The sequence below is a fragment of the Myotis daubentonii genome, chromosome 1 (assembly GCF_963259705.1).
Source record: "Myotis daubentonii chromosome 1, mMyoDau2.1, whole genome shotgun sequence".
In the NCBI taxonomy this organism is placed as follows: Eukaryota; Metazoa; Chordata; class Mammalia; order Chiroptera; family Vespertilionidae; genus Myotis; species Myotis daubentonii.
In genome coordinates this window covers 50,743,165-50,887,343 of record NC_081840.1, presented here as the reverse complement: position 1 = coordinate 50,887,343, position 144,179 = coordinate 50,743,165, and the positions used below count along the sequence as shown (strand labels likewise).

Sequence of the window (144,179 nt, the reverse complement as noted above, 5' to 3'; positions counted from 1 at the left end):
AGAATGAAATCCATGTTTCCTGTGGCCAAAGGCCAACAGGTCTGGGCCCTGACCACCACCCTGGACTACTGTCCTTCAACCATGCCTACCTCCCACTCGGCTCCAGCTACGTTGGTTTCTTTCTGCTCTTTGAAAAGACAGAACTCACACCTGGCCCAGAGCCTTTGCAAATTCTCTTCCCTCTGCCAGGAATGCCCTTCTTCCAGACCTTTGCTGCTTTTGATCCCTCAAGGATCTGCTAAATTGTCCCTTTCTCAGAGAGGCCTTCCCTGACCACCCAATCTAATCTGGCCACCTGTATAAACTATCCTTGTTAGCATTTATGTTAGCATAGATTCACGTGACTCCTTGCTCACTGTGTGCGTTTCTTGCTAGAATATAAGGTTTGTGAGGGCAAGGACCTTGTCTAGACCAGCCTCAGGCATATAGCAGAAGTTCAGTATATATGTCATGAATGAATGAATAAGCAGGTAAGCCAGCCAGGGACACACAGGGAATGGGGTATGTAAGGGTAAGGATGGGGATGCATGCTTTTTTTCCCCTTCAAGAATGACTGATACTTCATTCTGTCCATCACTGTCCCTAAAAACTTCAGAATAAAGTGTCCTCCACACACAAGGAGAGAACAAGCTGTCTCAACTGGTCTTAGGACCAGCCCCTAGCAAGCGTGTCAAACTCACAGCCAGCGTGCGGCCTAACAGCCGCGAGTTTGCCATGCTTGACAAGCGCCAGTGATCCCGTTTGGTTCCTAACCGTCCGACTTGACATTTCTGAGCTCACCCAGGTGACTCTCAGGAGACAGGGACCTGTGTCCTCATCCACTTGCCCAAATCCGATCTACCTTAGAGCATCCCCCAGGGCAGCCAGCTGGGACCGTCACCCAGAGGCCTGGAGCACCTGCAGCCCGTGCCTCACCACACATCTCACTTCCTTTATCCTCACAACTTGACCCGGGAGGAGGTGAAACTCAATATCCAGGGACCCCTGAAAGGGAGAGTGGAATTTCATTCCTCCAGCCACAAGGCATTGGTGGGCCCGAGAGGCTGGAAACCTCGCCACCACGTGATCTTTCCAGAGCCTTCTCAGTGACAAATCCAGAATGAGCTTCCCTTCCCTTCCCTTCCCACGTCAGGAAATGATCAACACCCAGCCCTCCCTGCAGGCATCCCCACACTGCTGGGTCCAGGAGGAAGTGTAACACGTCAGAAGCAGCCGCTTCAGGCCCACTGCCGAGCTAAGTGCTTTCCGCAAGTTGTCTCATTAAATTGTCATTCTGCTCTGAGATGCGCATCATCACCTCCCACTTGACACACCAGGAGACTGAGGCTGAGGGCTGGGAACTCACTTTCTCCAACTCACAGGGTTTGCAAGTGGTCAGGACGACAGTGTAGGTACGAACACTATATTATTTGGCCAATTGAAACCAGTTACCTATATAACTTAAAAAAACACACAGCTTTATTGAGGCAAAATTTACAGATCATAAAATTCACCCATCGTAAGTGAGCAACTCAGTGATTTTGGTAAACTTACGCGCAATTGTGCACCCATCACCACAGTCCAGTGTTAGAGCATGTCCGCTACCCCAAGATGCTTCTCCATGCCCACGCCTACCCTGGGTCTGAGGCAACGCTGCTCCGTTCCTGTCTCTATAAGTGAAGTCAGCCCACATCACCTTTCATTTTATGAAAAGCTGCACTTGTTTTGTGGAGACAGACCGGTAAGTCAGCTCTTCACTCTCAGCTCTGCGGTGTGCTTTGGGTGAGCACCAGAAGGAGGGCTTTGTGCCGCCGCGTCTCAGGAGGCCTGCAGGGGAAGGTTTTGTTTGTTGGTTTGTTAACTGCTCCAGGCTTCTGAGGACACACACCTGAGCACTGCCAGCTGGAAGTGGAGAATGGGGGTGGGGGTGGGAAATCGTACATGTTGATTGTTCTGTTCTTTTGCCTCTTAAAACATGTAAAATAATGGATCTTAATTTATGGGCTTTCAGTCCAATTAGTTTTAGGAATGGCTCCATTTAAAATAAAACAGAAAGTCAAATGAAGCCCTACACAGCCAATTTAAAAACGTACGCCAAAGGGCCCACCTGACACTGCATCGCCTGTGAGCCTGCTCCTGCCCAGGAAAGGGGCTCCTGCCCAGGAAAGGGGCTCCCCCTGCGAGGGGAAGGGAGGAAGACAGTAGCAAAAGGTCCACTTTCATTCCCTTCCCTAAATACCACCCCTTAGGGCGTGACAATGTGATATTCCTTTCTGCTCCAGACCCAGGTCTCCCTAAGGACCCTGTTCTCCTGCCTCTGGACACGCCCCGCCCTGCTCCCCCCCGACCCCCCCCCCCATCACTTCTGTGATTCCTTTCTCTGGGGCAAGGTCCAAGTTCACTCCTCAGGGTGGAGGGAACCGAACCCCTTCCTTCCTCCAGCATCCCTGTTCCTCTGAATGAAAATCCCCTTCCACCCAGAGAACAAAAGCCCCTACTTCATGACCAGCTGCCTATTCCCACCCTTCCCCTACCGGCTCCTCTTCTCACCGGCAGCAGCTACCTGCACAGGTGGAAGGAGGCTCCCAGGGCAGGTGATGCGCGCCCTCCCACAGTCACTCTCAGGGGCCGTCTTCTCTTTACCCAGACAGATCTGAAAACAAATTTTTTTAAATATTTTAATTGATTTCAGAGAGGAAGAGAGAGAGAGAGAGAGAGAGAGAGAGAGAGAGAGAGAGAGAGAGAAACATCCATGATGAGAGAGAATCATGGATCGGCTGCCTCCTACACGCCCCCTACTGGGGATCGAGCCCACAATCCAGGCATGTGCCCTGCCTGGGAATTGAACCCGTGACCCTTCAGTCTGAAGGCCGATGCTCTATCCACGGAGCCAAACCGGCTAGGGCAAGCAGTTTTAAGTTTTATTCACAAGTTTCCCTGGTGCAAGAACTGGGAGGGAGACTGACTAGAAGCCCAACAACAGCAACAACAATATTTATTAAGTACCTGCTACGTGTCATGCTGTGTGTTTTATCTATTTTTTCCTCATATAATGCTCAGAATAACCATAAAGTCAGTGATATTATTAGCCTCATTTTACAGAAAACTATTAGTATTATTAGTACAGATATTCTTAGCATAGATATTGTGTAGAATTATTGTCATTATTAAATTACTAGTACAAATATTTTATACCTATATTATTAGCACAGAAATTATTAAAGTGTAGAAATTATTAGTAAAGGAAATAGTATCAGTATTATTATAGTGCAGAAATTATTAATACAGAAAATAGTATCAGTACCATTAATGTAGTGCATACATTATTATTGTTATGATACAGAAATTATTAGTGTGAAATAATGATATCCATATTATTATTATAGTATAAAAATTATTAGTACAAACAATTGTATCATAACATTATTACTGGTCGCATTTTTCAGAAAACTGAGTCTTAGAGAGGTTAAGCAAAGTTACCTAAGGCTAGAGTTTTCAGTGGAGCTAGCTGAGTTCACTCAGGCATTAACCATTAAGCAATACTCATTCTCCGCCCCACCCCCCGCCATCCCCCAGGGCAGGGGAGGAATGTGGAGAGGAGGAAGAGGAACTATGAGGAAGTCACAGGGACAGAACGAGAAAGAACTCCCGGTACTTTTGGTGACTTAGGTCCAACAGGAAAATGGGTAACCAATTAACCTGGGAGATATTCCCACATCCTGTTTTTGAAAGAAAGAAACCATTCTGAAAGTTAGAAACGAGTTGGAACAATGTTGCATTTAAGCTGAGCTCAAGCAGCAGGTATTCGTTGAGTGTAGATTTTACACTGGGCTATTCATTTTGCTTTGGATAGTGACGTTGAATTATGTTACCTTTGTGATTACTTTATCCTAGAGTTTTGCTCGACGAATGAGCCCAAATCTCCGCCCCAGAGGTCAAGGGGCATGGACAGAGCACAGGCTAGGATTTGCTCTGGGAACAGTCCCTGGGACAGAGGACATACGAGGGGAAGAGCTCCTTGCCCGTGAGGCTGCGGGGAGCCGGGGCTGGACTGGAAGGACTGGAAGAACCTGGATCTGCGGCGGAAGCAAAGTGCTAAGTGTACGTCTCCCAGGACAGACCGCTGGAGTCCGAGCTGAGAAAAGCTTACCAGCAGTGCAGCCAGAGCCTGCCTAGGGGCGTGATGGTGCTCAGAGCACGGAGGGGAATTCCTCCAGCAGTTCTCAAACTCAGCACCACTGCACCGCTTCTGCAGAGCAGAGCAGAGCAGAGCAGAGACAACGCGTGGAGCCGGCTTCCTCCTCTCACCCTCCGAGGAACGGATTCACGTCCCTGCACCTGGGGGAAGGGCAAGATGCTCTGCCTGTGTCTCCCCCAGGCCCACACCTCTGGGTGGGATCTCCTGCAGCCCTTGCTTGAGTGGGCAGGAGGCAAAGCGGGGAGGAGAGACAATCCCGGTGAAGAGCAAAGGGAGACTGGGACAGAGGGAGAGGGGCGGCTGGCAAGGGGAGGAGAGGGCTCCAGTGCAGGGGCTGGTCCAGGTCTGCCCTGGGAGCCAGCTGGGCCCCTCCGCTCCTCCCGGGTGTGGGGTTATGCTGGAGAGAGCCGGGCTCCTGAGTGGACAGGGGACTGGGGCCCATAAGGCGGAGTTTGGGGCAGATGGAGTCGTGTGTTGGTAAAGGAGATTTCAGAACTTGCCGGAACAGAAGGACTCCTGGGGCACTGTGGGTCTGAGAAACAGTTTCCAGTCATTTGTGAGGGGGTTTCTTACCGTCAGAATTCGTGTTTCTACCCTGGGGGCTGGTTTCCTGACCAATCAAAAGCCTCAAAGATGCAGTGGTAGAGTCGGTCCCCTCCCTGCCCTTCCTGTGCTCCGGTCTGCTGTGGGGGCTCAGGGTGGCTCTGGGCATCAGGTGGGAAGGCAGAGAGGCCTTCTGGACTTTCCGCTGTTGGCATTCAAATTACTCTCGAAGCTGTTGAGAAAGATCTTCCCTGCACATTTTGCGGAGAAGAAAATCAATCAAAAATTTGAAAGAGAAAAATTCATTAAACACACTTATAACCATGTTACCTTAAGGGAGGTTGGGGGAGGCCAGGTTCAGGCCGAGAGAGTAACCGGAAAGAGCGTCACAGAGTGTGGTTCACACTCACAGCTCCCTGGGGAGAGACAGCAGCCACGGGGCCTCGGGGAAGCCCCAAGGTCAGCCAGGAGGCAGGAGAAAGGGGAACTGCGGGCAAGCACCTTATTGTGGTGTCTGTGGGGAGGGACCGGGGAGCAGGTGAGAGGCTTAGAGGTGACTAATTGGAATCATTTCAGAAGTCCCTGGGACCCAGGGGCTGTCCCGGCTGTCTGGTACCTGCCCTGGGTGGGTACGGTGCGTCTCAGTGGCCCAGATGTGAGAGCCGGTAAGGTAGGTGGTGGGGTGTGCGCGTGATTGGCTGCTCAAGCAAGGGGAACGGACTGGCCTCCGGCCAGGCCCTCCGCACGCAGTCAGGACGGCATGTAAATAAACTACCTGACACCTGTGAACATGGGGATGAATACCTCATTTTCATGTTTTAGGGGACATAAATGTCTCCCCACGTAAGCCTAAATTTGCAGAGTTGGAGCCATTACCTCCTGTCTTATTTGCATGTGAGAGTTGTTAGTTAGGCCTTTGGTGGGTGGCTGTCTCCATCCTCAGGAAAGGGCCTGGCAGCCTCTGAGCTTGGAAGCCGTATCTTCCTCCCCGGGGTTCCTCTCATCCTGAGAGAAGGTGCAGGTCAAGCGGCCGGGAGGCTCTGGTCAGTAGCATGATGGCTCTCCCGAAGATGCCGCCTCCTGACCCCTGACCTTGGGAATGTTAGCTTCCATGGCAAAAGGGAATTAAGGCGGCAGATGCAACCAAGGTTGCTAATCAGCTGATCTTGAGATGGGGTTCCTGAAAAGGGGAAGAGGGAGGTCTGGCCAGTGTGGCTCAGTGGTTGAGCACCGACCTATGAGCCAGGAGGTCATGATTTGATTCCCAGTCAAGGCACACGCCCGGGTTGTGGGCTCCTTCCCCAGTGTGGGGCGTGCAGGAGGCAGCCGATCAATGATTCTCTCATCATTGATGTTTCTCTCTCTCCCTCTCCCTTCCTCTCTGAAATCAGTAAAAAAAAATATATATAAAAAAAAGACTGACTGCTAACATCTTGCCATCACTTTCCATCTCTGTCTCCATACCCCCCTCCCCCCCCCTGCACACACACACACAGCAAATACATAGCATATATCATGTGCAGGGCACTGCGTGCTATGAAGTCCTTGAATCTTCAAAAGGACCCTTGTGGGTATGTGTCAAAGAGCTGCAGTACTTGGAGTTATTCCAAAATGTGTTGGAACAATTCAATTTTAAAAATATCATTACGCCAGAAAAGACATCTTTTACAATTATTTGAACTTATGGTGGAAACTTTAGATGTCAACCTTAAAGTGTACATGGGAGTGCATCGTTTTGCAGGACTCTTTCTGCGAGTAAGTAGTGCGAGTTTGTAAAGGACTATGCTAGACTCTCACAGGTGTGTCTTCCCTAAGTGATGTGCCCGGGATCACTAAAGAGGTTGGTGGGGGCAGTGGGTTGGGGACAGGTGTGATGCATCAGTTGGAGGAGCGCCAGTCATTATCCTGAAAGAATCCTGGGAAATAGCTTAAAGGAAAATCAAAAGGAGAGACTATGAATAGAAAGGAGTTCAGCTCCGGGGAGGTCCAGAGGGACGGGCACTGAGTAACCAGGCTGTGCTCTCCAGCATCGCATGCAGTCCCTCCCTCAAACGCCATCCCACCCGTCATCTCCCCTTTCATATTTACTTGATGTTCTTAATGATGTCTCCTCCTTAACCTCAAACACTAAGTGTTAAACTTACTCTATGATCTATATAGCAATGTGTGTGTGTGTGTGTGGGGGGGGGCGGAGGAGGGGACTCATTCTGTTTTACCAGGGATGCATTAAGCAAGCAGACACTTTATTTCCTCTTTTGGGAACCAAATTAACGTCATAGCAGAAATGTCATGGTGCACTGGGGACCCAAAATGAGTGGAGATGTAGTTCTAAAATTGACTAATTGACTAATAGACTAGTGCAGAGGTGAGGCCGAAGCAGTGGCAATGGGAAATCTACCATAGAAAAGAGATGCCCTGGATGTAATTTATACAAACTGATTGTTGCCACCAGTCAAATTCATCAGCTGTAACCCCACCTTTCACCTGTCAGAAAACAGCATTCTCTAGCTTACAGGAATAAGTACGCTGGTTCTATGGTGTCTCTTGAATCTATCCTCTCCAAGAGTAAATACAGGAAGCGTAGAAATGTTGTTAGAATTTGCTCTGATCAATAGCTCAACTGAAGTTGCAGAAGTGCTTCTTAAGGGTGGTACAGTGCTCACTTCAGTTCACTTATTTGGCTATTTTTCCTTCCCAATGTCCATGCTAATACGTGTTGTGGTAGAAAAAACCTTTAGTGAATGAGTTGTCTTGCTCTGATTCCTTTTGAAACCTGGTGACCTAGGGATTAGAGCTTGGGCTTGGAAGCCAGAGGGGCATGAGATTAAGATGACCATCAGTAACTGGTTGTGAGGCTTGGCTGGTGCAGAGTGGGGGTGATGTGCCTTACTCAGGACTGCTGGGAGGAATCAAAGGCCATGGTGCAGAGAGCCCAGGTCCCCAGTCTGCAATACATGGTGGCCAATATTATCCGTTTGATCTGTAATTTGGTTTCTGAATAGACTGACTGCCAGCAAAAATCTTATGCAGAAGACCGATACAAGTCTCTTGGCTGTTATTTTTTCAGTTGTAAAATCACAAATTGATATTCTGGCTTTAAATCGTTACTGATAGTTTGGTTACTGAAACCATTTCATCCGTTTGATTAACTATTTAGACAATAAAACATTTACAAACACCATCTCATTTAATTCTCATGAGAACGTATGAGTCAACCAAAACAAAGAGTATTCTCCTTCTTCTCATTTAGGGAAGTGAAAAGTGAGTTTAAAGGATATTAAATAACTCTCACCTTTGTTCTCCCTTTTCCTCTCTAGTACTACCCTCATCCCTCTTCTAAGCACTAAAATCACACATCCTCATCAGAGCCCATTGTAGACGTTCCTCTTCTCTTTTCAGAGGAAAATAACTCATTCTTCTTAGACCTTCTATAGCACTTGAAGTGTGAACCATATAATTTAGCACCTTATTACTGTGTCTTTCATTTCTTTCCAATGAAGTGTGTGTGTGTGTGTGCAATATATAAAATATATATAAATGTAATTTAACTCTGCCCAGCAAGACAAGAAACCTCTCAAGGTTAAGGATCATGAAACTTAAATAGATTTTGGGTCTTACTACCCAGCCCCTTTCCCCCTTCATACTCCCTAGCCTAGAACTGGACTCAGACTTAAGTGCCTGGTGTAAACTGGATTGATTCCCAGAAGGTTTACCTGAAATGATGACCTAGAAAATCCACGGCAGGATAAAAATGGAGACTGGCTCCTTAGGGACTGTCATCTAAGAAGCAGAATAAAATGTTCCTGGGAGAATTGAAATGCAAAAAGGCAAACATGGGCAGGAAACGCATCACTTATATGCAGCTTGTAGCACTGATTCTGGCAATGCCCACTGTGCCCCTGTAACTGTGACCAGGACATGCCTTTAGTCACAGTGTCCCCCAGTCATGCCACTGTGACCCTGTGTAGGTGGGGACATCCTTCTGTGGCTTTATGACACTCTGTTCTCCCTTCTGAAGTGATGAGAATTGTCTAAAAAATTAAACAACTCCTAACTGAGGGAAGCTAAATATCAACTGGTATTTTTGGAGGCTCTCTTAAATTAGGACAGCTGAGTTTAATGGAAAAATAAACATGTTTTGTACTGAATATCAGTTGCATATTGCTGCATACTGAATATCAACCTACAGAGAATTTTCCGTTTTATCACTTTTCTCCCTGTTTTTATATGGTTTACTAGAGGCCCGGTGCACAAAAATTTGTGCACTCAGGGGGAAGGAGGGGTCCCTCAGCCCGGCCTGTGCCCTCTCGCAGTCTGGGACCTCTTGGGAGATAACAACCTGCTGGCTTAGGCCTGCTCCCGGGTGGCAGAGGGCAGGCCCAATCCCTAGGTGCAGCCCCTAGTCGGGCTCAGAGCAGGGCTGATTGGGGAGTTGGGGCGCCGCCCCTGTCATGCACAGAGCAGGGGGGATCGGGAGGTTGCGATGTCACACTCAGGGTAGGGCTAATTGGAGGGTTGGGGCACCGCCCCCTGTCACACTCAAGGCAGGGTCGATGGGCAGGTTGCGGTACCACCCTCTGTCATGCACAGAGCAGGGCCCATCAGGGGGTTGGGGCTCGGTACCCTGTCACTCACAGAGCAGGGCCAATCAGGGGGTTGGGGAGCTCCCCCCTGTCACTCACAGAGTAGGGCCGATAGGGGAGTTGGGGCACTGCCCCCTGTCACACACAGAGCAGGGCCGATCAGGGGGTTGGGGCACCGCCACTGTCACACTCAGGGCAGGGCTGATGGGGAGGTTATGGCTCTACCCCGTCACACAGAGCAGGGCCCTTGGGGCGGGGCTGGGGCGCCGCCACTGTCACACTCAAGGCAGGGTCAATGGGCAGGTTGCAGCGCAACCCCCTGTCATGCACAGAGCAGGGCCCATCAGAGGGTTGGGGCGCTGCCTCCTGTCACGCCCAGAGCAGGGCCCATCAGGGGGGTTGGGGCTCGGTACCCTGTCGCACAGAGCAGGGCCCATCAGGGGATTGGGGAGCTCCCCCCTGTCACGCACAGAGCAGGGCCCATCAGGGGTTGGGGAGCTCCCCCGTGTCACGCACAAAGCAGGGCCGATCATGGGGTTGGGGCGCCGCCACTCTCACACACAGGGCAGGGCCGATGGGGAGGTTATGGCTCTACCCCGTCACACACAGAGCAGGGCCCGTGGGGGGGGTGGGGTTGGGGTGCCTCACCCTGTCACACACAGAGCCGCAGGGCGATCAGGGGGTTTGGGCGCTGCCCCCTGTCACGCTGATCCCGGTGCCGGGAGGCCTCGCGGCTCCGCTGATCCTGGTGCTGGGAGGCATATTACCCTTTTACTATATAGGATAGAGGCCTGGTGCACGGGTGGGTGCTGGCTGGTTTGCCCTGAAGGGTGTCCTGGATCAGGGTGGGGGTCCCCACTGGGATGCCTGGCCAGCCTGGGTGAGGGGATGATGGCTGTTTGCAGCTGGTCACACACCCTTCAGGGTGGGGGTCCCCACTGGGGTGCCTGGCCAGCCTGGGTGAGGGGCTGAGGGCTGTTTTCAGGCTGGGACTGAAGCTCCCAACTGCTCCTTTTTTTCTTTTTTTTTATTTTTTATTCTGGGCCAGCTTTAGCTCTGAGGCTCCAGCTCTGAGGCCTCTGCTCCTGAAAGCAGGTATCTGGTTTGTTTGGGTTCTATAATCTCAAAACTCTGTATCAACTCCAGCTCTGAGATCCCAGCTCGCTGAAAGCTGGTTTCTGGGGTGTTTTTTTTTTAGCTTCTATATTTGTTACAATGTTTGAAACTGCAGGTTCAGAGATCTGCAGCCGCAGGCGGGGAACGTTGGTTTCCTCTGTCACTGAGGCAAGCAAGCCTCATGTTAGTTTCAAGCTGCCTGGCTGCCGGCCGCCATCTTGGCTGGCAGTTAATTTGCATATCTCGCTGATTAGCCAATGAAAAGGGTAGCGGTTGTATGCCAATTACTATGTTTCTCTTTTATTAGTGTAGATTATATAATCAAATAGATATTCCTTGTAAATTCCAAAAGGCAACACATTACTGGGGTTCTTTTATAACATAAAATTCCAGATTTTTCCCAATGATTCTAATGACCAGGATTCCTATCTCCTAGAATCTAGGACAGTGGTCGGCAAACTCATTAGTCAACAGAGCCAAGTATCAACAGTACAACGATTGAATTTTCTTTTGAGAGCCAAATTTTTTAAATTTAAACTATATAGGTAGGTACATTGTTATTAACTTAATTAGGGTACTCCTACGGCTGAGGAAGAGCCATACTCAAGGGGCCAAAGAGCCGCATGTGGCTCGCGAGCCGCAGTTTTCCGACCACGGTGACCTAGACCACTGTTCCTCATACAGTGAAGATGACAAGGCCCTTGAGGATTGTCTAGTTCTGGGGGTCCTGTTCTCCAGGGGAATGCTCCTCAGTCTTTGAGGTGCATAGGAATCAACTAGGAATTCTGTTTCATAGATCTGCATTTTAACAGAGAAGTGGTGCTTGTACTCCTGGTCCACACACCACATTTTGGGTAGCAATGTTCGAGAATTGGGGCTCAGTGGAAAGACAGGTCCCTGAAAGTTTGGCCAAAGATTCTTATGTGGAAGCAAATGTGGTCCCCATAACTGGAGATCAGAAAAGTCTTTAAATTCTAGATGTCCCTGCTTTAAAGGGAAGACAAGCTGGGGAAGACCTGAGTTTTTGAAGAAAAAAATGATTAGCAGCTATTCCTCCTCCTCCTCCTCCTTTTTCATGCCTGATAGAGATCAGGGAATCAATGTGTTAATACTCGTCCCTTCTGCCATCAATACTATCTCTGTGCTGTAACCGGTTTGGCTCAGTGGATAGAGCGTCAGCCTGCGGACTGAAAGGTCCCAGGTTCGATTCCGGTCAAGGGCATGTACCTTTGTTGCAGGCACATCTCCAGTGGGGAGTGTGCAGGAGGCAGCTGATCAATGTTTCTCTCTCATCGATGTTTCTAACTCTCCATCTCTCTCCCTTCCTCTCTGTAAAAAATCAATAAAATATATTTTTTAAAAAAATACTATCTCTGTGACTACCTAGCTGTGGGGCCGTAGGTAAACCACCGGAAATGCTGCAATAACCAACGCGATCTGCATGGCATCTGGTCCCGTGCACTTCACTGCCTTTAGCCCCAGCAGTCCTTACAAACCATGTCCTTGTGAGGCAGAGCTTCTTTGACCCCCAGAATGCTTTAGTGTGGGGCCACCTTCCTGTCCAAGAACTTGTCATTCATTTGATCATGTGGACACAGATAGATCATGTAGGACAAGCTGCCATTGTAGACCTTGGCAATCATTTAGAATAGGAGCTTTAGGTTCCAAGAGGAGGAGCCCCAGGACCTCAGAGTTGGAAGGGCGGTAGCGTCTTCTTAGAGTGTATGTATTAGGAAATGACTAGTGCCTGGGAGCTCTCCCTGGTGCTGCTTAAGGCTTCTCCACAGAAACCTCTTGAATTTCTGCTCTTTTGTCTAAAGCATCCATCTAATTCCTTGCTTGTAAATGTGCCCTAGTTGGACTTTCCTGCTTGATTATATTTCATATTTATTTCTGGCCAATACTTGGAGCCTTTTGTCTTGCCTGGGAAAAAGTAGCGAGGTCTTTAAGCTCTTTCTTTGAGGACAGATCTTCTAAACCATTAAATCCTGTCTGTTTATCTATCTATCTATCATCTATCTATCTATCTATCTATCTATCTATCTATCTATCTATCTATCATGTATCTATCTATCTATCTATCTATCTATCTATCATGTATCTATCTATCATCTCTCTGTCATCTCTGCTTTAATTTGATGTTCTTGACAAGGGAAGGAAAAGAAAGTTCATTGTGGCCATATCTTCATAAGCAAAATAAGGCAGAAGCACATAGTAGGTGTTAATGCACTTTAAAAATTTTGCATAAGACTTATATAAAATAAAATCAACTGTTTAAAAGTGTACAATTCAGTGGTATCTAGTAAAGTCACACTGTTGTATAACCACTACCTCTATCTAGTCCCTGCCCCCCCCCCCAAAAAAAAAAACAAAACAAAACACTTAATGCATACCTTTTGAAAGCTGAATGAAAGCAAAGATTACTTGGGTGATTCAGAAGAAATTTCTGCCACTTATTGGATTCACTAGGCAATTTATTGATGCTAACAATTGTAAATCTCTTAACTATATGAATACTTTTTATCTTTGTTTTGCCTATGTAGTAATGAAAATAATGATAATACCAGTTATTATTCATGGAATATTATTCTACTATATGCCAGACACTTTAAATATATTTTCCTATTTAAGCCTCAGAACAATCTAATGAAATAAGTGCTGTTATTAACTTTTGACAGAAAAGAACACTGAAGCGCCAAGAATTCAATTAACTTGCCCAAGGCCACACCAATATGAAGCTGTAGAGCTGAGGCTTAATCCAAGGCTGTCCGACTCCAGGACCTGATCTCTTAATCTTCGTGTGGACACGTACTTGTTATCTGTGCCAAGCATGCATTTTGTTAAACTCTCAGCAAGCAAAATATTAGCTACATGTACAATCAAGATTGGAAACATGGGAACAAGTAATGAGAAGCTAACAAAACACCAGAAATCTTCCCAGAACCTTTAAAATCATGATTTATAACTATAACCTCCTTTCTCTTGCATAACCGATTCCTTTTCCTCTAGTGGATCACTACTGGCAAAAAAGAAACCTGCTCTGATGTCCATTTTAAAAACAAACATCAAAACCTCTCTTGATTCCACATCACGCCTTTCTGGCTGCCTTCCTATTTTTCTGCTCCCCTTCACTAAGCTGTGCTCACTGCTTCTTCATTCATCTCCCTTCTTTCCCAACCTGCTCCAATAGAGATCGTGTCCTCACCCCTCCCCTGACACAGCCCTCGTAAAGGTCACAAATGACCTCCATGTTATCAAATCCATCACTTACTTTTTAGGCCTTAACTTGTGAAACTTTTCATCAGCCTTTGACTCAGTTGGCCATTGGGTCAGCACTTCTTAAAACTCTTCTTATGCCTTCTGTCATCATCCTCTCCCGGTTCTCTTTCAACTACACAGGCTCCTCCTTCTCACTCTCCTTACCTGGTTCTTGGTTCTGATTCTAAGCACCTGGTTCCCCCTCCTCCACCCAGGGCTTGGTTCTGGGACCCAGGCCATTCCCCATCTGCATGTCTTCCCCCAGTGACCTCATCCAGTCCCATGGCTCCGAGTGCTCCTTTTATAGCTCACGCTGTGACATGACATCTGCTCAGACTCCTCCCAAGTTTTAGCTGCCACCTTGATGTTTCTTCTTCAGGTTTAATAGGAATTTCATACTTAACACGTCTAAGACTGAGGTCTTGATTTGAGCCCCTAAACTTGCTCTTTCCACAGAGTTCTCCATCTCATAAATGGTATCATAGTTTACCCAGCTGCTCAGATTAAAACAACAATAACAACCACCACCTTGATTTCTCTTTCCTCCATCCCTAACTCATTCATGACAAGTTGGCTTAACTAACTCTACCTTTACATCATATCAGAAATCAGTTGACTTCTATGTATCCCCATCTCCCCTGTAACCGTTGTAATCCAAACCATCACCATCCCTCACTACTACAATAGCCTTATCTCTGGTTTGTCTGCCTGTTCTTACTACTCATTCATTCTGACAACTGCCACCAGAGCCAATCAGATCAGGTGACTCCCCTGCTTAAACCTGTCCTTTGGTTCTTATCTCAAATAAAACTGAAACGCTTTGCTTCGGCTTTCAAGCTCCTACATACATGCCCTCTAAGTTCACCTAGTTCCCTACTCTCCCTCTCCTTCTAAGCTCTACCACACCAGCCTTCTTTCCAGTTCCCACATATGCCAAGCCCCTTCTTTCCTGGCTGGTCCTTCTGCCTGTAATTCATTTCGCCTAGATTTTTAAAAATTATATATTTTTATTGATTTCAGAGAGGAAAGGAGAGGGAGAGAGAGATAGAAACATCAATGATAAGAGAGAATCACTGATCGGCTGCCTCCTGCACACCCTACACTGAGGATCGAGCCTGAAAACCAGGCATGTACCCTCACCAGAATCTAACTGTGACCTCCTGGTTCATAGATCGACACTCAACCACTGAGCCACGCTGGCTGGGCTCTCTTAGATTTTTACATAGCTGACTTCAGATCATTCATGTGTCAGTCCAATATCCCCTTCCTGGAGAAGTCCATGCTAACTATCCTTTCCAAACTAGTCACCAAGCTCCATACCGGTCACTATCACATGGCTTCTTTTGTTTTCTCCATTATCCTCATCACTATCTACAAATGCTTTGCTTGCTTGTTTATTATCTCTTAAGATATAAGCTCCATGAGGGCATAGACCACACTAACAACTGTACCCTTCATGCCTAGAACAGTCCCTGACACAGTTTAGGTGCCCAGCAGTTGAGGGAATTGAGGTTCGAAAAATAACTTGCCCCAAACCATCCAGTTAGTAAGTGATGAATCCAAAATTTGAACCCAGGTCTTTTTACTATAAATCCTGGAGTTCTTTTTTTACATGATCATTCATGTAATATATATTTTATGTAAATGGGTTACCTGGCTCTTTATTATTCATAATTGTGAAATAATAGAAAATAAATATTGGTCTCTGCCCTTGGTTCCTGGCACAGAGCTCCTAAAACCCTTGTGACTTCTGAAGCGATAAAAATGTTAGGGGCAGCTTTTGCTTTAATGGATTTGGGTTTTGATCCCTGTTCCTAACACAGGGCTCCTGAAACCCTTGTAATTTCCTGGGTGATAGAGGTGTCTTTTATTCTAACGAGGTGACCCTGGGTGGGGTCTTGCACGTGGGCTGGTCACAGCGAAGACCAGACCATGATTGGAAGCTCAGGATTTTCAGCCCCAACCCCCATTCTCGAGAAGGGAGGAGGTTCGAAAATGGAGTTAGTGGTTGGTCACTCATGGCTACGTGATGAAGCCTCCAGAAAACTCCCCAGAAGGACGGGGTTCAGAGAGCTTCAGGCTGGTGAACAAGTGGGGGTGCTGGGGGGCCGTGCCCGTGAAGAGGACATGGACCTCCGTGCACCTTCCCACAGGCCAGGCCTTCCACCTGGGTGCTCATCTGTGTCTCTTAACATATCCTTTTTATAATAAACCAATAAACACAAGTAAACTGTTTTTCTTGACTTCTGTGAGCTGCTGTAGGAAGTTAATCGAACCCCAGGAGCGGGTCATGGAACCTCTGATTTATATGGTGGATTGGCCAGAAGCACAGGGGACAACCTGGACTTGTGATTGGAATCTGAAGTGGGGTGGGGCCAGTCTTGTGGGACTGAGCGTAACCTGTGGGATCTGACACTATCTCCAGGTAGGTAGTGTCAGAGCTGAGTTAAAGTGTACAGCACCCAGCTGGTGTCACGGAGGAATTGCTTATGTGGGGAAAAGCCTCCACACATTTGGTGATGGGAAGTGTCAGAAGTGAGTGTTCCCCATGAGTAAAAATGGAAAGATTCACAGGAAAGAAAAACACAGGTGGAGGGGGAAACTAGGTAGTTTTTCCTTATTCAATAATGTTTATAAAAAAAACCCTAACTAATATGAAAGTTTTTTCTTGCTCTAAAATGTTATTATAGTTGCATACACACATCACACTTTATTTATTTTTTTAATATATTTTATTGATTTTTACAGAGAAGAAGGGAGAGGGATAGAGAGTTAGAAACATCGATGAGAGAGAAACATTGATCAGCTGCTTCCTGCACACCTCCTACTGGGGATGTGCCCGCAACCAAGGTACATGCCCTTGACCGGAATCAAACCTGGGACCTTTCAGTCCGTAGGCCGACGCTCTATCCACTGAGCCAAACTGGGTAGGGCCACACATCACACTTTAAATTAATATGCTATATATCTGGAAAATATTTTTGTAGTAATACACTTTTTATTGTTGTTGTTAATCCTCTCCTGAAGATATTTTTCCGTTGATTATTTTTTTAGAGAGAGTTGAAGAGAGAGGGAGAGACAGAGAGAAAGAAACATCGATGTGAGAGAGAAACATGGATTGGTTGCCTTCCGTACTTACCCGACCTGGGGCCTAGGATTGAGCTGTAACTGAGGTACATGCCCTTGATGGGAATTGAACCTGGGACCCTTCAGTCTGCAGGCCGACGCTCTATCCACTGAGCCAAACCAGCTAGGGCACACTTTCTATTTTTAAAAAAATATTTTTTTATTGATGTTAGAGAGGAAGAGAGAGGGAGAGAGCTATAGAAGCATCAATGATGAGAGAGAATCCTTGATCTGCTGCCTTCTGCATGCCCCCCGCACCCCACTGGAGATTGAGCCCAGGCACAACCCGGCATGCGCCCTTGACTGGAATTGAACCTAGAGCCCTTCAGTCCACAGGCTGACGCTCTATCCACTGAGCCAAACTGACTAGGGTGCACTTTCTATTTTTAACAAGCTAAAACTGACAGAAAAAACAATTTACTGATTTAAAATAATATATTGACAGAAAGAGAGAGAGAGAGAGAGAGAGAGAGAGAGAGAGAGAGAGAGAGAGAAAGAGAGAGAGATTTGTTGTTAATGCATTCATTGGTTGAGTCTTGTGCCCTGACTGGGGAGTAAACCTGCAACCTTGGTTTATCAGGAAGATGCTCTAACCAGCTGCACTACTAGGCCAGGGCTATATACTGGTTTATTTTTTATTTTTGGTCAGAAAGTTATTAAAATATATTTGGAACAATTTACCTTTCAGTCAATCCTTTTACATTCTCTTGAACAAAATTATTTTTTAAATTAGTGTCTTAAATTCTCTAAAAAAAAAAAAGGTTTCATAATGCCATTCTCAAATGGAGGAATTGTGGTTTGCTAACCATACATTTTGAATGTGCCCGAAATAGAAATACAGAAATATGTATGTTCTAGGACAGTGGTTCTCAACCTTCCTAATGCCACGACCCTTTAATACAGTTCCTCATGTTGTGGTGACCCCTAATTTCATTGTTACAAATTGAACATAATTAAAGCATAGTGATTAATCACAAAAACAATATGTAATTATATATGTGTTTTCCGATGGTCTTAGGCGACCCCTGTGAAAGGGTCGTTTGATCCCCAAAGGGGTCTCGGCCCACAGGTTGAGAACCGCTGCTCTAGGAGGAAAAGCAGTAATAAGACTCTTAAATAACCTGAGGATTTTCAAAATAATAGGTACATGTACTTAAAAACTACTGTATGATTTTTCCCCCTCATAACTCTAGGGTTTTTTTTGTTTTTTGTTTTTTTTAACTTTTTGCATCTAAGAAAGACATGTACTTAGTTTGTAAAGTCCAGTGTGCTGGTACTGATGTCCCTTGGCATCTATTGGCTTCACCCGGGAGCACGATGATTCATTCAGCTTTCTCGATGCTTCCGTCTACCTTCTGCCACATACACCTCTTCTCCTCCAGTCTCCTCAATACAGCGACATAACACTTTTTGATTAAGCTAATAATGTTTACATAATGTCTGTTGTTCAGAGCTGAGCCAAGTATGATTGTACAACTGGTTTGTTGTTGTTTTTTTTTAAATCTTGGCATGAATAATTGCCTCTTTTGGCCATTGTTTTGTTCTTTTCCCCAATTCATCTACACACTTTCTGAATGAACTATAATTTCCCTCACTGAGGTCAGACAGATGGATTATCCGTTTCTCTCTCTCTCTTTCTCGTGTTCTTAGGACAGCCTCCTGTGGTGCTCTTCTTGCATCTGTCTCCTCTGGCTGCTCTCCATCAGTCCTGGGTTCCTTTGATCAGATTCCTAAGAATGCCCTTTGCTATTGCCTTGGAGTTGATCTTTCACTTTCTGGACCTGTATTTATTTCTTTTTGGTTTATATTATCATATGGTTTACATTTTGCAGTAAATTCCTCAAAAGGGCACATATAGGGAACATTTTTTTTTTAATTAGTGTATATGAAAATGTCCTTATTTTGCCCTTGGACTTAATGGGTAGTTTAATTGGGAGTGGAATTCTGGAATTGAAATAAGTTTCTCTCAGAATTTTAAATGTCTTCCAGTGTGACTATTGAGAAATCTGACATCATTCTGACTCCTACCTCTTCATACATGATATATAGAGTGTCCCAAAATTGTATAGACACTTGAACAGCTGATAACTCACTTAATTTTGAAAATGAGCTGTATGTTAATAAACACTGATTTTATAATCATTCCAAGTGTGTGTACATTTTTTGGGGGAGATTTTAGGATATTCTCTTTATCTTTAGTTTTCTGAAATTTTAAAATGACTTGCCTTGGTATGGGTCTTTTTTCATTTACTATGCCAGGTGCTTGGTGGTTCTGTTCAATCTAGATATGCATGTTTCCTCAGTTAAAATTTTGGTATAATTTCTGCAACTTTAGGGGGCTTACTATGGGCCATTTTACTAGTTGTCCTGCCCTTCAATATTGCTCAGAAGAAATGCTTATGTTGAAGATTTTTAAAAAGCTTTACTTATAATTTTCTCTCTTTAAACTTCATAAAAGCTGATAGATTTTATGGAATTTTTTTTACTAATACCATTATTATTTTTTCCCCTTGGAAAAAAGGTAGACTCTTCTTTGGAAAAATATTATTATTATTATTTTATTGATTTCAGAGAGGAAGGGAGAGGGAGAGGGAGAGGGAGATAGAAACATCAATGATGAGAGAGAATCATTGATTGGCTGCCTCCTGCACGCCCCCTACTGGGAATCGATCCCGCAACTCGGGCATGTGCCCTTGACCAGAATCAAACCTGGGATCCTTCAGTCTGCAGGCCAACGCTCTATCCACTGAGCAAAACCAGCTAGGGCTCTTCCTTGGAAAAATAAATGTCTAATTGATTATGTTAAGGTTTTAAACTTAAAATGAATTAGCAACAATTTTGTATTTGTCACTGGGACCTCTCCAAAAAGGATGTTCTGACTTTTAAAGTGTGTCTCCATGTATAAAATGCATAGTTGAACAAATATTAATTGGTTGCTCACCGTTCTGTCTAGATTTGGGAGAAAGTACTCCCTGACTTCTGATGTAAAAGACAGGAGGAGATACTCATCCGGAGCAGGGCCACATCCACTCTTGATGCTGAGCTCAGGGTAGATGGGTGGAGGAAAGAATCTTAGGCAGAACCCAGGTCAGGTTTAGCGGGGCTAGGGAGGTGAAAGTCTTCCTCATTCTGGCGATGCTTTGAAATCTTACTTTATAGTTCATGACAGTAAACTAAGTAAGTAACAGCAAGGGCCAGCTCATTGTCTGGTGATGGTGGGCATGGTGGTGGTCATTGATTCCTGGCATTGCTGGCTGCAAAATAAGCTTCTGTCTCAAAATAAGAGATGTTCATTGTGAGAAGAATGACTTCAACTGGCAGTGGGAGGAAGAAGGATGGGCCAGTGATGTCATTTCTACCTCTCCCAGAGCACCACATACATACGCCTTCCCCTTTTAAGGGCCTGGTGGATACTTACTTGGTTGAATCATATAGGTGGGGCAGGAAGGATTCAGATAAATAAGGCAGCAGCCAACCTGTGACAATCTCACCCATTGTTCTTGGATAGGAGAGACCTTGTCATTTGTGTTAGGTGCAGCCAGAAATGATCCAGGATATTAGGAGCTGGATATGTACATTGACTAGGACATTGATAGCTACATGCAAAGGAAAGAGATGGTTATGGGGTGTGACTGACACCAGAAGGATACTTAGGATCTTTCCAAGATAAGCAACATCAGTAATTGTGTGAGGAATGAGTCAAACAGATTAATTACGTAATTTTGTTCCATAAGGACTAGTAAGATAGTTGAGCCAATATTAATTTTGGGTTTCAGGAAAAAGTAATAAAATTTATATGATATTAGATAATAAATGACATTAAAATAGTAACTAAAATAGTATCCTAAGCTTTTTTACATGAACTGGTGCTTTTTATTAGAACCCAATGAGGTCGATGCTACATTAGCCTCATTTTTACAGATAAAACTGAGTCAAAGAGAGGTTAGGTGATGTGCCTAAGCACATACCAATGGTTTCCAGCAACTTTACAGCATGGATCCTTCTAAGGGAAAAAATGTGTTAAATTTATGAGTTGTACAGGGAAGAGAAAGCTATGTCCTGAGCATGTAGTCATGATAACCTACGAAATGACAATGTGGGGCTTCAGGTCCTGAGAGAAAATCCTACAACCCATTCACCTTGTCTTGGGAAGTCTGTTATATGTGCATGAAAATGGCGAATGTACCCAAATGCTAGAGGGTAAACAAAGAGAAATTCTTCCTATCATGTAAGAGCAACTGCATAATATTAACTTATTTTAAGTGCAGGGTATGTATTGTCTATTAATACATCACTCGATATACCTTTGGCTGGCAAGCATGCACTAATCAAGAACTTGCTTTAGTTTCATTATTTAAGGAGATGCTCAAATCCCAAAACAGTTTTAGCTCTGTATATTTCAAAATAAAGATTCTTTTATCAGATTCATTTGGAAGATTACAATAAATCCTCACTCTTTTGTTTGTGTCGACCTGAGATAAAGGTTTAGAAATCAGATAGCATGTTAAAATTAGCTTGCTGTCTCAAAATAATTTTTAAATATGTTTCTATTCATAGTCTTTGACATCTGCTATCATTGGGGAAGGAAAGGGAAAAGGAAACAACATTTATTTAGGTCTCACTATGCCACACATTCTACATATTGAAATTTGTGAATGAACGTCAGTCTCACGTGGTCGCTGGTTAGAGCACAGGCTGTGGCATCAGAGGTGCCCACGTTCAAATTCAAGCTCTAGCACTTACCAGCTTTGGGACCTTGACCAAGCCTCAGGTTCACTCATAGACTGTTGTCATAAAGAAATAAAATACTGCAGGTAAGGCATTTTGCACAGGGCCTGACCCATAAACATTGGCTATTATGACAATAGGGACAGGGTCAAGGTGAGGGGAGTGAGGCACTTGTCACAAGTGCAAAATTTAAGGGGGTTCCCCCAAAGCTCAGTCATGAAGGTAATATTTTAATGCAGTATTTTCAAAGTCAATGATAAACAAATTTTTTTTTAAAGAACAGGACTGATGTTCTGATTTTTCCTCCTCCCAGCTTCAGTGTGGCTTGGCATGGCACCGTACACTGTAACATGTATGTTGCATATGTTATTGTGCATGGGAATTGCCATTTCTTTTGTTGTTGAACAGAAGCGAAAGTTGTCTTTTATATTCTTCCCTGTGAGGGCCACTGTCCAATAATGCACGACTTGGCCGAGAAGCTGAAACAAGCGCATCCGTTTATGAGCGGCTTCCTTGTCTAAACTGTGGTGTCATAGCAAGGGAAACAGACACAAATGCTGGCGGAACTGTATTGAACTGGGCCACTGTGGCATGAAGTTTCAGAATAGCTTAAAGACATATATGTATATAGCGTTCATATGGAAAATAATACAATAATTAATAAATAATACAAGAATAAACTCTGTTTCACATACAGCTGTTAACTACATTTGCCCCACCCTATATAGATCTTATTTTTCTGAAAATTGTTGGAAAGAAATGTTTTCCAAAATCAATGTGCAAAGGAATTTTCTATAATGCTCCCCTGAACTAAGCTGGGTTTTGGTTGAATCCATTTTATTATAAGGTTAGTCTAGAATTTCTGCCCATAAACTCTTTGGACAAATCTTGCTTTATTCCAGATTTTACCCTCTAGAGAGTAGTGTTACGACTTATATGCTATGCCAGCACAACCCAGGCTGACTCTGCCTTCTTATGTTCACCAGCAATTATGTAGGTTAAGACACAAGTAACACTTCCCAAATTAACACTACTAGGAAGAATCTTTTTATTTTAAACAAAAATATATTTTTTTTATTTCAGAGAGGAAGGGAGAGAGAGAGAAAAAGATAGAAACATCAATAATGAGAGAGAATCATTGATTGGCTGCCTCCTGCACGCCCCACACTGGGGATGGAGTCCACAACCTGGGCATGTGCACTGACCTGGAATCGAACCACGACCTCCTGGTTCGTAGGTCAATGCTCAACCACTGAGCCACACTGGCTGGGCAGGGAAGAATCTTTTCATATTTTATGCTTTCCCTCCTGGTTGTGCTTTAATTGTAGTTTCTTTTAAACATCTTTGTGAGATAGATAAGACACCAACAAGTTCATAAGCAAAACATAGTATTTGGGAGAATTAGCCAGCACATGAAGGGAAATGATTAGTAAAAACAAGTAAGTCAATTACAGTTTACTCAAAACATATGAAAAATCCATTCTTTCTACATCAAAAGAAGGGAAAAGTGGGCTTTCCTTAATTCTAAGATGTTACTACTATCAACAAAGAAAAGCCATAAAGAATAACGTATGTTGTATTAACTGATTGTTAACCCAAGGTTTTAGCTGGTTATTAAGAGAATAATGTCATAGGTCTGAACCCCACCTTTGCTCAATGTAAGACTTCTCTTATTTGATGAATTTTTAAAAAGAAAATGGATATCGCGATGATGAAATTAATGGCAGGATTTAGCTTGAGTTAATGCAAAATGATATGTTGTGCTCTCCATTTCTTTCTTTCTTTTTTTTAAAATGTGTTTGTATTGATTTTTAGAGAGAGAGGAAGTGGGAGAGATAGAAACATTGGCTGCCTCCTGCATGTCCCCTACTGGGAATCGAGCCCACAACCCAGGCATGTGCCCTGACTGGGAATCGAACCAGTAACATCTTGGTTCCTGGGTCAATGCTCAAGCGCTTAGCCACACCGGCCGGGGAAGGCTCTCCATTTCTTCACAACTGCGACAGCACAGGCAGACGCAGAGACTGTTTGCTCCTATCTTGAAAATGTCCACTTGGCATTAGAAACCTCTCCATGGGTCTTATTTTTTCACCTTCCCTACACTGACCAACTTCTCTACAGAGTGACCTACACTTGCTCTTGCATTTATCCAGTTGCCAATCTTTCTTTTTTTTTTTTTTTAACCCGCAGCAATCTGATAGCTGGAGAATATTTTTCCTGACTGCTGGTAGAACCTGTCCCCTTGAACCTTTCCCCCTGGAGCGTCTCTGACATCGTGCTTATCCTTATGTCTCTGGTTCTTCCTCATTGTTCCCTTTGTAGGATCCCTCTCCCTCTTTTTGGACCCTATGTAGGATCATTCTTTGTAGGTCAATCCTTTGGCACCTTATTACGAGAGAGGAACACTGTGTGACACCATGTGACAGGCCTCACATTGGATTTTGACACCCCACTGAGTTATAAGCCTTGATTGAGAATTGCTGACTATAAGGTAAAGTGCTCACTCTTACCCAGCCTGCAGGGCTCACCACCTTCTTGGCCTGCTTTCCAGCCCTTTAACAAATACCACTTTTGACCTATACAAGCCCTTGGCCTCTACCTAATGAGTCTTCTTGCTGGCCTCATAGATGCCCTGTACATCGTGTCTTCATGACTAGTAGTGGCGCTGAGACACAGGGAAGGCCAGAACTCAGTTATGCAATAAATAACTTTTAAAAAGCCCCACAAAAGTCCACAGTATCTAGCACCATATACTGCACAGGGTATTTGTATTTAATGACTGGTTAGTGAATAGTATGACAGCTAACACGTTTATAAAATTGCTCTCTTGGATGAGCTATTTTTGGTAACCTTTGCCAGTATAAAATAATTTGTGAGAAATCATAGCTTTTAAGTTAAAGTAACACAGAAAAATCTATTTCCTGTAATGAGTCATTATCAAACGATTCTGGAAAAAACAGTTCTTTGAAATTTATTCTACAGAAATAGTGTAAGAGTTGGAGAAACTAGGGTGGGTTTAAATCCCTGTGCACTAAATTTCATCCCCTCAGATTCAAAACAATCACCTGGAAATGAAAAAAAAAAGTTAGAAGTGGGAAGTCATGGGTCTGGTTTAAGGCTACTGTGAAACTTCAGGATTCTTACTGAGGAATTCAGTTTGAAAGAGCTACAATTTTTTTTTTTAATTTTAGATTTTACTTATGTTTATTGGTATGGTTTTTGAGCAAGAAGTTAGTCAACCTACCAGTAAATAAAAGGGTGTATATAGGTGACAAGGCCCCCTCACCTCCCAGCCCCTCTCCTTCTCTGCTCTGGAGAGTGATGGAATCTTGTGGCAAGTAATGCACCAAAGTTATGCTCTGAAGGCCAGCAGAGTAGCAGGAAGGAGTTTCCTGTTTAACTGATGTTACTCTGAGAACAATAAGGACCCACTATTACCCTTCTAGGAATCCAGGAATGGGTGCCCTGAGGTTCTGACTCCAGGAGGAGTGGCAGGATGGAGCTGGGACATGGGGAGAGGGTGGAATAGGAAGCAGAGAGAGGACATGAGGCAGAGGGGTCTCTCTTGTGCCCATCTGAGTTGCACACCCTGCACACTGGAAGGCAACCTGATTGGGGACAGGCGAGAAGCATCTGAACGTTTCTCAGGACTGGGTGAAGGGCTGTGTTTGCATGGGCACTTTCCAGTGACACCTGCACCCCCTTCCAGACATCGTGACAAGTTACATATGTTTCAAATATATTGCCACTGGCAAAAAGTTACTGGGGGTACTGTTATCACTATGACGTAGGATTCAATTCAATACATGCATATTTACTGAGTGCATACCATGTGACAGGCGGTGGAAAGCATAATCAATCATTGTGCTAAAGGGATGCCTCACAAGTCTCAAGGTCATGAACTCTCCTTAGCACAATGGCAGTTTCACACGTGTCTGTGATTATTTGATTACGGTGTCTCAGGCTGTAGCCTCTATGAGAGCAGAGAGCAGGTGTCTTTTTCTTCTCCACCACTGTGTCTTAGCTTAGAGGGAAGCAGTTTCTAGCATTTGGCAGGCATCCAATAAATATTGCTGGCTGAAAGAATGTTAGGGATGCGCGAACCTTTTGTGCGTGTATGTGTGTGTGTGTGTGTGGGAGTATTATCCTGTTTTATAGGTGTCGAAACAGCCACAGAATACCCAAGGCCACACAGAAATAACTGCTGGAGAGAGGACTCCAAAACAGCTCAGTTTAGCATCACAACCCAGGGTCTTTCTACCACGTCACGCTCCTTCCCCTGGGTGGAGGGGCTCAGACAGACAAGGAAAACCTATCCTGGGTGAATACTAGCAACACGGCAGAGGTACAAACCGGAGGCGGTGAGGCCGGCAAAGGTGGGGGGGGGTCCCCAACTCTGCTTAAATTAAATCCCGCTCGCCGGGGAGGAAGCAAAATTATGAGTGGATTGGCTTGTGCATCCCGCTGAGAATGCAAAGAGAAAGGAAGGTGCAAAGAGTTAGGACGCCCGGGGAGTGGGGATGAGGCGGAAGGGAGAAGGAAAGGATGTGAGAAAGAGGGCTGGGAGCAGGGCCTGTCTGTTGCGGGCAGGCACAATCCTTGGTCCCTGCGGCGGGTATCAAGGTGTTTCATCAAATGACGACACCTGGCAGGCGTGAGGGTAAGTTCACCTGCACAGGTGGGGCGTCGACGCCGAGCTGTTTCCCAGACAGTGGCCTAAGAAAATAGTTCCTCCCAGTGTGCAAGGGTGGGCGGAAGTAAATAATGCCTTTTGGGGGAGAGGGGTTCCGTCCATAGGGATATTAGAGCTCCGAAGAGAATTACAGCGCAACCACCGCGGCTGCTATCTTAATCGGGCACCATTTCAACACCTCTCCCTGCAAGCCCACCAGCCCTACGGCAGGATCTAGTTTCCTACCAGCGAAATCCCCGCCCGCCCAGTGCGGGCGCGGGGCTGGGGGCTCGGGGGCCGACGCCGGCGAGAGGAGAGGCTATTTTGGGTGCGGGAGCGCGGCGGGCGGAGGGCGGCGCCGGGCGGGGCGCGGGCGCGCGGGGAAAGCCTCCAGCTCGGGCTGCCACGGCAACCGCGTCCAGGCAACGCGCCCGGAAGCCGCTCGGGCGGCGCGCGGCGGCTCGCGTCCCCCGGGAGCCGCGAACCCGGCCGGGCCGCGCGCCGGGCCAGGCGGCAGGCGCGCGCTGATTGGACGGCGCTCCCCGCGGCGCGGGCCCGCAGCCGGGCTCCCCGCACAGCCCGCGCCGGCGGCCACCGCACCCAGCCGCGCCCGCGAGGACCAGGGGAGCCGCGGCGCGCCCGCCCGCCCCCCCGCGAGGGTGAGTGCCGCGTCCCGGGCCCCCGACTGGGCATCCCGCGGTCCGGGGCGGCCGGTGACCTTGGGGCAGCCCCCCGGGGAGATCTACTTGGGGGACGCGGAGAGACGCGCGTAGCCCGTGTGACCCGCTGCCGGCGAGAGGGTTCACTGCTTGCTGACGCGCAGGAATGAAGTTAACCGACATTGCATTTTTGCGGGGGCTGGGGAGAGGCTGCATGCTAGCAAACCCGCGGAAGCCCCGAGCCGAGGGCTTCTTTGGAGGAGCTAGGGTGGTGCACACATGCCAGGGAGCTGAGTGACCTTGGACGGGTCAACCTACCCCCGCCCCGCTTCGTTAAGAGGAGAGGCTTGGGTTCTTCGCAGCTCCACGGTGCTGTTGTGCCATTGCACTGTGAGACGACAAAGGGCCCCGAAGTACTGGCTCTGCAGGTACAGCATGTACAAGGCTTAACCATGTATATTGTACAAGGGCGCCCATGAATTGGTTCTCAAGTGGCAAGAAATGTTACAGTTTTGTAGATGATTATGGAGAGAAAGCGGTAGGTGGTCCAGAGCGTGACTTCTCAAGATGCCCAGGTTAACACCTCCTGGGTGCTCTAAAGTCATGAACGAAATCAGGCTTAATACTCCTGAGTTCGTTCCTGTAGTTAATCTAATAGGAAACTTTGTATCTGAATAAGTAGAATCAAGACCCAATAGTGGCAGGCAGCAGCAAATTAAATGAGTCATTTCTTCAATATGCATGAGGGTGTGTGTGTGTGTGTGTGTGTGTGTGTGTGTGTGTGGTGCACGGGAGTGCCTGGCTGGGATCACGCCTTCATCTTATTGTCTGTGTATGTCAGTATTGGAGATTATTTCATAGGAGTCACCAGAAACAATGCTAGCATGACTTGAACCCACAGAAGTGCAGCTCTCTCTGGAGCAGGGGCAGCTTGCTCTTAAATAAGAGTTGGGTTTGTGACAGTAAATATATTCCTTACTGAGAACCATCCCTAGGATTTGCACATGTGTCATCCTTCAGGACCCTGGCATGGAGTGTGTGAGTGTGTGTGTGGTGCCCCTGAGACCCAGTAGGCTGTGACACTGCTTCTATTTTTAGCGTTGGCTGGTGCTAAAAAGACACCCAGGCCCCTTTCTGTATCCTCAGCTTATACACTGAGGGAATCCCTGGTCCTTCTCACAGCCTCTGGGGTTGACCCTTCTCGCTTTCTGCTCTGAGGCTGTCCTTGGTATTCATCCCAGTCTGGTTTTATCGGTATAAAAAGGTGGGTTGGGAAGACAGCATTCTTGGTGTTAATGATTAAGCTTCTGCAAACTTGTTTACCTGAGGGCTTAATAATCTTTAATGGTTTACATGTTAGAAATCTGATAGCATCCAGACAGAAAAATTCTTACTCCCCAGGAATTCAGCCACTTAAGCCTATAAACCCTTAACGAATCACACCTCACACACCAGGAACCCTCATGAACTTCAGCCACCTCTCTCTGTAGGCCACTAACCTGTGTGTCTCCAACCCACCGCTCAGTCTCATTTCTTACATCCTACAGCCATACTCCTGTATTTTCACTTTTCTGAGGCGGAGCCATCTCCTGTCCCCCGCCTCTGCCCCCGCCCCCAGCACCAGAGCCCTCTCCCACTTCACCAAAACATGGATTGGCCTCCCCCTGGCTTCTCAGAGCCACCTCCAAACCGTGAACCCACCACTGACAAAGTCTTTAGAGAGCATGCTGCCTGCTTGTGCTCCACACCGCCCTTCTCATCTCTCATCAGTGCTTGCCAAACCTGCAGGCTCCTCAGGATCACCTGGAGCATTTTGGAAAAAAAAAAAAATGTGGCTCTTTAGACTCTCCCAAACATTTCACATTAGAATCATCAAGGTAGCAAGACGTATGAACCCTTATTTTAAAAACCACCCCCCCCAAAAAAAAACAAAACGAAGGGGGAGAAAGGAAGATGGGGAGAGAAAACAGCTCTCCCCGGTGAATCTGATGAACACACTGGTTTGGGAATCACTTCCCTTGATGCTACAAAAAAAGTAACAGCCCTGCCCGGGGTGGCTCAGTGGTTGAGTATCGACCTGTGAACCAGGAGGTAATGGTTCGATTCCCAGTCAGGGCACATGCCCGGTTGTGGGCTCGATCCCCAGTGGCGGGTGTGCAGGAGGCAGCCAATTGATGATACTCTGTCATCATTGATGTTTCTATCTCTCTCTCCCTCTCCCTTCCTCTCTGAAATAAATAAAAATTATTATTATTTTTTTTAAAGTAACAAACAGGCACAAGCAACTGGCTTGGTTCTCTTTTCTACCTTGTCTCTTGCCAGTGGCTTTGGGGGCTATGTTGAGGCCCTATTACTTCGATGACCTTGAAGTTCCTCAAGGTCCTCACCATCAACTCCCATGGCTTGTTGAGTCTTGGGAATTTTTTCCACCTTTAAGATCTGGACTTCACCTTGGGCTTCAGCCTGGTTATCTAACCCCCCCCCCCCCCCCCTCCGGCACTGCACCAAGTTCAGCCATCACTGAGGACTCTGGTCTTTCATTGCTAGCTGTTCACTCCATTTCTCCACTTGGACCTTATACGTTGCCAGCCATTTCAATTCTGTCTGGAATCCCAGAACCTTTGTCTTAACACGTTGGACTTCTCATATGGCAGTCCTCAGTCCAAAATCACCCTCATTACCTGCTTTATCTTCTCCAGCCTGCCAAGTTATCCAGGAGAAAGTCACAAAGACGGGAAGACTGATTCCATTCAACATTTAAGCTGGCTCTACTCTAATTTCACCGAGGTCTAGCTTTTCTGCGAAAAAAAAAAAATTAAAAATTAAAAAAAAAAAAATCCATGGTTAATTAGCTCCGGACTGCATTCTTTTAGAGCAGCGGTTCTCAACCTGTGGGTCGCGACTCCTTTGGCGGTCAAACGACCCTTTCACAGGGGTCGCCTAAGACCATCCTGCATATCAGATATTTACATTACGATTCATAACAGTAGCAACATTACAGTTATGAAGTAGCAACGAAAATAATTTTATGGTTGGGTCACAACATGAGGAACTGTATTTAAAGGGCCAGAAGGTTGAGAACCACTGTTTTAGAGGCGATGCCAGACTTTTCCATTCCTTAAACTTCCAGTCAGTTTCCTTTCGGGAGATAGCCTTTCTTCATCGATAAGATTAAGGATATCCTCGTCCCCGTTGAGCGCCCTCTCCCTCAGGATAAGCTCCCAAAGTACCCTCCTCACCTAAGCCCTTTGCCTTTGCCCATTTTTGTCCTGCTTTGTTTTCTTTCTCCAGGGAAGAAAATACTTCTCATTCCCCTCCCCAAATTAACCCACATGCACTCCACACTCGCCAGCCTCTGGAGTTCTTCCCTCCCTCCTCGCCTCTTTTGGAAACTTGCTCCATTTGTTGCTCCCTTCAGTTTCTTCCATCCCTCCTTACCCTGCCCCAACCTTCCCCTCACCATATAGTCAAGTAAGTCATCATTCTAATGATGGAAGGCACCGTGCTGGCGTCCCAGCTCTGTCCAGTATGACTTTCTTTGATGATGCAAACATTTGATATCCGCCCTGTCCAACATGGGAATCCCTAGCCACGTGCAACTGCTGAGCGTGTGAAATGTGGCCAGTGTCACTGAGGAATTGAATCTCTAATTTTTGTCGATTTTAAATTAATTCAAATCCAATCTAAGTGGCCCTGTGGGCTCCTGTATGAGGCAGCAGTTCTGTGTTGTATGAGGCCCCTGTGTTGACTGCCCCCAGCCTCCTTCCTGTGATTGCCTCACCCTCACCCTCACCTTTCTGTTGAAACTGCTTTCTTGTCTTGCTCCTGGGGAGGGGTCCTGGCTGCGGAGCTGAGGCCCTTCCCCACCTTGGTTTCGGCCCCTGTCGCTGTCCTCTGGAGCCTCTCTCTTTTCTTGTCTCTGGTTCTCCAGGTGCGACTCAGACCTTATTTCTCCCCTTCACCCTCCTGACTTCTGAACGTAGGATGATGTGGGATCCTGGGCGCCTTTTTCTCTTCCTCTCCTCTCAGCCAGCATTCGTTGTTAATGGACAGTTATCTGTTGCCATACTGGGCACCGTGGTTCACGTGTATTATGTCCTGTAACCCTCGCTCCAAGTCTGTGAGGCAGATAGTCCTGTTGTTCCTGCTGTGCAGGTGAGGACATTGAGGCAGGGAGAAACGAGAACAGCTTAAGGAGGGCACAGTTAGGGACCAGGCCTGAGAGTGGCAATATGACCTCAGAGCCCTGCTTTTAACCAGGTTGTACTCAGGCCTCCCAGACGCCTTCCAAGCTACATGTCTGGCTCTGCCCTCCCCAAATTCCATTCAGAATCGGATACCACAAGCCTATTTGTCTCAAAACAGCTCTTCACCGTAGCTTCCTTGATCATTTTCCCCGGATACCTTTTGCTCCAATTCTACAGTGTTAACTATTTACCACACTTGCTTTATCCTTCCCCCTCTATCACATTCTCTCTCTCCACACACATGTTTAGACATATGCATACCTGCGTATGTTCTTGTAATCTTTCTTGAACCATTTCAGAGTTACTTGTAGACATGGTCCTCTTTACCTCCCCACTTCTAGCACTTCAGTGTATATGTCCTAAAAAAAGACAAGGACATTTTCTTGTATAACACGTATCCAAAATCAAGAAATTAACATGGATTCTGTACAGTTGTCTAATCTACAGATTTATTCAGGTGTCACCAATAGTCAGAAGAATATCTTTTATAGCAAAAAGGGGGAAAATATTTTTTTAAAAGTCTCTCCCTGGCCCAGGACCCAATCCAGGATCTTGTGCTGTGTTAGTTGTCGTGCCTCTTTAGTTTCCCGCCATCTAGCGCTTTCCTCAGTTGTCCTTTGTCTTTCATGACCTTGACACTTTAGAAGGGTACAGGCGGGTTATTTTGTGGAGTACCCTTCAACTTGGGGTCTTTGGGTGCTTTCTCACAATAGATCCAGGTTATCTGTTATTAGGGAGGCGGCCTGTAGGGGAGATACTGTGTCCTTAGTACCTCCTTAATGGGTTTTGTGCTGGCATTCTCTCTGTAACCTGCTCTTAATCATTTGGGTTATTCTGACTTTTCTCCTCTTCTTCACACTCCCACATCCAGGTGGTCATTGAGTGTTGAGGTGTTGTGGCACTTGCACCGTCTCCCTCAAAATGTCCCTTCCCGCCTGGCCAGTGTGGCTCAGTGGTTGAGCATCAACCCGTGAACCAGGAGGTCACGGTTGGATTCCCGGTCAGGGAACATGCCCGGGTTGTGGGTGTGGTCCCCAGTAGGGGTTATTCAGGAGGCAGCCCATCAAAGATTCTCTCTCATCATTGATGTTTCTCTCATCATTGATGTTTCTCTCTCCCTCTCCCCCTCTCTGAAATTAAAAAATAAAACAAAAACACATAAAAATATTTTTTAAAAATGTCCCTTCCTTTCCAGTTCTACTGTCCCTCTCCTATTCCAGACTGTTGTGGAGTCCAGGCCTCTGAGCACAGTCCCAGTCTCAGCCTTGTCTTTCACTGCTTACCAACAGCAACCCGTGTAGGTGGTAATTTGCACTAGTCAATACTTCCTCTACTTTGTCATCTGCCTTGCATTTACCTAACCCACCCCTTTAAATATCCAGCTCAAACACCTGCTGCTCAAATGCTTTTCTTGATGGCCAAGTTCAAACTGAGCCTGCCTTTCGTTCAGAGGCAAAGCCTGGTGTGTAGCACTCACGTGGCCGGTGCCAGCCTCTCCAGCTTGCGTTGTGGTCTGTTTCATTTTCCTGTTGAACTGAAGCTCCTGAGTGCGGGGGCTGTGTCTTGCTCAGCACTGTAGAGGCCCTGTGAGTACTTGTTGAGTGCACGGAATTACTTGATTAAAATCATTGAGCACATGCACAGGATGGCCATAGAGTGGTCTGCTAGCACCGGGTACGTGACGGTGGGTGTGAGACCCATGCCTTCCTCCAAAGGAAGGAGGAGGAGAGGATGGTGAATCAAAAATAGGGCCTTTTAGCCAAACGATGGGTGATTCAAAAAGGTATTTCCATGTTGTAAGCGGAACAAAGGATTTTCCCCTGGTGACACCTTAATTTGTATAATTGTGTCAAAACAAAGAAACCACATATTTGATTTAAGAGAGTAGAGAAATCTAACACAGTGTATTAAAAATGGCCCATCTATTTCTCCACATCCGAAATGAGCAGCTGAATGTGTGAGGAGCCGTGTCTCAGGCTCACGTCCTCCCTTCAGAGCCCCAGCCACCTGTCTCTCTCACTGTCTGGCCCACTCTCTGCTCTGCCAGCAGCCACCTTCCTTCCCCAGCCTCCTTCATGCTTTCTCCTCTTCTTCATTTCACTCTTTCTGCCTGTTCCTTTCTCTCAGTGCCTCTTCTGTTTTCCTCCCTCTCCTTATATTGATGACTTTATTATTATTATTATTATTATTATTATTATTATTATTATTATTTTTACTTTCTAGCTGTGGTTATGTGCCATGGGTGTTTTTTTTCTTTTCTTTTCTGTTTTTTTAATCCTCACCCAAGGACATGCTTAGAGAAAAGGAGGAAGGAAGGGAGGGAGGGAGAGAGAGAAAGAGAGAAAGACAGATGTGAGAAACATCGATTGGTTGCCGACTGGGGATCAAACCCGCAACCCAGGCTTATGCCCTGATGGGGATCGAACTGGCAACCTCTCGGGTGCACGGGCGTCACTCAGCCAACTGAGTCATCACAGCCAGGGGGTTCCTAACATAAAAGCAGGTGAAAGAAGAGAAAACAGTTGCTTTTCTTTACTCCGTGGTCTTTTGTTGATTCCCCCCTCCCCAGGGGTCCATGATTCTTGGTATGTTAAAAACGTAGTTATCAGTGACAATGAAACAGTGTATTTGATTAGCTTGCGGGCACACCAGGAGAGTTACTGGGAATGTGCTGGCTGACAAACATCAAAATGTGCTGGCCTGAATTTTTCAGTCTGTGTTCAGGCGCAATTGGCATTTGCGATCAGAAGTCAGGTTTGAGGGTGGCGCGCTGTGGAGGTTATTGGAACGACAGTTCTCCTCCTGAAGACGTGCCTGTCCGTGCTGGCTGGCGGTCAGCTTTTTCCCCCTTAAGAATGCTTTTGTGCCGATAACATCTTCTCTGGATAGAGCAGCGCCAGAAGTGAAGGCAAGAGAGTCTGCTGCTTAGCCGAGTGAGGCTTAAATAAAAAGCCTGTTTGTGTGGGCGAGAATGTGTGGGGGCTGCTGCCGCATTCTGGAATTCTTAAAATTATTTAACCGGGAAGATGTTATTCAGAAACCCCTGGTGCCTTCAGCTTGTTTTTGTTTATTTCAGGTTTCTTTGCTCCCCATTTTTAATTATCTCTCGGAGGACTCAGGAGGCCTCCCCTGCTCGCTCTAAAATTGTTATAAAATTAATGCATTGGACTCAAGCTGTTATTACAAATAAAGGAGTCTCTCATGGACTCCCGGGTTTTCAGCAGAGAAGTCCGGCCCCTCCTACTGTGTATGAGAAAAAGGGCGGAGGCTGGAGGCTGGGTCTTTCTTCCAAGCCCAAATCCTGAGCTTTTCAGGTAGAGAGTCATATAGGGAGAACCCCAAAGTCACAATTTGCAGTCTACCTGCGTGAGTACCCAAAGACATGCCTCCCTTCTGGGTGAGCCGTGGTGCACCTGGGGGTGTTGGTAGTTTAGGAGGTAGTTTGCACCAGCTTTTAATATTTCTTCTGTTCTAGCTGATGCATTTGCAGATTCCCTTTTCAACATTTGGTCATGTGTCTTCCCTAATGCTGGAAAGAAAAGTTGCCAAATATAGCTGTTGATCATAATAAAACACCCTAACAGTAGTATTAAGACACTTCTCTTTTGGTGCGTGTGCACGCATGTGTGAGCGCCCGTGCAGGGCAGCCTGAAGCCGTCTGCCAAGCTCACAGTGGGAGGGGACCTTGAGTCAGCCATCGATATGTCATTTGGGCAGAGCAACTCAGTAATTAAAACAACGGGCCTTACCAGGTTAGAAAAACAAGCCAATGAACCAACATTTAGGGGTGCCTGTGAAGAGATGCTGTGCGGGGTTACACAGGGGTTACAGATGCATATGGTATGCAGCCCCTGCTGTCCCAAAGCAGCTCAGTTGGCAGGCATAATCCATGAAAACTTCAAGTAACAATAGAAGACTTAAATAGCATTTCAAAATAGCTGTTATTAATAGATGGGAACAAAACCCATTCTGGTTTTTGTTGTTTTTTTGTGTGTGTGTGTGTTTTGCAGGGGTTCTCTTAAAAACGTTAATATTATTCTAAGCTGTAGAGTAGATTAAAACAACATCAATTGCCCTGGCCAGTGTTTGACAGTGGTTAGAGCATTGGCCTGAGCACCGAAGGGTTGTAGGTTCAATTCCTGGTCAAGGGCACATACCTGGGTTGCAGGTTCAATCTGGTCCTGGTCCAGATGCATGTGGGAGGCAACTAATCAATGTATCTCTCTCACATGGATGTCTGTCTGTCTGTCTGTCTGTCTGTCTGTCTCTCTCTCTCCCCCTCCCTCCCTCCATCCCTTCCACTCTATCTAAAAATCAATGGGACCCTAGCAGGTTTGGCTCAGTGGATGGAGCATCGACCTGCGGATTGAAGGGTCCCAGGTTTGATTCCGCCAAAGGGCACATGCCAGGTTGTGGGCGTGATCCCCAGTGGGGGGTCGTGCAGGAGGCAGCCATTCGATGATTCTCTCTCATCATTGATGTTTCTCTCTCTCTCTCTCCCTCTACCTTCCTCTCTGAAACAATAAGTATATTTAAAAAAAAATAAAAAAAAATCAATGGGAAAAATATTTTCTGGTGAGGATTAACAACAACAACAACAACAACAACAAAAATCACACAACAAAGCAACAACATCAGTGGCCAATGGGTTCTAGGAGTCTGGATGCTTCTAGCCCATTTGTGACCCCATCTGGACCTGATGTGTCTGTTGCAGGTTGACCCGATCCCATCAGTCATGCAGCAATCTCTGCGCTGGCTGGAAGGAGAGAGAGAGAGAGAAAGAAAGAAACATTGATGTGAGAAAGACAAATCTATTGGTTGCTTCCCACACGTACCCCAACATCTGGGCTGGGAATGGAAACTGCAACTGAGGTACACGCCCTTGACTGGGAATCGAACCCAACACCCTTTGGTCCGAAGGTCCAACATTCTAACCACTGAGCAAAACTGGCCAGGGCTCTGACTTTCTTATCAGTCTAGAATCTTTGATTTTGGAATTAGTCCCTGGCCTCCGTTGCACAGCCCTCCTCCTCCTCCTTGTACTGAAAACAAATGATGTACCCAAACACCAGCTATTCACAGGGCAGAGCAATCCCACCCATTTGGCACAGGATGTGGTGGGGGAGCAGCGTTAAAGAGCGCCACAAATCCAAGGAAGCACCCATTCATGGAGAGAGGGGTCCGGTGGTGGGTCAGATAGGAGAGGAAGGGAAGCCTGTGCGTACAGAGGTGCTGTGGTCGTCCTGTCCTTGACCGCACCATTATCTCTGCTGGCTAAGGTTCCAGTGCTCCTTACGTTGGGGAGGAGGAGGAGGAGGAAGAGGAGAGGACATGACAAGGATGGAACTTGAAATTTTACCAGGTGCTTTTAAATGCATTGTGTTAAAACGTTTGCACTACCTAAATTGTGCTGCCATGGCACAAAGTTCTGGTTTCCAGGCTCTGATTATAGTTCTATCTAGTACTGTGAATCTCTGTTCCGATCTTGTTCTTTTTAACAAACCTTTTTTTTTTTATTAATTAAATCTTTATTGTTCAGATTATTACATTTGTTCCTCTTTTTTCCCCCATAACTCCCCTCCAACCAGTTCCTGCCCCACCCTCCGCCCTCACTCCCCACCCACTGTCCTCATCCATAGGTGCACGATTTTTGTCCAGTCTCTTCCCGCATCCCCCACACCCCTTTCCCCCCTAAGAATAGTCAGTCCACTCCCTGTCTATGCCCCTGATTCTATTATAATCACCAGTTCATTCTGTTCATCAGATTATTTATTCACTTGATTTTCAGATTCACTTGTTGATAGATGTGTATTTGTTGTTCATAATTTGTATCTTTACCTTTTTCTTCTTCCTCTTCTTAAAGGATACCTTTCAGCATTTCATATAATCCTGGTTTGGTGGTGATGAACTCCTTTAGCTTTTCCTTATCTGTGAAGCTCTTTATCTGACCTTCAGTTCTGAATGATAGCTTTGCTGGATAAAGTAATCTTGGTTGTAGGTTCTTGGCATTCATCACTTTGAATATTTCTTGCCACTCCCTTCTGGCCTGCAAAGTTTCTGTTGAGAAATCAGCTGACAGTCATATGGGCACTCCCTTGTAGGTAACTGACTTTCTTTCTCTTGCTGCTTTTAAGATTCTCTCTTTGTCTTTTGCTCTTGGCATTTTAATTATGATGTGTCTTGGTGTGGTCCTCTTTGCATTCCTTTTGTTTGGGGTTCTCTGCGCTTCCTGGTCTTGTAAGTCTATTTCTTTCACCAGGTAGAGGAAGTTTTCTGTCATTATTTCTTCAAATAGGTTTTCAATATCTTGCTCTCTCTCATCTTCTGGCACCCCTATAATTCGGATGTTGGTACGCTTGAAGCTGTCCCAGAGGCTCCTTACACTATCTTCGTATTTTTGGATTCTTTTTTCATTTGCTTTTCTGTTTGGGTGTTTTTTGCTTCTTCATATTTCAAATCGTTGACTTGATTCTTGCGATCCTCTAGTCTGCTGTTGGGAGTCTGTATAATATTCTTTATTTCAGTCAGTGTATGCTTAATTTCTAGTTGGTCCTTTATCACAACCTCGAGGGTCTCATTAGATTTCTTGTAGATCTCATTAAGTTTATCGGCAGTTTCTAGAAAATCCTTGAAAAACCTTAAAAGTGTGGTTTTGAACTCTATATCCAGTCGTTTGCTTTCCTCCATCTCTGTCATTTGTGTCCTTTTTCTTTATCTCCGCATTTTTTATGCTTCCCTGTGTTGATAAAGTGGTTTTCTGTGCTGAGTGTCCTCTAGGGCCCAGTGGTTCAGCCTCCCCAATTACCTCAGGAGGACACTCTTGGTGCACCCTCTTGTGGGCTTTGTGCACAGTCTTGTTGTAGTTAAGCCTTGATTGTTGTAGTTATCACTAGGAGGGATTGACCTCCAGGCCAATTGGCTATGAGAATCAGCTGTGTCTGCAGTGGGAGAACTTCTGTGCTGGAGACACCCCTCCGGGGCAAGACTTGCTTCAATGGGGCTTTGGTGCTCACTGAGTCTGCCCCCTGAGTGTGTCCTTTATGGTTCCACGGAGCTGCAAACTGGATGGTCCCACTCTGACCTCTGGGTACACTGGCTCCTGGATCTCTAGGGAGGTGCTAATCTAGCTTCTGCCTTAGGCTATCCAGCAAAAGCCTCTTTGCAGGGCTTGGGCAGGGCAGGTCCCATGGGATCAACAGGGCGGGGCTAGCAGTTACGGCTGCTCTCAGAGGCTCCACTTCTGTGTCTTGGCAATCGCTGCAAGCCCCTCCGAGAGAAAGCTGCCCTCGAGTTCCGACCTATGCCAGACAGTCCTGCTTTTCCTGTATGAGTCTGGGTCCCCAGAGACTTGCCTGGAACTGGAGCTCAGAGCCTGAGACTCCCTCCCAATTAAAAACGGACAACTGCGCCCTCAGCTGCCAGCCCGCTCCACATGCACCTCCGAACCTTAGTATTTTACTTCCGCACTGCGCCTCCTCTGAGTCTCGGTATGCTTTTCTCTTTCCTTCTAGTTGTAGAATTTCCACTTAGCCAGCCTTCCTGTGGTTCTGGATGATGTTGGTTCCATCTTTTAGTTGTATTTTTGAAGTGGTTGTTCAAGGCAGCAAACTCTGGTGTTTACCTATGCTGCCATCTTGGTTTCTAACAAACCTTAACATTAAGCTAGCATGTAAATATTTTCTGTGCAACTTCATAGCCTCTGTAACCATTACTTCAAATAGCCATTCTTCTGAGTGGATGTGCCATGTTTCGTTAACTACTCTTTCATTGTTGGACATTTAACCAATAGCCATTTGTGAACATATCACGGTTTATTCACCCATTTGCCTAATGACGGGTGTTCGGTCCTCCCTAGCCCACTTTTTCGCTCTTGGAAACAATGCTGCCTTAAGTATTCTTCTGTTTCCTTGTGAACATGTTTGAGAAGTTTGGGGGGACTTTCTCAGCACTGGAATTTTTGAGTCACAGGGTTTGGACACCTTTAGCTTTTCTAGATATTGGAGATTGCTTTCCATCGTGGTGGTGCCGATTCCCATTCCCACCTGGTGTTCCCCTTGTTCCTGTCAATTCGTGGTCTTGCCACTCTGCATTTTGGCCAGCCCGATGGGATTAAATGGTATCTTGTGACAAATTAGGTTTATTTTATAATTTGCTTCCCCTGCTAGAAGAGAGCCACTGTTATTAGGAAAAAAATAGTTCTTACTCTGTCTTCGGTATTCTTTTGGTATCTGTGTTACTTTCAACAATAAAGGTAAATTAAAAAATTATTTTGAGCCCTAGCCAGTTTTGCTCCGTGGATAGAGCGCCAGCCCAGGATTGAAGGGTCCCGGGTTCAATTCTGGTCAAAGGCCCACACCTCAGTTGCAGGTTCCCCGTCCCTGGTTGGGGTGTGTGCAGGAGGCAACCAATTGATGTGGATGTTTCTCTCTGTCCCTCCCTCTCCCTTCTACTCTCTCTAAAAATCAATGGAAAAATAACCTCAGGTAAGGATTAACAACAAAAAAAATTCTTTTGGGATGTTTTCTAAGCGAGACAATTATTTAGAAGTCTATTAAATGACTTAAAAGTTAGATCATAAAATAAATAATTAAACATTTTAAAATAAATTAAAAATATTCCTAGTAAGCTGCATTATGTATACCCTATATAAGTAACTTGGTGTTAGAATCCCATCTGACAACAACCGCCAGCTGAGTACAATGACTGGCACCTGGCTGGTCGCTCCTGTATTCTTTTGGTTAAGAATAAGTCACAGGTCACACCTAACTCAAGGGGAGAGGATCACACAAGGTGTGAACTCCAGAACATGGGGATCACTTTATGTAAGAGTCTGTCCCCCACGATGGAAACCATGTTGTGATCATCACATTTCAGTGACATGGGTTTAGATATTCATCTCTGTTAGGACCCTTAGAGATGATCTGATTTCAGGAGACTGACTTACGCAAGCTTGGTTCCCATTGAGGTGTAATTCCAGTTGTTAATTCACGGTGAGAACAGTAGCTACAGGTAGACTGGGTCTTGAGTTTGCTGATTGCCCCATGTTCCCTTTTGATGCACAGCCACATGGGAAGCTAAATGATGTGCTTGGTGAGTGTGGGCTCAGGGCAAGAGTTGTGAGTCGGATTATCTTAGTGGGTAGTGTCATTGGACCATGAGAGCGCACTCATCTCTCTCCATTAGAGTCGACTGGGGAAGGGGAATCGGTAAGAGTGGCCACGAATGAGGCTGGAAGAGTGGGTTAGGCCAGAGTGTGCTGAGAGTAAAGCAAGTAGAGATAGTGTTGAGTGTGGAGGAGAAAAGGTGTGGATCTATCTTTCTGTTCTCTACTTTGGAAAATCTTACCCGTTCTCATCAGTGCTTCCCTGACCTCGCTGCTACCCAAGAAAAATGAGGCCCTCTCTTTTTTTCCTCCCTATGTAGCTTTTTATGTTAAAAAACTCTAATTTGAGGTATAATTGACATATAACATTATATTAATTTCAGGTGTACAACATAATGAATTGATAGTTATATGTATTGCAAAATCACCACAATAAATCTAGTTGACATCTGGCATTATGATGAAAGTATTTTCTGTGTGATGAGAACTTTTAAGATTGACTTTCTTAGCAACGTTCAGAAAGCAGTACAGTATTGTTACCTATAGTCACCATGCTGTACATTACATCCCCAGGACTTATTTTATAACTGGAAGTCTGTACCTTTTGACCACCTGCACCAATTTTGCACCCACCAAACCCCACCTCTGGCAACTACCAACCTGTTCTCTGTATCTATGAGCTTGTGTTTCTTTGTTTGTTTGTATTTTTGTTTTTAGATCCCACATATAAGTGAGATCGTATAGTAAGTGTCTTTCTCTGCCTGACTTATTTCACTTAGCATAATGCTCTCGAGGTCCATCCATGTTGTCACAAGTGGTAGGATGTTTTGTTTTGTTTTGTCAATCCTCACCTGAGGATATTTTTCCATTGCGTTTTCAGAGAGAGTGGAAGGGAAGAAGGGGGAGGGAAGGAAGGAGGGAGGGAAGGAGAGAGAGAGAGAGAGAGAGAGAGAGAGAGAGAGAGAGAGAGAGAGAGAGATTGGTTGCCTCCTGCACGCACCTGAACTGGGCTGGGGACCTATACTCAACCTGCAACCCAGGTATGTGCCCTTGACGGGGAATCAAACCTGTGACCCTTCGGTCTGTGGACAGCGTTCTAACCACTGAGCAATGTCAGCCAGGGTGCAAGTGGCAAGATTTCATTCTTTTTTATGGCTGAGTAAAGTTTTATTCTGTGTATATAGCACATTTTCTTTATCCATTCATCAGTCAATGGCCACTAAGGTTGCTTCCATATTTTGGATATTGTAAATAACGCTGCACTAAACGTGGGTTGCACGTATGTTTTCCAGGTAGTGTTTTCTTCCCAGGTGTTTTTGTTCACGTGGTTCCTAAGCCACTACCCCATTAGTCATCTTGATTGGTTCAGATGTCTTCCTTTCTCTGTAGGCTGTGAAGCCCTTGAGGCAGGGGGTGTGTTGGATAGTGTTGGAGTGTGGAGGAGAAAAGGTGTGGAACTTTCTCTCTATTCTCTACTTTGGAAAAGATCTTACCCGTTCTCATCAGTGCTTCCCTGACCTCGCTGCTACCCAAGAAAAATGATTAGATTATTGTCTACATAATAGATACCAAATAACTATTTCTTAGGTTGGGTTATTCTGTGGATTAATATCTTAACTAGGCATTTTACAGCTTTAAGATGATAAAGATTATATAAACAGCTTCTTCACTGTCCTAATTTTAAGTAGAATATGGCAGAAATTATTTATATTTTTAAAAATATTTTTTATTAATTTTTAAAATATATTTTATTGATTTTTTTTTACAGAGAGAAAGGGAGAGGGATAGAGAGTGAGAAACATTGATCAGCTGCCTCCTGCACAACCCCCACTGGTGATGTGCCTGCAAACCAAGGTATATGCCCTTGACCGGAATCGAACCTGGGACCCTTCAGTATGCAGGCCGACGCTCTATCCACTGAGCCAAACTGGTCAGGGCTATTTTTTATTAATTTTAAAGAGAGAGGAAGGGAGAAAGAGAGAGAAACATTGATGAGAGAGAGAAACATCGATTGGCTGCCTCCTGCATGCCCCTTACTGGGGATGGAGCCCGCAACCCCGGCATGTGCCCTGACCAGGAATTGAACCAGCACCCTCTTGGTGCATGGGATGTTGCTCAACCAACTGAGCCACATGGGCAGGGCAGAATTACTTATCTTTACTGAAGAACTTCTTTGGCATCATAGCTTGTTTAGCATGAATCTCTTTTTTTCTTTAATGTAATTTATTTAAACTTGAAGTTCTGTATCTAGGAAAGTGAAATGTTCACATTGCAAAACTAAAAATAACATACTGGGGAGATGATGCCAAAACAATGGTTTCAATCAGAAATGCTTTCTGAATCGAGCATCTAATGAGAACTCATTACTGAATCAGATCATGGTTAGTAGGCATTCATTGTTTTAAGCCAATTAATAACAGTTTTGAGAAACCTAAGTAATGAAATATTTTTAAAACCCTCCAGTTTTGCTCAGATTTCTAATGCGTTGTGATGATCAAATGTTCCTTATATGCAAGATGTAATATGAATGATTATATCTTACAACAGAGTTTTGATGAAGAACATTATCCTCATTCTCTTAGTGGATCGACAGATTTCCTCAAATCAGATCCCACTGCTCATAAATTGTTTCACTTAAGATTCATTTAGAAACAAGTGCTTTTATTTTGCTGTATAATTTACTAAGTTTGCTGAGATCAAATTTACTAAGGAAGCTTTCTGTAATTTCTAGGGAGAAGTACAGGCTTGAATAAGCCAGGTACAGAAGCTGTCTTGTTTCTATAAAAGTGATTTCTGAAGCTTGAAATACAGATATGGGATGAAGAAACTTCAGGAAACTACATTGAACAGTTCTTGTTAGTCTGTCTCACCAGGCTTAGTGATATTAATTTCAGGAACATTTGACTTTGCTGGATTCTTTTCTCCTTATTTGGAAACCTTTTCTGTTTATTGCACACATATTATTAAGTCATAAGGTCTTTCATAATATAATTGGTCAGTGTGTCAGCATAATTTATGGTCCACTTAGCAACTTAATAATACGCTTTAGAGATCATTTTAAGTTCTAGGTATAAACTGTTAAATAATTTAATGCTTGTTTTTTCAACAGATGTGAATTATTAAAAAAGAAAAATGGCCCAACGGAGCACTGTATTTCCTTCTCTTGTCACCAAGGAAAGGTATAATATATGGAAAACATGCATCTAAGGTATACTTTTTCTTTTCACCAATCCCATAGAGGCTGCTAGTGGGTGTGATGGCCTTTGTGAACGAGACTGTATTATAGCCGTTACATTATCCAAGAAGGATTTTGTTCAAGGGCAAGAGCAGTATGTTGTGTAGCCTCTCCAGCTCGCAGTTTGTCGGATCCTTTAGGCCACTCCGTGACCATGAGAGGTGCAGACTTCACAGTAGCCCTGCAGTACGGGTGCACTTCTGGTCAACAGTAACATATAATTCTGGAGACTTGGGGGACTGAGGTCTCTGTGAGCCCTTTAAATCAGAAGTTGCAAATCGGGTGTCCATAGGCCAATATTGGCTCATGGAAATACATGGTTTGATCTGCTACGTCACCTTAAATACTTTTTAAATTAGTTGTTATCACTTAAGAGTTGGGTTATTTCTCATACAAGGCTGGATCTTCTGGCTCCTCTTGAATATCAGATGATCTGGAAAAGTGGACCTGGCATTCCCAGATGGTCACTCAGGGTGGAGCAGAATTGTGGCTCCTTTTAGTTGAGGAATGCCCTTTCCAGTCCTCCAAAGCGCGCCCCCCCCCCCGCGCCTCCCTATTGCATCGTACGGTGTGCTTCACTCATTTATGTTACCTGCCTGACCCTTGTAGGCATTTGGGTTTGTAACCACTGCGTTACGGGGAGGAAGGAGGTGGGCATGTCAGGAGATTTTATTAATAAGCTTGATTTTTTAAAAAGATTTTTTAAAATTGATTTTTAGGGAGAGGGGAAATGAGAGGGAAAGGGAGAGAGAAACATCAATTGACTGCCTCCTGCACATCCCCCTATCAGGGACTGAGCCCGCAACCCGGGCATGTATCCTGACTAGGATTTGAACCGTAACCTTTTGGTGCACGGGAATGATGCCCAACCAGCTGAGCCACACTGGCCAGGGCAGTAAGCTTGGTCTTGATAACGGCTTATACTGGGAAGACATGTCAGTGTGCCCAGTTCCGCCAGCCTCTTGGTTTTGGAGGTCGTGGAACCTGCTACCAGCACACTTGAGTCGCTGGGTACGATTGTTTAAAGATGCTGCCTGGCTCACGAAGGAAAGCCTTTGGGGCAGAAACCCTGCTTACCACCCCCCCACCCCCCTTCCCTGAGCTTGTAGGGACAGACAGGTTGCATTTTCTTCTCTGGGAAGTCTTGAATCTGGCTTTAACCGTGACCTCTTCCCTGATTAACAACCCCAGTAACGTGGCTCCTTCCCGCAGACGCGTCAGAACCATGCCCCGACACAGCCAGTCCCTGAGCATGGCACCCTACTCTGTGAACCTCATGGAGCAGCTGGAAGACAGGATCCTGTGCCACGAGAAAACAACCGCCGCCCTCGTGGAGCACGCCTTCCGAATTAAGGACGACATCGTCAACAGTTTGCAGAAAATGCAAAACAAAGGGGGAGGCGACCGCTTGGCCAGGCTTTTCCTGGAGGAGCACATCAGAAACATAACTGCCATCGTGAAGCAACTGAATCGGGACATCGAGGTAAGGTGTGTGCGTCAGGCGGGCTCTGTTCCTCTCCACAGACTCGTTCCACCGCCGGAGGTGGGCAAGTCCAGTGCCCCTGCCAGGCAGGACTGCCTTCAGACCAACGCTGTCCGTCCTGTCCTGTCTGTTCTGACGGATCGCCCAGGAAACAGCTTGAACAAATATCCTCGTTAAATTTATTCCAGTATTTGAGAGCAGTTACTGCCAGTGTTATTTTTGTTTAATCTAAATTTACTTCGCTGATTATTAAATCACTTTTCGGGTGGTTTTTTTGGGGTTTTTTTTTTTGCTCTCAATGGAGAGCAAAACTAGTTAAATAGTTTCCCTGTACAAATTCTTCATATCCCTGAAGACAGCTATTAAACCAATTACTAGGTCAGCCTTTGCTCTTCTGATTAAATATTTCTAGGTCATGATGATTATATATAATATAGTTTATTACTCAAACAACCTAGAGATTTGAATTGCTTCTCTGACTCCTCTTTTATTGTTTTATTTTTCTCTGCAGTGAGCCCAATAAAAGGCCAATGTTGTTTATTTTTAGAGTTTGTAAATTTACCGCTATTTATTCAACCACAGGATCACATAATTTAGTTCAGAAACCTTAGGATCATTTAGGGCCCGGGTTCCATCGCTGAACGATATTAATATCCTTCACATGTAATTTTTAACTATATGAATAAAAAGTATATTGACTAGATTAAGGAAAACCTTTGTTTCAAGTCATAGAGCTGGTGTCTTAATTATACTTAGGAAATTAAGCCTCATTTTTGTGTGTGTCAGATTTGTATGTATGTATGTATGTATGTATATATTTAACAGCCCTATTGAGGTATAATTTAAAAGCCACAAAGATTCACCCATTATAAGTGTACAACTCAATGATTTTTAGTAAATTTATAAAATCACACCCCAAAATTTATATAAGTCTATTTGCAATCAATTCTTACCTCTAACCTAGCCCCAGGTGAATACCAATCTGCTTTCTGTCTCTATACACTTTGTCTTTTCCAGACTTTCTACGTAAATGGAATCTTATGAAGTGGTCTGCATCTGGTTTCTTTCACTTAGCATAATCTCTGTGAGATTCAGCCATGTTCTAGAATGTTCTTTTTATGTCTGAGTGGTATCCTATTGTATGGATATACCACATTCTGTTTGTCCCTTCATTATTTGATGGACATTTGGATTGTTTCCAATTTTTAGCTATTATGAATAAAGCTGCTGTGAACACTTGAGTCCAAGTCTTTGTGTGGGCATATGTTTTCATTTCTCTTGGGTAAATTACTAGAAATGGAATCGCTAGGTCTTAGAGTAAGCTTTCGCTTAACTTTTTAAAACACAGCCAAACAATTTTGCCAAGTGGCTATATCATTTTACAACTCACCAATAATACATGAGGTTTCCAGTTTTTCCACATTCTCACCAACATTTGGTATTATCTGTCTTTTTAATTATAGTCATTATAGGGCATGTGTAGTGGTACTTGATGGTAGTTTTAATTTGAATTTTCCTAATGACTAATGGCGTTGAGCACCTTCTCGTATGCTTATTGGTCATTTGTGTGTTTTATTTGGTGAAGTGTATGCTCAAGTCTGCTGACTATTTTTAACAAGTTAATTTTTTATTGTGGTAAGATAGTTACCATTGTATCCATTTTCAGTATACAATTCAGTGACATTAGTTACGCTCACTGTGTTGTATGCAATCATCACCACTATCCATTTCCAAAACATTTTGGTCATCCCAACTAGAAACGCTGTACCCGTTAAACAATAAATTGCCATTCCACTCTTCCCTCAGCCCCTGGTAACCTCTAAGTTACTTTCTGTCTCTGTGAATTTGCCTATTCTAGTATGTCATGTAAATGGAATCACATGGTATTGTCCTTTTGTATCTGGTTAATTTCACGTAGCATGTGTTCAGGTTTCATCCATGTTGTAGTGTGTGTTAGAACCCATTTTTAAATTGGATTATTTGTCTTATTACAGTGGGGCCTTGACTTATGAGTTTAATTCGTTCCGCGACGGAGCTCGTAACTCAAATTACTGTTATGTCAAATCACTGTGACGTTCGCTGCGCCAACTAGCGGCGGGGTATCTGAAGCTGGCTCGTAACCCGAATTTTAGCTCACAACTCAAAGCAAAAAATCGGCTCGTATCTCGAAAAACTCGTTAGTCGGGACACTTGTAAGTCAAGGCCCCACTGTATTGAATTGTAAAAATTTCATATATAGTCTAGATACAAATCCCTTATCAGATATGTGATTTGCAAATATTTTCTCCCATTCTGTGGATTATATTTTCATTTTCTAATGGTGGTTTTTGAAGTGCAAAATTTTTAGATTTTAATAAATTTCAACTTACAGTTTTTTCTTTTATAGTTTGTACTTTTAGTTCTAAGTCTTAAGAACTGCTTAACCCAAGGTCACGAAGATATTCTCTTATTTTCTAAAATTTTAGTCTTAGTTCTTTACATTCAGTGATCCAGTGTGAGTTAACTTTTATGTATGAATTAGAGTAAAGGTCTAAGTTAATTTTTTTACAGATGGGTAGCCCAGGAAAATCTATCACTTTTCTGTTTGTCCTTCGTTGAAAGCCAGGTGAGCATCCTATATAATAAAAGCCTAGTACACTAAGTGTCCAACCGTTTGTTCGACCATTTAGCCAGCCGCTATGACACGCACTGACCACTAGGGGCAGATGCTCCTACCGGTAGGTTAGCTCGCTGCTGGGGTCCGACCAATTGGGACTGGGAGAGATGGGCCGGACACGCCCTGGAGCCCTCCTGCAGCCCCTCCCCAGTCCCGATGGTGCGCCAGTGGGTCCCTCAGCCTGGCCTGCTCCCTCTTGGAATCCGTGATCCCTCGGGGGATGTCGGAGAGCCTGTTTTGGCCCGATCCCAGCAGGCCAGGCCGAGGGACCCCACGGGTGCATGCATCCATGCACTGGGCCTCTAGTAAAATATAAGGGCTTAATTCTGTGTTCCATTTTTTCTATGCCAATACCACATTGCCTTAATTTCTAGCTTTAGAGTACTTTTGAAATCAGGTAGTGTAAGTCCTTCAACTTTGTTCTTCTTGTCAATATTGTTTGGCCATGTTAAGTCCTTTGCATTTTCATATAAATTTTAGGATCAGCTTGTCAGTTTCGATAGAAAAACCTGCTGAGATTTTGAATGTATAGATTCAATTTGGGGAAAATTGCCATCTAAATAATATTGAGTCTGATCATTTTAAAGACCAATTCTTGGTTTTATTATTTTTTTTCTATTGCTTTTCTGTTTTCTACTCTATTGATTTCAACAACTCTTATTTCCTTTATTCCTGCTTGCTTTGATTAAGTTTGCTTCCCCCCCCCTCCCCCCTAGTTTCTTAAGGTAGAAGCTTAGGTAATTGGTTCAAGATCTTTTTATCTGATAATGATGTTTAAAGCTAGAAAGTGTGCTCTAAGCCTTGCTTTAGCTGCTCCCCATGAGTTTTGGTATGCTGTTTTGTTTTCATTAATTTAAAAATATTTTAAAACTTTCCTTTGGATTTTGTTTTTGCCTTATGTGTTATTTAGAAATCTGTTGTTTAATTTTCAAATATTTGGGGTTTATTTTTGTTGTGGATCTGTAATTTAATTCTATGTTAAAAGAGAATATACTTTGTATATTTTTTAATACCTTTAAATTTATTAAGATTCTTGTTCTATCAAATATCAAAATCTCCAACTCTCATTGTTGAATTGTCTATTTCTCTTTTCAATTCTCTCAATATTTTGGGCCTCTGTTGTTAGGTGCCCAACAGTTGTTCATAGTAAATAATACAATAATCTATAATAATAAAAGGGTAATATGCTAATTAGACCAGACGTCTTCTGGACGTCATTCTGGATGTCCTTCCTGATGAAGCCAGGGCCGGTGGGAAGCCAGCTCAGGTCCTGGGTGCCTGCGGGCAGCCCAAGGGAAGCCAGCCCACATTCCGTGTGCCTGCTGGTGGCTTGAGGGAAGCCAGCCTGGGTCCTGGGTGCCTGCTGGTGGCCGGAGGAGGGAAGCCCGAGTCCCGGGTGCCAGAGGGAAGCTGATGCCGGCAGCTGGGGGAAGGAAGGCCTACTTTTGCACAAATTTTCGTGCATCGGGCCTCTAGTTAATAAATAATACAAGAATAAACTCTGTGTTTTGCCTGCTCACAACTGTAAACCTACTTTTGACCCTCCATTACATTTTTGTTGTATATATCCTCCTGATACATTCACCATTTTATCATAAAATGTCTCTCTTTGTCTTAGTAATATTTCTTTTTTTTTAATATATTTTATGGTGTGCTGCAGAATTTTATTTTTTAAATATGTTTTATTGATTATTTTTACAGAGTAATATTTCTTAAAGTCTACTTTGTTTGATATTAATATAGCTATCCAGCTTTTTTTATGGCTACTGTTTGCATAATTTCCCTTTTTGAAAATTTTCACTTAGCTTATGCCTAAGTGAGGTCTTTGTCTACCACATGGTTACCAATTTTCACTCTTCTTTGAGATTCTCATGTATCTTTAGTAAGGACTGAGATTCACTCAGAATTATACCTTAATTGAAGTTCATTGGTCTTTAGGATTCTAAAACTTCTGGTCTCTACTTCTTATGATGTTTAAAGGGCTATGAAGGGGACCTAGCCGATCTTCCTTGCTTCCGAGACTGGTGGCATCCATTGCAATTTCTTTTGGTCACAGCAATTTGATTTCCTTTTGGGATGTGTTTTTCTTTCATTGATTACAAACTGGATGGCTGTTACTCAGCGTGCCTTACCACCTGTTTAGGCAAAGAGGCTTGGAGTTCCTAACTCAGACCAGAACATTGAGATGCTCACTTCCTAGAACTTGAAACGTGAGCAGAACCATCCAAGACTGGAAAGGGCCGGAGCATCTTCCCTGCAGCAGCTGTGCCTGCGTGCGGGATACTGGCCAGTGGTTTTTGCTGCCTGGACCCTAGGAGGTGCCTTTTGTGTCTTTTTCTCAGCCAGATCCCCAGCTGCCCTGTTGATTGTGTGTACTTTCCCCCTATATCCTTCCAACGCATTCCATTTCCCCCTCCTCCAAAGTTAGGCAAAGTCAGGTCCAGTTGCCTGAAACAAAGAACTCTAATGACATCCAAGGGGGCATAGAACATTTAAAATTGGCAGAGATAATTTACGTGTTTTTGGAAGGTGTGTGTCTGTATTTAGGATGATCTTTCCAGTTTTATATTTGGGTGCTAAAGCAGTGTTGTCTCAGAGGCGGAGTCACTTGTCAACCCTAATTTGGCCCCTTCACAAAATTGAAGAACCCCAATTAAACATTTCAATTTTGAAAGGGGTTAGAGATAGTTTAGGGAGCCGATAGCTCTCCACACCCAGATCTAAAGAAGGAAATAGATAAAATCAAAGTGATTAGGGATAAATAATGATTCTCAGGTTCCCATCCTCAACCAATGGCAAAGAAGTGTGTCATTAAAAAATATAAATGCCCTATGTTGCACCTTAGAAAAAAGTGTGACCTCCCCATTCTCTCCATGCCCAGCATTTCCTGTGAGCACTCAGCTGGGTTCCCTTTGCTGAGGTGGGTGGTAGACAGATGAGAGATGGGAGCCAATCTATTCCTGCGTTACTGCCCTCAGGTAAAAGCAGAGTGTGACTCTACCCTTCCGCCCTTAGAAAAGCCTGGACTTGATTTTTTCTGTCAGCGTAAGAGGTGATAGTGTTTTAGCTGCAACTACGGAACTGGGGAATAATTACCCTTTTGGTAACTACAATGTACTAATCCAACAGTCAGAACTATTTTATCTTTTTTCAAAAAATTTTTTTATTATTGATTTCAGTGAGGAAGGGAGAGGGAGGGAGGGAGGGGGAGAGAGAGAGAGAGAGAGAGAGAGAGAGAGAGAGAGAGAGAAACATCAATGATGAGAGAGAATCATTGATTGAGAACTATTTTAAATATATAATATCTAGCTTCAGCTGAGCCCTCAATGCTGTTTAATAGTTGCTTCCTCTAGGAAGCTCTCCCTGCCAGGCGCCCCCTGCTCACTTCCTTTCCCTTAGTGTACTTGCCGCTGTTGCCATAGCCCTTACTGAAGAGGACTGACATTGTGGGGTTTTTTTACGAGTCTGTTTCCCTTGATCGATCGTGAGCTCTTTAAAATGAAAGGGACCTTGTCTGACTCACCTTTGCATTGTCCAGCACAATGTAAATGCCATGAATGCTTTCTTTCTTTTTAGCACTTTTTGACATATTTATTTAAATTTAAATTCTTTATTGTTTAAAGTATTACATAAGTCTCCTTTCCCCCCCATTGACCTCTCCCCTGCTGCCACCACCCCCTACCACATGCCCCCCCCCCCCCCCCCCCCCGCCTCGCCCAACCCCCAGCCCCTGTCTGTGCCGTGAATGCTTATTAAGTGCATACAGGCCCAATTCAGAGTGAGGCCAGTTGCAGATTTGCTGGGAGTTAAAAGGACTAGAAGAGACAGACCTGAGGTCATCTGTGCAAACTGTGTTCCTTTTCCGGTGAGGCATCAGAGGCCCCGGCAAATGAAGGGGCTTGTCTGAGGTCTCCAGGCCAGTAAGTGTCAGTGCTGAGACTAAACCCAGGTTACTAAACCCTAACAATATGCTCCTTCTGCTTTTCTGCGTTCCCTTCTGGAAGCTCTTCCAGAACCCCGATCTTTGGTCGCCAACTCCCAAATGGGACGGGCAGTGCTCTTCAGCCAGTCTTTGCTTTCTATGTATTTCTACCCCTTCAGGAAGAATTTCTTCATGAAACTAGGTGATTCTAGCTTTAGATCTCACTGAGTTTTCCTTGCCTCATCATCATTTTAATGGGAGGTCATTGCACAGCTTAGATAATTTGAGTCATTAGCAAACATACCTAGAATTCTAAAGTCATCAATCATTTAGGCTTTTGCTAATTATTTTTTTAAAAATTTTGTTGTTAACACAGTTTTTCATTAATGTGTTTAGGATGATTTTTTAAAGCAATTTACAGTGCAACAAGTTTTAAAATAATTTTAAATCTGCTGTTTTTCCATCTGAAACACATTTTATGTAATGATTGCTCTTGCCTTAGCAGACTACACTCTTTCCCATTTACATATAATTTTTGCAGTGTACAGTTTTGCAATTGAAAAGATTATTTCCATCCTAGAGAGGGAAACTGAGTAAAATCTAACTCTGGTAAAATTTTACACCTGTGAGCATTTACTTTTATGACTGGTAATAACTATGCATCATTATAAAGTAACAGAAGGAAGTTGGAGGCTTAGTAGATATGAAAAACTTACTATGTGGTTTTATATATATTATAAGCCTGAGTATGTTTACTCAAGCATAATCCAAATGAGGATGCTTGATGAAACATCAAAATTGTCATATTGGAGAACCAAGATGGCGGCATAGGTTAACGCCGGAGTATGCTGCTTTGAACAACTACTTCAAAAGTGAAACCAAAAAACGGAAGGGACATCACCTAGAACCACAGGAACGCTGGCTGAGTGGAAGTCCTACAACTAGGAGGAAAGAGAAACGCATATGGACACTCAGAGGAGGCGTAGTGCTGAAGTCAAATTCTGAGGTGCGGAGTGCGCGGAGCGGGCTGGCGGCGGAGGGCGCGGTTGTTGTTTTCAATTGGGAGGGAGTCGCAGACTCTGAGCACCAGATCCGGGCGAGTCTTTAGGGACCCAGACTCAAACGGGAGAAGCGGGACTGTCTGGCTTCAGTCAGAGCGAGTGCAGCTTTCTCTCCGAGCTTTGCAGCGGGTGCTGGGACTCAGAGAGGCAGAGCCCCTGGGGACAGGACTGAGAGCCCACATAACTGCTCTCTCCGGCCCACCCTGTTGATCCTGTGCGACCCGCCCCGCCCAAGCCCTGCACAGAGGCATTTGCCGGATAGCCTCAGGCAAAGGCTAGATTAGCACCTCCCTAGAGGACAGAAGTTCTCTCACTGCTGACACAGCTGATTCTCATAGCCACTTGGCCTGGAGGTCAAACCCTCCCTGGAATTATCTACAACAATCAAGATTTAACTATAAGACTGTGAACGAAGACCACTAGGGGGTGCACCAAGGAAGCATAACAAAATGCGGAGACAAAGAAACAGGACAAAATTGTCAAAGGAAGATATAGAGTTCAGAACCACACTTTTAAGGTCTCTCAAGAACTGTTTAGAAGCTGTCGATAAACTTAATGAGATCTACACGAAAACTAATAAGACCCTCGATCTTATATTGGGGAACCAACTAGAAATTAAGCATACACGGACTGAAATAACGAATATTATACAGACTCCCAACAGCAGACCAGAGGAGCGCAAGAATCAAGTCAATGATTTGAAATGCGAGGAAGCAAAAAACACCCAATGGGAAAAGCAAAATGAAAAAAGGATCCAAAAATGCGAGGATAGTGTAAGGAGCCTCTGGGACAGCTTCAAGCGTACCAACATCAGAATTATAGGGGTGCCAGAAGACGAGAGAGAGCAAGATATTGAAAACCTATTTGAAGAAATAATGACAGAAAACTTCCCCCACCTGGTGAAAGAAATGGACTTACAGGTCCAAGAAGCGGGGAGAACCCCAAACAAAAGGAATCCAAAGAGGACCACACCAAGACACATCATAATTAAAATGCCAAGAGCAAAAGATAAAGAGAGAATCTTAAAAACAGCAAGAGAAAGAAACTCAGTTACCTACAAGGGAATACCCATACGACTGTCAGCTGATTTCTCAACAGAAACTTTGCAGGCCAGAAGGGAGTGGCAAGAAATATTCAAAGTGATGAATACCAAGAACCTACAACCAAGATTACTTTATCCAGCAAAGCTATCATTCAGAATTGAAGGTCAGATAAAGAGCTTCACAGATAAGGAAAAGCTAAAGGAGTTCATCACCACCAAACCAGGATTATATGAAATGCTGAAAGGTATCCTTTAAGAAGAGGAAGAGGAAGAAAAAGGTAAAGATACACATTATGAACAACAAATATGCATCTATCAACAAGTGAATCTAAGAATCAAGTGAATAAATAATCTGATGAACAGAATGAACTGTTGATTATAATAGAATCAGGGACATAGAAAGGGAATGGACTGACTATTCTTGGGGGGGAAAGGGGTGTGGGAGATGTGGGAAGAGACTGGACAAAAATCGTGCACCTATGGATGAGGACAGTGGGTGGGGAGTGAGGGCGGAGGGTGGGGCGGGAACTGGGAGGAGGGGAGTTATGGGGGGGGATAAAAGAGGAACAAATGTAATAATCTGAACAATAAAGATTTAATTAAAAAAAAAAAAAAAGAACTCTTTCAGCCGAAACCTGTTTGGCTGAGTGGATAGAGCGTTGGCTTGTGGACTGAAGGGTCCCAGGTTCGATTCCGGTCAAGGGCATGTACCTGGGTTGCGGGCACATCCCCAGTAGGAGATGTGCAGGAGGCAGCTGATCGATGTTTCTAACTCTCTATCTCTCTCCCTTCCTCTCTGTAAAAAATCAATAAAATATATTAAAAAAAAAATTGCCATATTGTAGCCAAACTTAAAAAAATGAAATCACGTTGTAGATTAAAATTGTGAAAGTACTAAACGGAAGTCTTTATCAGTAATATAAAATTGGGAGGTGGGTATCATGCAAATGTAGTATTTTCATGTTTAAAGTAAAGAGGTGTGAAGATGTTCAGATTGTATATAAATGATGTGAAAAGTGTATATATACGTTTTTGTCTGTAGATTCTTAATGAATTTCTTCTGTAAATTGCTTGTGGTTCAAAAATTATTTTTATTACTGGTTTACACATATTTTTCAGTTAACTCAGTAAAATTTTATGGAGTATTTGTTTTATAAAAATGTGAGTATGCAGGTGATTTTGTATAAAAAAAAAAACTAAAACTAAAGCCAGTCTTAACATATAGCGCTCACTCCAGGCTCCTGATAGAGCTAGTCAGATTAAGTTAATGTGAATACTACATCTTGGTAAATTTACCTAGAAAACTCTTTCTAATTCTCTATCAGATGGCTCTGAAAACAGTTCTACACAGGAAGAAAAGTAAAATATTGTCAAACCACTAGTCTGTGATCCTCAGAAACTAGAACTAAGTCTTCATTTTTCTATTTTTAGCACCAACAGTGTCTAACACAGCCGTGGGCAAACTACGGCCTGCGGGCCGGATCCGGCCCATTTGAAATGAATAAAACTATTGAAATAAAAGACCGTACCCTTTTATGTAATGATGTTTACTTTGAATTTATATTAGTTCACACAAACACTCCATCCATGCTTTTGTTCCGGCCCTCCGACCAGTTTAAGAACCCATTATGGCCCTCGAGTCAAAAAGTTTGCCCACCCCTGGTCTAACACATAGTAGGAGCTCAATAAATATTGCATAATCAGTGTCTCCAAGGTCCTTGGGCCTGCCAGAACCCTGTAATTACTGCCCATGTTCTATCAGAAGATTCCAGTGTCAAAGCAGATCACTCTTATGTCCTAGTACACAGAAGGTGCTTGATAAATGTTGAATGAAAAAATATTGTTTAAATACATTCCCACCCATTGTCTTCACTGGCAGTTTGCCTTGCAATGTGGAGAATGTCTTCAATTATTTATCCCTCAGAAACTGTACACAAATTATCATCCTTATAAATTTAGAAGAGGTAATGTAGTCGACTATGAATTTTGCATGTCTGGATTATCCATACTGTCTTTTACTTTTTTTTTTTTTTAAATTAAATCTTTATTGTTCAGATTATTACATTTGTTCCTCTTTTTCCCCCCCCCATATCTCCCCTCCTCCCAGTTCCCGCCCCACCCTCCGCCCTCACTCCCCACCCACTGTCCTCATCCATAGGTGCACGATTTTTGTCCAGTCTCTTCCCACATCTCCCACACCCCTTTCCCCCCCAAGAATAGTCAGTCCATTCCCTTTCTATGTCCCTGATTCTATTATAATCAACAGTTCATTCTGTTCATCAGATTATTTATTCACTTGATTCTTAGATTCACTTGTTGATAGATGCATATTTGTTGTTCATAATGTATATCTTTACCTTTTTCTTCCTCTTCCTCTTCTTAAAGGATACCTTTCAGCATTTCATATAATCCTGGTTTGGTGGTGATGAACTCCTTTAGCTTTTCCTTATCTGTGAAGCTCTTTATCTGACCTTCAATTCTGAATGATAGCTTTGCTGGATAAAGTAATCTTGGTTGTAGGTTCTTGGTATTCATCACTTTGAATATTTCTTGCCACTCCCTTCTGGCCTGCAAAGTTTCTGTTGAGAAATCAGCTGACAGTCGTATGGGTATTCCCTTGTAGGTAACTGAGTTTCTTTCTCTTGCTGTTTTTAAGATTCTCTCTTTATCTTTTGCTCTTGGCATTTTAATTATGATGTGTCTTGGTGTGGTCCTCTTTGGATTCCTTTTGTTTGGGGTTCTCCCCGCTTCTTGGACCTGTAAGTCCATTTCTTTCACCAGGTGGGGGAAGTTTTCTGTCATTATTTCTTCAAATAGGTTTTCAATATCTTGCTCTCTCTCATCTTCTGGCACCCCTATAATTCTGATGTTGGTACGCTTGAAGCTGTCCCAGAGGCTCCTTACACTATCCTCGCATTTTTGGATTCTTTTTTCATTTTGCTTTTCCCATTGGGTGTTTTTTGCTTCCTCGCAGTTCAAATCATTGACTTGATTCTTGCGCTCCTCTGGTCTGCTGTCGGGCGTCTGTATAATATTCGTTATTTCAGTCCGTGTATGCTTAATTTCTAGTTGGTTCCCCAATATAAGATCGAGGGTCTTATTAGTTTTCGTGTAGATCTCATTAAGTTTATCGACAGCTTCTAAACAGTTCTTGAGAGACCTTAAAAGTGTGGTTCTGAACTCTATATCTTCCATTGACAATTTTGTCCTGTTTCTTTGTCTCCGCATTTTGTTATGCTTCCTTGGTGCACCCCCTAGTGGTCTTCGTTCACAGTCTTATAGTTAAATCTTGATTGTTGTAGATAATTCCAGGGAGGGTTTGACCTCCAGGCCAAGTGGCTATGAGAATCAGCTGTGTCAGCAGTGAGAGAACTTCTGTCCTCTAGGGAGGTGCTAATCTAGCCTTTGCCTGAGGCTATCCGGCAAATGCCTCTGTGCAGGGCTTGGGCGGGGCGGGTCGCACAGGATCAACAGGGTGGGCCGGAGAGAGCAGTTATGTGGGCTCTCAGTCCTGTCCCCAGGGGCTCTGCCTCTCTGAGTCCCAGCACCCGCTGCAAAGCTCGGAGAGAAAGCTGCACTCGCTCTGACTGAAGCCAGACAGTCCCGCTTCTCCCGTTTGAGTCTGGGTCCCTAAAGACTCGCCCGGATCTGGTGCTCAGAGTCTGCGACTCCCTCCCAATTGAAAACAACAACCGCGCCCTCCGCCGCCAGCCCGCTCCGCGCACTCCGCACCTCAGAATTTGACTTCAGCACTGCGCCTCCTCTGAGTGTCCGTGTGCGTTTCTCTTTCCTCCTAGTTGTAGGACTTCCACTCAGCCAGCGTTCCTGTGGTTCTGGGTGATGTCCCTTCCGTGTTTTAGTTTCACTTTTGAAGTAGTTGTTCAAAGCAGCAAACTCCGGCGTTAACCTATGCCGCCATCTTGGTTCTCTCCTGTCTTTTACTTAAGCTCTTATCAATCCCTGGAAGCCAGACCCCGGTGAGCAGTCCATAGCCCTTTGTTGGTGGTAAGCTGTTCTTTCCATGCCAATTGGATGGTTTGAGGAAGTGGTTGAGACCTCACGCCCACTTAGAGCTTTCACTGTGTCTTTGGAGAGGTAGGCAGTGGGTCTGCTACCTGGCTGGCTAGAATCTGCAGCTGCTCCTGGTGCCCATGCTTCATAAGATCCCACTGGTTGGGGTGTTGGCTTTGACCTAGTTGGGTTATGGGAAACCATATCAAGCCTTTATCTAATTGATTAGACCAGTGGTTCTCAACCTTGGCTGCACATTAGAATCACCTGGTAATCTTGTTAAAATCCTGATTTCTGGGCCTCATCCTCCGGAAATTCTGTTTCTTTGTTATGGGGTGAGGCCATAACATTAGTAACAAAGAAACAGGATTTCCAGAGGATGACGCCCAGAAATCAGGATTTTAAAAAGATTCCCAGGTGATTCTAATGTGCAGCCATGGTTGAGAACCACTGGATTAGATTATACACAGTTTGTTAGTTTAATAGCTTACACACGGGCATTCTGAACTCAAGTGATGAATGCTAAGTTGGGCTTTATGAACATGTTAAGGCAGAGGCGTGGACAAAGATGGATAGATGGGAACTTGTACATCGTGCACTGTTGGTGAGGAGAGAGTCTTGGCTCCTGGACTTCTGTATTTTTCCTAAAAAGGGAATTTTGGCCTTTAGCTCAGCGATCATGTTGTGTTGGAACAGGTATACCAGCAGAGGGACTTTGGTGATTATCATCTGTGTTAGTAGGGTTTTTCCAGAGAAACAGAGCCAATAGGATATATATATAAACTTTATTTATTATAAGGCATTGGCTCACATGATTATGGAGACTGAGAAGTTCTGCCATCTGCAGGCGGGAGACTTGAGAAGCTGGTGATGTAGTTTTTATTTTTTTAATATTTTAAAAATATATTTTATTTATTTTTACAGAGAGGAAGGGAGAGGGAGAGAGAGTTAGAAACATCAATGAGAGAGAAACATCAATCAGCTGCCTCCTGCACACCCCCTCCTGGGGATGTGCCCCCAATCAAGGTACATGCCCTTGACTGGAATCGAACCTGGGACCCTTCAGTCCACAGACCGACGTTCTATCCACTGAGCCAAACCGGTTAGGGCTGGTGATGTAGTTTGAAGGCCTGAGAACTGGAAAGCTGATAGTGTAGATTCCAGTCCAGGTCTGAAGGCTTGGGAGCCAGAAGCGCTGAGAGGAGGGGAAAATCCATGTCCCAGCTCAGTCAGGTAGAAATCAAATCCCAGCTTCATCTCAAAGGATTGCATGGTGCCCATTCACTTTGAGGAAGGCCCTCTACTTTACTCAGTTCACCTATTCAAATGCTAATCTCTTCCAGAATCATCCTCACAGACACACCCAGAACTACTGTTTACCCAGCTCCCTGGGCATGCCATGGCTTAGCCACGTTGACATATAATTAGCCATCACATTATCCAAGTTCATTTTGTTTTAACTCTACCCACTCAACTAGGTTTGTCATGTGGCGTGGCTCCAGGGGATGAAGCCAGCGAATTGAGTGGAATTTGAGTATTTGTTCAGTTCCGTTGGTAGTTGTTTCAGTGTACATTAACTAATTGGTGTTCTGGTGTCGGCCTTTGTCTCCGTACATTTTCACTAGTCCAAGTTCATTTTTGAGGACCTGATCACCTTCAGCCCCAGCCAGCTATAGTCTCTGAGCCTTCAATGTAGAAAACCAAATCCTGGAACATGGAGTTAAGTGAACTGATGAATTACTCAGCTACCCACTGGGAACAAACAATTGTTAGAGGCCCTGCGGCTACAGGAGGGACCCACACATTCAAGGCCACTGCTGTACATCCCAGCAGGGTTTACAGGAATGAATGCTAAGTAACCAAGGTGATTTCGGCCTGGGTCAGGGCTCTGGTAATATGATGGAGAGTGATTGTGCAACAATTTTAGGAAGTGTAGTGGGGATGTAAGGTGATATGAACTGAGGCTAGAATGACAGAAGGGGCCAGCCAAGCCAAGGTTTTGGGGGAGGAGACACACGGGGACGAGAATGTTCCAGAAAGAGGGAACTGCAGGTTCCAAGGCCATAAACAGGAAGAAGCTTGGCAAGTTTGAGGAGCAGAAAGGGAACCAGTGGGACTGTTTGTCATGAGCCGGGAATATGACCGGATCGTTAGCCTCGAAGGCTGTGATGGGAAGTTAGGCAGTTGGAAATAGGAAGCCATGATTTATTATTAAGCAAAGGAATTGAATGCATTCACACTCTTGGTGCTGGGGATATAGTTGCGGGTAAAACAGATACTAGTAAAATCTCTTGCCGTTGCATTGCTTACAGACGGATTTGTTTCAAAAAGATCATCTGGCTACAGCATGAGAAGGGATTGTAGGGGAGCAAGAATGGAGGCAGGGGGTTGGGTTGGGCCGTTCAGCGTGAGAGGACTGCAGCTTGGATTGAGGGAGTCACCTTGGAGAGGGAGGGAGGTGGGTGGCCTGGACCTGTTTTGGAGATAGAGCTGGCTGGACTTCCCCATGCTGCAGGTAGGAGACTTGTGTCTAGGACTGGGCAGGCTCCAGGGCCCATTGAATGTCCCAGTAAAAATGCCAGGAAGGCAGTTCGGTCTATGGGCTGGGACCCAAGGGAGATACTGTCCTCTGAGGCCCTTCCCTGCGGGAGTTGGGCCTTTCTCCAGGTAACACTGGAGTTACACTTTCATCTCTAAATCCTCACGTCTGGGAGGCGTTGGAGAAGGAGAAACACGGAGAGCTGTGTCTTTCCTGGTCCTTCCTAGGCAACGCGCGCCTGAGTGGGTGAGTGAGGCCCCGGCGTGAGGCCTGGGCCTTCCGCATGAACGGGATGTAGTGCTGTGGGGCTCCCAGCGGGTGTTGTTCTTTACTGCCGTTGGGAAGGGGGCTTCTTTAAAGACAGGCCATGTCTTAGAGAAAATAAGTGAAGACTTGGGACTTTGCTTTTGGGAGGTGGCTGGCCTCTTCTCCCTGCCTGTGTGAGGGTTTAGGCTGTCGTAGGGGTTTAGGCTACCTGCTTACCATCCCGAGTCTTTCTTGCTGCAGCTGAGCTCCCTGAGGGCACGCCTGGTGCACAGCACGTGGTAGGCATGCAGAAAACAGATTCTTTTTTTTTAAAAATATATTTTATTGATTTTTTACAGAGAGGAAGGGAGAGAGATAGAGAGTCAGAAACATCGATGAGAGAGAAACATCGATCAGCTGCCTCCTGCACATCTCCCACTGGGGATATGCCCGCAACCCAGGCACATGCCCCCGACCGGAATCAAACCCGGGACCCTTCAGTCCGCAGGCCAACGCTCCATCCACTGAACCAAACCGGTTTCGGCGAGATTCTTGAATTGAATTGAAAATGATGGAGAGTTGAGGATACACCGAGGGCTGTAACCTTTTTAAAGTAAACATCACGATGATACATTGTTCCAAAATGACAAATTAGGGAACTTACTGGCTGTACAGAGGGTTGCTTTATAAGACTTCATCAGAGAATTCCTTTAAATAGTAAACTCTCAAATGCCTTCTATTTCCACAGTTTTCAGTAATGTGAATATTGTGCTAAGGTCAGATATAATCCCTTTTTGTATTATTCAAAGAAAGCACTTCTAATACAATATGTTATTCATCTGAAAGTTAAATAGGCTTTTCTTATTTCTGAGCATTAAAACACACACACACACACACACACAGAGTTTTTTATCTGGTTATAAAAGTAATGTAAGCTCTTTATAGAAAATACAAAAAGGAGGAATTAACCATAACCCCACTCTAGAGATAAGCTGGTTAAAATGTTAATATGCTGGTATTATTTTCTATATATCTTGTAACAGCTGGAACATGCTGTATATTTATTTTGTATCCTTTCTTTAATATATATATATACACACACACACACACACACACACACACACACACACATACTAGATGCCCAGTGCACAAAAATTTGTGCACTTGTGGGGGTCCCTCAGCCTGGCCTGTGCCCTCTCACAGTCTGGGACCCCTCAGGGGATGACAACCTGCTGGCTTAGGCCCACTCCCCAGGGGATTGGGCCTAAGCGGGCAATCAGACATCCCTCTGGCAGCCCAGCAGCCCTTGGGGATGTTCACTTGCCAGTGGGGAGCAGACCTAAGCTGCAGTCGGACATCCTTAGTGCTGCTGAGGAGGCAGGAGAGGCTCCCACCACCACTGCTGTACTGGCAGCCATCAGCCTGGCTTGTGACTGAGCAGAGCTCCCCCATGTGGGAGCGCACTGACCTCCAGAGGGCAGCTTCTGCATCAAGCGTCTGCCCCCTGGTGGTCAGTGTGTGTCATAGTGACCAGTCATTCCCAGTCCTTCTGCTGTTAGGGTCAGTTTGCATATTACCCTTTTACTATATAGGATAGAGGCCTGGTGCACGGTTGGGGGCCAGCTGGTTTGCTCTGAAGGGTGTCCCGGATCAGGGTGGGGGTCCCACTTGGGTGCCTGGCCAGCCTGGGTGAGGGGCTGATGGCTGTTTGCATCTGGTCACATCCCCTTCAGGGTGGGGGTCCCCATGGGGTGCCTGGATGAGGGGCTGATGGCTGTTTTCAGGCTGACCACACCCCCTTTAGGGTGGGGGTCCCCACTGGGGTGCCTGGCCAGTCTGGGTGAGGGGCTGAGGGCCATTTTCAGGCTGGCCGGTGACTGAAGCTCTCAGCCTGTCCTTTTTTTCTTTTTTTTTATTCCTGGATTTATTTACCTTCTATAATTGGAACTTTGTTGCTGTCCTGCTCGCTCCAGCTCTGAGGCCATGGCCTGCTGAAAGCAGGTATCTGAGGTTTGTTTAGCTTCTATAATTGAAACTTTTTTGCTTTCGGAGCTGTTGCTTTCAGAGCTCAGAGCCGGGCCGCGGCAGGTGGGGAACCTTGGCTTCCTCCATCACTGGAGCAAGCAAGCCTCCTGCTCGCTTCAGCTGCGTGGCTGCCGGCCACCATCTTGGTTGCCGGTTAATTTGCATATTGCCCTGATTAGCCAATGGGAAGCATAGTGAAGGTATGGTCAATTACCCTTTTTGTCTTTTATTAGATAGGAGATATGTATATATATAGTTAATCCTCACCTGAGGATATTTTCCCATTGATTTTTAGAGAGAGTGGAAAGGAGGGAAAAACATCAATGACCAGAATTGAACCCAGGACCTTTCAGTCCGAGGGCAACACTCTATCCAGTGAGCCAAACCAGTTGCTGCATCTTTTTGCTTAATGTTAAATGGTACATATTTCCCTTGTTTTTAAAAGCCCTCCATGGACCAATTGCATAATAATGTGTTGTGTAGATAACCTTGTAAAATGCATGGTATGTGGATCACACTCTGCAGGCATTTTTTGTGCCTATATTTTGTCATTTTTATTATTTCTTTTAAGATTCCAAGAACTAGTATTGCTGGGTCAAAGGTTATGAACATTATGAATATATTTTAATGGGTCACACTGTGAAAAAGTTGTATCGGAAGTGCATTTTTAATTTTTGATAGACATTTTGGTATTATAGGTTTAAAATATTTGCTTCTTTAATAGATGAAAATGGTATGATTTTAAAATTTTAAATAGACTTTATTTTTAGAACGGTTTTAGGTTCACAGCAGAACTAAGCAGAAAGCAGAGTCGCACGAGCCCCCTGTCCCCACACATGCAGCCTGCCCCCAGCAACATCACACCTCAGAGGTGCATTATGTGGCCTGGTTTTTATTTCCTGTTTCTTTGCTTATTAAAAAGGTAGAACTTTAAAAAAAAATGTGTTGTTTCATGGTTTTTTGCTTTTGTTTTGGAAAGTGCTGTTTGTTTTCTTTGCTTAGTGATTTTTTTGATTGAGAAACAACTCAAATGAAATGATTGGTTCGAGCCTTCGCCATCTCTACAGTGTCTAGTGCAGCGTTTCTCCAGGAGTGGTCCATGGACCCTAACTTCATGTCTGGGCCCATTTCTTCACTGTGGTTCTCTGGGAGTGGGGCCTGGGAATTTGTGTGTTTAACAAGCCTCCTAGGGATCCTTCTGAGAACCACTGGTCTTAAGCCTTATTATAAACAAAGGTTGGAAGCATTACAAACAAAAAATAAGGATTCCTTTTTATCAACTATAGCTAATGAGTGTTGCTTCCTATTAAAAGAGAGTGCACAACAGTGCCTTTTCCTCAGTGGGAGAGTGTCAGGACCAGATTAGTCACATCTGAAGGATTTTTTTGTAAGAATATGTTGGGATGACTAACGTTTAGTCATTCACAGGTGATTGTAACTGGCTTGCATTCTTCTTAATAGAGCAGGTTCATTCAGAAAAAGCTGGAAACTACAGCAAGTAGATAGGTCTAGCAGTTCCAAATTCTTTTCAGTGAAATATTTTCTTTATTGTCACTGTCACTGTCACTCCATCAAAAGTGGCTCAATGCAAGTTTCCAATAAGGAAAACACAGAATCCTCACATTCTTAATTTCTGCTTTTTACCAGGAAGTTTCAAATTTCTAAAGATGTAGGTACGGTATGTGCATTTTTCTGCACATCTGTTATACTTAAAAGGGAGCACAAACACAGTTTACAAAGCATAATTATATCGTCTAACAGGGCCTTCCTGTTCATTTGCAAATTGGACTGCCAGTATATGAGAAATCATCAAATTCCTAGAAATAAATAGTAACAAGGTATACACATGAATGTAGCCTGAAGAAACCCCTAGGCTGGTGTAGGAGGTAATGGGAAGGTGGTGACTTAGTGTGCCTTCCTCCACTGTTCTCAGGGCCGCCTTCCCCAACAGCTGGGCCAAACAGGTGGGACGGCTTGGGGGAGGCAGCAGAGACCTGGCCGGGGAAAGCCTGGAAGTGAGGTCCTGGACACTGTGGTTTAGGAGTCAGAGAGGTAGGCCAGTCTCACGGCTTTGCACCGGGTGACCGAGCCAGTCTTCTGCACTTCACTGGAGGTGGAGGTGAAGAGGAGGAGGGATGCAGAGGTGGGCTGTGTCCCCGTGCCTCCAGGCTGGGAGGTCTGCGGAGGGCAGGACACGGAGAGGCTTCCTCCTGGCGCCTCACCTGGAAGAGCTCTGTGCTCTCACTGGCTACACCTCCAGTTCATAAGTTCCTTCCACCGCACGGAGGACCATCTAATTGGTCTCACTCCACTGACTGTAGAACAAAAAGAAACATCACCCTGAGGGAGCCCACCAGCCAGAGGGAGGAAGTGTAAGCACAGCCCTTAGACCAGTGGTTCCCAACCGTGGCTGCACATCAGAACCACCTGGGAATCTTGTTAAAATCCTGGTTTCTGGGCCTCATCCTCCGGAAATTCTGTTTCTTTGTTACTAATGTTGTGGTCCCACCCCATAACAAAGAAACAGAATTTCCAGAGGATGAGGCCCAGAAATCAGGATTTTAACAAGATTCCCAGGTGACTCTAATGTGCAGCCAAGGTTGAGAACCACTGCCTTAGAACAAGCCCGAATAAAATAGGAAACAGGTGGGCCTTGAATGAGAGCTCATTAGGGCATGTTATGGGCTGAATGTGTCCCTCCCCCAATTTGCATGTTGAAACCGTAACCCCCAATGCGATGGCATTTGGAGGTGGGGCCTTGGGTGGTGATTAGGTGTAGATGAGGTCATAAGGGTGGGGCTCCTGTGATGAGATTAGTGCTCTTATGAGAAGAGGAAGAGAGACCCGGGTTTCAGTCTCTACCAAGTGAGGACACAGCAAGGAAGCAGCTGTCTGCAAGTCAGGAAGAGGGCCCTCCTTAGGAGGCCGCCGTGCTGGCTTCCTGATCTCGGCCCCCAGCCTTCAGAACTACGAGAAGTAAATGTGTGTTGTTTATAACGACCTAGTCTGGTATTTTGCTCAAGCATCTCCAGGTGACTAAGGCAAGCACATCCGGGTACAGAATTAAATTTCTTCTGCAAACTTAAACTTTTAAAAGTCTGTAGATGAACTAGAAACAAGTATAGTTACTTCTAAGAATTGAACTAGTTGCCCACGAAACAAAGTAGGAAAAATGGTGAAACATCAGAGCCAAACACAAAGAGAGAGAAACCAGAAGGAAAAAGATACAAGACTTGGAGGACAGACCCAGGATACCCAGCATATGGATAAGGGGAGCTTCGGAAGGAGACAAAGAAACATGGAGAAGAAGCAGTAGTTACACAGGAGAAAATTTACCAGAATTGAAAAAAATATCTGTGACTACAGATTGAAAAGTTCACTGAATTCTGGGTAGAATTGATTTTTTTTTAAAATGAGCCACAATTAGGTACATTCTGATAAAACTCCAAACTCCAAAGATGAAGAAAAAAATCTTATAAACTTCTAGCTATAAGGAGCCAAGGTACTTACAGAGGTTGAAGCATCAGATTTTCTGTAGCCTTGACATTCCCTGGGAAGAAAGGCCTTTAAGTGAAGAATTCTATACCCTTTCAACTTATCACTCATTCTTTAGGGTGAGAGAAGGATGGTTCTTGACATGGCAGGGATTCAGAATCTTTTGTCCAAGCGTCTGATCTGAGGAAAATGCTGGAGAAAGGACTCTAACCCAAACACTGTGAGTCTGCACAGAGACCCTAAGATGGGAAAATGGAGAGGAGAAGCACAAAGGTAACTAGCGATCCCTACATCATTTCATGTAAATGGATATTGAGAAATGCTTGGGACTGGGGAACAGAAGTGCCCCCAAAATTTTGAAATAGAAGAGATACTCTATAGGCAAAATCCTAATTATAGCCCAACTGGAAGTATCGGGTTATTCTAGCAGAGCCTGGTTGGGGTCGGGAGAGGGCAAGAGGGGAAAAGCGAAAATCCTTCTAAATAAGCCAGCTGGGATAGTGGGTGACAGAGGCCGAAGGATGGTGGACGTGAAGGTGTGCCGAGTGTCTCGTGTTGGAATGGGGGATATTTCCTAGTTAACAAGGGGAGGAAAGGCCATCAGTGGTGGCCTGATTAAACCAATCAAAGTAAGGAAAAGGAGAAAGGCAACAAGAACTAAAAACAACATAAATTGTAACAAAGTGAGATGAAGGGACGAATGAAAACACAAACAAAGCAGCCTGGGGTCATGGAGAGTATAGTCCATGGATCCAGACTTCTTCATTCAAATCCCAGATCTGTCACTTTTTTTAAATATGAATATGTATTGTTTTAGTAATAGGGAAGGAAACATGTTCTTTCTTTAAAACTCTCTTTAAAAAATCTTTATTCTTGAAAGTATTACATATGTCTCTTATTCCCCCCCCCCATTGACCCCTTATAGCCTGCCCCTGTCCGCCACCACCCTATTGTCTGTGTCCATGGGTTATGCATGTATGCATCTAAGGTCTTTGGTTGATCTCTTCCCACCTCCCCACCCCCCCACCTTCCCTCTGAGATTTGACAATCTGTTCTATGCTTCTGTGTCTCTGGATCTATTTTACTCATCAATTTATTTTGTTCAGTATATTCCATGTATAAGTGAGATCATGTGATACTTGTCTCTCTGACTGGCTTATTTTGCTTAACATAATACTCTCCAGGTCCCTCCATGCTGTTTCAAAGGGTAAGAGATCCTTCTTTTTTACAGCTGCATAGTATTCCATGCTATAAATATACCACAGTTTTTTTTCATCCACTCACTACTAATGGGCTCTTGGGCTGTTTCCAGATCTTAACTATTGTAAATTGTGCTGCTGTTAACATAGGGGTGCATACATTCCTTCTGATTGGTGTTTCAGGTCTCTTAGGATATATTCCTAGAAATGGGATCACTGGGTCAAATGGCAGTTCCATATTTACTTTTTTGAGGAAGCTCCATACTGTTTTCCATAATGGCTGCACCAGTCTAGATTCCCACCAGCAGTGTACTAGGATTCCCTTTTCTCCACATCTTGTCACTTGATTTGTTGATGGTAGCCATTCTCACAGGTGTGAGGTGATACTTCATTATTGTTTTAATTTGCATCTCTCTGATGATCAGTGACTTTAAGCATTTTCCTATGTCTCTTGGTCAGCTGTATGTCCACTTTGGAGAAGTGTCTATTTAGGTCCTTTGCTCATTTTTTAATTGGATTGTTTGTCTTCCTTTTGTTAAATTGTATGAGTTTCTTATACTTTTTGGATATTAACCTTTTATCAGATGTATCATTGACAAATATGTTCTCCCATACAGTGGGCTCCCTTTTCATTTTGTTGGTTTCGTTTGCTGTGCAGAAGTGTTTTTTGTTTTCATGTAGTCCCATTTGTTTATGTTCTCCTTAGTTTCCTTTCCCCTGGGAGAGGTATCTGTAAACAGATTGCTATGAGAGATGTCTGAGATTTTGCTGCCTATGGTTTCTTCTAGGATTTCTATGACTTTCATTTAAGTCTTTTATCCATTTTGAGTTTATTCCTGTGTATGGTGTAAGTTGGTGGTCTAGTTTCATTTTTTTTGCATATATCTGTCCAATTTTCCCTACACCATTTATTAAAAGGACTGTCTTGACTCCATTGTATGCTCTTGCCTCCTTTTGTCAAATATTAATTGAGCATAATGATGTGGGTTGATTTCTGGGGTCTCTGTTATGTTCCATTGATCTAATGTCTGTTCTTGTGCCAGTACCAGGCTGTTTTGATTAGAGTGGCTTTGTAGTATAACTTGATATCTGGTATTGTGATTCCTCCAACTTTTTTTCTTCTTTCTCAAGATTGCTGCAGCTATTTGGAGTCTTTTTTGATTCCATATAAATTTTTGGAGTATTTGTTCTATATCTGTGAAATATACCATTGGTAATTTAATAGGGATTGCATTGAATCTATAGATTGCTTTGGATAGTATGGACATTTTAATGATGTTAATTCTACCATTCCATGAACACGGTATATTCTTCCATTTGTTTATATCTTCCTCTATCTCTTTTTTCAATGTCCCATAGTTTTCTGAGTGTAAGTCTTTTACCTCCTTGATTAAGTTTATTCCTAGGTATCTTAAGTTTTTTGTTGCAGTGGTAAATAGGATTGTTTGTTTAGTTTCTCTTTCTGAGAATTCATTATTGGTATATAAAAATGCCTTCAATTTCTGGGTGTTTTTTTTTTTTTTTTTTTTTTTTTTTTTTTTTTTTAGTTTTCTTTTTTTTTTCTTTTTTTTTATTGCTTAAAGTATTACAAAGGGTATTACATATGTATCCATTTTATCCCCCCGCCCTAGACAGTCCCCTAGCCTCCCCTATCACCCAGTGTCTTATGTCCATTGGTTATGCTTATATGCATGCATACAAGTCCTTTAGTTGATCTCTTACCCCCCTACCTCCTGCCCCCCAACCCTCCCCGGCCTTCCCGCTACAGTTCGACAATCTGTTTGAGGCAGCTCTGCCTCTGTATCTATTATTGTTCAAAAGTTTATAATGGTCTCTATTGTCCATGAATGAGTGAGATCATGTGGTATTTTTCCTTTATTGACTGGCTTATTTCACTTAGCATAATGCTCTCCAGTTCCATCCATGACGTTGCAAATGGTAAGAGTTCCTTCCTTTTTACAGCAGCATAGTATTCCATCGTGTAGATGTACCACAGTTTTCTAATCCATTCATCTACTGATGGACACTTAGGCTGTTTCCAGATCTTAGCTATGGTGAATTGTGCTGCTATGAACATAGGGGTGCATATATCCTTTCTGATTGGTGTTTCTGGTTTCTTGGGATATATTCCTAGAAGTGGGATCACAGGGTCAAATGGGAGTTCCATTTTCAGTTTTTTAAGGAAACTCCATACTGTCTTCCATAGTGGCTGCACCAGTCTGCATTCCCACCAGCAGTGCACAAGTGTTCCTTTTTCTCCACATCCTCTCCAGCACTTGTCGTTTGTTGATTTGTTGATGATAGCCAGTCTGACAGGTGTGAGATGGTACCTCATTGCTGTTTTGATTTGCATCTCTCGGATGATTAGTGACTTTGAGCATGTTTTCATATGTCTCTTGGCTTTCTGAATGTCCTCTTTTGAAAGGTGTCTATTTAGGTCCTTTGCCCATTTTTTGATTGGATTGTTTATCTTCCTTTTGTTAAGTTGTATGAGTTCCCTATAAATTTTGGAGATTAGGCCCTTATCAGATATGTCATTGGCAAATATGTTTTCCCACACAGTGGGTTTTCTCGTTGTTTTGTTGATGGTTTCTTTTGCTGTGCAGAAGCTTTTTATTTTGATGTAGTCCCATTTGTTCATTTTTTCTTTAGTTTCAAGTGCCCTAGGAGCTGTATCAGTGAAGAAATTGCTTCGGCATATGTCTGAGATTTTCTTGCCTTTGGATTCTTCTAGAATTTTTATGGTTTCCTGTCGTACATTTAAGTCCTTTATCCATTTTGAGTTTATTTTTGTGTATGGTGTAAGTTGGTGGTCTAGTTTCATTTTCTTGCATATATCTGTCCAATTTTCCCAACACCATTTATTGAAGAGACTATCTTGGCTCCATTGTATGTTCTTGCCTCCTTTGTCAAATATTAATTGAGCATATTGGTTCGGGCCGATTTCTGGGCTCTCTATTCTATTCCATTGATCTATATGCCTATTCTTGTGCCAGTACCAGGCAGTTTTGAGAACAGTGGCTTTGTAATACAACTTGATATCTGGTATTGAGATCCCACCTACTCTGTTCTTTTTCAGGATTGCTGCAGCTATTCGGGGTCTTTTTTTATTCCAGATGAATTTTTGGAAAGTTCGTTCTAGATCTCTGAAGTATGCTGTTGGTACTTTAATGGGAAGTGCGTTGAATTTATAGATTGCTTTGGGTAGTATGGACATTTTAATGATGTTGATTCTACCAATCCATGAACACGGTATGTTCTTCCATCTGTTTATGTCTTCCTCTATGTCTTTTTTCAATGTCCTGTAGTTTTCTGAGTAGAGGTCTTTTACCTCTTTAGTTAAGTTTATTCCTAGGTAGCTTAGTTTTTTCGGTGCAATGGTAAACGGGATTGTTTTTATAATCTCTCTTTCTGAAAGTTCACTATTGGTGTATAGAAATGCCTCAGATTTCTTGGGGTTAATTTTGTATCCTGCTACATTGCCAAATTCATGTATTAAGTCTAGTAGCTTTTTGATGGAATCTCTAGGGTTTTGTATGTATAATATCATGTCGTCTGCAAATAAGGACAGTTTTACTTCCTCTTTTCCAATTTGGATGCCTTTTATTTCTTCTTCTTGCCGAATTGCAATGGCTAACACTTCCAGTACTATGTTGAACAGGAGTGGTGAGAGGGGGCATCCCTGTCTTGTTCCTGTTCTTAGGGGAAATGGTGTTAGTTTTTGTCCGTTGAGTATGATGTTGGCTGTGGGCCTGTCATATATGGCTTTTATTATGTTGAGGTATGATCCTTCTACTCCCACCTTGCTGAGAGTTTTTATCAAAAATGGGTGTTGAATTTTGTCAAATGCTTTTTCTGCATCAATTGATATGACCATGTGGTTTTTTTCTTTCAATTTGTTTATGTGATGTATCACGTTTATTGATTTGCGGATATTGTACCATCCTTGCATCCCTGGGATAAATCCTACTTGGTCATGGTGTATGATCTTTCTGATGTACTGCTGGATCCGATTTGCTAAGATTTTGTTGAGGATTTTGGCATCTATGTTCATGAGGGATATTGGCCTGTAATTCTCTTTCATTGTGTTGTCTTTACCTGGTTTTGGTATTAGGGTGATGCTGGCTTCATAGAATGAGCTTGGAAGTGTTCCTTCCTCTTGAATTTTTTGTAGTAGTCTGAGGAGGATAGGTTTTAGTTCTTCCTTGAATGTTTGGTAAAACTCCCCTGTGAAGCCGTCTGGTCCTGGGCTTTTGTTTGATGGAAGCTTTTTGATGACTGCTTCAATTTCTTCCATAGTTATTGGCCTGTTGAGGTTTTTAGATTCTTCCTGATTGAGTTTTGGAATGCTGTATTTTTCTAGGAATTTGTCCATTTCCTCCAGGTTGTCTAGTTTGTTGGAGTAGAGCTGTCCATAGTATTTTTTAACAATCATTTGTATTTCTGTGGGGTCTGTTGTTATTTCGCCTCTATCGTTTCTGATTTTATTTATTTGGGTCCTCTCTCTCTGCTTCTTGGTGAGTCTGGCTAGAGGTTTATCAATCTTGTTTATCCTTTCAAAGAACCAGCTCTTGGTTTCATTGATTTTCTGTATTGTTTTTTTGGTCTCTATGTCATTTATTTCTGCTCTAATCTTTATTATCTCCTTCCTTCTGCTCACTCTGGGGTTTTCTTGTTGCTCTCTTTCTAATTCTTTGAGTTGTAGAGTTAGATGATTTACTACCATTTTTTCTTGTTTTTTGAGATAGGCCTGTAGAGCTATAAACTTCCCTCTCAGGACTGCTTTCAATGTGTCCCATAGGTTTTGGATTGTTGTGTTTTCATTGTCATTAGTTTCCAGGATGTTTTTAATTTCTTCTTTGATCTCATTGGTAACACAATCAATATTTAATAGCATGCTATTCAGCTTCCAGGTGTTTGAGTATTTTGGGTTGTTTTTATTGTAGTTTATTTCTAATATTATGCCATCGTGGTCTGCGAAGATGCTTTTTATGATTTCAATCTTCTTGAATTTGGGGATACTTTGCTTGTGACCCAATATGTGGTCTATTTTTGAATATGTCCCATGAGCACCTGAGAAGAACGTATATTCTCTGGCTTTGGGGTGAAGTGTTCTGAAGATGTCTATTAAGTCCATCTGATCTAGTGAGTCATTTAGGATTGCTGTATCTTTGCTGGTTGTTTGTCTATAGGACTTATCCAGTGCTGTCAATGGTGTATTAAAGTCCCCTACTATGATTGTATTGTTGTCGATCTCTCCTTTGATATTTTCCAGGAGTTTTTTTATGAATTTGGGTGCTCCTACATTGGGTGCATATATGTTTACCAGGGTTATATCTTCTTGTTGTATTGATCCCTTTAGTATTATGAAGTGGCCTTCCTTATCTCTTGTTAAGGCCTTCACTTTGAGGTCTATTTTGTCCGATATAAGTATTGCTACCCCAGCTTTCTTTTCCTTTCCATTTGCCTGAAAGATATTTTTCCATCCTTTCACTTTCAGTCTGTGTGAGTCCCTTCTAATGAGGTGGGTTTCTTGTAGACAGCAGATGTATGGGTCATGTTTTTTTATCCATTCAGCCACTCGATGTCTTTTGGTTGGAGCATTTAGTCCGTTTACGTTTAAAGTTATTATTGAAAGGTACTTGTTTGTAGCCATTTCTTTTTGTGTGTGTGTGTGGCTGTTTTCTTTCTGAGCTTTTTATTTCTTATTTTTATACCAGTCCCTTTAGCATTCCTTGCATTGCTGGCTTGGTGGTGACAAACTCCCTTAGTCTTTTTTTGTCTGTGAAGCTTCTTATTTCCCCTTCAAGTTTGAATGATAGCCTTGCTGGATAGAGTATTCTTGGATTCAGTCCTTTGCTTTGCATCACTTTGTAAATTTCAGTCCATTCTTTTCTGGCCTGATGTGTTTCTGTTGAGAAGTCATTTGACAATCTAATGGGAGATCCCTTGTATGTAACTTTCCGTCTCTCTCTTGCAGCCTGTAAGATTCTCTCTTTGTCCTGAACATTTGCCATGGTGATTATGATGTGTCTTGGTGTGGGTCTTTTCGGGTTCACCTTGTTTGGGACTCTCTGGGCTTGTGTGACTTTTTTCTTCCCCACCTCAGGAAAGTTTTCTGATATTATTTCTTCGAGTAGGTTTTCTAATCCTTGTTCATCTTTCTGTTGTTCTGGTACTCCTATTATTCGTATGTTGTTTCGTTTCATGTTGTCCCAAAGCTCCCTTAGGCTCTCCTCCTGTCTTTTAATTTTTTTCTCCAATTGCAGTACATTTTGGGTGTGTTTTGCTTCCTTGTCTTCTAATTCACTTATTCGGTCCTCCGCTTCTCCTAGTCTACTGTTGATACTTTCAATGGAGTTTTTCATTGCAGCTATATCACTCTTCATTTCCTCTTGGGTCTTACTTAGGTTGTTGATTTTTTCATCTGTTTCTTCTAGCTTCTTCCATATGTTATCGATTTTTTCATCTGTTTCTTCTAGCTTCTTCCATATGTTATCGATTTTTTCATCTGTTTCTTCTTGCTTCTTGAAGAGGTTGTCGATTTTTTCCTCCATCCGGTTTATGCACTCTAGGATCCTTATTCTGAATTCTTTATCTGTCATGTTGCATGCCTCTGTATTACTTAGCTGCTTTTCTGGAGAGTCCTCCTTCTCTTTCCTTTGGGGGTTTCTTTGTCTACCCATGTTTGATCTCACTGACATATCTAGACGTTGAGTTGTTCAGTGTTTGCTCCCTTGGTGGCAGTGACTCCTTGGTCTGTGGTTGCTCTTCGGGCGGTTGCGGTAGCAGCTGCTCTTCAGTTGTCAGCAGCTCCTCTGGTGGGTACTGTTCACAGCTGTGGTGGCTCTTCTGGCTGGTGGGGCGAGGTTTCACGTACAGCTGCTGTTCCTCAGCAGAGGATGAGGTGCTCAGGAGGTTGCTGTTGCTTGGATCTGCTGCGTTGATTTAAAGGCACAAAATACAACACAACAAGGCACCACGTACCAGGCACTATACACAAATATATTCACGATATGAATAACCCCAATTAAAGGTGACCACCTGAATTAAGAGAATTAGGGGATAAGGAAGAAGGAAGAGAAAAAGATAAAAGAGAAAAAGGAAAAGAAAAGTAGGGACCAAAAAAAGGGAGTACAAAAATGAAATTGGGAAAAAGGAAGGGGGAAAATAAAAGCGAGAAAAGAAAAGAAGAAAAAAAAAGAGCGAAAAGAGAGAATGAAGTGGAAGAGGGAAGAGACTTTTTATATGAGGAGAATACTCCTATAGAACAGCCATTAATCCCAACAAATTCCAGCAACAGCTCCCTGGATATGAATGCAAACTAGAGACAACCAATAATATAACGATGAAAATAGAATGGTGAACACTAATCCCAAAATAAAATAAAGAAAAAATAAAATGGCACTTTAAAAAATGGTAAAATGGTAGCAGTAATAATACTGGTTAAAAATAAGAAGGTAGTAATTAAAAGGGTAAAATCAGGTGATGGAAAAAGAAGAAAAGAAAGAAAAAAAAGAAAAAAAAAGAACAGAAAAAAAAGAATGAAAAAAAATTGGTTTCTTAGTTAAAAAGTGAAAAAAGAAAAAAAATTGCAGTAGTGGAGGTCCTTCGTTTCTTCTATTCTTCAGTGTGGCTCGCCTTAGACCTTCCAGGTATTCAGGAGAGTGTTGAGTTTCCCTGCGATATACTGTTCCTCTGTGTTGTAAACCACAGTCCTTATTTTAAAGCATGCCGCATTTATTTCCCAGACTGCCTTATTTTGTGTTTAGCAAAGAGTCAGTTTGTGGGTCAGCCTCTGGGTGGCAGTGTTCTGGGGTTGGCCTCTGAGGCTATAGGGCCTCTCTGTCCAGTGGAAGTTCACTGCCCAGAGCTGACTGCGTAATAGTTAGTTACTGGCGCTATGTTGTTGCTGGGATTGAAAATCCCCCTATAGGCCAGACCCTGTTAACTCCCAGGGACTTATCAGGTTATCTTAATCCTTGATCTCGTACAGGGTGGAATCTGGGTGTGGCTGTGCTCCTTGCCTGGGGGCTGGGGGGAGGAGACTCACTCTCAGGAGCGGGTGGCTGCCCCAGTCCTGGGCTCAGGGGTGTCTCAGCACTCAATTCACTACCACCTCTCCCGGCTCCCCCTCTTTCCCCAGTCTCTCCCCAGATTCCACTCCTCAGCACACTTTCCCTCTCTTCAGCACAGGTGAGTGTCTGTATCCGAAATGTCCCATGAACAGGATTCAGTGAAAACAAACAAACAAATGCCGGCCGCGGAAACGGGGAAGGCTTGGTTTCTGTAAGCTTCTTCTCTTACTGGGACTGCATGGTCAGGTCAGCTCTTCAGGCTGCCCCCTTTAGGCTCAGTCCTCCGTGATCACAGAACCCAGCTCTCAATTTCCCTGGCGGCGCCAGGAATCCCGGGGTTCTCCTTTCCCCCGTCAGGGGCTGTGCCTGTCCCAGGGGACGCGGCTGTCTGCCACGCGGTCTCCCTCCGACTCTCTGGGCTCAGAGGTCTGGCAAACTTTCCTGCCCAAATCCCTGGTTTTTTTTTACCTTTCCAGGGGAGTTCTGCTCTTCCCGGCTGCAAACCCTCTCACCAGCTGAGCAATTTCGCCAATTCGGTGTGAGTGTTACTAGCTTCAGCTGCTCACTCCATTTGCTCCGGGACACGACCTGGGACACATCTGCCTATATCGCCGCCATCTTGGTTCTCCTAATTTCTGGGTGTTAATTTTGTATCCTGCTATATTGCTGAATTCCTTTATTAACTCTAATAGTTTTTTGGTGGAGTCTTTAGGGTTTTCTGTGTACAATATCATGTCAAAACAGTAAATACTTAATAAATATTTGTTTGGATGAATGAATAATGAAAGTTTTTCTTCCTTTCCAATTTGGATGCCTTTTATTTCTTCTTGTCTGGTTCTTGTGGCTGGGACTTCCAGTACTATGTTGAATAAGAGTGGTGAAAATGGACATCCTTATCTTGTTCCTCTACTTAGGGGAAATGGTTTTAATTTTTTCCCCACTGAGTTTGATGTTGGCTGTAGGTTTGTCATATATGGCTTTTATTATGTTGAAGTATGATCTCTCTATTTTCACTCTGCTCAGAGTTTTTATCAAAAAAGGGTTTTGGATTTTGTCGAATGCTTTTTCTGCATCTACTGACATGATCCTGTGATTTTTGTCTTTCAATTTGTTTATATGATGTATCACATTTACTGATTTTTTAATATTGTACCAGCCTTGCATCCCTGAAATAAATCCTATTTGGTCATGGTGTATGATCTTTTTAATATATTGCTGGATGCGATTTGCTAATATTTTGTTGAGGATTTTTAGCATCTATGTTCATCAGGGATATGGGCCTATAATCCTCTTACTTTGTAGTGTCTGTATCTGGTTTTGGAATTAGGATAATGCTGGCCTCATAAAAAATGTTCCTTCCTCTTGAATTTTTGGGAATAGTTTGAGGAGGATAGGTGTTCGTTCTTCTTTGAATATTTAGTGAAACTCTCCTGTGAAACCATCTGGACCAGGGTTTTTGTTTGTTGGGAGTTTTTATTATTATTATTATTACTGCTTCAATTTCCTCAATTATTATTGGCCTATTCAGGGTTTCTGATTCTTTCTTATTTAGTTTTGGAAGATTGTATTTTTCTAGAAATTTGTCCATTTTATCCAACTTGTCCAGCTTGTTGGCATGTAGTTTCTCATTGCATTTTCTTACACTCTTTTGTATTTCTGTGATGTCAGTTGTTACTTTACCACTTTCATTTCTGAGTTTAATTATTTGGGTCCTCTCTCTCTTTGTTTCTTGATGGGTCTGACTAAAGGTTCATCAGTCTTGTTTATCTTTTCAAAGAACTAGCTCTTGGTTTCATTGATCTTTTATATTGTTTTTTTAGTCTCTATGTAAGTTATTTTTGCTCTCATCTTCATTATTTCCTTCCTTCTACTTATTCTGGGCTTTTCTTGTTGTTCTCTTTCTAATTCTTTAAGTTGTAGGGTTAAATAGTTTATTATTAATTTTTCTTGTTTTTTGAAGTAGGCCTGTAATGCTATGAACTTCCCTCTCAGGACTGCTTTTGCTGTATCCCAGAGATTTTGGGTTGTTGTGCATTCATTTTCATTTGTTTCCAGGAAGTTTTTTACTTCTTTTTTACCTCATTGATAACCCATTCATTGTTTAATAGCATGCTATTTAGCCTCCAAATGTTTGAATATTTTTGAGTGTTTTTACTGTAGTTGATTTCTAATTTCATTCCATTATGACCTGAGAAGATGCTTGATATGATTTCAATCTTCTTAAATTTGTAGAGACTTGTTTTGTATCCTAACGTGGTCTATCTTTGAAATTGACCCATGTGCACTTGAGAAGAATGTATATTCTGCAGCTTTGGGGTGAAATGTTCTATAAATGTCAATTAAATCCATCTGATCAAGTGTGTCATTTAGAGTCACTGTTTCCTTGTTAATTTTTTTTTCTGGAAGATCTATGCAGTGAAGTCAGTGGGGTGTTAAAGTCCCCTACTATGACTGTATTGCTGTTGATCTCTCCTTTAAAATCCTCCGGAAGTTTTTTTTTTGTATATATTTAGGTACTTCTATATTGGGTGCATATATGTTTACCAAGGTTATATCCTCTTGTTGGACCCATCTCTTTAGTATTATGTAATGACCTTTATTGTCTCTTATGATAGCTTTCATTTTGAAGTCTATTTTATCAGATATGAGTATTGCCACCCCAGCTTTTTTTTCGCCCAGCTCTGTCACTTTATCACTGTGGCTTTGGGCAAGTTATGTAACAGCACCTGGGAAATGGGGATGATGACAGTACCTCCTTCATAGGATGCGGTGAGGGTTAAGTGAGTTAACATACCCAAAGCACTTAGATCAGTGTCTGGTGAATAGTCAGATCAAGCCAGTGCTTGCCTTATTATTTATAAAGCATAGTAGCAATGTTAATATTTAGTAAGATGACACTTATTAGTAAAAGCACTAAATCATATAAAAAAGATTATTATATAATGGTTATGGCCACTTTTTATAAGTCTATATGTGCCTGATGGCAGCTAAATATATATTAAAAAGTATTAAAAGTGTGAGGACTTAATGAAAATACTTTACAGTTGGATAATTCATCATATCTCTTTTAAGCTGAGAGATCCAATAGACCAAAATAAATAAAATCTAGAAAAAAATGAATAATAGAATCAGAAAACTCAATCTAATAGATAATTTTGAACCTTTTGTTCCTCAAATAGTTTTTTGCATGGAACATTTGGCCCTAGCTGGTTTGGCTGAGTGGATAGAGTGTTGGCCTGTGGACCGAAGGGTCCTGGGTTCAATTCCAGTCAAGGGCACATGCCTGGGTTGTGGGCTCGATCCCCAGTAGGGGGTGTGCAGGAGGCAGCCAATCAATGATTCTCTCATCATTGATGTTTCTATCTCTCTCTCCTTCTCCCTTCCTCTCTGAAACCAATAAAAAAATATTTTTAAAAAATCAATCATGTGCCACAAAACAAGCCATAATACCTTCAAAACATGAAGCATAATACAGACCATATTTTAGTCATAATCCAATACAATTAGAAATAGATAATAAAAATGATGAAAACCACTTAGCTTGAAAATGAAGAAATACAATTTTAAGTAATCCTTAGATCAAAGAGGAATTCAAAACTGAAAACAGTGAAAAAGAAAACATGTCACACCCAACTTATGGACACAGAAAATATGGTACTGAAAAAAGTCTTCATTATTAAGAAAGAAATAATAAAAATAAAGGAACAGTGTATTCACCTTTTAAAATTACCAAAAAAAAGGAATAAAACAAAAGAAAGAATTAACAAATATTTAAGCTGACATCAAGCAAATAGAAAATGCTTTTAAAAAGTGGTTAAAAGGGAAAGGATCCAAGAAACCAAACGCTTTCTCTTTGAAAAGGAGCGAGAAGGTGGTGCGGTGAGGGGGAGTGTGAAGAACAGAATATAGTAGAGGAAGGCGGGTGGGAGGAAAGATGTGCCAAAGAATGAGGAAATGCTCAAAAGAAACATCAGATGTAACCTTCTGCTCCCCCTACTCAGCACTCAGGATTTGTCTGTCTGTCTGTCTGTCAGAGTGCTTCCGCCTCAGCTTCTGTCCTGCCTGTCCGTGGCAGGCAGCATGGCCGTCCTGGTGAGCCACTCGCTAGCCGGGCGACTTGGGAGGTATCATTTCAGCTGTCGGTGCCTCCTGTCCTGTAGGGGAACATGGCCATCCTGAGTGCCCCCTCACCGAGGACCTGTGAGGTTTGGTGCATGTCAGCACTTCCCAGTCCATGCTCAGATGATGTCCTCATCGCCTCCATCCTTCCTTTGAGGGATTCCCAGGGTGGACGCGCCACGAGGCCATGCTCTTAGGTGGGGTCACTTACCCTTCAAGCAGTTCTGCTTTCATTTCAGGTCTTTCCTATGGGACACCGTTCGGCTGTTCCAGTAGAAGTATTGTCATCGAATACTCAAGAGAATATTTGCTGTATTTACTGTGTACCAGGCGTTGTGCTAAGCGCTTTATGTGTATCTTATGTAATAGTCACAGTGGCCTTAAAAGTCTAGTCACCAGCCTGGCTGGTGTGGCTCAATGGTTTGGCCTCGGCTTATGAACCAGGAGATCACAGTTTGATTCCGGGTCAGGGCACATCCCCAGGTTGTAGGCTCGATCCCCAGTAGGGGGCGTGCAAGAGGCAGCCAACCAATGATTTTCATCATTGATATTTCTCTCTCTCTCTCTCTGAAATCAATAAAAAAAATATATTTTTAAAAAGTGTAGTCACCACTCCTGTTAACAGATGAGAGAAAGGAAGCTCAGAGAACCTTACACACTTGCCCGGAATTTGGAGGAACCAAAATTTGGAGCCCTTGTCCGATGCCCTGTTCCCCTCCTTGCTCTTGATTTACTACTTTTTAATAAAGGTTTGTTCACCTAAACAGTGACTGTCAAAAAACATCATGGAGTGATAGAAATACACACCAAGGGGCCAGGGTCCCGGTCTGGACCCTATCAAGTCACCTGACACCAGAGCCTCAGTGTTTTTATCTGTAAAGTAAGGGACTTGGTGTCGGTGTGATCCCTAAGGTCTCTCTCTTTCTCTCTGTCTAAGCCCCTGGCTCTCTGTACATACCAGGTGGCTGTTACAAAGGAGCCTCTTCTGAAAGGAGTTCAACATCCTTGCTTAAAATGGTTTTGTGACCCTGACCGGTTTGGCTCAGTGGATAGAGCGTTGGCCTGCGGACTGAAGGGTCCCAGGTTTGATTCCTGTCAAGGGCATGTACTCTGGTTGCAGGCACGTCCCCAGTAGGGGGTGTGCAGGAGGCAGCTGATCGATGTTTCTAACTCTCTACCCCTCTCCCTTACTCTCTGTAAAAAAAAAAAAAAAAAAAAAAGGTTTTGTGGAATCATGCAAATTCTCAAATGACTCTCCTGTGGTCTTTTGTGTTGCCCAGGTACTCCAGGAGCAGATCCGTGCCCGGGACAACATTAGCTACGGAACTAATTCTGCCTTAAAGACTCTGGAGATGCGTCAGCTGTCCGGTTTGGGGGATCTTCGAGGGAGAGTGGCAAGGTAGGTGGTCAGGCGTTTGGGACTCCACTCCTCCAAAGCTGCTTTTCATACACTTCGTTTTAGTGGGGGATATATTCATGAAGCCCCAAAGCAAAGTGTTTGCCTTCTTCTCGTACATCACCTCCTTTGCCCACAAAATTTAACAGTGGACATTGACCTGGGTATGAGCGTGCCATGACTTCTTGTGTGTCTGCAACTGGAATTGGTGCGTGGGAGCAAGTGGGGGGAGAGCTCAGCTGGCCAGTGCCATCTGGCAGATGAAGATTATTATGTTTATTGAATCCAATAATATACAAAGTTGGGACTTACATTTTTCCACGGTTTGTTTGTTTATTTATTTACTTATTTATAAGCTATAATTTTATTTAATTTTTATTAGAATTCTAAACAAATACTTCTCCGCCTTTTCTGAAAATGATCTGTGTTTAACATGGAAAAAAATTTTTTTTAATTATTATAGCATAACATGGTCCTTGTCAAATTCTGATGTCTAGCATTAGAATTAACTTCTTCAGAATATTTTTAAAATTTTTATTGTTGAAAGTATTACAGATATCTCCCCCCCCCCCATTGTCCTCTTATAGATAGTCCCCTTCCCTCCCCCCATCTCCTCCCCCCCAGGTGGGGGGAGGCCTTCACCACACTATGGTCTGTGTCCATGGGTTATGCATATATGCATACAAGTTCTTTGGTTAATCTCTTCCCACCCCATCCCCATTCCCTCTGAGATTCGACAGCCTTCCATGTCTTTTTTTTTAAATTTCATTTTTTCTTATAATTCACTTATTAGTAAATTATTTTTCAATTGCAGTCGACATACAATATTATATTAGTTTCATCTGTGCAATATAGTGATTAGACATTTATATACCCCAATAAGTTTAGTACCCACCTGACACTATGCACAGTTATTACAATATTATTGACTGTATTTTTGTTTTATTTTCTGAAAGTATGGGTCCATGGTAGGTTGAAAATTTTAAAAAGAGCTCTTTCAGCTCAGATAGTTGGAAAGTGCTCTAGCCCTTCACCTCTTGCTGGACCCACAGCATCACATCACCTGGGGCTCTGTTAGAAATGCCAGCGGTCCCTAAAGTGTTCCCGGGCCTCTTCTGCCCTCTGCTGCTGTTAAGAGTCACGCACAGGCCGTGACCGGTTTGGCTCAGTGGGTAGAGCGTCGGCCTGCGGACTGAAGGGTCCCAGGTTCGATTCCGATCAAGGGCATGTACCTTGGTTGCGGGCACATCCCCAGTTGGGGGTGTGCAGGAGGCAGCTGATCAATGTTTCTCTCTCATCGATGTTTCTAACTCTCTATCCCTCTCGCATCCTCTCTGTAAAAAATCAATAAAATATATTAATTAAAAAAAAAAAGAGTCACGCACAGGAGTTGTGGAGCTCATAGGCAATTTGAGTCAGCCTGAGGTGAAGTTGAGAGTGGTTTGCAAAGGGCAGGAGTGGAAAAAAGGGACTCAGGCACCAAGGATTCTTTGGAGCAGAGAGCACTAGTGGCGAGAGGTGTTTCTGCAGACAGCACCTGAAGGGCTTTGCATGCTGGGCATGGGGATTTGCATCTGCTGGGTGAACAGCAGTCTAAGAGCAGAGATCGAGTGGAGGACTCGTTGACTCCTCTTGTGTGGTTTTCTGTCCACATCTGAGTGAACTCCAGTCTCCTCAGAATGACCTTGCTGACTTCCTCACCTCTCTTTATCTTAGCACTGTACCTTTTAGCAGTGATCAGCTAACTGCTTGTTATGTCCTGAATGAGCCATGCTTCCTGTTTCAGAGCCTTTGCACATGCTGTTCTTATACCCAGCATGCCTTTCCTCTTTTTCTAACTTCTGGTCAGCCTTTAAAATACTGCTCAAATGTCACCTCCTCCAGGAAGTCTTCCCAGATAGCCCATGCTCCTGCGCTCCCCTAGCATTCTTTGTTCTATTGAGTATCTCTATTGTCTTCACTGTCTTGGAGTACCATCTTCTATTTTTGTAGCTCAAGCGTCTGGGAATAGTCCCTGGAAAATAGTAGATCTAGAAAATCACTGTAATAGGACAGAAAACTTGAATTCTTTTTGTGGAGATTGGCTTAAAGGAAACTACAGCTCTGTTATAGCTCTCAGAACAGCGAGAAGTTAGAAGAGCTTCAGAGTGGCAGGACAGAGTTGAGACCTCAGGAGAACTTTGAGGATCTTCTTGCTCACTTTTAGGCAGATGAAGATTAAGCGAAGCAATATATGTAAGAGGCCTAGTGCAGTGCATGGGATGGCATGTGAAATTATCCTGGTTCTAATTACAAAATGGAGAAGTTATTTTGAAATACTTTAAGAAATTTTACGTTCCCCCCCCCTGCAATTTCTTATTAGCTGCTCTACCCAGCTTGTTCCTTCTCTGTAACAAATACTTTCATCCTGCAACAATTAAAAGTGTATTAGGAGTACCACATGTCTTTGTTTTTATGTTTGTCTTTCCTGTATAATGTTAATGAGCCTTTAATTGTTGAAACAAACTCAGGTGAAGTAAAAATTCTTTGGCAAAGTTTTGGCTTTCTTGAATTGGTTATGTTACTGTATTGAAGGAATCTGAATGAACTTTTTAAATGATATTCTTAAATTACTGGGATGCTATATATATATATTTTTAAATATATTTTTATTGATTTCAGAGAGGAAGGGAGAGAGAGAGAAAATGAGAGAGAGAGAGAGAGAGAGAGATAGAATGATTGATCGCCTCCCTCCTGCACACCCCACTCTGGGGATTGAGCCCAAAACCGGGGGATGAGCCCTGAACGGGAATTGAATCATGACCTCCTGGTTCATAGGTTGATGCTCAACCACTGAGCCACACCGGTTGGGCTGGGCTGCTGTATTATTTCAGATTTATTTCATAGTGTTTTGGATCCATTGGTGATGTAATTGATAGGAAACAGACCCTGATACCTCCCACGTCGATCCAGCTGGGAGGGACAAAGGCAGATTTGCCATGGAGGTGAGAGACACGTACCCCACTAAGCATAGCACACCCTAAAAAACACTTTCTCAGAGGTTCCCATTTCTCTCTAAAGCAGAGCTCAGTGCTTTCCTGTTCTTAATTGAATATTTGGTCCATTTTTGCCCTGTCTTCTTCATTTTTCCAAGACTCAACGGCCACATCCACTTTCCTCTATGAAGTCTGTTTGCATGATGTTAGAGCCTTAGAGAATTATCGCTATACCAAGGCAGATGTGCAAATTCCCTCAAGGTACACAAGCCCAGGTGCAAAGAAAAAAAAAACACAGATAAATTGGACATCATCAGATTAAAGACTTTTGGGGATGATGTGTAATGCTGTTCTGAACATTCACATAGTTTTTGTGTGGTCGTATGTTTTCATTTCTCTTGCATATATATATACACACCTAGGAGTGTAATTGTTGACTAATGTGGTAGCTCTAACTTTTGAAGAACAGAACAGTCAGACTGTTTTCCAAAGTGGCCACACCATTTTACTGCCAGCAGCAGTGTATGAGGGCTGCCATTTCTCTGCATTCAACACTTATCTGTCTTTTTTATTACAGCCAACCTAGGGGGTGTGAAGTGGCATTATGTGGTTTTGGTTTGCATTTCCCTTAATGACTAATGGTATTGAACATCATTTAATGTGCTTATTGGTGATTTCTCTGCTTTGTAGAACTTACTCAGATCCTGTGCCCATTTTTAAATTGGGGTATTTGTCTCTTTATTATTGTAGGAGCACTTTGTGTATTCCAGATGCAATTCTCTGATCAGATATTTGAGAAAAGTTTCCCCATTCTGTTTTCTTTTCATTTCCTTAATGGGGTCCATTTGGGTCTATTTTTTTTTTTTAAAAATTCTCTTTATTGCTATTCTCTATTTAATGAGACATTGTCATTAGGCTTTACTTTTTAAAGCATGTTTCTTTGACTACATTTATAATGGCTGCCTTTCGTTTTGTCTTTTAAATTTGACGTCTGCTCTTTCACAGGCAGCTTCTGTCTGCTCCTTCCCCATGTATAGGTCACATTTTCCTGTTTCTTTGCATGTCTCAGGCTTTTTGTTAACAGCTGGCATTTCAGGTAATATGTTGTTGCAATCTGTATACCGACACACACCCTGGGGTTTGTTGTTTGTTCAATGGCTTGGCTGGACTGTGTTAGTGATGTCTGTCTCCCCTACAGTACGGAGCCTCAGATGTCACTCCTCAGAAGGTACAAAGTCACCTTGCAGTTATAGTGGCTTCAGCAAGGCTCTCTGTCTCTTTCCCTGTTCGGTATTAAGCCGTCTGCCTCTGTTGGAACCACACCCAAATTTTAGCTCTACTAATTGCTGGCATATTGCTCTACTGTTTTGAAGTGCCCTAGAACATACATTGCTTCGTGATCTGATTCAATTAAATTATTGCCAGCACTTATGGGTTTAATGATGTATATATACCCTAGTTACATACGTATACATATATGTTAATTATTACACATACATACATATATATTATTATATGGAAGGTGAGAAAATGTTTTTTTTTAAAAAATATATTTTATTGATTTTTTACAGAGAAGAAGGGAGAGGGATAGAAAGTCAGAAACATCGATGAGAGAGATCGATCAGCTGCCTCCTACACACCCCCTACTGGGGGATGTGCCCGCAACCAAGGTACATGCCCTTGATAGGAATCGAACCTGGGACCCTTGAGTTCGCAGGCCGACGCTCTATCCACTGAGCCAAACCGGTTCGGCGAGAAAATGTTTTAAATGTCATTGCTTTTGGTTGCTGTGCCACCATGTCACAAGCTGTAAGAGAAGTTCTGCGTAAGCATGTTGCCCGTCATACCTGTAGACTTTGGGACCCTGTTGGCCAAGTGGTAGAGTCATTCTGCCACCTGATGGCCACAGTTAGGAAGTGTAGCCGGGAGATAGCTGCCAAAAGACTGGAAAAGGAAAATTTGGAATCTATAATAGAAAACATCAAGGATGAAATAGGACAACTGATCAGATTCATTGCAAATTCTTGTTTAGCTAAAGTTATTGAGCATGCGCACAGCTATGTTAGAGTGCTGAGGGTATCTTTATGAGTGTTTTTTTGAAAAGACAAGAATGATGTCTTTGCTTCAATACTAGCTGAAATAGCAATATTGCTTTCCCCCCTAATATATACACACACACACACACACACACACACACACACACACACACACACACTAGAGGCCCGGTGCATGAAATTTGTACACACATGGAGGGGTGGGGTCCCTCAGCCCTGATGGCGAGAGGGCGCACATCAGGCCAAGGGACCCCACTGGTGCATGATCAGGGCCAGGAGGGACACGGGAAGTTGGCCAGTCAGGGAGGGGCCGTGGGAGGGCTCTGAGGCTTGTCCAGCCCATCTCACTCAGTCCGGATCAGCCGGACCCCAGCAGCAAGCTAACCTACTGGTAGGAGCGTCTGCCCCCTGGTGGTCATTGCACGTCATAGTGACTGGTCGACCAGTCGACTGTCTGCCCGCTGATGGTCAGTGCATGTCATTGTGGGAGGTTGAGTGGCCTTAGCATATCATCATCATATTATGCTTTGATTGGTTGAATGGTCGACTGGATGACCAGACACTTAGCATATTAGGCTTTTATTATTTAGGATAATAATTTATATATATATAAATACATATTTATGCATATAATTTCAAACTTATAAAAATATGCAAGATTCATCATTTGTTAACATTTTGTCCCATTTACTCTATTATTCTTTCATATATAAAATTTATTTCTGAAACATCTGAGAGTAAGAATAACATTGTTTTTGACATTAGAAACACAAGTTGATTTCACTGTGTATGTTTTCTGATGAGAGGCTTTGGTATCACTCACTGTGAGTCTCTCTACTTTCCCTGCCCTCCCTACCCCTTTATTTATAAAAGTACGTAAGTGGTTTATGCTGGTAATAAACAATCAAGCATACTATGAAATATATGAAATGGAGAATGAAGGCTCACCAGCTCCATCTCTGTTTTACTCCTTAGAGATAACTAATGTTAACAATCTGGTGTCTGTCCTCTTATACTTTTCTTATACATTGTTGTAAAATAATTATCATTGTAGTAATATAATGATTTGCAGCAAAACAATTACCTAACAGTGTGATTTTAATTTTACTGAAGTAGATTTTTAGAGACTCCTTCCATATGGGCTGTGGGCGATACATTTCTTAATCTTTGTATGTCTGAAACTGTCTTTATCTTTATTTTGCACTTATTCTTGGATGATAGTTTTTCTTAAATTTTAAAGGTATTTCTCTATCATCTTGTGATATCTATTATCCTATCTAATAATAGACAAACATGGTAATTGACCGCACCTTTGCTTCACCTCCCATTGGCTAATCAGTGTGATATGCAAATTAACCGCCAACAAAGATGGTGGTTAATTTGCATACATAGGCTCTAAGTGGTGGAGCGAAGCCTGACAGCCCGGGGCCAGCGGAGCAGTGAGGCCTGACGGCCCCAGGGCCGGTGGCGCAGCGAGGCCTCATAGCCCCGGGGCCGGTGGCGCAGTGAAGCCTGATGTTTCTGGGGCCGGCTCCGGCCAGAGCTTGGCCAGAGTGAAGGCCTGGGCCCCGGGTGCCGGAGGCAAACCAGTGCCAGCAGCCAGGGGAAAGGAAGGCCTAGTACACGAATCTCTTCATGCAACAAGCCTCTAGTCTTCTGGTATGTGTTGTGTGCTGTCTTATACTCAGTCTTTGGCAGATTACCAGTCTTTAGTCTCTGGTAGCTTTTAAGATTTTATCTTTACTGTGGGCTATCTGAATCTCACCATGCTCCATTTATTTTTACTTATCCCACTTTGTATTCATTAAATACTTCACAATTCATGTCTGTCTTCAGTTTAATGAAATTGCCAGCACTCACACCTCAAATATTGCATATCTGTCATTCTCTACATCTCCTCCTCCTCCTCCTCCTCCTCCTTCTTCTTCTTTTTAAATATGTTTTTTATTTTAGAGAGAAAGGAAGGGAGATGGAAAGAGAGAGAAACATCATTGGCTGCCTCCTGCACGCCTCCTACTGGGGTCAGAGCCTGCAACCTGCATGTGCCCTGCCCGAATTGACCTGGTGACCTCTGCTCATGGAACAGTGCTCAGCCAGCTCAGCCACACTGACCAGGGCCATTTCCTTCCTTTGAAACTCAACTTCTCCTGGACTTATGTTAGCATTTCTTTATCCGTCCTCCTTGTTTTATAACTATTTTCCATGTTTTGAATCTCTGTCTACCTTTACTGCATTCTGAGTGAGCTCCTTGCCACTATCTTCTAATTCACTGATTTTATCCTCGATCATGTCTAACCTAGAGTTTGACTGGTCTATCAAGACAGCTCTGTAGTTTATTCCCAGGATTTCTAATTTTTTTTCTTACATACTCGTTCTCCTTTCATCTCTGCCTGTTTTTGTTTACTACTTTAGCATCCTCTTGATCAGTGGTTCTCAACCTTCTGGCCCTTTAGATACAGTTCCTCATGTTGTGACCCAACCATAAAATTATTTTCGTTGCTACTTCATAACTGTAATGTTGCTACTGTTATGAATCGTAATGTAAATATCTGATATGCAGGATGGTCTTAGGCGACCCCTGTGAAAGGGTCGTTCGACCGCCAAAGGGGTCGCGACCCACAGGTTGAGAACCACTGCTCTTGGTGGGTGTTAATCTTCCTTTGTTATTTTGTAGTATCTTAAATATATTTACTTTAAACTTATTTGATCCCAGTTGTGCTTTCCATAGCTGGTGGAGCCCCACTCAAGTCTCTGGTTTCAGTTACCCTGGCCACAAGTGGAGCCAGTTCTTGCCCTTCTTGCCCTGTGGGAACTAAACTTTCTTCTTACTACTATTGGTTTTCAGATACAGAGCCCCAGCCAGCCTCTGACCCCAGCAAAGCATTTGCTCTGCTCTGTCTTCTGCACCATCTCTCTGCTTTCCACTTTCTCCCATTCCTTTTACCCTTTGGCTTTATACCTTTTTTATAACATTCATTTGGTGTCATCTTGATAGATATTCAGGAGGGAGCCAAGATGAGGGCATGTGTGTTGTCCGCCACATTTAACTGAAATACCAGGTAGTAGTTCCTGTTTGCAATATTTTAAGTGATTAGTAAATTAGTTAAATATTATAGCTTATTAGAAAGCCTACCTAGCACTGGCATGCTCTCTAAGTTTTATTTATGGCTTATAAACCTGTAGTATTTTATTTTCTCCAGCTTCTGGAGGGATATCATTTAACTTCTGTTAATTTGTTTGCTGTTGATTGCAAATACTCAATGTGATTTAGAAAGTGAGACTCTTTGCGGTATCTAGATCTTTTAGGGAATAGTCCATAAACCTTGTTCAGGCCTCAGTGCGGATGTACATCTTAAAGAACACATCCTCAACGCTTGTAGGATGATTGTAGACGGCTGATTTACTGAACGTGTGACTGGCCATAGGTTATTCTTCGTGAGTATTTATGACTTATTCAGCAAGTTCCCAAACAATCTCCTGAGCTTATTTGTCTGAATCAGGGGGATAGTGAACAGATGTCAAATGTAATCCCCATCAATAATAGGAAAATATAGGTATAGATTGCATTGCATTTGGGAGTAGTGGCATAATAGTTTAAAAATCTAGATTGTTATAGTGTGTGTGCTGGAGAGACGAAGTTCTCACTGTGCTGTGTTTGGTATAGCAGACATTCTACAGCTACGTACTGAGTGAATGAACGGATTGTGGCCTGGGGTTCCAACCACAGCCTCTTCACTTGACTGTATGCTGCCTTGAACCTGACCTGCCTTTCATGACAGGGACCTAAGCCCACATGTCTCTGGCTCTGGCTTCCTTATACTCCAGCCCCATTTCTGCTTCATGGGGGCCCAGGCAACGATGGTGGGATAGTGCTTATTCCATAAAATTATAACATATTCTTTGTACATGGCTACTGATCAAAACATGTTCCTTGTGGAATTGTTTTTTCTGATTATAAAAATTATATGTATTTATTGCAGGAAAGTTGTGCACGTCAGAAAAGAATGAAAAATACAATAACCACCCATGACCCAGAGATAGTTGGTTAGTATTTTGTAAGCTTTCATGTGATAGTTTAATGATTATCTGCATCAAGGTTCACTCAAGCAAACAGAAAACACTCTTTTAGCAGGAAGGGATTTCACATCGAAAATCACAGCTCGCAAAAGCAATGGGAGCTGTGGGGAGGAAAAGGGCAGGAAACTTACTGGCTTTCGGGAAAATCGGCAGCAGGAGAATCACAGAAAGGGACTCGGCTGCCCCCAGCACGGAAGTCAGGGGTTTCAGGAGTGTGTCTGGAAGCGGCTGCACACCCACCCGGGCAGGGTCCCCAGGCGCCTGCCCGCCCACTGCTGCAGAGCGGAATAGGACTGCCCCTTCTCCTCCACCTTCCACCTCCTGCAGAAGCGCCTCCCACTGGTGGATCTGAATCAGACCACGCCAGTGAGGGAACCCGGGAAGTGCAGTTTGGGGGCTCCTGCCTGAGCAGCTTTCCCAAGGAGCAAAAAGGCCGTGGCGGCTCTGAGTGGCCCCCTCATGATTGCTTTCTCTTGTCAGTAGTCTTCCAATACCTGTTTTCTAAGCTTCTCACCATGAGTTATTTCCCTGAATGTCTGGCCACCTCTTATTCTAGGCAAAGTGAACCCCCAGATATGCTGTTTGAAGCTCTGCCCACTGTGAGGGTTTCCCTTCTGTAATACCCTCAGGGCCACTCCTGAGCGGGCTTTTCAGTGTCAGCAGCCTTCTAGAAGGTGCCAGCCTATTGGGTGTGACCATCTGTAAATCAGGCCTGTCCTTTTCTCCCTCAGTCCACTTGGGCATCAAAAACTCCTCAAGAGGCCACGGGTGTGAGTTGAAGGAAGTTGGTCCAGTAGCAGGGCGGGACGCCACGGGAGTCAGGGCTCATGCAGATTGCGTAGCCTTTGCGATCTGTTCCGGCTTGATGTCTGTACGCACCCCTCCCCTCGAGGATGGGGTGCTGCTCAGCGCCCACCTGTATGCAGTCTCCCCCAGCGCCCAGTGGCAAGCCAGCAGCTACGTCCCAGGCAGGACCGATTGTGTTGGGACAGGGATGACTTTGCTCTAAACCCCTCGGGTTCTGTCCTGTGACCCTCCTGTTAGGTCTGTCACCCGTGGACAGAGGCTGGTACACAGCGTATTGCCACCGACACTTGGAGCACCGCTGGGACCGCCAGGGGGTGTAAGGCCCGGGGGAAGAGCCACTTCCCTGGCCGCGCGGACCAGCTGCAGGGCCTCCCCTGGCCCTGGACCCCTCAAAGCAGACAGCCTGCTAGGTGGTTAAGAGGAGCCTTTCTAATGTGGTGGAAATTGCCTCCAAAATGCAACCCCCCCCCCCCGCCCCCCAACACACACACCCATGAAAAGGCGGAGGTGGTTCTGAAGACGACAGACCACATCCGCACACGCTGTCGTGTTTTGTAACTGGGCCCTCACTGCAGATACGGTTTTGTAGTCATGATCATTGTAAGCCTGAGGCCCTTTGATGGTGACGTCTCGAGTCTTTTTAAGCACACCCCTGTGGTTTAACGTAAAAACCATAGTGAGGGCAGCTCTCTGAATTCGTTTGAGCCTCTGTTACAAAGAGCGGCTCGTTGCGCAGCTTCTCCGAGTGGGGCCATGCATTGTAGAGCAGGCAAGGAAGCCCGAGCACTTGTTTTGAAATGTGGGTGAGAATGAGCTTCGTTGTTTGCCTGGACAGGTGTGACGCCAGCATAGCCAGACTCTCCGCGGAGCACAAATCCACGTGCGAGGGCCTTCAGCACCTGAACAAAGAGCAGCAGGCTGCCAAGCTTATCCTGGAGACAAAGATCAAGGACGCAGAGGGCCAGGTATGACCTGTCTCGGGGAGCTGTTTAAAGGTGGTCGTTGTTCTCAGCTGAGAGCACGTGGTGCGGCCTGACTTTTACAGAGGAGACTAGCTCGGGCCCCCGGCATAAGCATGATCTCTTCTCTGCTTCTTCCTTCCCTCTGCGTCACGGGAGTGGCGCTTCATGAGTAAGGCAACCAAGTCACCGAGGTTTTTCGGTACAGTCCTAATTCCAGAGATCCTTTCCCTTCATTCTGAAAACAATTACGACATTCCAAATTGTAACTCCAAAACGACCCCTCGCACAGGTAAGCGATCAGCATTCTTTTACATGCCAGTCGTCCCAATTTGGGGTTTGGGAAAAGGTTGCTATATTCACCGGGACTAGTCTGTATGTGGGAAGAAATCAGGGCAAAGCTGGAGGATAGGCCGGCTAGTGGATTTTCAGTATTCCACCTTGAAAATTCACAGGTTAATTTCAAAAAGCAAAATTCTTGGCATTTAACGTTTGCTTTTTTGGCCACTTACCACTTTCCCTTTGCCGTGACGGGGCCTGTCTTTCTGGGATTTCCCCACAGTGTGTGTTCTGCTTGCTCTTCTTCATTTAAAGGGGGACTATGCCAGGAAAGTGGGGCATCTGGTCAACTTACTGGAATAAAACAGCGGTTCTCAACCTGTGGGTCGCGAGCCCTTTGGGGGTCAAACGACCCTTTCATAGGGGTCGCCTAAGACCATCGGAAAACACATATATAATTATATATTGTTTTTGTGATTAATCACTATGCTTTAATTATGTTCAATTTGTAACAATGAAAATACATCCTGCATATCTGATATTTACATTACGATTCATAACAGTAGCAAAATTACAGTTACGAAGTAGCAACGAAAATAACTTTATGGTTGGGGGTCACAACACGAGGAACTGTATTAAAGGGTCGCGGCATTAGGAAGGTTGAGAACCACTGGAATAAAAAGACTTGTGTCCTAACTACATCCAATAAGTAGGTAAATCTGCTTATGTGAAAAGCACAGACATTATAAAACCATGAAAAGAAGAATAAAATGACAAGTCCAATACTTTTTATCACAGAGTGAGTGAGGATAAAATTATTACATCAGAAAATAAATGCTAAGGAAATATTAAGCTTTCTGATAGCCAAGCCAAGTGTAATGCATGTAGACATCCATAAAAGGAGATATATTTTTTTCTTTGTTCTGGATCTGAAAAATACTTGTTTCATGAATCTTTAAGGAACATTGCAGGAAATTAAGACATTTCATATAGCACTAGTTTTATGTTACATGGTAGTAAAAAGACAAGGGAAATGGGTAGGCAGTGGGAAGGAGAAAGGAGTAGGAAGTGTGTGTAGTTACAAATTATGTTTTCTGGGAACTAAACAATGCAGAGGTAAATCTGGGACCTTAATGGATTTTGTAAGTGATAAGAATTCCATTCTCTGTGACTCGAGGCTACATTCCTGGTTAGAAATTTCAGGATAAAAGTGACTATATTTTGTGCCAGTTGGTGGCAGTAGTGTACCTGGGCAGAAACTGGGCTTGCTCATCAGAGTTCTGTAAGCTCAGTGCTCAGTGCACAGGGAACATTTTGGCAGTGCTGCTGGTCTTGGTTTTTGATGGGGCCTGTGAAAGAGAATGGAAGTGGAGGGATGAGGTGAAGTCCTAAATGACTGTATTAAATTAGACTGAATCTTCATGCCATTTGTCTAGAACAGCCGTGGGCAAACTACGGCCCGCGGGCCGGATCCGGCCCGTTTGAAATGAATAAAACTAAAAAAAAAAGAGACCGTACCGTTTTATGTAATGATGTTTACTTTGAATTTATATTAGTTCACACAAACACTCCATCCATGCTTTTGTTTCGGCCCTCCGGTCCAGTTTAAGAACCCATTGTGGCCCTCGAGTCAAAAAGTTTGCCCACCCCTGGTCTAGAATATAGCTTACAGAATGTTTTCTTCAATGACCTCTGAAAAGATTCGATGTGATATTCCACGCAAAGTCTCTTTTCCAGATTTCTCAGCTTTTGAACAGAGTGGACTTGTCAATATCCGAGCAAAGCACCAAACTGAAGATGTCCCACAGAGATAGTAACCACCAGCTTCAGCTCTTGGATACTAAGTAAGTCATCACCTTATAAACATTTTATTTCTAAAGGTAGAAGTTCTTTATGAGCTTATTCAGTACTACAGTTTCCCCCTCTTATTTATTTATTGCATAAACAAAGTGACAACAGTACTGGGAGTTGAAAGGAAAAGTATCGGTGCAGCATGCTGTCGCTTCACCTTCCTCATTTTTGTTTTTCTTGGTTGGATAATTAATTGTCCATCCATTCATTCGATAAATAGCTGAGCACTGGCCAAGGTGCTGAGGATCAGTAATGAGAAACAGACTGTCCTAGTCCTTGTGTAGCTGATAGTCTAGGGCCGTGGTCAGCAAACTGCGGCTCGCGAGCCACATGCGGCTCTTTGGCCCCTTGAGTGTGGCTCCTCCACAAAATACCGACTTCTGCACATGGGCCACAAAGTTTCAATCGCACTGTACGTGCGCACCCCCACGTGGTATTTTGTGGAAGAGCCACACTCAAGGGGCCAAAGAGCCGCATGTGGCTCGCGAGCCGCATTTTGCCGACCACTGGTCTAGGGTGTTGATGAGCATGGATTACATCATGACTGCAGCAAGCACTTGCTATGTCATTACTAACGGTGATGAGTGCTTTGGAGGAAAGGGGCACGGTGTGGTAGGCTGACTGATGGTCCCCCAAATGTCACCACGTAACCCTTGTGAATAGGGCACCTTGCATGGCAAAAAGGGACTTTGATATGCGATTAAGATTTTAAAATGGGAAAATCATTTGGGTGAACCCGATGTCACCCTTAGAGTCCCTGTGAGAGGGGGCAGGAAGGTCCGAGTCAGACGACCACGTGACGTGGAAGCCAAGATTGGAGTCATGTGCCTTGACGTGGAGGAAGCTGAAAAAGGCAAGAAAATGACTCTCCCCCCAGAGCCCCCAGAGGAACCGCCTCTGCTCACACCTCGACCTCAGTCCAGTGAAGCTGATTTCAGACCTCTGCCCTTCAGAACTATAAGAAAAGGAATGTGTTATTTTTAGCCACCAGGTTTGTGGGCACTTGTCACAGCAGCCGCCGGAGGCTAATACAGTGGTGCTGTGAGCGTGAAAGGCAGAGGCCTGGGTGTGAGCCTTCCTGGGAGGCGATGTTTGGAGTCAGAGATGAAGAATGAGTGGAATTCACTGGGTAAAGAGAGAGGTGAGGACATGCAGGACGGGAGGGCCTATCTTGGGAGACGTGTGGCATATAGAAACTGCAAGATGGCAAAGGCGGCTGGAACAGGCGTGAGGCTGGAGAGGAGGTGGGCCAGTGGGCCCGGCCTTGTAGACTTTGGCCGGCACTTCCCATCACTGAGCAACAAGGAGCCACTGGGAGATTTTAAGCAGATAAAGTGATGTATACACAATTATTTTCAACGGCCTTGATTGCAGTTGGAAATGGATCACAAGGGGCCAAAGCAGAGATGGAGACATCAGTTAGGGGCACCGTTTCAGCAGTCCACGTGGGAGAGGCCTGCACCAGGGTGGTCCTGAGCTATTTAGTTGGTGCCCTGTAATTTGTTACACTTCCACATTTTGTTATCGTGACCCTTTAGTTATAGCGGCCCGTTAGTTATAGCGGCCCTTTAGTTATAGCGGCCCTTTACTTATAGCAGCCCTTTACTTATAGCGGCCCTTTAGTTATAGCGGCCCGTTAGTTATAGCGGCCCTTTAGTTACAGCGGCCCGTTAGTTATAGCGGCCCTTTAGTTATAGCGGCCCTTTAGTTATAGCGGCCCTTTAATTATAGCGGCCCTTTAGTTATAGCGGCCCTTTAGTTATAGCGGCCCGTTAGTTATAACGGCCCTTTAGTTATAGCGGCCCGTTAGTTATAGCGGCCCTTTAATTATAGCGGCCCTTTAGTTATAGCGGCCCTTTAGTTATAGCGGCCCGTTAGTTATAGCGGCCCGTTAGTTATAGCGGCCCTTTAATTATAGCGGCCCTTTAGTTATAGCGGCCCTTTAGTTATAGCGGCCCGTTAGTTATAGCGGCCCGTTAGTTATAGCGGCCCTTTAATTATAGCGGCCCTTTAGTTATAGCGGCCCTTTAGTTACAGCGGCCCGTTAGTTACAGCGGCCCGTTAGTTATAGCGGCCCGTTAGTTACAGCGGCCCGTTAGTTATAGCGGCCCGTTAGTTTCAGCGGCCCGTTAGTTATAGCGGCCCGTTAGTTATAGCGGCCCTTTAGTTATAGCGGCCCGTTAGTTATAGCGGCCCGTTAGTTATAGCGGCCCGTTAGTTATAGCGGCCCTTTAGTTATAGCGGCCCTTTAGTTATAGCGGCCCTTTAGTTACAGCGGCCCTTTAGTTACAGCGGCCCGTTAGTTACAGCGGCCCTTTAGTTACAGCGGCCCTTTAGTTACAGCGGCCCTTTAGTTACAGCGGCCCGTTAGTTACAGCGGCCCGTTAGTTATAGCGGCCCTTTAGTTACAGCGGCCCTTTAATTATAGCGGCCCTTTAGTTATAGCGGCCCTTTAATTATAGCGGCCCGTTAGTTATAGCGGCCCGTTAGTTATAGCGGCCCTTTAGTTATAGCGGCCCGTTAGTTATAGCGGCCCGTTAGTTATAGCGGCCCTTTAATTATAGCGGCCCTTTAGTTATAGCGGCCCTTTAGTTACAGCGGCCCTTTAATTATAGCGGCCCGTTAGTTATAGCGGCCCTTTAGTTATAGCGGCCCTTTAATTATAGCGGCCCTTTAGTTATAGCGGCCCTTTAATTATAGCGGCCCTTTAGTTATAGCGGCCCTTTAGTTATAGCGGCCCGTTAGTTACAGCGGCCCTTTAGTTATAGCGGCCCTTTAGTTACAGCGGCCCGTTAGTTATAGCGGCCCGTTAGTTATAGCGGCCCTTTAATTATAGCGGCCCTTTAGTTATAGCGGCCCTTTAATTATAGCGGCCCTTTAGTTATAGCGGCCCTTTAGTTATAGCGGCCCGTTAGTTACAGCGGCCCTTTAGTTATAGCGGCCCTTTAGTTACAGCGGCCCGTTAGTTATAGCGGCCCGTTAGTTATAGCGGCCCTTTAATTATAGCGGCCCTTTAGTTATAGCGGCCCTTTAATTATAGCGGCCCTTTAGTTATAGCGGCCCTTTAGTTATAGCGGCCCGTTAGTTACAGCGGCCCTTTAGTTATAGCGGCCCTTTAGTTACAGCGGCCCGTTAGTCACAGCGGCCCTTTAATTATAGCGGCCCGTTAGTTATAGCGGCCCTTTAATTATAGCGGCTCTTTAGTTATAGCGGCCCTTTAGTTACAGCGGCCCGTTAGTTATAGTGGCCCGTTAGTTATAGCGGCCCTTTAGTTATAGCGGCCCGTTAGTTATAGCGGCCCTTTAATTATAGCGGCCCTTTAGTTACAACGGCCCTTTAGTTATAGCGGCCCGTTAGTTATAGCGGCCCTTTAATTATAGCGGCCCTTTAGTTATAGCGGCCCGTTAGTTATAGCGGCCCTTTAGTTATAGCGGCCCTTTAGTTACAGCGGCCCGTTAGTTACAGCGGCCCGTTAGTTATAGCGGCCCGTTAGTTATAGCGGCCCGTTAGTTATAGCGGCCCGTTAGTTATAGTGGCCCGTTAGTTATAGCGGCCCGTTAGTTACAGCGGCCCGTTAGTTATAGCGGCCCGTTAGTTATAGCGGCCCGTTAGTTATAGCGGCCCGTTAGTTATAGCGGCCCGTTAGTTACAGCGGCCCGTTAGTTATAGCGGCCCGTTAGTTATAGCGGCCCGTTAGTTATAGCGGCCCGTTAGTTATAGTGGCCCGTTAGTTATAGCGGCCCTTTAGTTACAGTGGCCCTTTAGTTATAGCGGCCCTTTAGTTACAGCGGCCCGTTAGTTATAGCGGCCCTTTAGTTACAGCGGCCCTTTAGTTATAGCGGCCCTTTAGTTACAGCGGCCCTTTAGTTATAGCGGCCCTTTAGTTACAGCGGCCCGTTAGTTATAGGGGCCCGTTAGTTATAGCGGCCCTTTAATTATAGCGGCCCTTTAGTTACAGTGGCCCTTTAGTTATAGCGGCCCGTTAGTTATAGCGGCCCTTTAATTATAGCGGCCCTTTAGTTATAGCGGCCCTTTAATTATAGCGGCCCTTTAGTTATAGCGGCCCTTTAGTTATAGCGGCCCGTTAGTTACAGCGGCCCTTTAGTTATAGCGGCCCTTTAGTTACAGCGGCCCGTTAGTTACAGCGGCCCTTTAATTATAGCGGCCCGTTAGTTATAGCGGCCCTTTAATTATAGCGGCTCTTTAGTTATAGCGGCCCTTTAGTTACAGCGGCCCGTTAGTTATAGTGGCCCGTTAGTTATAGCGGCCCTTTAGTTATAGCGGCCCGTTAGTTATAGCGGCCCTTTAATTATAGCGGCCCTTTAGTTACAACGGCCCTTTAGTTATAGCGGCCCGTTAGTTATAGCGGCCCTTTAATTATAGCGGCCCTTTAGTTATAGCGGCCCGTTAGTTATAGCGGCCCTTTAGTTACAGCGGCCCTTTAGTTACAGCGGCCCGTTAGTTACAGCGGCCCGTTAGTTATAGCGGCCCGTTAGTTACAGCGGCCCGTTAGTTACAGCGGCCCGTTAGTTATAGCGGCCCGTTAGTTATAGCGGCCCGTTAGTTATAGCGGCCCTTTAGTTATAGCGGCCCGTTAGTTATAGCGGCCCGTTAGTTACAGCGGCCCGTTAGTTACAGCGGCCCTTTAGTTACAGCGGCCCTTTAGTTACAGCGGCCCTTTAGTTACAGCGGCCCGTTAGTTATAGCGGCCCGTTAGTTATAGCGGCCCGTTAGTTATAGCGGCCCTTTAGTTACAGCGGCCCTTTAGTTATAGCGGCCCTTTAGTTACAGCGGCCCTTTAGTTATAGCGGCCCTTTAGTTACAGCGGCCCGTTAGTCATAGGGGCCCGTTAGTTATAGCGGCCCTTTAATTATAGCGGCCCTTTAGTTACAGTGGCCCTTTAGTTATAGCGGCCCTTTAGTTACAGCGGCCCGTTAGTTATAGCGGCCCTTTAGTTATAGCGGCCCGTTAGTTATAGCGGCCCTTTAGTTACAGCGGCCCGTTAGGTATAGCGGCCCGTTAGTTATAGCGGCCCGTTAGTTATAGCGGCCCTTTAGTTATAGCGGCCCGTTAGTTATAGCGGCCCGTTAGTTATAGCGGCCCTTTAATTATAGCGGCCCTTTAGTTATAGCGGCCCGTTAGTTATAGCGGCCCGTTAGTTATAGCGGCCCTTTAATTATAGCGGCCCGTTAGTTATAGCGGCCCTTTAGTTACAGCGGCCCTTTAGTTACAGCGGCCCTTTAGTTATAGCGGCCCTTTAGTTACAGCGGCCCTTTAGTTATAGCGGCCCTTTAGTTACAGCGGCCCGTTAGTTATAGGGGCCCGTTAGTTATAGCGGCCCTTTAGTTACAGCGGCCCTTTAGTTATAGCGGCCCTTTAGTTACAGCGGCCCTTTAGTTATAGCGGCCCTTTAGTTACAGCGGCCCGTTAGTTATAGGGGCCCGTTAGTTATAGCGGCCCTTTAGTTATAGCGGCCCGTTAGTTATAGCGGCCCTTTAGTTACAGCGGCCCGTTAGGTATAGCGGCCCGTTAGTTATAGCGGCCCGTTAGTTATAGCGGCCCTTTAGTTATAGCGGCCCGTTAGTTATAGCGGCCCGTTAGTTATAGCGGCCCTTTAATTATAGCGGCCCTTTAGTTATAGCGGCCCGTTAGTTATAGCGGCCCGTTAGTTATAGCGGCCCTTTAATTATAGCGGCCCGTTAGTTATAGCGGCCCTTTAGTTATAGCGGCCCGTTAGTTACAGCGGCCCGTTAGTTATAGCGGCCCTTTAGTTATAGCGGCCCTTTAGTTATAGCGGCCCTTTAGTTACAGCGGCCCGTTAGTTATAGCGGCCCTTTAGTTATAGCGGCCCGTTAGTTATAGCGGCCCTTTAGTTACAGCGGCCCGTTAGGTATAGCGGCCCGTTAGTTATAGCGGCCCGTTAGTTATAGCGGCCCTTTAGTTATAGCGGCCCGTTAGTTATAGCGGCCCGTTAGTTATAGCGGCCCTTTAGTTATAGCGGCCCTTTAGTTATAGCGGCCTGTTAGTTATAGCGGCCCGTTAGTTATAGCGGCCCTTTAATTATAGCGGCCCGTTAGTTATAGCGGCCCTTTAGTTACAGCGGCCCGTTAGTTATAGCGGCCCTTTAGTTATAGCGGCCCGTTAGTTATAGCGGCCTGTTAGTTTCAGCGGCCCGTTAGTTATAGCGGCCCTTTAATTATAGCGGCCCGTTAGTTATAGCGGCCCTTTAGTTATAGCGGCCCTTTAGTTACAGCGGCCCGTTAGTTATAGCGGCCCTTTAGTTATAGCGGCCCGTTAGTTATAGCGGCCCGTTAGTTTCAGCGGCCCGTTAGTTACAGCGGCCCGTTAGTTATAGCGGCCCGTTAGTTATAGCGGCCCTTTAGTTATAGCGGCCCGTTAGTTATAGCGGCCCGTTAGTTATAGCGGCCCTTTAATTATAGCGGCCCTTTAGTTATAGCGGCCCGTTAGTTATAGCGGCCCGTTAGTTATAGCGGCCCTTTAATTATAGCGGCCCGTTAGTTATAGCGGCCCTTTAGTTATAGCGGCCCGTTAGTTACAGCGGCCCGTTAGTTATAGCGGCCCTTTAGTTATAGCGGCCCTTTAGTTATAGCGGCCCTTTAGTTACAGCGGCCCGTTAGTTATAGTGGCCCTTTAGTTATAGCGGCCCTTTAATTATAGCGGCCTTTTAGTTATAGCGGCCCTTTAGTTATAGCGGCCCTTTAGTTACAGCGGCCCGTTAGTTATAGCGGCCCTTTAATTATAGCGGCCCTTTAGTTATAGCGGCCCTTTAGTTACAGCGGCCCGTTAGTTATAGCGGCCCGTTAGTTATAGTGGCCCTTTAGTTATAGCGGCCCGTTAGTTATAGCGGCCCTTTAGTTACAGCGGCCCTTTAGTTACAGCGGCCCGTTAGTTATAGTGGCCCTTTAGTTATAGCGGCCCGTTAGTTATAGCGGCCCTTTAATTATAGCGGCCCTTTAGTTATAGCGGCCCTTTAGTTACAGCGGCCCGTTAGTTATAGCGGCCCTTTAATTATAGCGGCCCTTTAGTTATAGCGGCCCTTTAGTTACAGCGGCCCGTTAGTTATAGTGGCCCTTTCGACTGCACTTGCCTGCAGCGAAGCTCATCTTATGCTCGATCACAAAACCACACACCTTCTCCCATCATGAAGCTTCATGACCTCCCATTTTCCTGCCAAAGCAGAGCCAGCATTGACTGTATATGCATGTGTGTGTCCTTGTGTGTGTGTGTACATATGTGTATATTGACACTACATTTTTAAAAGATGACTACAGTATGGAACTTGGTTAGAGGCTTATGGAAATTTAAATTACACATTCTCTGGATCTTTACATCTCAGTGCCTTCATGTTTAATGCTATTTCAGGATTGTTGCCTATTTAACAGGAATTTACCTGTGAAAACCACAATTTTTTCCCCTCTCATTGCCTGTATTTACATAATTGTTGAGTTATGTCACCATTTCTCATAGATCCTAGAAGCTGGCCAAGCACAGAAAGATCTCTCCAATCCTCTTTCTTTGACCACACAGGAACAAAAGAAACCTTTTAGTATTTACTAGTCAGCAGACATGAACATCTTTATTTTTCTTCCTACAACTTGCAGTCTAGAAGTGTACACACGAGGCTGGTCACGGAGGCAAGCAGGCACAGCCTGGGGCCTCTGTGGGGTGGGGGATGTATTGGAGATCCAAATGGTGAACCCCTGCTGGATGAACTAGGAAAAATCCACAGAGATCACAATCTGTCTAATCTTGCCTCTGGGTAGAGAAGTAAAGCTAGTCTTGAGTATCAGGATCCTAACACAAGCTTTCTATAGACTTAGAACGGTAGTTCCCATTACCCAGAGGGCTTGAAGAAAACCACAGGAACTGTGGTATCATCACATATGCCTCTGTAACTGTCTTAGAATGACCCTGAGATTCCTGGCAGAAGCAAATGCAAATCTTCAGTCTTCAAATCTTCCCACAGACAAAGGAAGTCCCAAGAAACATGAATTTACAATCAAATATTGTGAAACAACACAAGGGAAAAGCTACACAAATGATTGAATCAGAAGAAACAACAAAAAAACCCAGAATCAGGCTTCTGAATACTGCATGTACAGTAATTATTGGATAGAATAAGAATTCATGTGTATATGTGAGTTTCACACACATATTTTGAAAGTATGATTAAGGGATAAGAGATGATCAAAACTGATCAATAGAATTTAAACAACCAATTAGAACTTCTACAAAATATAATAATTGCTATAACCTGTAACCACACCTGACCAGGGAGCCTGAACAGTGACCCTAGGCAGCTCTGGAGCCCAGCTTATGGCCCCACCTCATTGTTGAGCACAGACTTGCCCAGGCCGGGAACCCAGCCAACACTCCTGCCCAAAAGCAGAACATGGCCTGCGGCTCTACCTGACTGGGGAGCCCAGACAACAACTCCTCCTGACCCCAGAGCACAGTTTCCAGCTCTGCACAACTGCTAGGTACAGCTGGTGGCCGTGCCTGACCAGGGAGCCTGGCTAGTGACCTCAGTCAACTGTGGGGCACAGCCAGCAGCCTGCTGAATTGTGGAACATAGCCCGAGGCCCTGTCTGAACCTGTATCTCAGCCTGTAGCCCTGCCTGAACGTGGAGCTGGGGAACACAGCTAGGTGTCCCACCTGATCAGGTATAGTTGTGGAGCCCAGCCTGCAGCTCTGCCCGATCAGAGTCCAGCCAGCAGCACCACCCTGCCAGGGAACACAGCCTGCAACCCCACCCAACCAGAGGTCATTGCAGAGCTCAGTTACTGGCTCCACAGGACTGTGCAGCCCATCAAGTAGCCCTACCTGGACAGGGAGCCCAGCCGGTGGTCCCCGCTCCTTCAGAGTGTGGACAGCAGTTCTGCCCAACTAGAGACCTAACAGACATACAGAACATTCTATCCAACAGCTGCAGAATACATGTTCTTAAGTGCACACAGCATTCTCTAGGATAGAGGCATATATTAGGCCACAAAAGAAATCTTAACAAATTAAATATTGAAATAAAACCAAGTATCTATTTTTTACCATAATAGTGTAAAATTAGACATCAATAATAGGAGGAACATTGGAAGTTAAACTACCCATTCCTGAAAAATCAATGTATAAAGAAGATCAAAAGGGAAATTTTAAAATCTTGAAAAAAATAAAAATAGAAACACAACGTACTAAAATGTATGGGGTGCAGCAAAAGCAATTCTGTGAGGAAAATTTACAGAGGTAAATGTCTGCATTGTGAGAAAGGAAAGATCTCGAATAAACAACCAAACTTTACACTTCAAGGAATTAGAATAACAAACTAATCTCAAAGATAGTAGAAGGAAAGGAATAATAAAGCTTAAACTAGAAATAAATGAAATACAGAATAGAAAAACAATGGGAAAAATAAGCAAAATTAATGGTTTGTTTGAAAGATAAACCAAATAGATAAAACTTTAGCTAGGTGAACCAAGAAAAAAAGAGGACTCAAATAAATAAAATTATAAACGAAAGAGGAGGCATTACAGCTGATACCACAGAAATGCAAAGGATCATAAGAAACTACTATGAAATATAATATGCCAACAAACTGGATATCCTGGGGGGTGGGGAATCTATGAATTTCTGGAAGCATACAACCTACCAAGACAGAATTATGAAGAAATCGAAAATCTGAACAGACCAGTAATAAGGAAGAAAATTGAATCAGTAATCAAAAACCTCCTTACAAATAAAAGCCTTGAACCAAATGGCTTCATGGGTGAATTCTGCCAAATATTTAAAGAATGATTAATGGCAACCATTTTCAAACTCATTCAAAAATTGAAGAGGAGGGAACACTTCCAAACTCTTTTTATGAGGCCAGCATTACCCTGATGCCAAAGCCACATATAAAATATCCCTGATAAACATAAATGCAAAAATTCTCAACAAAATACTAGCAAACCAAATTCAAGAGTACATAAAAAGGATCATATACTATGATTAAATAGGATGTATCCCTGGTATGCAAGGATGGTTCAATATACACTAATCAATCAACATGATATACCACATTATGTTGGATAAAAATCATGATCATCTCAATAGATGCAGAAGAAGCATTTCAACATCTTTTCATAATAAAGACTCTTAACAGATGGGGTATAGAAGGAATGTACTTCAACATAATAAAGGCCATATATCCCAAGGCCACAGCTAACATCATACTCAATGATGAAAATCTGAAAGTGTTTTCTCTAAGATCAAAAACAAGACACGGGTGCCCACTCTCACCACTTCTGTTTATCATGGTACTGGAAGTCCTAGCCAGAGAAATTAGGCAAGAAAAAGAAACAAAAGACATTCAAATCAGAGAAAAAGAAGTAAAGTTATCCCTATTTACAGATGACATGATCTTATATATAGAAAAGTCTAAAGACTGCACCAGAAAACTGTTAGAATAAATAAATTCTGTAAAGCTGCTGTGTTCTGTGGTCAGTCTTCCTGGTCAGTTAGGTGGAGCTGCTGGCTTGGCTTCCTGCCCAGATAAGGCCAAAGAGCTTTGTTTTTAATGACCAGGGAGTTGTACTTATCACTCCTACATGTGTCCAGTTGTCCACCTTAGTCATATGACCATACCTAACTGCAAAGAAGGCTGGGAAATGTAGTCTCTGGCTAGGCAGCCATGTATCCAGTTTACATTTGAGGGTTTCTTAATAGGGAAGAAGCAGCAAACAAACTGCATATAATTAGGGGTTTTTATCACAGTGGGTGTTTATTTTGTTGTTATCGTTTAGATTCTTTTGTCACATATATTCTTTTGTATTTTCATTACATTTCATAATAAAAATAATAAAAAAGTAATTAAGGAAAGCAGCAAGTATGAAGTGTTATTTTAAGGTATTTGGAAAGGGGGAGGACTAGAGGAATAGAAGATTGGATTATGTTTTTATTTCAGTTTTCTTTTTTATTTAAATTAGAAAATATCTGTGTGGGGGCAAGAGAAATTTGGAGAATATTAAAGAAAAAGGGAGCCAGGCTCCAGTTCTGGGAGATAAAAGGGAGAAGGAGGAAGAGCCCAGAAAAATAGGGGAGCCAGAAGGGGTTCTAGGACAGTGTCCTCTGAGCTGGGAGCCCTAGGGGACCCTCTGAACTGCAAAGATTAGCACCTGGTGTGGCGTTGTGTGACTCTGCCCACACTGTCAGCTCGTCATGAGTAGGAAGTATTGCAGGTGCTTTTCTGTTATATCATCTTCCTCAACCCCCTCCCCAAAATAGTTCAAAATGCAAGTCTAAGAGAAGGTAAGCATGTAATTCTGAGTGGGCTCAGTTTAATGCTGACATATTTATGAGAAATTTGATAATTGGAGACTGAGATTGTTTGATGTCATTTTTGAATTGTTTTACATCTAACTTGCTGACTCTTTTATTTTAGATTTAAGGGTACAATTGAGGAACTCAGTAACCAGATTTTATCTGCTCGGAAATGGTTGCAGCAGGAACAGGAACGGATAGAAAAAGAACTTTTACAGAAAATCGATCAGCTCTCCTTGGTTGTTAAGGAAAACAGTGTAGGTATTGATGTTTAGCAATAACATGGTCATTTGGTGAGGGTCTGCAATGTTTGAGTAATACCTAGTAATTTATCATCGCTTTATTTAGCACCATATTAAGCTGTTCCATTGCTTGCCTTAGAATCCATTTCCATGGTTCATACTGGTTCTTTGTCATAAAGAGATGGAGCACTCTGATTTGTTTTGGTTAACAAAGGCTCAGTAGAAAATTTTAATAGCTTCAGCTAAGATGAATTTAAGTGAAGACCTTAATGAACCAAGTTGTCCATCTGCTTTTCTAAATCAAACAATTACAGACTTCAACCAGGCTTGTTTTAATTTCATGACCTGGCATAACCAGTCTTGACTTGACTTCTCCTTCCAGGCCCCTCTGTCACACTGTAACCACAGTATGAGATGTCATGGTGTAACATGTAAAGAGAATCCACTGTTTTCTTTTCCAGCTTCCTTGTCCTTTTACCCCACTCTTCCAGAGGACTGAGGTGTGCAAAACTGCTTAAACACCATATTGAGAAAGCCTTGCATAGATAGGATTCAAAACCAGTAAACTCTGAAACCGGTACTTGGCAGGCAGCTCTTTTGGTTTGGTCATTTAGCCTAAGCATCTCCCTCTCCCTTCTCTTTTCTTGCACTGCTTCCTCCTGTCGAACTTTGATGGAGCAGAAGTGATTGGTGCAGTTTGCATTTCTAGCTCTGCCCTTTGAAAGCCCACCTGTTGAATTGCAGACTCTGCATCAGACAGCATTGTGAGAGCTTTGTCATGCCATAGCCCACCCACTTTTAGCTTGGAGTTTGTGGTTCTGGCCTCCAGAGCTTGCCTGCAGACACAGATTCCCATAAAAATGAAGCATGGTGGAAAGGGAAGAAAAAGGTAGGGAAGGGAAGGGAAGAAAAGAGAAGGGTAGGGAGGAATATATTTAGCATATCTCTTATTTTTACATGAAGATTGGTCTAACAACTAACAGTAAACCCCAGGATAATGGGGTTTAATAAGATAGATGTTTATTTCTCTTTCACATAGAAGATGTCTGGGCTGATGTGGTAGCTTGTCAGTCCTCAGAGTCTCAGGATCCTCCTGGCATAATTGCCAATCCTAGAGAGCGACCCTTGTCCTTGTGGTTCAGGAAGGTTGCTGGAGCTCCCGTCATTGTCTGAATTCCAGGAAGAGGGGAAAGAAGGACATGCCTCAGCTGTCTTTTAACTTTTCCTGGAAACTTCCATATACACTTGAACTTGCATCTCATGGGCCACAACTTAATCGTATGGCTACCTGAAACTCAGGAGACAGTAGAAAATGTCATATTTATTCTGGATAACCTTATACCCAGCTGTAAATTGGGGATCTCTTAGAGAGGAAAGGATCATGGATATTAGGGTGAGCAACGAGCCACCTTTGCGATTCCGTTCCCTGCAGACTGTTGTTAAATGACATTATAGCTGATGCAAATGCCATACAGACTTTGTTTTTGGAGTAATGAGGTGCAATTCTTATCATGGATCTCAGGGAGCCAGTGAAAGGGACATGGAGAAGAAGCTCAGCCAGATGTCAGCCAGACTCGACAAACTAGAAGAGAGTCAGAAGAAGCATATGGAAGGGCAGAGAACAAAACAAGAAGAAGAGAAGGTGCATGGGCGAATCAGCAAGCTGGAGTTGCAGATGACGGAGGACATGAAGGAAATGAAAGCAGAAGTTGATGCTGGTAGGTTGAAAAGAAAACAGCTTCTATGGTTTATTTTCTATTTGATCTAGAAACCAATTAATTAGTATTCTCTACAACTGCCCATGAACTGGCTAATGGCAAGAACAGTGAAATGGCCTTAGATGATTTTCTAAGTAGCTATGCTGTATTCAACTAAAACATTTTAATTCCAAGAGCCACCATAAGGGACAAGCAAACAAAATGAAGATTGTTTAGCTAGCAATTGATGTGTGCTTTCTTTAGTACTGTGTACAGATTCCTTTCTGTTCAGAGCCAAGGTGACTACGTCTCATAGATAAGCACATGTCTGTGAGGGCTTTTGAAGGCTTTATTGTATACTGCTAGTAGGACCATCATAGTAGAGTGGTTTTCCTCTACTCGGAAGTCAACAGGGCCCATTAATTCACACTTGTTTAGGAGAAAATGTTAGAGCTGACATAAAAGGAGGAATTAGAATTACACTCTGAGTCAGGAATACAGAACTGGAACCAGTAAAGTGGAAGTGACCCGAAGACAGATTATATTTATTTATTTTATTTTTAAAATCTTTACTGTTGAGAGCATGTTCCTCTTCTTTCCCCCTTTATTGCCTCCCTCCACTCAGTTCCCGCCCTGTCCCAGCCTTTCACCACCCTATTGTCTGTGTCCTTAGGTAATGCATACATGCATATAAGATCTTCGGTTAATCTTTTCCCGTCCTTCCACTACCCTTCCCTCTGAGAATCATCAGTCTGTTCCATTTCCATGCCTCTGATTCCATTTTATTCACCAGTTTATTGTGTTCATTAGATTTCTTACTCGTTTATTTTGTTTTTTTTAGGTTCAATTGTTGATAGATATGTATTTATTGCCTTTTTATTATTTATCTTTTTTTATATTTTTCTTCTTCTTCCTCTTCTTAAAGAATACCCTTCAACATTTCATGTAATACTGGTTTGGTGGTGATGAACTCCTTTAGCTTTTTTTTTTTGTCTGTGAAGCTCTTTATATGACATTTAATTCTAAATGATGGCTTTGCTGGGTAGAATAATCTTGGTTGTAGGTCCTTGCTATTTATTATGTTGAGTATTTCTTGCCACTCCCTTCTGACCTGCATAGTTTCTGTTGAGAAATCAGCTGGCACTCGTATGGGTACTCCCTTGTAGGTAACTAACTGCTTTTCTCTTGCTGCTTTTAAGATTTTCTCTTTGTCTTTAGCCCTTGGCATTTTAATTATGATGTTTCTTGGTGTGGTCCTCTTTGGGTTCCTCTTCTTTGGGACTTCGTGCTTGTAAGTCTATTTCTTTCACCAGGTAGGGGAAGTTTTCTGTCATTATTTTTTCAAATAGGTTTTTAGTATCTTTCTCTCTCTCTTCTTCTGGCAACCCATAATGAGAATGTTGGTACACTTGAAGTTGTCCCAGTGGCTCCTTACACTGTCTTCATATTTTTTTCTTCTTTTTGCTTCCTCATATTTCAAATACTTGATTTGATTCTCAGGATCTTCTACTCTTGAATCCCTGTATATTATTCTTTATTTCATCAGTGTATGCTTAATTTCTGACTGATCCTTTTCCATTATTTTGGCATTCTCACTAAGATCCTTGAAGGTCTCACTAAGTCCCTTGGAGGCCTCAAGAAGATTCTTGAGTAACCTATAACTGTGGTTTTGAACTCTATATCCAGGAGCTTGCTTTCTTCCATTTCTTTCATTTGTGGAATGTTTCTTTGTCTCTGCATTTTGACTACTTCCCTGTGTTTGTTTCTAAATATTGGGTAGAGCTTCTATGTATCCTTGAGTTGGTAGAGTGGACTTGTGTAGTAGGTGTCCTATAGGACCCACTGGCTTAGCCTTCCCAGTCACCTGAGCTGGGCACTTTAGGTGCACCCTTTTGTGGGCTGTTTGCACAGTCATGTTGTAGTTCAGACTTGATTGCTGTTGGTATCATTGGGAGGAATTGATCTTCAGTCCAAATTGGCTGTGGGGACCAGCTGCAACTACAGGGGGAGAGCTGCTATGCAAGAGACACCCCTATGGAGCAAGGCTTGCTTCAGTGGGGCTTTGGTGTTCACTGAGTCTGCCCTTTGAGTGTGTCACTCATGGATGTGTAGAGTTATAATCTAGTATGGTCTGACACTAACCAGTGGGTGTACTGGCTCTTGGGTCTCCAGGAAGGTACAAAGTCAGCCACAGCCGGGGGCCACCCAGCAGGAGCTACAGAGGGATCTGCAGATTCCTCCTATTTGTATCGGGTTTAGACGTGTCCAAGCAAGGCTCATCTATGAAGCAAGGCAGGCTGCTGCTAGTTCTGGGTCTTGGGCCTCTTATTGATAGGTTTGGGGCTCCCTGACCCAGCTGTAGCTTGTTTGAGAGATTTTAGCAAAGTCTGAAGTCTGAGTAAGGACAGGCCATTCATAGCAAAAGCCACTGCCCACAGGTTGAGTGAGGCTACAAATTGGATGGAGCAGGGTCTCAGGGAATCACCTGGGCAGAGCAAACAGAAATGGCTGCCAGTCAGCCCTGCCACCAGGGAGGTCCCAGTATAGGAACAATGACCCTTGCAAGCACCTCCATCTGGGAGAAAGTCCCCCTGAGTTCCAGCTCCGATGCCAGACAATCCAGTTTCTTCTTGTAGGAGTCTGTGTCCCCCAGAGCCTCACCCTGGAGCTCAGAGAAAGTGGACTTTCTAAGTTCCTTCATGTAGCCAGCCCTTTAGGAGGAACAGCTGGGTCTCCAGCAGCCTCCATGCCACTGAGCCCCAATCCCCACTGGTTTTTACAGCCCATAGTTATGGTGGCTTCATTTCCAAACTCTGTGAGACTGGGCTGGGGGTCCGGTGTGGGGCTGGGACCCCTTACTCCTCACGGGTGGCCTCTGCAGAGACGATCTCCCTCCCAATTACAAAAGCAGCACACGTGGGTACTGGTCCAGCCAGTTCTGCGCCTCTGCCCCTCCTGCCAGTCTCAATGTGCTTTCTTCTTTACTTCTCTAGTTGTGGGACTTCCATTCATCCAGCTTTTAGGTGGTTCTGGGTGATGGTTGTTCCGTATTTTAGTTGTGATTTCGATGTGGTTGTGGGAGGTGGTGAATGTAGTACCCTATGCTGCCATCTTGGTTCTCCCTGAAGACAGATTTTAACTCAACCTGAGACAGAAGTACAGCAGGTCCTGGAATAAGGTCATTTTGTTCAATGTCATTTTGTTAAAACATTCATGAGATACCTTAGGAACTTAACTCCCGTTTATGTCAATTAGCCTATGGAAAAGTCAGTTTCATTATTGTCATTCTGCTTAAAGTCACAGAACCTATTGTTAAGTGAGGACCAACTATACCCTCAGTTAACAGGTCCTAAAATGACACGGTGGCTTGGTGAGCTTTAAGGCTCTTTGTCATTGAAGGTATTCAAGTGGAAGCTGCTGATCTGGTCGGAAAAGAGAAAACAGCCTTGTAATGTGAGAAGGCGGACTAAGTTTTCTCCTAGCTCCTTCCAATTCCATGATTCTATAATTTCCTTCTATGGAATTGTTGTATTTTGGCCATAAGGAAATAAAAGTACTTAGATACCCCAAGAAAAAGTTTGTTGTTACCACCAATGTATATTGTTTTATTTAAGTAGAAGCCACAACTAAATTTATGAGCAGAGGAACTTATAAATATAAAAATGAAGTTTCTCTCTTGGTCTTTTGGGCTATTAGAATATGGTATTTGAATATTTCATCTGTGTTTAACTGATTTATTATGATTTATTATGATTTAATCAACATACCATTGAGGTTTTTAATATTTAGTACCTAATAAGAAATGCATATGAACCTTTTTATGATTAAAAATATTTAAATTTTTTCTTACAAAATCAATACATTTCTTAATGGAAACTCATAAAGCACAAAACATTTTTAAAAATACTTGTACCTTCTTTTACACAGAGGTCATTTTATGAATGTTTTTCTATACATATAGGATATACATAAATGTACTGTTTCATATGAAAGCTCATGCTATACATGCTGATTTATAACCTACTCTTTTAATTTGTAATGTAGTCTTTCCATTCAATAGGGACAGAATTTTTAATAATATTTTTACCTTTCATGAATTGCTATATAAAGAAAATTTCCTGAGAAAATTCTAAATTTAGTAATGAAGACAAGACCTTTAAAACATTCATTTTAAAAATCAATAGGAATACAGAATAATATGAAATGCTCTTTCAATGGGGAAATTTTTCGTTTTCTATCTTTTTGTTTTGAAATAATTTCAAATTTAGAAAAACTGTAAGAACAGTTAAAAAACCTCTATATACCTTTCATCTGGATTAACCAATTGTTAATATTTTGGAAATTTGCTTAATATCTTTCTGGGGGTGTGTGTGTGAACATAACTTTTTTCTAAATTATTTGGGAGGACGTTGCAGAAGTTATGATGCATTGTTATTCCTTTATTATGTTAAGCTATATACCATAAGAACAAAGACATTCTCTTAAATAACTATAGTACAACATAATATTGGTGAAATATGTTTTAATATTCAATTTTCAACTTTAACCATTGTTGACTTTATAGCAAACCTTCCCTGGTCTTGGTTCTAATTTAGAATTACACATCACATTTAGTTATTGTGCTTCTTTATTTACTCTCATTTGATATGGATCAGTTTCTTGGTGATACTGACATTAAAGGGCACAGGCCAATATTTTGTGGAATGTCCCACAGTTTGGGTCTGTTTTCTTCCTCTCAATTATATTCAGGTTGTAGGTTTTGGACAGAAATGTCACAGAAGGGATGTGTCCTTCCCAGGGTACCTTACCAGGGGTACATGATGTTGGTTTCTCCCAGTATCAGTGAAGTTAGCTTTGATCACTTGGTTAAAGTCTAGCTGCCAGATTTCTCCGTTGTAATAATTCCTTTCCCCTTGATAATTAAAAAGTAATCTGTCCTGGCTGGTGTGGCACAGTAGTTGAGTGTCATCCTATGAACCAGGAGGATGTGGTTTGATTCCAGTCAGGTCACATGATCTGGTTGCGGGCTCGATCCCTGGTGTGGGGTGTGCAAGAGGCAGCCAATCAGTGATTCTCATCATTGATGTTTCTATCTCTCCCGCTCTAAAATCAATAAAAAAATATTTTTAAAAAGTAATCTGTAGGGAGATACTGTGAAACTATGTAACTATCCTGTTTCCCATCAAAGTTTTACTCCAATAGTTTTAACATCTACTGATAATTTTTGCCCAAATCAACTATGACTATACTAGTATGCTGTAGAATTTGATACAGCATTGTTTTTTAATATTAACTCTTGTGAATTTACCTCCTAAAGGGTTTACAGCCATCTATGAAAGCATAGGATCCCTCAGGCAAGTTCTTGAAGCCAAGATGAAACTGGACAAGGACCAGCTACAGAAGCAAATCCAACAGATGCAGAAGCCGGAAGCTCCCATGTGAAGGGAATTGGGACAAGGACCTCAAAGGTGGTTTTGCCAGTGGGTCTGGGAGCTCAAGACCTCTGTCAGGGTGTGGTGGCATTTGGGATTGTTCTATTTATGGCGTGCATGTGCCAAGAAATGTGTTTTCATGGGTCTAAATGTTTACCTTGAGTCTTGAAAACACTCTATCTTTAAAAACCTATACTAAAATAGAGGAATATGCAAATTGTCCGGGACTCCATCACAGTAATGACTGAACGGCAGCCTGCGTGGGGCGACCAGGCTGACAGGGGGGTTAGAGAGGGACGACCAAACGACTGAATAGCAGGCTGCATGGGGCGACCAGGCCAGCAGGGAGGGAAGTTGGGGGCCCCAGGCCGGCATGGGGGGGAAGTTAGGGGCGACCAGGCCGGCAGGGGAGGGCAGTTGGGGGCCACCAGGCCAGCAGGGGGGACAGTTAGGGGCAACCAGGCCAGCAGAGGGGGGAATTTGGGGGGGACCAGGCCAGCCGGGGGGCAGTAAGGGGTGACCAGGCTGGCAGGAGAGGCAGTTAGGGGCAGTTAGGCTGGCAGGGGGCGACAGTTGGAGGTGACCAGGCTGGTGGAGGGGCAGTTAAGGGTGATCAGGCTGGCGGTGGGGGGGGGGGCAGTTAGGGGCATCAGGCAGGCAGGCAGGTGAGCAGTTAGGAGCTAGCTGTCCCAGATTTTGAGAGGGATGTCCGACTGCCGGTGGGGATCGAGCCTACACTGGCAGTCGGACATCCCCCGAGGGGTCCCGGATTGGAGAGAGTGCAGGCTGGGCTGAGGGACCCCCCCCCTCCCCTGCTGCACAAATTTCATGCACTATGCCTCTAATATTAAATATAATTTTTACCACTTTATTTCATTTCTCTAAATTCAAAGGGATATCCTTCCCTCCCTCCCTGATTTGGAAAGGCTTTATCCCCTTCATTTTATGAGTGAAAAGACTTAATTTTCCTTCAATGCTTGATGCTCTGGCCAAGACCTTGCTATTTTAAAAATGTCATGGTGATTTTTTTAAATTAAAAAACGAATGAATTGTCACAGAAATGTATTGCTCCTCACCCTAAATTAAGAGAATGTCCTGATAGATTAGAATTTAACCTTGGAGTCCATATTTGGATTTTATTATTGTTGTCTATGCATTTCTTTTTAAAAAATTTATCTTTATTGTTGAAAGTATTACAGGTATCCCCATCCCCATCCCCCATTGTTGATCCCCTCCACCCCACACCCATCCCCCCTCAAGCCTTCACCACACTTCTTGTAAATCTCCTGTCTTTTGTAGGGGGAAGGGACTTAACATTTGGGGAAAAAAACACCACTTACATAATGAGAACAGTTTAAAAATTGATAACTGCCATATAGATTGCAAATTAAAATGGAAACTTGAGACAATTATGTAGATAATGCAAGACACAATATCTACATTGACCACAAGTTATACCAGGTTTTAATATTGAAAAATGTTTTTCAATTATTCACAGTCTGTATAGTGATAGCCATATATTTAATAATGAAATGGTGGTTAATAGTCTGTTTCTTGCACAATTAATTGTTCATTAATTATAATAGGATGTGAGCATTTTTCAGGCTTTATGATCTCCTCTCTAAATGTTTCCAAAATTGGCACAAAGTGCTTCTGTTTATAAACACTTACTGTATTCTGTGCCTTGGTTTTATCATGTCAATGCACTGTACCCCACAAAAGTTTTGCAGACAAAGTAGAAGGCATGATAATATATCAGAATTATGATGTAAAAATTGGATCCTATGTATTTTTTAAATTCTAAAATTTTATCACTGTCATGACATTAACCACTCAGTATTATTAATGAAGTAGAAATTCATACTTTTGTATGAACAGAGAATCAAATTAATATTGCATTTATAACACTGTCAGGAAACTTTTTAAGTTTGAGCAACTTTATAGATGATGGGTATTTCTTTTCAGTTGCCATATTGGCTCAGTTGTTGAATATTGGCTCAGTGCTGTCTGTTCACCTGTGGATGTAAAAATTGGTCATAAGACACACACCGTCCTAAACTGTGAGGGTGCCCAGGAGAAAGGAAACAGGAATACTTTTAAAAAAATTTAAATCTTTTTTTTTTTTTTTTTGCTGAGGACTCAGGAAAATCAAAGTGTTTTCTATTTTTAGGATAAATCATAAATGAAACATCTGTCTATTACTGTTTATTCATATAAAATATGCTGCTAAAGTATATAATATCCTCCCCTCAATGGCTTGACAAAAAAATTTTTTAATTCGGACCAGAGAAGTCATATAAAAAATATGTCATCCAACACATATTTCCTTATTTTGTCACGAATTTCTGCCTCTCGGTATAGACAGACCATTTCCATGTAACAATGAAAATGTTTAATGCTCTTTTGCAATCAGAAAGTAGAGTTCTTTCTGTGGCAGAGTAACCCTGTTTAGTTCAGTTCTCCGAGTTTTAAGCACAAGCCTCAGCACAGAGAGTCACGGCCCCTCCTCATCTGTCTCCTCTGGGTCTCTGAAAAGGAAGATCAGCCCAGTGACCCCTGGGGAGAGGGGCACGGGGTTCCAGCTGGAGGCAGGGAGAAGGGTGTGGTGAGCGGGTGATGCTTGGCTGTCCGCTGAGTTGCTCAGGTGCTCCTGATGCTGCGTTAAGTGTCCTGAGCTCGGGCAGTGGTTCTTGTCGGTGGCTGTATGTTGTGATCACCTGGGGAGTCCGCAAAGCTACTGGTGCCTGGGCTGCCCCGACCCATGACGTCAGAGCCTCTGGGAGGTGGGCGCGGGCATCAGTCTGTATCAAAGGCCCCCAGTGACTCATGCGCTGGGGAGGTTGTGAGCCTACTCTTATCACCAAAGTTTAAAAGAGAATCAGCTTCTGTGTTCTTTCCTTTACCAGAAATTTGCAATAAAAAAAATCCAAATAAGTGTGGTGTATGATTTTTAAAAGTCTTTCAGTGGGAGGTAAACATTTAATACAGTCAAAATGCCATAGAAGTGCTCCTTCTAGCCCGGCTGGTGTGGCTCAGTGATTGAGCATTGACCCAGAAACCAAGAGGTCGCAGGTTCTATTGCTGGTCAGGGCACATTCCCGGGTTGTGGGCTCCATCCCCAGTAAGGGGCGTGCAGGAGGCAGCCGATCTATGATGTTCCTCTCTCATCGATGTTTCTCTCTCTCTCTCTCTCTCTCTCTCTCTCTCTCTCTCTCTCTCTCCCGTCCTCTCTCTCTAAAAATCAATAAAAACATTTTTTTCTTTTTAACAAAGGAAGTGCCCCTCCTACCTTCCTGTGAAAACCATGTGGTGGTGGATATAAAGCGCTGTGAGTCCTGGCAGACCTGTTGGGAGCTGGAAAGTCACAGGAGCTGCTCCATCTGTGGGTCTTGCAGGCACCGCGCCTCTGGAATAATGGCAGCTGGCAGGTCCCTGTGTGAGCTGTGTGCTCATGCTGCACCTTGGTGTGCGTTAACTCACTTTTGTAATAACAGTGAGTTGGGTACTATTCATTCCCCATTTTACAGATGAGAAAACTGGGTCACCTAAAGGTCTTAACCTTTAGCAACTTGCCCTGAATCGTGCAGCTAGTAAGTGGGAGCCAGGATTCAACCAGGCAGCCTGCTTCCTGAGCCTGGGCTCTTAACCAAGGCATACTCTACCTCTAAGATGCATCCTTGCTTACCACATAACTGACTGCTGGGCCACTGAGCCCCTCTCTGTATGACCTTACTGTTCCAACATCTGAGTCCCTTTGCTTTTTTTTTTTTCTTTAAACCTGTATTGTTGAGAGTATTACAGATGCCCCCTTTCCTCCCCTCATTGTCCTCCTCTACCCAGTTCCTGCCCTGCCCCAGGCTTTCACCACCCTATTGTCTGTGTCCATAGGTAATACATATCTCTCTATATAAAAGCCTAGCAACCAGAATGGTGGACCGGTGGCTATGATGAGCACTGCAGCAGCCAACCAGCCTGATCCGGCCCCGATCAGGTCCCCCCCTTCCCCCACCTCCCGCTGGTCCGGCCCCCATCAGGGCGGGCTGGCTGGACCACACCCGTACACAAATTTGTGCACTGGGCCTCTAGTATGCATATAAGTTCTTTGGTTAATCTCTTCCCACTCACCTCCCATCCCCACCCCATTCCCTCTGAGATTCATTAGTCTGTTCCATGTGTCTATGCCTCTGGTTCTATTTTATTCATCAATGTAATTTGATCATTAGACTCCTTGTTCATTTATTTTGATTTTTAGATTCAGTTGATAGACATGCACTTATCTGGTTATGATAGGCAGTCTTAATAGTGTTTCCCAACCCTTCCCATCTCCTGGTATTCACTTCACTATGCACTCCCCTCCCTGGAGTGTGGGCCGGGTTTAATAATGGGCTTCTTATTAACAGAATGACAGGAGTAATGGCTTGTTACTTCTGAGATTATGTATAAAAGGACTGGCTTCCTTTTAGGTCTTGATCTCAATCTCTCCCTCTCTCTCTCTCTCTCTCTCTCTCTCTCTCTCTCTCTCTCTCTCTCTCTCTCTCATGCTGGGGAGGCAAGCTGCCATGGAAGCAGTGTTATGGAGGGACCATGTGGTGTGGCAAGGAATGGAGACCCTCAGTCCAGTAGCCTGAAACGAGCTGTCACACAGTCATATGCCCATGTTCATTACAACAGCCAGAGGTGGAAGCCTCTCAGTGCCCATTGGCGGAAGCACGGATAAGAAGTGTGGCATATGCCTACAGGAATACTCTTCAGCCATAAAAACGAAGGAAGTTCTGACACATGCTATAGCATGAACATTATGCTAAGTGAAATAAGCCGATCACCAAGGACAAATACTGTATAATTCCACTTGCATGAGGTAATGAGAATAATCAAATCCACAGAGAGAGAGGAGCGTGGTGGCTGCCTGGGGCTGGCGGGGGGGGGGGGGGCGTAAGGGGAGGACAGGGGGTAGGGGGAGGACAGGAGTTAGTGTTTAACGGGTATAGTTGCAGCTGGGAAGATGAAAGCTTTCTGGTGATGGTTGCACAACAAGGGGAATGCACATAATGCCACTGAAGTGTACACTTAGAAATGGTTACGATGGTAAATTTTATGTATATCTTACCACACACACACGAAAAAGGAGCAAAAAAAGTGGATTCCCTGACTGCAAAGTCAAGTTTTTGTAGGAGACTGCAGTCTGGTGCTTCACTGTAACCTCAGGAGAGAGTCAGAGACACCAGCTCAGCCACGCCCACACCTGATCCACAGAAACGGAGATCATGGATATGTGTGGTTTCAAATCACTGCATTTTGCGTTGGTTTGTTATGTGCAGCAGTAGATAACTAATACACTGAATCTTGACAGAATTCTTTTGTGGAAATGCTTATTTTTTGTTGTGCTACAAATGACATATTCATACATCTATATATATAAAAGCCTAAGCGTCTGTTATGACTGAACGACTGGAACAACCAGTCGACCTGTCGCTATGACACGCACTGACCACCAGGGGGCAGACACACAATGCAGGAGCTGCCCCCTGGTGGTCAGTGTACTCCCACAGCCAATCTCCTGTGACCCCTCCCCCCAGGGACTCTCCCTCCCCCAGGGTCGGTCAACCTCCCGTGGCCTCTCCTGTCCCCCCTCCCCCGATGGCCAACCTCCTGCAGCCCCTCCCCCCAGCCGGCCAGCCCCCCGAATAGGCCTCAATCACCAGCCAAGCCGAGGGATCCCACCCATGCACTAATTTGTGCACCGGGCCTCTAGTCTCTCTATATAAAAGCCTATTATGACTATATTATGACTATTATGACCAGACGACTGGACGACTGGCTGGTAGCTATGATGCACACTGACTACCAGGGGGCAGATGCTCAATGCAGGAGCTGCCCCCTGATGGTCATTGTACTCCCACAGCCAACCTTCTATAGCCAGCCAACCTCCCATGGTCCCTCCCTGCTGACCAGCTGGCCCTGATCGGCCCCAGTCGGGACTGGGCGAGACAGCCCTGATCAGCCCCGATTGCCGGCCAGGCTGAGAGACCCCACCCATGCATGAATTCGTGCACCGGGCCTCTAGTCTCTATATATAAAAGGCTAATATGCTAAGTGTGTGTCCGACTGGTAGCTATGATGTGCACTGACCACCAGGGGACAGACACTCAATGCAGGAGCTGCTGAGCTGTAGTGACTTGGCAGTGGTGATTCTTGGGTGACACACCCCAAAACCAGAGAGGAGGGAGCCTGATTCCTTGCGGGGCCGCATGATTCCACCTTTGGCCATGGGTTATACTATTGCTGGGGCACCGTTGGCCCCGAATCTGGTTTACTGCACACTTGTGTTTGCACTCCACACCCTGTATGACAGCAACATTGCAGAGTGCCCTCACACTCTGGGACCCCTCAGGGGATGTTGGAGAGCCAATTTTGGCCGACCCCCACAGGCCAGGCCAAGGGACCCCACCTGCTGGAGGGACCCTGCTCACTCTGCAGATGCCCTTTGAGCCACGGCACCACCCCAGGTGCGGCTGGCAGGGGAGGGACCGTGGGAGGTTGGTTCCAAGATGTGTCCAGCCCGTTTCGCCCAGTCCCGCCCCACTGGCCACCTTCTAATTAATTTCCTTTCAATGTGCATGAATCTGTGCACTGGGTCACTAGTATACACCATATATAATCTTATTTAATATACATATTTTCTGAGCAGAAAATGATCTTAAAATGAATACTGAGGGGATGCTGGGTGGTGTGGAGAGGTGGGGGTGCAGGTGAAGGCAAGGTGAGAAGGCAGCAGTGGGGTGAAGAGCTTGAGTAGGGGCAACTGAAAATCTTGGCTCGGAAAGATCAGATGGGTGTGTGCAGATTTCTCTCTCAAGGTTTTCATAAGAGGAGGAGGAAGAATTCTATCTCAAGGGAACCGGGGCTCCTGAGAGTCATGAACAGTGGTGAGGGGGAGGCAGAGAGAAGTCTGGAAGTCAGATTTCACCTACCTGATTCACGTGCCATGACTGCCCGGGCACAGTGCCTGGTAGACCTGCCTTGACTGTCCTGGTGCAGCGCCAGCACAGGGAAGGCTGAGGAAATGTTATGCCTGGATCACTAAAGCCAAGCCAAACCAACCCCGGAAGGACCCACTCCCGAGGGATTAAACAGGAAATAAGATCTGGGGTCCAAGGACAAGATAATGACACCAGCATCCAGAGGGGACAGTTACTGTAACACAGGGTCTCGCTACCTTGGCACTGCTGACATTGGGGTCAGGTCATTCTCTGTGGGGGCCATCCTGGACACTGTGGGAACTGAGTAGCCTCCCTGGCTCCACCCACTCAATGCCAGGACCAGCCCTGAGCCGTGACAACCATAGATGTCTTCAGACATTGCCCAGTTTCCTCTGGAGAGGCAACTGCTGCAATGTAAGTTATTGTTGAAGCCATATCATCTGTGGCACATAGTAGGTCCTCATTAAATTTTTGTTGCATGAATAAATAATGACCAACACATTGATAATTTTATATATATACATATATATGTATATATATACATATATATATAAAATGGCATATATATACTTTATCACATTTTACCTTTGTAATCACCCTGCTTAGTATGTACTATTGTTTCCGTTTTGTGACGGAGTGGATTCTGGATGGCATGTTGCTAAGTAATGGAGGAGCAGGGATTGAATCCATACCTGTCTCCAAAGCCCAGGCTGCCGCTTTGCTTCAAGCAGCCAACGCCCCAGACAGTGATGTGTTCAAATCCCACAGCTGTTCGGAGTCAGGACACCGTCGGGATCAATGGCTCTCAGGGTCCCCAGCCAGCAGCAGCCTCGCCTGGGAAGTTGTTAGAAATGTGGGTTCTCAGGTCCCAGCCCAGACTCACTGAACCAGAAACTGAGGTGAGCTCAGCATTCCGCTTTAGCACACCCTGCACATGATTCTAATGCAAGTTAAATCCGAGGACCGCTGACCTGGAGCTGCACTGTCATACCGTGGCCAGTACTCACAGGTGGCCACTTAAATTTAAATATACATTAACCTGAATTACATAAATTTAAAAATTCAGTTCCTCGGGCACAATAGCCCCATGTGTTTGGTGGCTACATATGGCCAAACGTAGAGCTTTTCTGTGATCGCAGGAAGTCCTGTTGGACAGCGCTGGCCAGGAGCAGCAGTGTCCTCACCCTTGCAGCTCTGTCCCCAGCTCTGTGCTTCCATCTGTCGGCCTAGACGGAGCCTTGGGCCTGTAACTTTCCTCAGCGTCATCTCTACAACATTATGCCAGTTGTTCCTATTTGAGATGAGTTCCCAGCTCTTTATTTGTAAGATTTTGTCTCATCTGCCAGCTCTGATCAGAAGATACTGCTGCCTGGAGCACTGTGTTGAGAAGGCCGGGGAGGCTGGTGCCCGACGTGGGAGAAGCATCAGCCGAGGTTGGGCTGCCTGCGTGCTGTGTGTCTGTCAGGTTCGCACGAGGACATGCAGGCCTGTAGGCTGCCTGGCCAGGGGTTGTTGGCCAGGGGACCCTTGAGTGAATCTGATGTTTCCTGGTGAGAGGGACCTGGCAGGCCTGGGACTGGGGAGGGGGGGGGGGGGGCGGCTGGCGGGGGGGGGGGGTGTGAAGGGAAACACTCACTTTGGAAAACTGAAATCTCTGTAATTAAGATAAATAATATTTGGATGCAATAATGCAATTTTTAAGAAGCAATAAAACACGATGAACAAAATACCAAACCCTAAATAAGACCCGACTGTGCTGTGCGTAGCCATATTGATACCAAAACAAAGAAACAAAAAAGTGTGCCCCCATCAGTGGTTCTCAACCTTCTGGCCCTTTAAATACAGTTCCTCATGTTGTGACCCAACCATAAAATTATTTTCGTTGCTACTTCATAACTGTAATGTTGCTACTGTTATGAATCGTCATGTAAATATCTGATATGCAGGATGGTCTTAGGCGATCCCTGTGAAAGGGTCACGACTCACAGGTTGAGAACCGCTGCCCTATATACAATTTTTTATGTAATTTCATTCAAATTTTTGATATTTTATTCTCTCTATATATATATTTAATTTGGATTTTTGGAAATATTGCAGTAAAATATTATTTTCCCTTGATGACAGGATCTGGGCTGCTCCCCATCTTACATTCATATTGCGCGATGCCTCACTCATCTCACCCTGATGCTGGCCCTGCTCAATGTCCAGGAATTCGGAGCTAAGTTCAGCGCTCGGCTATTGTGGTAATTTGCCTATCCCAGGCGTGTCTGATTGCTTTGGTCTCTGGTCTGTTTTTAGCCCCAATTGACATGCCTTGCTTAATTTTCAAACTTGTGACTTAATGCTTGGAATCGGGTTGGCACACACAGAAAACAGAGCTCAGACTCCTCTCTGAGACTGGAGGGAGGGCAGGGTTGGGGGGCAGGGGTGAGGGGGAGGGAGGGCGGGGGGAGCGGGATGGAGGCAGTGAAGACCTTGGCAAGGTCCCCTCACTTGTCAACGCGGCAGTGTGAGCTGTGCGCTACCTGCCAGCCCTCTGCCATTCACTGTCCCTTGCTGCCCCCACGTGGAGAGAATCGAAACTCCTAGGGAATCTTTTGAACAATATAGATACAGAGGCAGAGCTGCCTCAAACAGATTGTCAAACTGCAGCGGGAAGGCCGGGGAGGGTTGGGGGGCAGGAGGTAGGGGGGTAAGAGATCAACTAAAGGACTTGTATGCATGCATATAAGCATAACCAATGGACATAAGACACTGGGGGATAGGGGAAGCTAGGGGACTGTCTAGGGCGGGGGGATAAAATGGACACATATGTAATACCCTTTGTAATACTTTAAGCAATAAAAAAAAAAATAATAATAATAATAAAAGAAACTCCTAGGGAATCAGAACCAAGGAATGGAAGGTCCCTTGGAGATCACTGAACCCAACTTGACCATTTTTCTAGAACAGGAAACTGAGTCCCAGAGAAGTTCAAGGAGGGCTTTGCTGGTGAGGACCATAGACAAGTTGTACTCATAATAGTGAGTTATTATCCTTGCATTGGCTGGGATGTGGCAGTGAACAAAACAGACCAGAATATCCGCCTTGTTCTAGCCAGTTTTGCTGAGTGGATAGAGCATTGGCCTGCGGACTGAAGGGTCCCGGGTTTGATTCCGGTCAAGGGCACATGTCCGGGTTGCAGGCTTATTTCCAGTAGAGAGTGTGCAAGAGGCAGCCAATCAATGGTTCTCTCTCATCATTGATGTTTCTATCTCTCTCTCCCTCTCCCTTCTTCTCTGAAATCAATAAAAATATATATATTTTTCAAAGTCTGGAGTTTAAATTACAGTGAGAGAAAAGAAACAAGCAAGTAAATACCACAATGTTAGTTGATGGTCAGGGCTTTCAAGGAAAGGAAAGCAGGGGCAGAGGGTGGGCATCTCTGTATCGGCCCAGAAGTCCAGGACAGACCAGGCCCCTGCCCTCGCCCCAGGCCCCTGCGGGTGCACCGGCCCCAGGCCCTCCAACCTGATCCGGAACTCACCTGTCTGCCAGAGGCTGTGCCGCTGCCCAGAGCACGCTGGGCAGGACCACATGCTAAGTTTCATAAGGAAGGCAGCAGCCCTCTCCCTCTGCCCACTCTGTTCTCAGCTGCCTCAAACCACACTGTGCATTTTCACCAGTTTTCATCCCAAGAGGAAGGGAAGGGAGGACATGCCTGCCAGCTTTCCTCTCTCCTCCTCACACCCCCCTGGGGTGAAAGAGAGACCTGGGCTCCTTCCCCTCAGCCACACCCTCCTCATTCCTGGGCTGGGGGAGCCTTGGCCCCTGATGGTGGAAGGGGTGTTCCTGGCACCATGGAGGCAGGTTTGCTTTAGGACTTGGCCCAGAGTCCATAGCCCTTGCCAGTACTAGGAGTTGAAGGGATTTAGAAAATTTGGTCTCTCATGACAAAACCTGGCTTTTAAAATGTGTCTTCCTGTGCTTTCAAATGATCTCTTCTGAGGGTCAAAACTGAATGTGGACCCTTTGCATTCCTGCTGTCACCCTCCGAGTTCCCTCTGGGACAAATGGGTGCTTCTGCAGAAGGGGAAGGCGGGGGGCAGGGACATGCAAACAGCACGAGAAAATTAGTGTGTTTCAGTGACACTGTCCGGTTACACACACACACACACACACACACACACACACACACACACACACACACATGCACTTGCCCCCAAGGGAGAGCCACGGTTCCCCAGATAATTCAAATCTGAGAGAAGTGAGGTGTTCATCATGAAGAGACTTGCAGATGGACTCAAGTTCCTGGTTTCCTTACGTGGACTCGCGGATGACAGCTCCTGGTAGGGCAGCTTCCTGCCGCATACTAATGAGAAGCGCCAGGTGGGTTTCGGCCTGGATTAATCAACAGTAAAATGAATTAGTTGTTGTTTAGTTAATGCATTTTAAAAAACAAATCTTTCTAAAGGGCCTGTGTTTGGGGGAAATTCCAAAAGGAAGGGGACTAAAAATATTGCGACTATCCGTGCCAGGTGCTTTTATGCACATTGTCTCATTTACATGTTATTTCTGGACAGTGTGAGAAATAAGTTGTTTTGAAGACCTCTCCTAAACAAGTGTTCTGAGAGCTAGGCAATGTAGATTTCTCTGGCTTCATAAGATTGAGCAAGAAGAAATCATTTCAGCTTAACCTCATTTGGGCTTTTTCTAAACTATAGAAACAATGGGACTATAAAGTCTATCCCTAGATGGAGCAATAAGCTAGATTTGTTAAGAAACAATGAAGAAAATCCTACACCCCACCTCACCCCAACTTTCAACTTTCTTAAATAATGATGACCTGATACATGTACAGCACTTTGCCATTCACAAATCACTTTTACCTAAAACATTAATACTTTCAGATGTCTGTTTCTCATACTTGAGTGCATGTAAGAATCCGTAAGGAGCTTGTTCCAAATGTAGGCATTTCAGGATCCACCCTCTGGAGATTCTGCTTTAGTAGTTCAGTAGTTTAGTAGTTCAGTTTTGTAACCCCCGCCCCCCCTTCTCCCACCAGGTGAATCTGGCTCAGGCAGTCCGTGGACCACATCTTGAAAATCCCTGGATGAAGGAACTAAAAACAGGAGAGAAATCCAGCCCAGTTGATAGGCCTCCTTCTGGATGCTCGGTCAGACCATGGCCACACTACAGGGTACAGGAGACTACATATTTGGGAGCCCAGGCTACTTAGGAGCAAACATCAGACTAGAGTCAGGATGGGTCTTCTCGCTTTCCTGAGCATTGTACCTCGGTGGGAAGAATGAACCTAGGAAGGAATAAGCCAACCAAACAGAAGGGAGGTGTTGAGTATTTCTTGAGAAACCAGACATGGTTTCTGCTCCATGGATGTGGTCTGATATTTGCAGTTGACCATGAACTGAAAGAATTGTAAAGATAAGGGCAGGGTCCAGATGTGTGAGTACTACATTCTTTGTCCCTTTGTCTTGTCAATCATTAGTACCTGAATTCTACTATTAAGAAAGTGCTATAACAGCCCTAGGCAGTTTGACTCAGTGGATAGAGCATTGGCCTACAGACTGAAGGGTCTCAGGTTCGATTCTGGTAGAGGGCACATACCCTGGTTGCGGTCTTGATCTCCAGTGGGGGGCATGCAGGAGGCAGCCAATCAATGATTCTCTTATCATTATGTTTCTATCTCTCTCTCCCTTTCCCTTTCTCTCTGAAATCAATAAAAAAAAATTTTTAATGTCCTAGAATTAGATGTAGTGATACTCTGTAACTATGTTAGAACTCACTGAATTATTTTAAAAAGGTGAAATTTATTGGTATGTGCATTATATCTCAATAAAGCTGTCATAAAAAAAACACTTGAAGCTGGCCAGTGTATCTCAGTGTATCTCATCGACTCATGAACCAAGAGGTTGCAAGTTTGATTCCCAGCCAGGGCACATGCCAGGGTTGTTGGCTTGATCCCCACTAAATGTGCAGGAGGCAGTGATTGATGTTTTTAGCTCTCTATCACTTTCCCTTCCTCTCTCTCTAAAAATCAATAAAACCATATTTTTAAAAATAACACTTGAAAAAATAACAACCTCCATTAAAAAATTAGTAAGAATAAATGCATGTTCCTGCCTTTTCTCTCTCTGTGTGTGTGTGTGTGTGTGTGTGTGTGTGTGTATGTGCCTTTGAGTTCAAATACAATAGGGTAGAGGTGGATATCTCCTTTTGCCTGGCCAGCCTCCACCTTTTTAAAAAAATATATATATTTTTTATTGATTTTTTACAGAGAGGAAGGGAGAGGGATAGAGAGTTAGAAACATCAATGAGAGAGAAACATCCATCAGCTGCCTCCTGCACACCTCCTACTGGGGATGTGCCTGCAACCAAGGTACATGCCCTTGACCGGAATCGAACCTGGGACCTTTCAGTTCACAGGCCGACGATCTATCCACTGAGCCAAACCGGTTTGGCTCCACCTTTTTTTAGGTGACAGCCTCTGGTTTCTCTGGAGAACTAGCTTCCTTCCAGTGGTCCTGTTGGGAGCATTATTCATGGGACCCCTTCCCACTCCACAAAGGGGTGAGTTTTCCTAGCTGAGCAATGTCAGACTCTGCTTGGAAACTTGAATGCTAAGCTGAGTGGAAGCTATTAGGACCGAGTCATTCCCAGGATAGCACTGGAAAGTTTCCAGCTGACTGACATCGCTGGGGCTGGCCGCTTCCTGCGCTAAGTTTTGGGCACAGTCTTCTAATACTCTAACAGTCTTCTGTTCTGCACAGGTTAGCGAGAATCGGTTAAGCAGGAGTTGCTTGCAAAGGGAAACCTCAGCTGACACAATGACTTAATTGTAGGAGCACTTGCAAAACATCCAGGGATTTTAATTTAGCATCAGTGTTCCTAGTGGCCACTAACCAATATTAAGCATTTCTGTGGGGCTGGTGCGGAGAACTGTCTGCTTTTCTCACTCAATTCAACCCTCACAGTGACTGTAAGAGGTAGGTACTATCTTGGTTGTATTTTACACACGAGGGAATGAACACAGGGAAATTAGGTACATTTATTTTCTAAGGTCATGCAGCCGATAAATGCTGGAGTTAGGATGGGAATCTAGGTCTACCTGACTTTGGGAGAGAGCTCCTAACCACAGCTCTGTGCTGCCTCAAAACCCGGCATTGTGGGTGGCTGCCGGGAGCTCATGGGACCTCAAGCTGTGACCTGAGAAGTTCAAGGCAGCACAGCATGCCCTGCCCTTCCTGGGCTGTGGTCTCAGAGGTAGGGCATGCGCTTTAAGGTGCTCTGTGGCCGAGTTCCCAACCCTGCACATTGGAATCACCGGGGAGCTTTAAAACCACTGATGCCTGGATCCCACCTTCTGATGTAATGGGTCTGGGCCAGCCGTGGGCAAACTACGGCCCGCGGGCCGGATCCGGCCTGTTTGAAATGAATAAAACTAAAAAAAAAAAAGACTGTACCCTTTTATGTAATGATGTTTACTTTGAATTTATATTAGTTCACACACACACTCCATCCATGCTTTTGTTCCGGCCCTCCGGTCCAGTTTAAGAACCCATTGTGGCCCTCGAGTCACAAAGTTTGCCCACCCCTGGTCTGGGCCATGGGGTTGTTTTCCACTTTCCCAGGTGATTCTAATAAGCAGCCATGGTGGTCAACCTCTGTTTTCTCAAACTTTAAAGCAGTGGTTCTCAACCTTGGCTGCACATTAGAATCACCTGGGAATCTTTTTAAAATCCTGATTTCTGGGCTTCGTCCTCTGGAAATTCTGTTTCTTTGTTACTAATGTGGTGGCCCCACCCCATAACAAAGAAACAGAATTTCCGGAGGATGAGCCCCAGAAATCAGGATTTTAAAAAGATTCCCAGGAGACTCTAACGTGCAGCCAAGGTTGCGAACCCCTGCTTTAAAGGGCATGCTCTGTATGCACCTGTGGATCTTCTTAAACTACAGATTCTGATTCAGGGGGTTTGGATGGGGAAAGCCCCAGAGTCACTTTCTAACACAATCCAGGTGATTCCAAGTAGAAACAACATCCTGAGTGGAAGTCCTCCTCCTCAAAGTGGTGACCAGTGGCATCACCTGGAGCATTGCCTGGAGCTTGTGGGAAACCCAGAGTCCCTGTCCCCACCTAGACCTGGAATCCTAGGGAACGGCGATTGAAGAGCCCAGGTGACTTGTATGCACATTAAGGTGAGAGAAGCCCTTATGGTGAGCCCAGAGCATATTTAAAGAAGAGCAGTTGGGCTGGTGAGGAAATGCAGGACAGAAGCGTCTGGGCAGGTGCAGAAGGAATAGGAGATGTTTAGCCAGGAGAAAAGAAAGAACCAGAGAAGGTAGGTCAGTGCCTTGGCCTGCACGGAGGAAGGGGATTTTGTGTGCACTAGGAGGTCAGGAGGGTCTCTGTCCAGCAGTGATGGCTGGTTCCCTGGGGCTGTGAGGGTGACAGTTCTTATCTCATCAAGGAGGACACTCCCCACTAATCAGGGCAAAAGGGATTCAAGCATTGTAAGGACGGGATGACTTTTAAGCTCCCTGGCTACTCTGAAGTTCTGAGTCTATACCAGTGGTTCTCAACCTTCTGGCCCTTTAAATACCGTTCCTCATGTTGTGACCCAACCATAAAATTATTTTCATTGCTACTTCATAACTGTAATGTTGCTACTGTTATGAATCGTCATGTAAATATCTGATATGCAGGATGGTCTTAGGTGACTCCTGTGAAAGGGTTGTTCGACCGCCAAAGGGGTCGCGACCCACGGGTTGAGAACCGCTGGTCTATACGGTTGAGGTGGCAAGATCGTCCCATCACCTGGGAACAGTCCACGCCTATGGAGCTGAGGTGAGAGACATGCGGAAACTTGGATTGGAAGTCAGGATGAGTGGAGTGTCTTGGATTGAGGCTGATAAAAACCAACCTCCCGTGGAAAGGTGCCCACAGAGGGAGACAGGCATCTGACAGGAGCATGTGCGGGAGGAAATCTGGAAGCCCCCAAATCTGGCCAGAGAAGAGGGGCTCGGATTCGGGTGGCCTAGTGTCTTTACAGAAGCAACTCTAGGAAGGGCGGGGAGCAGTTGCACCGTGGCTTCCTTGGGTGGAAGGACGGGAGTTAAATTATTTCAAGCGCTGTGAGTCACCGCGCTTGTGGAGGAGGAGAAGCTGCGCACCCTCTCCCAGGGAAGGGCTGTGATGGAGAGGGCTGGGCCTCCAGTGCCTCCAGACGCTGGCAGCGTGACTTTCGACATCTACCCTCTCGGGCTTCATCTTTTGCACGACGCAGTCCCCCTCTTTGCCTCTGTGTATCTCTTGTGTCTGCTACTTGGCTCCCAGCCTCTTTGCAGCTTCCACAGTCCTGGGAGGGGCCGGGACAGAGGCTGGGGAGCCGGCAAGGACACCTGGCCACAGAGAGTTGGGGTCCTCTGTGGCCTAATCCCTGGTTCTCCTAGACTAGATGGAGACTCTAGGCAGGGCATGTTCTTTCAACCTGAACAGAGTTTGCTTCAACATTAAAACCCAGAAAAATTCTTCTCTTCCACAAAGGAACGTCCTCTTTTCTGTCTGCCTTGAAACATGAAGCCCTGTTTGCAACCTTGCATTTTCTTTATTTGGTAGAAAGAGAAATTCAGGGAAATATGCACCAAGTTTGCAGGAGCCCGAGTCCTCGTGGGAGCTCACAGGGCCTCTCTGGAACGTTTCCTGCTTCCCTCGTGGAGTCTTCCCTAGGGCGGGTGTGCATGGGCCGGGGCAGTGCATGGATGAGTGTGGGGTCCGAGAGAGCCGGAGGACTGTGCCAGGGACCTGCTGGCCTTCCTTAGGAACAAACTGCTCAAGTCTCAGGGTGGGTTTTACGGGCCTTCCTCGAGGACAGGGAGCTTCAGACTTCCTTAGCCTGCACCCGGGAAAGGCCAGTGGGATGGAAAAGCAGTCAGATGTGCTGGAGCAATGGCGGGGGACTTGCTTGAGGCCTGATCTTGGTCAGCCTGTGTGGGGGCACGGGAAAGGCAGAGGGAAACAATATGAACAGAACAAGTCCCTATTATGAACTGTGCCGAGTTCTTATGTTTATAATCCCATTTAGTCCTCACAAAACTCTCATCTCCAGATGAGAAACTGGCTCGCAGAGGAGGCATGACTTGCTCGAGGTTACCACGCAGTGAGCTGCAGAGGTGGGGTGCCCCGGGCCCTCTCCCACTCCACAGGGCTGCTGTCTCGAAGGCTTGGGCCACCTGTGGAGGCCACTTCCTGCTCCGGTGCCTTAACTGCTAGGACACATGGAAACACTGACCTTCAGACCAGAAGAAAGGGATATTGTTCTCTATAACAAGGCCATCAGCCAGGATCAGGGTCCCCTGGCTTTTAATTACTTTTCAGCTGATTATTATAATCCCAGGAAGCCAGTCTTTGACTTGTTACCTTTCTGTTTGTTTTCCCATTGGTTTGACTTAGAGGCCTCACAAAGGGACTTTCTCAAACCGAAGCTTTCCATAGGCACCCTTTTCTTTAGTGGCTGAGATGAAAGTCCCTTTGTTTCTGCTGCTTGACTGTTTTCCAGGCCGCAGGTGTAGCCCTGCTCCCGGGGTGTGAGCCACCTGTGTCTTAGAGTGGAAGAAAAGGGAGGTCTGAGGACTCTCTCAGCTCACCTCTGCGAAGGGGAGGAGGGGTTGTCTCCTCAGGTGCTGGTCTTAGTCTCTCTCTTTGGTTCATGCTCTCAACTCTGCTGACAGTTAAAACCTGTAGCTCTCCCTAGAATGGGCTACATGCCTGCTTCTTGCCAGGGACATCACTGAAAGTCTGCCAGAAACCATACTTATGGGGAACTTGAAGAATGCACAATCACTCCATTTTTCTAAATCTGGATGATTGGAATAATCTGTCAGCTGAACTCCTACTGCATCCCGCAATCGGAGCAGTCCTTCTAATCCTAAGTAAGATGATGTCAATTCTCCCCTCAAAACCCTCCAATGGCTTCCCTGAAGTACCCACAATGATCTACTAGGTCTTTTGCTACCTGCCCGTCTACCATTTCTTCTTCCCTTTAATGGTTTTGTGGCTCACCTTTGCTGTTTGATCTGATCACAGTAGCTTGTGGGCTGTTCCTCCAACAACGCAAGCCCCTTCCTACCTCAGGGCCTTTGCACTTGCTGCTCCTCCTGGTATCCACATAGGTGCCCCACTTCTTTCTGGTCATTACTCAAAAGCAGCCTTGGCGGTGAGGCTGCTCTATAGAATGTTTCTCCCTCTAGCACTCCCTCTCCCTTTCTTGCTTTATTGTTTTCTATAAAACTTAGCTATCTGATATACCACATATTTTCACTTAATTGTCTATTGCCTGCTGTTTTCCACTAGGATTTAAGCTTCCTGAGGAAGAATGTGTTTTGTTTGCTTGTTTGCAGAGAACAGTGCTAGGCAATAAAAAGTGCTTAGAAACACCTGCCTAATGAGTAGATAAATCAATGGGGTCTCCAAAGCAACATGAATGTATGAAGTGACTGGATTAAAGCACTAGGGTGGAGAAGTGGAACACGCATGCTCCTCCTAGAGGCATTAACTTTGCAACAACAGCAGTGACCATCACAAGACAGTCCCACCTACCCAAGCCCACCTGTGGGCTGCAGTTTGGGACTGGGTGTGTCAGACCAGCAGATGTCTGTGGCCTGGACTTCCCTAGAATTGCTTTCACTAAATGGTGCTATGCAGAGATGCCCAAGATTTTCCTGGAGAGGTTGTCTAAGAACTAGATCTATTACACTGGGGTCCTCAAACTTTTTAAACAGGGGACCAGTTCACTGTCCCTCAGACCGTTGGAGGGCCGGACTATAGTTTTAAAAAAAACTATGAACAAATTCCTATGCACACTGCACATATCTTATTTTGAAGTAAAAAAACCAAAATGGGAACAAATACAATATTTGTATTTGCATGTGGCCTGCGGGCCGTAGTTTGAGGACCCTTGTATTACACTGTCACTGTGCCCATTCTAAAGACATTGTTGAGTCATCATTCATTATATTGCCTCAACAGAAAAAACTTCTTTTTCCTGTTGGTATTGGGTCAGGTGTGTGTTTCTCACTGTTTTATTTCTTTGAATCAGATAGACCCTAGGATTCATGTTACTGATGTACTTTTCTCAGCTAGAAAATTTAAAATTGAATTTCTAGTCCTTCTAATTAAAGGCATAAGACTTGCTGTCATGCATTTTATATTAGCTGTGTTCTGTTCCTAATTCCATTTTATGTCTTGTCCCTTGCCTTATCTTTTTGATTCCTAATTTTTTATTTCTTCATATTCCTTTATATTTTAACGAAATTCGTGCACTGGGTGTGTGTGTGGGGGGAGTGTCCCTCAGCCCAGCCTGCCCCCTCTCACATACTAGGAGCCCTCAGGTGTTGACACCCATCACCCTCCAATCGCAGGATCAGCCCCTTGCCCAGCTCCCATCGCTGGCTCCACCCCTACTTCCTGCTATCACTGGCCAGGGCAGCAAAGGCGCCTGATTCTCCGATCATGGCTGGGGGGCATGCCCCCAGCTCTTAGCTCCCCCCTGGGTTTCTGATCACTGTCAGTGGCAGGGGGCTTCTTCCTGCTTTCCCTTTCGCCTCCCTGCATTGTGCCTACATATGCAAATTAACTGCCATCTTGTTGGCAGTTAACTGCCAATCTTAGTTGGCAGTTAATTTGCATATAGCCCTGATTAGCCAATGAAAAGGGTAGCTCATATGCCAATTACCATTTTTCTCTTTTATTAGTGTAGATTAAATCCTCATTTTTTTTTTTTAGGATAAGCATGGGTGTAAGGAAATAAGTGAACCAAATACTAACTTGCCCAGACTTCCAGGAATTAAAAAACATCCAGAAGAAATAGTGTGTCTCCCCCGCCGTGCACCCCACCCCACACACACACACTCCGCCCACTAATACCCTCTACCTCAATGCACTGTGATAGTCGCTGGAAATGGTGAGAGAAATAGAAGTGGGATCTAAGAGGAACAGACAGAAGGAAAGGAGAGGGACGGGGCTGAACAGGAAGGTGGAAATAGTTGGTGAGAGAGGGGCAGAACTTTCCCCAAAGCAGAAAGACATTGCTCTTCTCCAAGAATTAGATACTCCCTCTTATTGTGGAAGATCAGACCTCAGGCAATTCAAAGAACATGCTCCAGTGGCCTGGCTAGCCATTGGAGCTATGGATAGGTGTGTTGAAGGAAATAGAGTACCTCTCACTGGGTGGACTGGGAGTGTCTACATAGGCCTTTGTCACGTACAGGTTCTGGTTTCCTCATGACGCACAGACGAGAATGGGAGTCCACCCAGTGGACTGATGAGTAGGACAGTCACTCAGTGTTTGTTCTTATAAGCCCTCCCATGATTCATTCTTAAGGACTTCAGATTTGTGATAAAAAGTCAGCCACATGCCTGAGCCATATGAGTTGGGGAAGCATAGCTGGGAAACTGACAGTAGCCCCACCACCAGGGTTCCAGCCCCAGCGGGGTCATGGGGTTATGGGAGGAGGAAATTGTTCCTCCAATCTGACTCCATCTGCCCAGGAAACGCCCCATGCTCCCCAGGCTCCAGGATCAGCTAATTCGTTTATCCCAAGCACAGAGTAAATATTTAATCTGCCTGCTGTATCACCATTAATTTTTGTATTAATTCTAATAGCTGTATTGATTCTGTGTTCCCTTGTTGCAAGAATGTTCCCCCTGTGCTCCGGAAGGCTTTAGCATGAACATTGCCTGACAGCTGGAAGCCCTTCATGACAATCGATAGCTGCATGACTCATGTCTACCCATAAATCTTGTCAAAATGGTCTCTTTGCTCTGGTTTCTTTCCTGCTTTCATCATACACGCACACACCCTTCCCATTTTAACACTGCACCCCAAAAAGGTGGGTGGCCCACCTACCTACTCAAGTTTTTCTTGTCTTTTCTTTTGCCAGGTAGTTAAGTAAACTAATTCAACTTGTTATTCCATCTTCCTATGGAATTCAGTCAAAACCATATGGGTCAAGCGCCTGCTATCATGCACAATCCTAGGGACTAGGGATGCAGCAATCAACAAAACCAACTCTCCCCACTCTCATGAGCACACTCGACAGTGGAGAAGATGGGCAAGAAACAGAATATCCTATCTAATAAGGCTATTCATGGTACGTACATGGTAATTGGCGTACGACCGCTACCCTTCCCATTGGCTAATCAGGGCAATATGCAAATTAACTGTCAGCCAAGATAGCGGCCGGCAGCCAGGCAGCTTGAAACTAACATGAGGCTTGCTTGCTTCAGTGACGGAGGACTCCAGCGTTCCCTGCCTGCCGCTGCAGGCCTCTGAGCTGCAAGCAACTATGTAACAAACATAGAAACATAGAAGCTAAACAAAACCCCAGAAACCTGCCGGGCTTCAGCCAGCAGGATCACAACATTGTAAGCAAAGGCCAGAAACCTACTTTCAGCAGCGGAGGCCTAAGAGCTGGAGCCAAGCCTCAAAGCTAAAGCTGGCCCAGAATAAAAAAGAAAAAAAGAAAAAAAGGAGCTGTTGGGAGCTTCAGTCACCCCCAGCCTGAAAACAGCCCTCAGCTCCTCACCCAGACTGGCCAGGCACCCCAGTGGGGACCCCCACCCTGAAGGGTGTGTGACCAGCTGCAAACAGCCATCATCCCCTCACCCAGGCTGGCCAGGCACCCCAGTGGGGACCCCTACCCTGATCCAGGACACCCTTCAGGGAAAACCAGCCAGCACCCAACCGTGCACCAGGCCTCTACCCTATATAGTAAAAGGGTAATATGCCTCCCAGCACCGGGATCAGCGGAGCCTCGAGGCCTCCCGGCACCGGGGTCAGTGTGACAGGGGGCAGCACCCAAACCCCCTGATCGCCCTGTGGCTCTGTGTGTGACAGGGTGCGGTGCCCCAAACCCCTGCCCCCACGGGCCCTGCTCTGTGTGTGACGGGGTAGAGCCATAACCTCCCCATCGGCCCTGCCCTGAGTGTGAGAGTGGCAGCACCCCAACCCCCTGATCGGCCCTGCTCTGTGGGTGATAGAGGGCGGTGCCCCAACCCCCTGATGGGCCCTGCTCTGTGTGTGACAGGGGGCTGCGCTCCAACCCCCTGATTGGCCCTGCTCTGTGCGTGACAGGGTACAGAGCCCCAACCCCCCTGATGGGCCCTGCTCTGTGAGTGACAGGGGGAAATGCCCCAACCCCCTGATTGGCCCTGCTCTGTGCATGACGGGGTGGTGCTGCAACCTCCCCATCGACCCTGCCTTGAGTGTGACAGGGGACGGTGCCCCAACCCCCCAATCGGCCCTACCCTGAGCGTGACTGAGGGTGGAATCACAACCTCCCGATCGCCCTGCTCTGTGTATGACAGGGGGCGGCGCCCCAACTCCCCAATCGGCCCTGCTCTGAGCCCTACCAGGGGCTGCACCTAGGGATTGGGCCTGCCCTCTGCCACCCAGGAGCAGGCCTAAGCCAGCAGGTCGTTATCTCCCAAGGGGTCCCAGACTGCGAGAGGGCACAGGCTGGGCTGAGGGACCCCCCTCCCCCCCGAGTGCACAAATTTTTGTGCACCGGGCCTCTAGTATACTAATAAAAGAGTAATATGCTAATTAGACCAGGAGACCTTCTGGAGACCTTCCGGACGTCCTTCTGGACAAAGCCATGGTGGCGGGGTTGAGGCAGAGGTGGTTAGGGGCAATCAGGCCAACAGGGGAGAGCAGTTAGGGGGATCGGGCTGGCAGGGGAGGGCAGTTGGAGGCGATCAGGCCAGCGGTGGTGGTTGGGGGCAGTTGGGGGCGATCAGGCTGCTAGGGGGGTAGTTGAGGGACAACCAGGCTGGCAGGCAAGTGGTTAGGGGCAATCAGGCAGGCAGGCAGGCAGGTGAGCAGTTAGTTAGGAGCCAGCAGTCCTAGATTGTGAGAAGCATTAGAGAAGGTGCAGGCTGGACTGAGAGTCCCCCACCCCCCATGCATGAATTTTGTGCACTGGGCCTCTAGTCAATAAGAAAAATATATGGTGATAACTGCTATGGAGGTAAATAAACCAGGAAAAGGGACAGGGTGAGCATATGTGTCAAGGGCTGTAATTTGAAAATAGGTGATCGGCCCTGGCTGGGTGACTCAATGGGTTGGAGCATTGTCCCATACACCAAAAGGTTGTGGGTTTGATTCCAGGTCAGGGCACATACCTAGGTTGAGGGTTCTGTCTCTGGTTGGGGCACATACGGGAGGCAACCAATTGATGTTTCTTTCTCTCTCTCTCTCTCTCTCTCTCTCTCTCTCTCTCTCTCTTTCCTCAAATCAATAAAAACATATCCTCAGGTGAGGGGTAAAAAGATGATCAGAGAAGGTTCTTCTGAGAAGGTGACATTTGAGTAATGAACATGGGGGAGTACAGAGGCCCTGAGGAAGGAGGAGCTGGTATGCCAGGAACAGCCAAGAGACCCATGGCAGGAACCATGGAGAGGGGGAAGGAGGAGAGGTTGAGAATTGGCAGGGGCAAAGATTAGCTAGGGATGTGTAAGGAATTTCACTTTGCCTGAGTTGAGAGCCATTGGAAGGTCATGAGCAGTGACATAATCTGGCTTATATTTTTACTTGTTCCCTGTAGCTACTGTGTAGAGAACTGCCAGGGACATGGCCAGAAAGGAGCAGGGAGCACAGTTAGATGGTGGCATGGCCTCACACCAGTGATGTGGAGGGGTGGGCAAAGCTCTGGGGGGCCTGCACAGCATCCTCAGATAATCACTGGCCTCATGTTTCAAACTATTAAGAATTTTTTTTAATTTTTTTTATTGATTTTTTACAGAGAGGAAGGGAGAGAGATACAGAGCTAGAAACATCGATGAGAGAGAAACATCGATCAGCTGCCTCCTGCACATCCCCTACTGGGGATGCGCCCGCAACCCAAGTACATGCCCTGAACAGAATCGAACCTGGGACCCTTCAGTCTGCAGGCCGACGCTCTATCCACTGAGCCAAACCGGTTTTGGTGCAAACCATTAAGAATTTTAAAGATGGAAGTTTTCAACTGGGTGATTCTTAGCTATTTTAGAACAGAGTTCAATAAACAGATATTTGATTCTGTTTAGGAGGATGAAGTAATATTGGTGAACTGTGTTACCCTTTACAGAGATGCTTCTTATGCAGAATGCTTCACTTAGCCTTTTCAACCGGTCCATGAGGTAGGGAGCATTATCCATTTTTATTTAAATTATGTTTTAAGAGAAGGAGTACACACAAGATAGACCAAACGGTACAAAAATGAAAGCTAGAAAACTCCTTCCTCATCTCATCCCTATCTCACTCTGAGACCGTTTAGGTTTCTCAAGAGTCCAGGGATGAATCATCTAGCACCTAAAACCTGTCAGTTCTAGGCCCACTCAGAATAGACCACTCAGTACATTCTATTCTGTGCCCGGTGTTTTCACACTTACTAATCCATGCCAACATGGATTCCACATTCATACAGAGACCCTGTCCCCAGTCCTTTTAATACCTGCATATAATTCCAAGGCACAGCTGTATAATATTCTAAACATGGCATGAAAATCTTGGGAGGTGGGCTGAGTTAGTGTCATTTTATAGATGCGGTAACTCTGGTTCAGAGAGAAAGTAACTGGCCCCATGTTTTGCCATTGGTGAAAGAGCTACAGCCCAGGACTTTGGACTTCTGGTTCCTTATAATTTCTGTCGTAACCAAGAATGCATTAGGAGGGACAGGGACAGGAAGCAGTTCACCTGTGTAAAGTGGTGTGGGAGGCGCCCTCAGACCATCCAGGGACCAGGCAGGAAAGTCTCGTCTGGTTTCTATAAGTAAACAATGTTATATCTTAAGCACTTGCTCAAGGTCTAATCCTAGAAACTCTTGAACCAGGGAAGCAAATAAGATGTAGTCTGATACCACCCAGGGCAGTGACTGCAACAGTCACAACCCTGAGCCACTCACCTGTTTGCATTTGTGTCATGACTTCAGGCAGGTGCCATGTGCTGGCCCAGGTGGCCTTCCGCCCTTCGTGGAAGCAGAGGGAGTACCTGACAAAGAAGGTCTTTCTTTTTTGATGTTTTATGTCTTCAAATGGATGTATCTTAACCCCCTTTTCCCCTAGAGCTTTTATATTTGAGTTTATTCTTTATTTAACTTTAAAACACTTCCATAGTTGAATATTGGATCCTAACTTTTTTCTAGTTATAAAAATAGTGCATGTCCATAGCACATCCATGCATACACAATACCTGTGTATAAAACAGAAAATGAAAGAAAGTTTTCCACTTAATTCTCCCAGTGCAGTGAAGCACTATTAATGGTTTGGGTCTGTCTTTGCTAGCTTTGTATGTGTGTGCTTCCTTTTTATAAAGATGAATTACGGCATTCATAGTCCCATACACCTGTCTTCATTGGTTGACAGCTGTCATGGCTATTTTCCCATGATGCCCGGCTCTTCAAAGACTCCAAATGACTCCATTAAAATACTTTAATGACTTCATAATCTTTCATAGTCTGGAAGTACCCTAATGCATTCATGGTTATTTTGGTGGTTTTCAATTTTTCACTCTTAAAAATAGAATCCCAGGAAACACACCTGCACACTTTACAAATGCCCACTTATTCAACTCATCAATTGTGGGAGGCAAGGGCTAGAAGTCAGGGGAGCCAGGCTTGCTTTCTAGCTCTGCTGTCTTAGATGTGTTCTTGCTCCTCTGTGAGGTGTTAGGCCAAGCCCTTCATCTCTGGACCCTTTTTTCCCCAACCATAAAAACAAACAAACAACTTTAAAATATACTCAGAAGTAGAAAGCATTGGTGGTGGAGCCCTTGCTGAGTTTACAGAGGTCACATCTCAGCACTGTGGTGACACAGAGAAAGCAGATCCTGTACCTTGTCCCCGACAGCGACTCACTCCTGGTGACATGGCATGTGCACGGGGTAGGCTGGAAGAATGGGATCCTTCCCACCATCCTCCCACCCCAAAGACAGGCAGGGTGTTGATAATAATGGGGAAAGAATGGCAACCCCGAAACAGCATTGACAAAAGCACAGACAGGTGGGAAGGTGGCAGGAATATTTGAGGACAGTGAGGAGCACGGTGGGCTAAGAGGTTCAGGTGAGTTGGTGATAAAATTATAAAGGCAGATTGGTGGTAGTAGGATCTTGAGTGTCAAGCAAAGGAATTTAGATTTGACTTGATCAGAAAGCTGTGCAGTCCTGGAAGATGAGGGTGGGGTTGGGAATTCATATAACCCAATGCCTGTTCTGTGGCTTGTGCAATAGGTAAAAGGTATGTGTGTATGTCTGTAAATTTGCATTGCGATAACACTTTAGAACACACAATTGCTGAAGAGCACATGGAATCTGCCCAGCCAAACCATTTTGGTTTGATAAGGGAACCAGGGCCCAGAGGGAATGAAAGCCTTGGCCCAGGGCACACACAGTTGGTGACACTTGCAGGCCATGCCACACCCAGGCCATGCCACACCAGTGACTGAGTGATGCTCTAGCCTGTTGGTGACCTGTTGGCAGCTTGGAAAAGCACTGACCTTGGCATCGAGAGGTCAGGGTTCTAACTCCAACACTGCCCCCGGCTGAGGTTTTCAGACCCCCTCAAGTCAGCATTTTCTATGGTAACAGGAAAGTGTTGGAGTGGCGCCTATGATTTGTTCTTTTCTCCACCTGACAGTCTGAATCATATTTCTGTGTACTTTGAAAAGCCTTTCTGTTCATATTAGCTCATTTGATCCTTAACCTAACTGTGGGGACAGATGGAAGATACGTTACAGAATAGGAAATTGGGGTTTGGAGAAGGATTAAGTGACTTATCCTGGGTTATTCATAGATAAAGAGCAGAACCCAAGTTCTGGACTCCTCTCCCAATGCTCTTCCGACTGTGCCACACCACTGAGAGAAAATCCTTTCCCTTGAGCTGTCTGTTTATTTCAGAATTTCTCCAAATGAGATCTACCCACACCTAAGCAGGGGTTAGCAGGGGGTTGCCCCATTGAAGGTAGTCAACATTGTGGGTTAAAGAAGGAGAGGGAAATAAATGAGAAAAGAACTTTTAAAGAAAATAAACCACCTGGCTCTCTGCTGTCTTCATAATTTATGCTCTTCTTGTACTCTTTTCCAATCTGTACCTCTGATCCTGTTTATATGCCTTTGTTACTATAGTTGTGTCCATGAAATTCAGTGGGAAAGTGTATTCATAATATCATTACAACCTTGATTAATAATGTCTTTTCAATTGAAATATGTGACCATTGTATTTTGATGGGCAAAGTAATTCAGTGGGAGGAAAGAGGAATGCAATGCAAGAATAAATTGAATGAGTTATTTGGTATTTTAAGCCAGCTTCTTGATTAACAAAATCTTAGAAAGAACTTAGAACTTTACAACCAGAGCTTTTTTTATATATATATGTGTTTTATTGATTTTTCACAGAGAGGAAGGGAGAGGGATAGAGAGTTAGAAACATCGATGAGAGAGGAACATCGATCAGCTGCCTCCTGCACACCTCCTACTGGGGATGTGCCTGCAACCAAGGTACATGCCCTTGGCCGGAGCCGAACCTGGGACCTCTCAGTCTGCAGGCTGACGCTCTATCCACTGAGCCAAACCGGTTAGGGCCAACCAGAGCTTTTTTAAAAACAATGACAACAAAAAAAACCCACCGAAGACATAATATTATTTAATATCTACAATATTATTTTGTACTAGAGGCCCGGTGCACAAAAATTTGAGCACTTGGGGGGGGGACCCTCAACCCGGCCTGTACCCTCTCGCAGACTGTGACCCCTCGGGAGATCACGACCTGCTGGCTTAGGCCTGCTCCTGGGTGGCAGAGGGCAGGCCCAATCCCTAGGTGCAGCCCCTGGTAGGGCTCAGAGCAGGGCCGATTGGGGAGTTGGGGCACCGCCCCCTGTCATACAGAGAGCAGGGTGATCAGGAGGTTGTGATTCCACCCTCAGTCACGCTCAGGGTAGGGCCGATTGAGGGGTTAGGGCACCATCCCCTGTCACATTCAAGGCAGGGTCGATGGGGAGGTTGCAGCACCACCCCCTGTCATGCACAGAGCAGGGCCAATCAGGGGATTGGGGCATTTCCCCCTGTCACTCACAGAGCAGGGCCCATCAGGGGGGTTGGGGCTCTGTACCCTGTCACGCACAGAGCAGGGCCAATCAGGGGGTTGGGGCGCAGCCCCCTGTCACGCACAGAGCAGGGCCCATCAGGGGGTTGTGGCGCCGCCCTCTATCACCCACAGAGCAGGGCCGATCAGGGGGTGGGGGTGCCACCACTCTCACACTCAGGGCAGGGCCGATGGGGAGGTTATGGCTCTACCCTGTCACACACAGAGCAGGGCCAGTGGGTGGGGGTGGGGGTTGGGGCGCCGCACCCTGTCACACACAGAGCCACAGGGTGATCAGGGGGTTTGGGCGTTGCCCCCTGTCACGCTGATCCTGGTGCCGGGAGGCCTCGCGGCTCCGCTGATCCCGGTGCTGGGAGGCATATTACCCTTTTACTATATAGGGTAGAGGCCTGGTGCATGGGTGGGGCTTGCTGGTTTTCCCTGAAGGGTGTCCTGGATCAGGGTGGGGGTCCCCACTGGGGTGCCTGGCCAGCCTGGGTGAGGGGATGATGGCTGTTTGCAGCTGGTCACACACCCTTCAGGGTGGGGGTCCCCACTGGGGTGCCTGGCCAGTCTGGGTGAGGAGCTGAGGGCTGTTTTCAGGCTGGGGGTGACTGAAGCTCCCAATAGCTCCTTTTTTTCTTTTTTATTCTGGGCCAGCTTTAGCTTTGAGGCTTGGCTCCAGCTCTTAGGCCTCCGCTGCTGAAAGTAGGTTTCTGGCCTTTGCTTACAATGTTGTGATCCTGCTGGCTGAAGCCCGGCAGGTTTCTGGGGTTTTGTTTAGCTTCTATGTTTCTATGTTTGTTACATAGTTGCTTGCAGCTCAGAGGCCTGCAGCGGCAGGCGGGGAACGCTGGAGTCCTCCGTCACTGAAGCAAGCAAGCCTCATGTTAGTTTCAAGCTGCCTGGCTGCCGGCCGCCATCTTGGCTGACAGTTAATTTGCATATTGCCCTGATTAGCCAATGGGAAGGGTAGCGGTCGTATGCCAATTACCATGTTTCTCTTTTATTAGATAGGATTAGTTTCAGGTGTACAGCATAGTGGTTAAACAATCATGTACTTTACAAAGTGTTCCCCCTGATATTTCCAGCACCCACCTGGCACCATACATAGTTATTACAATACTAGAGGCCCAGTGCATGAAATTCATGCACGGGTAGGGTCCCTAGAGGCTGCCAGCTGGGGTCTTCCTTTGTTCTGCACTGCCCCCTGATGGTCAGCACACATCATAGTGAGCGATTGAACTCCCAGTCGGTTGAACTCCCGAGGGGACACTTTGCATATTAGGCTTTTATATATATAGACTAGAGGCCTAGCACACATGAAATCATGCACCGTTAGGGTCCCTAGGCCTAGCCTGGCCTCTGTCGCATGGCCTCTGCTGCCCTGCGATGCTACATGAAGCTCCTCGCCCCAGGACGCTCCGCGATGCTTGTTGACCCTCTACTGCTCTGTGAGGCTACCCCTACCCCTTGACTGCTCCGTGAAACTTGCTGCCACCCTGCAAAGCTCACTGCTGGATGCTCTGCGAAACTTCCCCACCCAGTAACTACTTCGCGAAACTCACTGCCGCCCAGCTGACTGCTCTGCTAAGCTCACAGCCACTGCTGCTCAACAGTCCCCAGTCCTGTTCCGCCACCAGCCCTCCTCATTGTGAGTGGCTTGGGGGCTGGGGGAAGAGGGGGACTGAGAGGTGCTCCATGCACTTCATGGTGACCGGTTGCCCGTTCGGTCATGATGGCACCTAGCTCTTTATATATATACTAGAGGCCCAGTGCACAGAAATTTGTGCACACGGGGGGCTGGGGGGGAGGGAAGGTCCCTCAGCCTGACCTGTGCCCTCTCGCAGTCTGGGACCCCTCAGGGGATGACCACCTGCTGGCTTAGGCCCGCTCCCTGGGGGATTGGGCCTAAGATGTCAATCAGACATCCCTCTGGCAGCCCGGCAGCCCTCGGGGGATGTCCACTTGCCATCAGGGAGCAGGCCTAAACTGCAGTCGGACATCCTTAGTGCTGCTGAGGAGGCAGGAGAGGCTCCCACCACCACTGCTGTACTGGCAGCCATCAGCCTGGCTTGTGGCTGAGCAGAGCTCCTCCCATGTGAGGGTGCCCTGACCACCAGAGGGCAGCTCCTGCATTGAGCATCTGCCCCCTGGTGGTCAGTGTGTGTTATAGTGACCAGTCATTCCCAGTCCTTCTGCTGTTAGGGTCAGTTTGCATATTACCCTTTTACTATATAGGATAGAGGTCTGGTGCATGGGTGGGGGCCAGCTGGTTTGCCCTGAAGGGTGTCCTGGATCAGAATGGGGGTCCCGCTTGGGTGCCTGGCCAGCCTGGATGAGGGGATGATGGCTGTTTGCAGCTGGTCACACCCCCTTCAGATGGGCATCCCCACTGGGGTGCCTGGCCAGTCTGGGTGAGGGGCTAAGGCTGTTTTCAGGCTTGCGGATGACTGAAGCTCCCAACCTCTCCTTTTCTTCTTTCTTTTTTTTATTCTGGGATTTATTTACCTTCTATGGCTATCACTGGAGCTGAGAGCCGGCTTTAGCTCTGAGGCTCGGCTCCAGCTCTGAGACCTCGGCTGCTGAAAGCAGGTATCTGGGCTTTGTTTAGCTTCTATAATTGAAACACTGTTGCAACTCCAGCTCTGAGGCCCGGCTGGCTGAAAGCAGGTTTCTGGGGATTGTTTAGCTTCTATAATTGCAGCATAGTTGCTTAGAGTGCAGCTCAGAGCTGGCCAGTGGCAGGCGGGGAACCTTGGCTTCCTCCATCACTGGAGCAAGCAAGCCTCCTGTTCACTTCAGCTGCCTGACTGCAGGCCGCCATCTTGGTTGGCAGTTAATTTGCATATCGCCCTGATTAGCCAATGGGAAGCTTGTCAGAGGTACGGTTAATTACCATGTTTGTCTATTATTAGATAGGATTAGGATTATTGAGTGTATTCTCTATGCTGTCATTTATATCCCCGTGACTATATTATAACTACCAATTTTTACTTCTTAATCATTTCCCCTTTTCCCAACCAGGATTTTTGTTGAAAGGAAGATGCAACCTTTGTTGACTAATCTAGAAGCCAGGAACACAGTACTGACTTGTTACTCGTAGGGCTTTGGAGGCTGGTCTATTACTCTGGTTACACCTTTCCTGATATTTAACAGGGGAACCAATGTGATTCTCCTTCATTTCACTTAAAGCAGGGCTCATGGCAGACAGAGATACTATTGATATCTTTGGCACTTTAAGGACACAGAATGAGAATAACTTGAAGTAATCTCTTCTTGCTGTTGGGAGATTCAAATTAAAATACTAAGCAAAACTAGTAGACAACAATGTACTGTTCAATAGGTGGTAAGGAAATAATAGGTTATAATCTGGAAAGTATTAAATGGGATTCACATCTCACACTGTTAGCAGAGATAAATTCCAAAGAAATGGAAAATTTAAATGTAAAACTGAAGTCATAAAAGAACTAAGAGAAACCATGGGAGAATTCCTTTATATGCTGAGAGTAGGGATAGACCTTTCTAAATACAACTTGAATAGAATCCAAAATGACAAGTTTGGCCACGTTAAAAACAAACAAAACAAACCCAATTGGCAGGACAAAACATACCCCATAAGAAAAGACAGAAAGCAACCTGGAGAAAAATAGGTGCAACTCATATCACAGAGTAAGGGCAAAGG

At 44.8% G+C, this 144,179-nt stretch overlaps 1 protein-coding gene and 1 long non-coding RNA gene across 3 annotated transcripts; one reads left to right on the top strand and one right to left on the bottom strand.

Annotated features, from left to right (window-relative positions):
* Window positions 1–26,612: 26,612 nt before the first annotated feature.
* Window positions 26,613–112,796, top strand: FAM81A (family with sequence similarity 81 member A). Of its 2 annotated transcripts, none has more exons than XM_059699598.1 (9): window positions 26,613–26,862; window positions 43,322–43,420; window positions 44,660–44,930; window positions 80,604–80,722; window positions 91,468–91,597; window positions 93,608–93,714; window positions 105,157–105,292; window positions 106,800–106,995; window positions 112,292–112,795. In XM_059699598.1, exons 2-9 carry the CDS (start codon window positions 43,401–43,403, stop codon window positions 112,414–112,416), a joined length of 1,104 nt encoding a protein of 367 aa, XP_059555581.1. In that variant the 5' UTR covers window positions 26,613–26,862; window positions 43,322–43,400; the 3' UTR covers window positions 112,417–112,795. The 2 variants fall into 2 exon arrangements, with proteins under 2 accessions (XP_059555581.1, XP_059555577.1); XM_059699594.1 differs by lacking the exon at window positions 26,613–26,862 and adding an exon at window positions 26,941–27,290 and having other exon boundaries at window positions 43,322–43,391; window positions 112,292–112,796.
* Window positions 112,797–137,099: 24,303 nt separating this feature from the next.
* Window positions 137,100–139,022, bottom strand: LOC132218634 (uncharacterized). Its single transcript, XR_009449235.1, has 3 exons — window positions 138,912–139,022; window positions 137,324–137,409; window positions 137,100–137,184 (listed from the first exon to the last, which is right to left on the bottom strand). It is a non-coding gene; the product is annotated as an uncharacterized LOC132218634 (long non-coding RNA).
* Window positions 139,023–144,179: the final 5,157 nt, after the last annotated feature.

Bases quoted from the DNA above. Each gene is read 5' to 3' on its own strand.
- FAM81A (XM_059699594.1), top strand. From the start codon at position 43,345: ATGGCCCAACGGAGCACTGTATTTCCTTCTCTTGTCACCAAGGAAAG. The intron at 80,723-91,467 runs GTAGGTGGTCAG...TTGCCTGGACAG, and splicing joins CTTCGAGGGAGAGTGGCAAG to GTGTGACGCCAGCATAGCCA. The intron at 105,293-106,799 runs GTAGGTATTGAT...CATGGATCTCAG, and splicing joins TGGTTGTTAAGGAAAACAGT to GGAGCCAGTGAAAGGGACAT.